Consider the following 121,896-nt stretch of genomic DNA (forward strand, 5'->3'; position numbering starts at 1 on the left):
GATCAAGATCCCATTGTACTCTGAGGTAACCTTCTTCATTTTCCAATACATCTCCAATTTTGGTGTCATCTACAAACTTATTAACTATACCTCCTATGTTCACATCCAAATCATTTATATGAAATGATGAAAAGCAGTGGACCCAGCACCAATCCTTGTGGCACACCACTAGTCAGTCACAGGCCGCCAGTCTAAAAAGCAACCCTCACCATCGCCCTCCATCTTCCATCTTCAAGCCAGTTCTGTATCCAAATGGTGAATTCTCCCTGTATTCCATGAGATCTCTATGAGATTTCTAAGGCGCAGTGTCGGGACCACAACTTTTCACTTTATAGATTAATGATAAAGAAACTGAGGGCATTTTGGCTAAGTTTGCAGAAAAGACAAAGATAGGTAGAGGGACAGGTAGCACTGAGGCAGTGAGGAGGCTGCAGAAGGATGTGGACAGGTTAGGAGAGTGATGCATAATTAAGAGATTTTAAAAACCAAATGGGCTAGACAAATTACTACCACCAGTTTAGCAGTTTAAGTGAGGCTACCATAAAAGGACTGTAAAAGTAAAAAGGAAATAAGTCAACTTAATGTATTTATAATTAAACATAAGCAGTATTTTTCTTCAAAGTCAAATTCCCTTCAAAGGAGGGAAGGTCTTACGAAGAAAGGCTGAGGGACTTGAGGCTGTTTTCGTTAGAGAAGAAGGTTGAGACGTGACTTAATTGATACATATAAGTTAATCAGAGGGTTACATAGGGTGGACAGTGAGAGCCTTTTTCTTCGGATAGTGATGGCTAGCATGAGGGGGCATAGCTTTAAATTGAGGGGTGATAGATATAGGACAGATGTCAGAGGTAGTTTCTTTACTCAGTAGTAGGGGCATGGAATGCACTGCCTGCAGCAGTAGTAGACTTGCCAACTTTAAAGGGCATGTAAATGGTCATTGGATAGACATTTGGATGAAAATGGAATAGTGTAGGTTAGATGGGCTTCAGATTGTTGCACCAACCTATGAAACCAGAGGTCACTTTGGCTAATTAAAACATTCTTTTTTTTAAAACAAATTCACCTCAATGAACACTTTTCACAACATAACCTTACTACTTAACTGAAAAACAAATAATTCTAGAATAAAAACCTCAGTAATTTCTGTTACATTCAGACTTATTACAAAAACTCGACTGAAGGGTCTGTTTCCATGCTGTACATCTCTATGACTCTGCTACTTTAAGCTGAAAAAAGAAATGCATATTTTCTAAATTAGTGAACAAACCCACAGCACAAGCCTATATGGTGCTCCCCACCCTCCAAATAGCCAAATCAATGAGATTAGCTAGATGTCTAACAATCCTTTAATGAGACATTACAAATAGAGAATAAAACATTTTCTAACCTATTCAGAAATAGCTGCTTTGTGACCAAGAAATCTTTTTGGGGGAAAAAAGAAGTTAAAAGCACAATATTTAATATCACAATATCCAGTTGTAAATAAGTTTTGATCGCATATTGAGATATTATATAACAGACACAAGATAACATACTAGAATCTGTAATATTAGACAGTGCAGGCCTCAAGTAACAGTTTTTCAGAATGTCTCAGATGCATTCAAACTGGAGAAGGTATTCATGTATCATTTCAATCAATCACATGCAACTCCACAGGGTTTTAAAAAATACACTTGTATTTACATTCTGTCTTGAATATAATAAAATGGCCAAGAAACATCACAGGAAGATTATAAAACCTAATGCAATACTTACCCTCAAAAAGAGATATTAAAGCTAAAAACCAAAAACTTGGTCATAGAAAAATTTTAAAAGCCATCTGACCAGCAGTGAAGTAGAAACTCAGATCTTGTGGGAGGGTATTCCTGAGCTTAAACCTAAAAGTACAGCTGCGATTGCTGGAGTGATTAAAACCATGGTTATTCAGAAGTCCAGCTAGCTCAGAGGGTTGTAGGACTGATGAAGATCACAAAGATTAGTAGGAGCAAAGCCATGAGAGGATTTGAAAACAAGCTATAAATTGGGAGGGGGAAAAACAGAAAACAAGAAACAGTTAGCTTAACATCTGTTTTAGGGAAAATCTTTTTGAAGCTATCATTAAATATTATATGGCAGGAACTTAGAAAACTTCAAGGGTGTCAGGCAAAGTCAACAGTTTTGTGAAAGGGAAATCATATTTAACTAATTTATTTAAGTTCTTTGAAGAAGTCATGTGCTCTGTGGATAAACAGGAACCAGTGGATCTCCAGCATTTAGATTTTCAGAAAATAATTGTTAAGTTCCCACATTAAAAGATCTTTGCAGAAAGTAAAAGTTTGTGGTGGAGGGAGTAACATATTAAAGTCATAGATTCAGAGATATACCCTTCAGTCCATGCTGATCAGATATCCCAACCCAATCTAGTCTCACCTGCCAGCACCAGGCCTATATCCCTCCAAACCATTCCTATCCATATACCCATCCAAATGCCTTTTAAATGTTGCAATTGTACTAGCCTCCACCACTTCCTCTAGCAGCTCATTCCTTACATGTACCACACCCTACATGAAAAAATTGTCACTTAGGTCCCTTTAATATCTTTCCCCTCTCACCCTAAACCTATGCCCTCAGGTTCTGGACTCCCCCACCACAGGAAAAGAACCTCATGATTTTATAAACCTCTATATGGTCACCCCTCAGCTTCCAACACTCCAAAGCTCCCTGGCTTGTCCTTACCACCCTTCTTAAACAAGGGCACCACGTTAGGCAACCTGCAGTCTTCCAGAACCTCACCTGTGACTACTGATGATACAAATATTTCAGCAATGGGCCCAGCAATCACTTCCCGAGCTTCCCAGATTTCTCAGGTACACCTGATCAGGTCCTGGGGAATTATCTGCTTTTATGCATTTGAAGACATCCAGCACTTCCTCCTCTGTAATATGGACATTTTTCAAGATGTCACCATCTATTTTCCTACATTCTATATCTTCCATATCCTTCTTCACAGTAAATACTCATGCAAAATACTCGTTTAGTATCTCTCCCATTTTCTGCAGCTCCACACAAAGGCTGCTTTGCCATTCTTTGAGGGGCCTATTCTCTCCCTAGTTATCCTTTTGTCCTTAATGTATTTGTAAAAACCCTTTCGATTCGCCTTAACTCTATTTGCCAAAACTCTCTCATGTCCCTTTTTGCCCTCCTGATTTCCCTCTTAAGTATACTCCTACTGCCTTTATACTCTAAGGATTCACTCGATCTATCCTGTCTATACCTGACATATACTTCCTTCTTCTTAACCAAACCCTCAATTTCTTTAGTCATCCAGCATTCCCCATATCTACCAGCCTTTCCTTTCACCCTAACAGGAATATACTGTCTCTGGACTCTCGTTATCTCATTTCTGAAACCTTCCCATTTTTCAGCCATCCCTTTACCTGAGAACGTTTGCCCCCAATCAGCTTTTGAAAGTTCTTGCCTAATACCGTCAAAATTGACCTTTCTCCAATTTAGAACTTCAACTTATATATCTGGTCTATCCTTTTCCATTACTCTTTTAAAACTAATAGAATTATGGTCGCTGACTCCAAAGTGCTCCCCCACTGACACCTCAGTCATGGATGGAAGATTGGTTAGCTAAACATGAAGTAGTAGTAGGCATAACTGGGACTTCTTCTGGTGGGCAGGATGCAACAAGTAATATGGTACAGGCATTAGTACGGAGACCTTACCTTTTACAATTTAAGTTATGACTTGAAAGGACTGAAACCACAGTTGCTAAATTCATGGATGACACAAAGATAGGAAACGAAGTTGTGAAGAGGACAAAGGCACATAGACAAGTAATGGGAGTGGAGAAATATCTGATAAATAGAATACAATGGGAAACGTGAAATTGTACGTAATTAAGTATGAGCTCTGAGATGGGTGCCCTAATGCCTCAATTGCAAAAATGTACTATGTTGGTGCAAGTAACTAGGAAAGCTAACAGAATGTTATTACTTATTGAGAGGGGAGTTTAATCTAAAAGTAGGGAAGCTATGCATCAATTATACTGGGCCCTGGAAAGACCTGTCATCTTACATAAGGAGGTAAATGCATTGCAAGTAGTTCAGAGATGGTTTATTACACTATCATTCACAATACTTCTAATTTTACTAGATTATTATGTGGAACATATGAAATGTCTTACAAGCAAAGATTGGAAAGGGGAAGCTTATATTCCCTGGCATTAAGAAAACTAAAAGATGAATTGATTGACTCATTCAGAAGGTTTTTGACAAGGTGGATTTGAAGAAGATGTTTCTCTTGTTGGACTCATAGAAGTAGGGTTTAAAAATAAGTGAACACGTATTTAAAGCAATGTTTTTTTCCCTCAGAAGGATCACTAGTCTTTGAAACTTCCTCCCTCAAAAAAAAAGTGGAAGCAGTATCTTTGGATATTTATAAAGCAGAGTTGGATAGGGTCTTGGTAAGTGAAGGGTGAAAGTTTATCGGGGCAGGCAGAAATGTGGAGTTGAGGTTACAATTAGGTCAAATACTAAGTAAAAACCAAAAGAACTATGCATGCCAGAAATCAGAAACAGAAATTGCTGGAAAAGCTCAGTAGGTCTGCAACATCTGTGGAGACAAATAAATCAGAATTAACATTTTGGGTCCAACAGCTGAACAGGCTCATGGGGGCCAACCCTGCTGCTGACTCATATGTTTGTATGTACCATGAAGCAATGCAAGTCAGTAAGCTCAGGAGTGATGGTTGAACAGTACTTGTTGAGCATTAGGATATATGTGCACCAGAATAGTCAATCCAAGAGGCAACAAAAGATTGGGTTAGATTTTCAGCAGCAGAGGAGCTGAGGTGGGATGGAGTTCGGTAACTTTACTGAAGCAGGTGTAAGTGGTTAAAAGTGAAATTCAGGGTCAAATCAAGGTTGTGAATATTCTGTTTCAGCTCGAGACAGCTGCTAGGGAAAAAGTCAGAACCAAACTGACTTTTTGTATAAGTAGAGTTTTCAGCTGAGACTAAAGAAAGTGAATTTGGCCTTCCAAATATTCATTTGTAGATTTTTTTGTTTCTCAAATACTGAATCTCATTAGCAATCTGATAATTGAGAGAGAGCAGAAGAGTCAAAACAAATGTTAGTGTGGCAGAATGTGTCAGAGTAAATGGAAACTAACATTTCAACTTGGGACATTTATACATTTCACATACATAACATAACCCAGTCAATTTGGTAAAGTAATGAAATGTTGTGAACATTTGAACAGTTCTTACTGTACTGAAGAGTTTGCCGAAGGTCAAGAGGACAGTGTTCTCATTATTTCTACTTGGCCCCTCAAACATTTCAAAAGGATGATTTAAACAATCTGAAAGAGGATTGTGAAAGAGAATTGTGTGCGCCAGAGTAACTACCAAAATAAAAGATCATTCCAAAAATTTGATTTTTTAAAAATTAAAATTCCAACCCACCAGACTCCATGCGGTTTTAATCCTCAAGACTTTAAAAGATTTTCTTAAAAGACTGAAAAGGAACTCTTGATGCGGTTCTCTTCAAATAACTTCTCCTTTCAGGGGAACAGTGAGTGGGTTTTTTTTTTGCGAAATGTGGTGTTGTTTGCAAAATTACGGCTGGGACTCTGAGGCGACTTCTTTCTGTAACCCTTGCTGGCTCATCTCGCTAATCAAACTTTGGTTTCTGTTCTGGGCTCGGGGGCCATGGAAACCCACGTCAATTGATGGGAGGAATATGGAAGGCGAATATTTTGTTTGTGTGCCCTACAATTCGGTTTCCAACAAAAACCGCCCCATCCACACTTGCTCACAAGACTCTGGCTTTTAAATCATGAGTTGTGACACCGACCCAGGGGAGGAGAACCGACATGTAAACAAACCCAAAGGCTCCCGCCCGCAAGTAGCGAAGACCCTACAGGGACCGAGGCGTTTACCAGCAAGAAATGGCCCCGCTAGTGAAACACACACAAACCCACATCCAATTCTCTAACAAAGAGGAGCAGGTTCCAACATTTGCCACACAAAGGAACATTGTCCAACCCAGTCGCATACGGGAAGAGGGTTACAGATTCCCCGGGGAGGAGACAGGAGTAACACTGGGTTCCTCTGTACCTGTCCTCGCTGACTGTGATCACCCCATCTTCCTTGGGGATAAGCACCGCCGCGTTCACCGTGTCCTGGTGCCCTTCGATTTTGTTGAGAAGGACCGGGCGGCTGGTTTGCATCCTGGAGTGGATTTCTGCCGCCATCTTTCAGCTTTTTTGGAAAGCAATCAGCTGACAGGCTCCGTTTTACTCTGGGTTTACCGTATTCACTGAAGTAGAGGCGGTGGGTACACGGCACTTGCAAGGGGACGTGCTCAGAAGACGATTGACGGCTTGCTTCGAGTAACAGATGGGTTCCTTGCGAAACAAGCATTGACTCTAAAAGTTGTCGATAAGTTTAACTTCGTCACATCTTAACTATCGTGGAGTCACTTTCCCGACCATCTTTCCATTTTCCATTCATCCATTTTCTCCTTCCTGGATAAAAGCTACCCGCCCCCTCCATAAAAGTGTTTGAAATCATTTACGTGTAATTATGTTTCAAAGGTAATGTTCCAAAAACAAAATCAGGACGGAACTCTTGACAATTTAGGAATCATAGTTACTGCATTCCCAGCGGCAACAACAACCCATTCTTGCACTTACTGAATGTGCAAACTCGTTCTGATTCAGAATTGCTTCGTTAGGCCAGTGCTCATCTGTCAGAATGATAAAATAACTGTGCAACACCATTACATCTCTTTCATACATGTTGACATGTTTCAGCGTGGTGTCACGTCGTGTTATACCTGCACTAACCAAAAAAAGCAAAAATTTGCTTTATGTAATGGTATGGAGCCAAATGCTGCCAGTTGCATGAACTTTGGCATTTTGATGAAGATTTAGAACCAAAACAGGAAGCGTTAGAAAATATCGGACGATTCAGCAGTTTTGGAGAGGACAGATAAAGGAAAGTTTCTAATCTGAGAGATCTGAAGGAAAATGCATATCAGCATTTTTAACAAAGAACAGAGAAAATGATGTGAAAGTAGAGATACACCCACACAGAGAAGTACAATGATGTATTAAGTGCTTAAATGGAGCAGGATTGGCTCATATAATTGTTGAGAATGTTATCATAATCACTTGCTGCCCCTCAATTTAACGAGCAATGTGATATGTGATATGAAATATAGGATTACAGAAATACAATTTAAGTTCTGTTGTAACAAAGTGTTCTATTATTGAAGGTTTTAATATTTTTAATGCTGTACGAAAGACGCTATCAAGTTTTAGTTGTTCATCATTTCAATTATTTTCATTTAATGTGATTTAAAAAATTAGTTGTTTCTTCAAATTCAGAATCATAAAATGCTGAAAAATGTATTTTAAAAAGCAAAAAAATCACATTTTCTGGATCAAGTATCTCTAGACCTCTCATAGAAAACAAATTGTGCTATCAATTTCCACATGAAAAGTGTATACCACTACAAAATAAAATGCACTTAAAGATGTCTGTGTATTCTCCCATCTCCTTTAGTTTTCTACTTGAAGGCAAGACTAACTCACAGCAGAACAATCTCCACAATATGTAAAGCAAGGAAGAATATCTCAAAATCATCCCGATTAGATTGAGAATTGAATCCAGTGCTGTTAGCAACAATCTGTCCAGATAATCCATCCAGCCAGGTAGCACTCACCCCCACCCATCAGGAATCAGAGGTACCGTGGCAACGTACCCTTGTTATATGCATGCCCGAGCTCTGAAAGGTAGAGGAATTTCTTTCTAGGAAACTAGGAATCTCTCCCACTTTTACTGCCTGCCATTGGAATGTGTTACAAGTTACAAATTGATACTCAAACCTGTTTGACCATGATGCGTCTTCAAAGAAAATCCAAGGCAATAAAAAGTGCAGCAATTTTGTTTCAGACAAGTAGAGGCAGAAGAGGAAAAAAATTCATGCAGTTAATGATGCTTATGCAGTCATAAGTCAATTCCAAGGATGTGAGAGAAGTAGAGGAGACTGAGGAGGCAGGTAGTGCTGAAGCCAGCACCCAGGCAGCACAGGGCTATCTTCAACAGGATCCATGATGAAAGCTGTACAGGTCATGAAGATAGTAAACCGCGTGCTGTGTGGCCCCAGGAAATCAATATTAATCTGTAAGGCTGTTATGTAAATAAATGTATTTGATCAGTAAGTTTAGCAGCATTAGTGCATAGTAAATAAGATCAATCAAGGAGGTAAAAATAATAAAGGGAATGTATCGAAATGAATGAACCATTTGTAACAAGATTGATGAACAAGTAACAAATTGAGTTAAAGGATTTTATTTAATAGAATTGAGAGATTTGGTTGCTGATGACTAAGGTTGAAAACTAACTACTCCAGACAAAATGGAAAAGAAGAGGATAACGTAGACCTAAGAGTACCGACCTCCGCTATTTACACCCTATATTATTGAATTAAATGAATGAACAAAGTTAATATATCAAGTTTGCCAATGCTACAAAGTGTGGTGGGAAAGTAACTTGTAAGGAGGATGAAGAATCTACAAAGGGCTGTGGACAGGCTATGTGATTGTGCAAAATAGTGACAAAATATAATGGGTGGAATGTGGAGCTCTCCACCTTGGTCGGAAGAATGAAAAAGCATAATATTTGTAAATGGTGAATAATATTATGTGTTGGAGTACAGAGAGATTTGTCTGTCCTTGTTTGTGGAAGATGTTAGCATAGAAATCAATTAGGAAGACAAAACATGTGTTGGCTTTTCCTGGGAATAGTAGTTGGGAGTACAAGACAAAGAAAGTCTTGCTGAAATTGTAGAGGATTTGGATTACGATGCATTGTTCTGATCAGTGTACACAGAAACATAGAAAGCCTTGGAAGTGGAGCAGTTTTGCTATAGTCATTGAGTACACTCAAGGCAGAAATCAATTTGAGAAACATGGAGCTCAAACAGAAAACTGGAGTTGCAGCAGATTACATTAGATTCCCTACAGTGTGGAAACAGGCTCTTTGGCCCAACCAGTCCACACCGACCCTCCGAAGAGTAACCCACCCAGACCCAGTTCCCTCTGACTAATGCACCTGACACTACGGGCAATTTAGCATGGCCAATTCACCTGACCTGCAGACTGTGGGAGGAAACCAGAGCACCCGGAGGAAACCCACGCAGACACGGGGAGAATGTGGAAACTTCACACAGACAGTTGTCCGAGGCTGGAATTGAACCTCAGACCCTGGTGCTGTGAGGCAGCAGTGCTAACCACTGAGCCACCGTGCCACCCCAGATGCTGATATTAGATGGGAAATCAGACCATGGGAATATATGGCCTATTTCTACTCCTTTTTGCCAGATTCTTATGTTATTAAGAAACATTTAGATATACTTACACATATTTGGAACCATATATATCAACATAAACATCTAGGTCTGACAACTTGCAGGTACATCAGTAGGTGCAAGATATCAATGTAAGTATTTAATAAATATTAGACATATTTCTAGGCAATCACAAAGTAAGTGCTCCTTAATATCTATTTACATTCAGCATTGTATAAGAGAAGTATCAATAAGAAATAATAATGTTCCACTTGTAGTGCTTCACATTTTGTCTACAAAATTTGAGGTTGAACTCCATTCTGACATGTTTACCTGCAAATTATAAGCAGCTTTGCTTGATGCATGAGGCATTGTTTTTGGGATTATTTTTCCAGAACATATAATTAAAGGACCCTTCTTTTGTCATCTGGTTAGAATGCTTATATTTCATGTAGAATTATATTGCTTTCTGTTTGCAGGTGCACGTACATTGTGAACTGCACAAAACGTTATTTTCAGTTGTGAATTATTATTCGCAATGGCCTTTTGTCTTTTCCTATTATTGCACAGGAAAGTTTCTGTGTGAAATTCTCACGTTAAGTATAGTTGCGCTGTTTCCTTCTGGTTCATATAAAAGCTTATTGTATCCTATTTATACATATACACATCCTGATGTATTTCTTTATTTACAGGCATGTCTTTCTCTTTTCTGTTCCTAAATATGGCTTTACAGGCAGCCTGCTCATGAGCCAACGTGACCTTTACTTTGCCAGGATTTCATATTTCCAGAGATTGATTAAGACATCCATGGATTATATCATTCAGACATTTCTTTTAGTATTATCATGGAAAGGGTTTTAATTTATTTTTCTTATCCTTCCTAATTAGTGAAGTCTTGGAATTGACAATTCACTCTACTTACATCAAATATTGGCTTTCTGTAAAGATAATATGTCCCAAAATACTTTCATTTCTACAGAACAAGCCACAACATTTACTTATTCTTTCTGTGCTATGTCAGCTAATGAGTAACAGCTTTTATCCAGTTTCCTCTTGTGCTCACGGAGGTTAAAGTCCATGTTTCTTTCCTGAATAAGATACAGATATGGTGTTAAATTTAGTCCAACAATGATTGATCAATTTCAGATTTTTATTGAGGGTATAAAAAACAGACACAAATGGAAAAAGGAAGGATTTCCTGTATTGAAAGCAGGATCAGCCACAAATTATGTCCAAACCATTACTTTCTGTCTGTTTGTCTTTTACCCATCTTGTAACCATGCTTCCATTTATGCCTTTAAAGTTCTTTAACTTAGCACATATGAATAAACGTTTACACCTCACCTCATCAAGTTAAATTTCAAAATCCATATACATAATGCCCAAACAATTATTTTATTGGTATTCACATTTTTGTTCCTACGATATGTTCCAAAATATTTTCTATTTTCTTTGCAAAATTATCTACAGTTTCTTACTGGTTCTTTCCTATTGGTATTCATTGTTTGAACAATTTGCATATTCTTTTCTGTCTTCAGCCACAATTTAAGAAGTACACATTTAGACTATCTGCAATTTGAGTCAAAAGACACTGTGGGATGATGGAGAAGCGGGGAGACAGAAAGGCAATTAAGTATCCTGATATCCTGATCATTTCTCCTGGAGGTTAAAATGTGCAGCAGTGTACCAGATCTTTACTATTGCATCCCGTTATGCACCAGTTTTTCCTCTAACAGAGACATGTCAGTGAGTATCCTGTAAAGTGTTTGGGTGATATGGCTGTCACTATTAAACAACAGCCAATATGTGATTAGATTCCATACCGTGTGGAAATAGGCACTTTGGCCCAACAAGGTCACACCAACCCTCCAAGGAGCAACCCACCACACCCTCTCGCTAATGCACATAATACTTTGGACAATTTAGCATGGCCAGTCCACCTAATGTGCACATCTTTGGATTGTGGGAGGGAACCAAAGGACCTAGAGGAAACCAATGCAGACATGGGGAGAATGTGCAAACTCCATACAGACAGTTGGCCGAGGTCGGAACCAAATCCAGGTCCCTGGTGCTGTGAGGCTGCAGTCCTAACGGCTGAGCCACCTTGCCACCCTTATATTTGAGCTGCAAGTTGCACATGCCATGTTTGAGACAATGAGTGTGAGGATAACATAAACCATATGCCCTGAAGGGTTGAATACTAATTTATAGCAAAAGTTGATGCATGTATGGTGGAGCAGTGAACTTCTACAATGAGTAAGACTGATAGAGAAATTAATGAACTGGAGATTAACCTTGTCCACATGAACAACTTGTGTTAAATTAGTAAACATCTTCAAGCAGTGTATGTTTGTTTTGAAAGTTATGCTTGAGGCAATGACTTCTGCCATCACCTCTTCACACTACTCCCTGAACATTATGCTCCGAGGGCCTCCTAACTTCTTGAGGACATGGGATATTTCTCCTTCCCATATAAGATGTAGGAGCAGGCATTAAGCCTTTTGGTCTGGCATTCATTATAATCTTAACTGATCTCTTTCTGCATTATGCTCATATTCCTCAGTTCATTTGATAATCAAAAATCTATCAATATCTATTCTGAGGTTCTCAAGGACTCAGAGCCCCCCGAGGGCAGGGAATTCCAAAGCTTCATGATCTGTGGAGAGTATTGTAAATAAATCTTATGAGAAAATCTTGATGCAGACGTCATGTTCAATTCAATGGTATTTCACAGCACAACCCCTATCCACAAATAAGTTGATGTATTGCATTTTGGTACAATAAACAAGGGTAGGGCTTATGCAATTAATGATATGGCCTTCGGTAGTGGTGTAGAACAGAGAGACCTGGAGATTCAGGAACATAATTCTTTGAAGTTTGCCACACATATGGACAGGATGATTAACAAGGCATTTGGCACGCTTGTCTTCATTGAGTATAGGAGTTGGGAATTCATGTTGAGGTTGGGCCCGATGTTGGTGAGCTCTCTTCTGGAATACTGTGTCCAGTCATAGGAAAGATATTACACTGGAGAGGGTTCAGAAGAGAATTACCAGGAAGTTGCTGGGCATGGAAGGTTTGACTGATAAAGAAAGATTGAATAAGCTGGGACATTTTTCACTGGAGCACAGGGAATTGAAAGACGACTTTGCAGAAGTTCATAAAATAATGAGGAGTATAGACAGGGTTAATGGTATTTACCTTTTCCCTAGGATGGTGAATTTCAAAACTAGGGGCACATTCTTAAGGTGAGAGAACAGAGATTTAAAAAGAACAGAAGGGGCAATTATTTTACACAGAGAGTGATTTGTATGTGGAATGTACTTCCTGAGAAAGTGGTGGATGTGGGTACAATTACAATGTTTAAAAGACATTTGGCTAAGTATGTGAATAGGAAAGGTTTAGAGGGATGTGGGCCAGGAGTAGGAAGGCGGGACTAGTTTAGTTTGTGGTTATGTTCAGCATGGACTGGTTGAACTGAAGGTCTGTTTCCGTGCTCTATGACTGTATGACTCTGTAATTTTACCTGAATACATGCAAGGAACAAAGCATGCTCTGGTTTTTAGAAAAATGTATGTACACACATATAAATTAGGAGCAGGATAAGGCTTTTTGGTCATTTGAGCCTTTTGCAACATCTTATAAGATCAGGCTGATCTGATGGTGGCCCCAACTCTACTTTCCTACCTTCCTCTAATACCATTGATAAACAAAGGCATCAATAACCTATCAATTCAGTCTTAAATATATTTAATGATATCTTCTCCAGTGCTCTGTGTGAAAGTAAATTCTACTGACTAATGCCTTTCTAAGATAAAACATTTATTCTCCATCTTAAGCAGAGATCTCTTTCAATAAAGCCACCCTCTTTTCTGGATCATGCATCAGGGGAAACATCCTTTTCACATCCAGCCTGTTGTCCCCTCAGGATTGCAGTTACTTGAGAAGCTCACCTCTCATTCCTCTAAATTCCACTGAATACTGGACCATCCAATCCAAACTTTCCTCGAGATCATTCTTTCATCACAGGAATCAATTGAGTGAACCTTCTTAGAACTACGTTGAGAGTGGGGTGCTGGAAAAACACAGCAGGTCAGGCAGCATCCAAAAAGCAGGAGAATCGATGTTTTGGGCAAAAGCCCTTCATCAGGAAACTTTCTCCTTCTTAGAACTACTGCTAGTGCAATTTTATTCTTGATTAAGCAGATGTAGATATAGTCCTTAGGACTAAAGGGATCAAAGGGTATGGGGAGAAAGCCGGTACAGGGTGAAGAGTTAGATGATCAGCCATGATCATATTGAATGGTGGAGCAGGCTTGAAGTGCCAAATGACCTATTACTCCTATATGCTATATTTCAATGTTAAGCACTGTACTTAGAACTCAAGGTATGGTCTCACCAACAATTAATACGACCATAGCAAAACCTCAAATAAGAGCAAGGTATTGTGGATGTCAGAAATCTTAAATAAAAACATTAAGTGCCGGAGAAATTCAGCAGATCTGGCAGCATCCATAGAGAATTAAATGGAGTTAATAATTTGAGTCGCATATGAATTTACTTCGGCACTCTTTGGAATTCCTACCAGGCTTGCTGTGTTTCTCCAGCACTCTGTTTTTATTATGACAAAACTTCCTTACTTATATAATTAATTCACCTTGCAATAAATATCAAACATAATAATTTTCATTGTTCCTTACTCCCCCATTCAAAGCCAGGATGCGAGTACGTGTGGTTGATACCCCTATCAGAATACTACTTGCCCTTCCAATACTCTTTTGTCTCCCATCCATATTTGTTAAGTTGCCCCTTCCTCTTTCACAATTGTTATCTATTCTGCATCCCATAATGCTGCCTCCACTCTCCACCAGCACTGGTGCTTGACAACCCTCTTGACTTTCAGGAGACAAAACAGACTGTGCCCATTCCCTGATCAACTTGGAGAGACACCTCAACTGATCCGTGGGCAGACCCCTGATTGATCTCTCTGTAGCCCTCTGACTGACTTATTACAAATCCCCTGACTGGTTGAACCGGAGAACTTGGATTGCCCAATTTCTGCACTGGTAGAGGTACAAAGCCCAGACCCGGGTTGCTCCAAGTGGCCTACTGACCATGTCCTAATCCCTGGAAACTACCATTGACTAAATGTGCTGGTACCACCTGACTGAAGGGTGTCTTTGCTGATCAAAGACTTAGAATTTGGGTCATGCCCATTGGTTTCAGCATTTGCACATAAGCTGTTCGCACATGGTGAGGGTATGATTTTGACATACCATGGTTCTATATGTCAACATGTCCACCCTATTGATTGATCATTGTTGACAATCATGATATCTGCGTAACTTTGTATCAACGCTAAACAGCAAGGCAAGACAGAAGTACTTTGAGGTGACTATGGCCAAAATAAAGCAAGGCAAGTTAGAGATACTATGAGCATCCAAGAAGGTACAAAGTGAGTGAGCACTATGAGAGCAAGTAACAACCCCTGAGATGCACTCTTGCAATGCTTGAGATAGGCACCTGTCCTACATGCAAAGTGTCTTGCAGCAGCTTTACAGTGAATATATGAACATATGCAAAAGGAACAAGAAAAGTCCACACAGCCCTTTCTGCCTGCTCCATAATTCAACAAGATCATGGCTGATCTGATTTCAATCTCAACTCTACATCCCTGCATTTCCCCAATAGTCTTTCATTCCCTTAGTAATCGGGAATACCTCTGCCTTAAAAATATTTAAAGATTCAGCATCCACTGTCTTTTTAGATTAGATTAGGTTCCCTACAGTGTAGAAACAGGCCTTTTGGCCCAACCAGTCCACACCGTCCCTATGAAGAGTAACCCACCCAGTCCCATTTCCCTCTGACTAATGCATCTAACACTATGGGCAATTTAGCTTGGCCAATTCACCTGACCTGCACATCTTTGGATTTGGATTGTTGGGAGGAAACCCACGCAGACACGGGGACAATGTGCAAACTCCAGACAGGCATTCACCCGAGGCTGGAATCGAACCTGGGACCCTGGTGCTGTGAGGCAGCAGTCTGAACCACTGAGTCACTGTCCCGCCGCAAAACAGATTTCCAGAACAAACCCCAGCAAGATTTGAACTCACGACGTCTGGTTTACAACACCAGTGCTCTAACCCCTGAGCTATGGAGCAGGTGCAATGAAGAAGGTAATTCCAAAAACTCACAACCCCATGAGAGAAAATATATTTCCTCATTTTTTTCTTAGATGTGGAACCAATTATTTTTAAATTAATCTAGGTCCCTAGTTCTACAATTTCCCATCAGCGGAACATTCTTCCAACATCCATAGTAAAGTCCCCTAGGATCTTACACCAATTAATCAAATCACCTCTGACTCTTCTAAGCTCCAGAGGATATAAGCCTAGCCTGTCCAGCCTGTCCTGGTAAGGTAATTCACTCATTCCAAGTAATAGTCTATTGAACTCTGTCTGAACTGCTGCCAATTCACTAACATCTTTCCATTAGCTCGGTGACCAGTGCTGCATAAAGTAATCCAGATGCATTCTTAACAATGCCCCCTATAACTGAAGTATAACCTCCCGATTCTAGTGTTCATATCCCTTCACAATAAAACATAATCTTTTGTTAGCGCTCCTAAGTAATTGCTGAAAGGCGTCACTGTCCACTCCAAAGTACAACATTGAAACAAAGAAATGCATTGTAAGTGGATCAAAGATGCGCATGAAGGTGCAGTGAGGCTGGTACATGTCCTATGCCAACCTCTGTGGACAGGGATGTGGGTGGTCACTGCCCTTGGAACATAACCTGACTTCAATGTCAGAAATTGTTGCCATCTCATTTTTATCTGGTACATGGGAGAACAGAAACAGCATATCAATGAGGTAAAATTTGACAGTAATGAAATGTAAATGTATTCAAGTAAACTTCTCACTGGCCAATAACATGATTCTCATCTTGCCTTTTCTCAATTTCAAGAATCTAATTTGCAATTTTTGTCGTATTTTCCTACTTTACTCACCATTTCCTGGATAATGAAGAAGGTGTTTGGTATGCATTCCTTTATTGGTCAGAGTATTGAGTATATTGGGATTTACGTTGCAGCCGTACAGGATGTTGTTTAGGCCACTTTTGGAATATTGCATGAAATTCTGACCTTTCTATCGGAAAGATGTTGTAAAACTTGAAAGGGTTCACAAAAAATTTACAAGGATGTAGCCAGGGTTGGAGGGTTTGAGCTATTGGGAGAGGCTGAATAGACTGGGGCTGTTAATCCTGGAGCGTTGGAGGCTGAGGGGTGACCTTATAGAGGTTTATAAAATCATGAGAGTCATGGATAGGATATATAGACAAAGTCTTTTCCCTAGGGTGAGGGTGTCCAGAACTAGAGGGCCTAGGTTTAGGATGAGAGGGAAAAGATATAAAAGGGATCTAAGAGGCAACTTTTTCACATAGAGGATTGTACGTGTATGGAATGAGCTGTCAGAGGAAGTAGTGGAGGCTGCTACAATAATAGCATTTAAAAGGCCCCTGGATGGGGATTTGAGTAGGAAGGTTTAGAGGGATATGGGCAAGTGCTGGGAAATAGATTAGGTTAGGATATCTGGTCGGCATGGACAAGTTGGACCAAGGGGTCTGTTTCCGTGTTGGACATCTCTATGACTCCATGACTCGGAAAAATTTGCAAGGCACTATCATCAGGCACTGAAGGCACATCCAGTGCAACAGCCCTCCGTTCTCTATAGATGTAAACTAGTTGGACATCCTGAGAGCTGGGTGGGATGAGGAAAAAGCTGAGGTGGCGACAGTTCTTCAGGAGGCTCTGTCTAATGTAGAGCAATAGAAACTTGCCCTACAGTGAGCCTGAAACTTGGCAAGGCAGATTGTGACAAACTGACACAGTAGTGGAGGTGTCAACCGTTACTCACTAATAACCTTACTGAGGAGTTTGAGCTGTTTGATACCTCTTCCCTCAGGCAGGTCTCTACTTCACGGAGGACTGACATCCCCTATCATGGCTACACCAAGCTCTCCTGAACTGCTGTCCATCACACTTTTCATTATCTGGTGTCTGATGGTTCATAATCCGACCGATACACCAATGGAAGTAATAAACTTGCAAATACCCATGGTGTTAGGCTCATACTTGTTAAGAGATAGCCAGGTATCTTTGGAAAATGTGTATGGTGACTGCTTTGAGCAATGCCTTACAAAGTTGGCAGACCAGGCATAGTCTTTGAACGTTGTTTCACATGCTCAGGGTGAATCAACACATACCAGACCCTCCAACTGTTGGAGGAGCAGGGAATTGGGCTGTTCTTTCATTTGCCTGCACCAGCACTGTTCTTGAAGGCTCATGACAGCTGTCTCCAACTGGTCAACATCAAGCCTTGCTAGAGCATCATTTATCACATGTAGCAGAATGCCAACTTGATGGAAGTCTAGGAGACGTCCTTGTCATTGGAAGGTAGCCATGAATATTGTCAATTTCAGTGACAAAGATCTCCATACAAGAATGCCTGTAGGTTTCCTTAAACTTGTCACTACTGTGCACAGTAAACTAACTGGATGACATATCTCTAACCTCATTTCAAGGATGGATGTTGACCAGTTAGAGGAGACCCAAAGAAGGTGGCTTGCTTCTATTCTTTCCAAAATCAGGATGACTTTCTGTAAAGATGATAATGATGACATGGATATTGCGACCTTGTGAGACACAGTATTGGAACAAAAGAACAATTTAATAAAGGTAGCTTACTGCAGAATCCCATCTCCTTGGTAGGAGGAAGCATTGGAAAATGTATAAGTTATTAGGTCCATAAGCATCTGTTATAGTCCTCATGAGGAAGAAAGAATGGTTCTGTGTTGATTACTGGGCATCTCACAATGCAAAGGCCCATAATGATGCTTACCCTCTAGGAGGATTGAGTTAGCATTGTAAGTTCCCAAAGCTGCAAAGTATTTCTGTAGTCTCAATTTGGCCAACAGCTATAACCAGCTACACATTGCTAAACAATGCTTTGCAATGACACCATTCTGAACAGACTTTATGAGTGCACAAAAATGCATTTTGTGTCCTGCAATGCCCTTGTCATCTTCATGTGTATGATAGATAAAGCTTTTAGTGACCTTAATTTCTAATCATTCCTTGTGACATATTCAACTTGGACTCAACAAGACTTGCAAGATTAGACATCATCTTAACTGCACATCACAGTTAAACTTGGAATACAACTAAAGAAATGCTAACATTTCCAGGCAGAAGTATGATACCTGGGGCATTTCATTACCTACACACTGGGGTAGCAGTGTAGGTTCAAGGGCAGAAAAATTGTTTATTCCTTAGACTAGTCAGAGTCTGAAGCTGAATGAGAGAAATACGAAGACTTACTCCAGTATTAAACTTGAACCGCTAGCTTTGAGGGGGGCTAGTTCACAGAAGTTCAGTGGCTTTCTGAACAGTGCAGAGTTTGAAGTGTTTCTCAGCTCCTTTCAAATGTCTGCCAATTGGAGCATCTGAAACCCAAAGGGCTGCTGAATCACACAGTTTTGATTCCAGGTCCAATACAGAGCAGGTAGGAGTAATGCAAATGCTGAAGCCATTGGTCAGAAGACTGACCACAGGAGGGAACCTACCCCTAACTGGCTGGAGGGGGTTTGTGGCTAACATCATGGGCATGCCCAAGTAAAAGATAGCAAGCATTCTTATCCCCAATTCCTTATGACTGAGTTCAGTCTGAGATCCAGCAGAGTGTCACTGATGCACTTAAGTGAGATTCAAATTAGGTCAAGATAGAGCCAGATGGTTTCATTGTTACCATCTATCTTAGAAGTGCACCTCAGACAGCATCCACCTATAGATGTAGATGTGTAGACTGAAACTGTTGAGGTATTGGAAGAGGATCAGGGAGTTGGAGGGGTTGGAATTCTCTGTCAACTGATTCTTGACAAGGAAAGGGGAAGTAACACTTTCTTTTCGACAGTCTCAATTGTTAAGTGTTGGTAACTGTTCATGATCAAACTGGACACCAAGTGACAGAAAACACAACTGCCCTGACTAGAGAGCACTGTTACTGACCCAGGGTGACTGCTGATATTGATGATTACTGTCGCAATTGTGAAAGGTATGCTTTGGTTAAAATAGGGGAGGGACTTTGCAGCACAGGATGCCTGGTCACCAAAAGACCTCTAGAGGTACTTACAATGGATTTTAGGATGTTGATCCGAGGGAAAACAAGTCTGAGCATGTTCTTGTACTCACAGATGTCTGCACCAAGTTCATGCAATCCATTCTCACCCATGACCAAAAGGTCTCAAATATAACCGAAGTGGATGATTAGGTCTCCACTCTGACCTATCACCTTCTCCCCCACCTTCATTTACCAGCTACCTTCCCCCCCGGCCCCTTGGGCCTCCTCCTCATTCCTGAAGGGCTTATGCTCAAAACGGCAATTCTCCTGCTCCTCGGATGCTGCCTAACTGGCTGTGCTTTTCCAGCACCATACTCTTCGACTCTGATCGCCAGCACCTGCAGTGCTCACTTTCTCAGAGATGATTAGCTTTTCTATTCCAGTATTCCATGTCAGATTCTCAGTGATTTGGGTGAGGGAGCGGGAATGCACCTTGGAGAGAAAGATCCTGCAGGAATCTATGCAAAGTCTATGGCATGGCCAAGAACCACCTCATTCTCTACCATTGAAAGGATCATGGAAATGTGAAATATTTGACTGCATTCTGCATGACTATGTTATCTGAGAACAAATGCAAGTACTCCATGTACCTTTCAGAACTGGTTTAAGCGTATAAAATCACCTCACACTCATTTACAGACTATTCCTCTTCACTCTCTTTTCTGGTCAAGGTCCAGAGCTTCCTATGGGCTACCTACTTGGGCTCACAACACCCATCTGATAGAGATAGCTAGCTCAATATATGGATAATGAGCAGCATGCAAGACTATTCAAGATGGTGTCCAGCAGAACGAGAGAGAGAAATGCCAAGAAATACATTGACTATTGGTAAAGATGACAGGACAGGACTGACTTTCCAACCACTGCATGGGTATTTCTAAGTCAGAATAGCAAGGGCAAGATACAGGTTATGTGGGTCGCTGAACCCCAGACGGTCGTTGAGCAGTGGGACAGAGGAAGGTATACCCTCTGTTGTTGAACCAACAGCTGGAGAGCAGCCTCAGGAATTGGTTCACAGAGTGGAGTTGCTTGAGGCTAGCAGTCTGTTAGATCTTATGGAGGGAAGGAGTTCACCCAATAGTATTGTGGAGCTTGAAATGTTGCCTTGTGAAGGCTGATGTGGAAGCAGATAGTGAATAAAATCTTGCAATGACCTGTGTGTTATGAATTCAATTGGTACACTCAGTGCAGGCAAGTCCATGCCCACCAGGAAAATGGGGCAGGGAGGAGCTACCAAGATGCAGAAACTGAAGCAACAAGTGCCACCAATCATATAAATCCATGTTGGGAAGGGGTTGGTTGACCTACCCCTTCCCAACATGGATAGTCCTCCACAAAGCTGGAAACCTTGGAAGCCGCCAAAGCAGAGAGGCTAAGTAGATCTTCTCCAGCAAATGCCGAATATCACCCAACCTATTCAGTTTGTACAGATCAGCAAGGCAAGAGAATTCTGCCAGTAAGTAGACACAAACATTCTAGTCATCATGGTGTAGTTGAACCTGTCAATTATGCAACTGCTTAGTACATAATCAGTGTGCAGTTGCTGGGATGGCATGTTTCAAGTAGGGAAGTGTATGTTGGGACATCCAAAGGTAGCAATGGGCACTGAGCAGTCAGACTGGAAAATGTCATCTTTAATGGAAGGAGGTCTATGGAAAGGCAGAGCGGGCAAAAGGAATCCTCAGCCCAATGTAAGCAACAACTTTGTTCGATATGCATTGTATTCCTTGTTTATCCTCAATTTTCCTTCCTGTTTTTACTGATTGAATCCAGTGAAATAAAGAATACCTGCATCATGATTTTTGGGCTTTACATATGTTAAAACCTCATTTTACATATTGTTGTAGGAACAGTTTCTATTAATATAGTTGAATGCAGGATGCACAAACATCATATTAGTACTTGATCGCCACAAAAATGGTAAATTTATTTATTGGTACAAAGTTCAACTAATGGTTTATTCTAACAGGCTAGTTCCCTCATCCACTTGTCTGAAGCTGTCCCTAATTATACTTTAATAAATAAAGTAATTTAGAATCATAGAGATGTACAGCATGGAAACAGACCCTTCAGTCCAACTTATTCACACCGACCAGAAAACCCAAATTAATCTAATCCCATTTGTCAACATTTAGCTCATACCCATCAAATACCTATTAAATGTTGTAATTGTACCAGCCTCTTCTACTTCCTCTGGCAGCTCATTCTATATACACATCACCCTCTGCAAGAAAAAGTTGCTCAAGTCCCTTTTAACTCTTTCCCCTCTGGCCTTAAACCCATGCCCTCTAGTTTTGGACTCCACCACCCTGGGGGGAAAAAAAAAAAGACTTCAGCTGTTCACCCTTTCCACGACCCTCATGATTTTATAAACCTCTGGAGGTCACCCCTCTGCCTCCGATACTCCAGGAAAAACAACCCCAACCCCCGTCTATTCAACCGGTCCCTTTGGCTCAAACCCTCCCACCCTGACAACACCTTTGTAAATCTTTGCACCCTCTCAAGTTTCACATCTTTCCTGTAGCCAGGAGACCAGAACTGAATGCAGTATTCCAAAAATGGCCTAACTAATGCCTTGCACAGGTGCAATATGACCTCCCGACTCCTATCTCCATTTACAGAATATATTTCATGTATCTGACTGAAGTTGTTTTTAAAATTTCTAAATAGATGAAAAATAATGGTTTGCAGGGTACAAAAACTCCAAACATCAGTATCACAACATAAATTAGATTCAATTCCCTACAGTGTGGAAACAGCCCCTTTGGCCTAACAAGTCCGAAGAGTAACCCATCCAGCCCCACTTCTCTGACTAATGCACCTAATACTATGGGCAATTTAGCATAGCCAATGCACCTGACTTGCACATCTTTCGATTGTGGGAGGAAACCAGAGCACCCAGAGGAAACCCATGCAGACAGGGAGAATGTCTGTCTGTGTGGAGTTTGCACAGTCACCGGAGGCTGGAATCGAACCCAGGTCCCTAGTGCTGTGAGGCAACCGTGCTAACCACTGAGCCACCATACCACCCACTGTGACAAGGCATTGTATGTCAAATGAAAGAAAAATTAGGATGATATCAGAGACTGTTGATTCACAGTTGCCCACTGTACACGATCTTAGAGTCAAACTTACTGCCAAATCTAACTTTAATGTTAGATTCTCTTCAATTCTTGTCACACCAATTTAGCTGTGCTACAAGATGAATCGCTTTGTTGTTATACAAGACTAGATGGTTTGACAGATTGTCTCTTCCCCCTCCTCCTCCCCATGAAACAGGAAGGTGGTTTATTTTGCTCGCTATTTTGTCAAACGTAGATGGGCAAGGCAAAAAAAAACCGCATGCTAATTAGGCAGTAAAAGCAGCGTAGTCAATATGGTTTGATTTGCTGGGCCAAGCAGCTCCTGATGAAACAGCAAACCCTTTCTCAAAATACAGTTAAGTAACATTGAACAACTGTCCTAGATCTGGTCTTCTCGTAAAAGTCACAGGACTATTAAAAGTGCAGTACTGTATAAACAGCAAAAATAATCCATTATTGTTAAGATACTTGAAGCATCCTGAAGGCATAAAACAACATTGGTGTGAAGGAAGTACTTAAATCGTTTCCAATGTCAATTTTAATTTTTGGACAATAGATCAATTAATTTCAACCTAATGTCACCACATTAGCATCCACTAAGTTGTGAAATCAGTAACTTGTTTGGTGTGGGAGGGGGCCATGGGGTGGGGAAAAGAGGGCTGGAGGCTAGATGTGGAAACAAGTGCGAGGGTATTGGTGGTGATAGGGTGCATGCTAAGGATGGCATCATAAAGCAGTTGAAAGCATGTTTGAATACTTTGCAGCATTTTATTTTACATTTTCTCAAAAACTTGCCATATAACTAAAAATGTATCAACATGAAGTTAATATATTTCCAAATATGTTGATTGCAATACTAATAATTTTCTGGTCATTGATGACATTACTTTCTCCAAGAGTCATTCCTACAACAATATATTGCTTGCATGTTCTAAAGACGAAGCTACAAATTATACATTTATGGGGAGGTACTGGAGTACTCTTCAAACCAACTTTCAACGAGGTAAAAACAATGATTGCAGTTGCTAGAAACCAGTTTCTGGATTAGTGGTGCTGGAAGAGCACAGCAGTTCAGGCAGCATCCAAGGAGCTTCGAAATCAACGTTTTGGGCAAAAGCCCTTCATCAGGATTCCTGATGAAGGGCTTTTGCCCGAAACGGCGATTTCGAAGCTCCTTGGATGCTGTCTGAACTGCTGTGCTCTTCCAGCACCACTAATCCAGAAACCAACTTAAGCCAGCCAAAAAGAACAATTAGACAGACTATAACTGCAAACATTTATGAGTTATAAATATTCTTTTACAAAATCTTATGATCTGTATATGGACTTTTCTACCATGCGTAGTGTAGGCACACAATTTTGAGAGCATAGTCTTGCTCTAATTCTTGCATCAATGGTCAAAAGTTGGTGGAGACCCCTTTAATGCAGGACACACACACACACACACGTCTTAGAATAGATGGGATTCCAATCAAATTCTGTAAACAGGGAGGAGATGGGATCCTCAATAAGCTTGCAGGTCTTTAGGCATGCTGAGAGAAAGGAACTGTCTCCTAGATTGCTTAATTGTCTCACTTTACAGAGAAAAATAATTGACTGTTCATGAGGGATCATCTCACTTTCCATTGCAGGTAAAATCTTGGGCCTACTGCTCCTTCGACTTGTTCTAGCAGCAGTTCAAAAAGTACATGCCCAAGAATGCAGGGAACAAAACATTAATCTGGATTCTAATCTTGTGGGTGTCACCAGGCATTCAGAGGCAGACAGCCTTGAGGATATATCTAGTGGAGTGCTCTCCGTTCTGTCAAATGGATAAAAAGTCAGGAAATTTCAAAGTAGAACAGAGGCTTCACACAGTCTTTATCCAATGGTATCAAAGTAGCGAGTGTTCTGACACATACTGGTTTGTCAGTTTAATTTAAACAAAAACGACAAAATATAGACTCCCTTTTCCAAACAGGGAATCTCCTAAACTTGTATTGACTACTGGCTTACATTCATACCAGAGAGCTTATCAAATGGAAACGGATGACTGTGCCCTTGTGGCAGGCATGCAGAAGCCAATGCAGGTCAGTGTACAAGGAGCAGAAAATGCCTTCAGTCTTATTTGCTTGAAAAATAGCAGAGGTACAGTATGAATGACTATCAGGAAATCGAGGAAATTACAATCCACTGTAGATTAGCAGTGACAGCACCAATCTCAATGCAGTAGATAGAGTTCTGAGAAAAGATCACTGGACCAGAAACATTTTTTCCCCTCCAGATGCAGCTAGAGTTTTTAAACAGCAATTTCTGCTTTTGTTCCTATTTCCAGTATCTGATAACTGGTTCTAAACAAAACAGAGGACGGATACAATAGACTACTTGAGGCCAGCTACTCCTTTGGTCACCACGACGTATGACTGCCAAAATCCAAGCAGACAAACCCGGAGGGCTCATCACTATCCTCTTGCATTGTTCAGAATAATTTGTTTTCTGTAAGAGAACAAACACTTGCTTCTCAATGCAGTCTGAGATACCCTGTCTATTAGATAGTACAATGCAGTGTATGTGGTGGCCTTATGGCCCCATCATGTGCGTGCTGGTCAAAATATTTGACTAAACTGGTTTTCCAACTTTTGGCCCAAATCCCTGGAGGATATGGGAACAGGTGAATATCTGAATACTTAAATATTGATTTATGCTTGTATACACATACAACCACAGATGGCTTCAAAATTATTTCATGTGGTTATAGGTGAGCATGACCTGACCACTGCTTTTTTTGAATAGCATCCCTTCAAGGAGGCTTACAGCCACTACCAACTCTTCCTCCACACATTCTGTGCCTCATCTGCTCTCAGTTCAGGGGGTGTGTGTTTCTGGATTCTCCCTTGCTTGAAGCCTTTCCCAATCCCTGCTGTTTTCAGTTGCTACTGCTATTCTTGCTTTCCTAGCCCCTCTAGATGCTGCCAAGCCACTGTATCCTGTCCCATCCTTTCACTAATTATAGGGATTGCTAACCAGCAACAAAAGAGTTGTCCTCAGTAGTTGACTTGGACATGACTGTTTTCATTTGCTGTTTAATTTTGCTTAACGTAGTGGGTGTGAGAAAGGAAAGAACTGCAGCAGCTGCAACCTTCATGAGGTTGAATGACATTATCAGTACATTTAGTACAAAATGAATTTGACTCCAGCCTGGCTGGATCATGGACCTAACAGCTTACCATTCACTATTGCAGGGTGGAGGGAAAAGCAGTGTTTCAGCAAAAACAAATGCTTCACTGTCTTGCTGGAGAGAGTGGCAGCAGATTCCTGTGTCATGGACACTCATGTACTGGAATAAGTATCTTATTCCTTTGAAGCTTAATTGAGACTGATGGCAGCAAATCATGTAGTTATTCAAAAATTTCCTCGCAGCTTGGAAGAAGGGCATGATAACAATCTGGCTATGTAGATGGTACAAAGGGGACTACTGGGTTAGGGCTGCCCACATACCTGGTGAATCCAGTGTCAAAAATCTGTTTCCATGAAAGCCATACTGCCACAATAAAAAAAAATTGAGGAGCACAGGGATTGTTTTATTGTGCCAATGCTTCCACTGTCTAAAAAAGTGAGGAGTCTTGCCTAACTGTCAAAACATCTGGTAGTCCACTGCTTGCTGTCAAATCCTATCACCAGGACAGTCTTTGCCACTACAAGCAAAAGAAAAGTTGCCACTTCCTCTGGTTGTTGTAACAGACATTTTGGCCAGGCTGCCATTGAAAACCTCCAGTAACTGCAATTCCAAATTTTCCCATTCACCAAAACTACACCATCTACCACTGACTAATACAACCTACACTAGACAACAATGCTTGCGGATGCCATCGAATTCTCTTTTGGTGGCTTTTATTTTTAAAGGCAGTCAATCATGTTAGTGCAGTACCTCAAGCAGCATTTGTGCTCAGATAGCAAGTGAGTTCTGTTGAAAAAGGTAATGGATCAGAAATAATTTCCATAAACAAAGACTTACAATTTCCATTTTCTGGTTGTAAAATCATTTTAAAAAAAAATGCAGGTAACTGCATTAGCCACTAACAATCCAGCCAAAAAGTTAATTTTTAGTATTCAGTGATAAAAGTAAAATTGCCATTGTCCCACAACAGACCATAGGACTGCCCCTGGAGATGACTGGTGATGGCTTAACAAAGGGGGCACCATGCCTCAGGAAAAAAGGTGAAAGGCTGGAAAGGACAGAGTCCTTCAAGTGGTAATGGAATGTGGCATGTGGTAATGGAATCCATGCTGTTGACAACACCACATCACAAACAAGCTGTCCAACCAACTGAGCAGGCAACTGTTGCATGATTCACACATGACATTATGCAAGGTTAGTCTATAAGTCATCCCCACATGGATTCAGGGGTTGTGAAGTTTAGAACCCACAACTTCTGCTTAGTTTCAAGGCAGGGAGGCTTTTGAATTTTAAAACCATACTCAAACTACTGTCAAATATTGATCTAAAGTTATAGGAATGAGAAACTTTACACAATGGAGATCTAGAAGCCATTTTAACAGGTCTCAAGTCATATCCTTCAAAACATTGCCAAAGCATTTACAACACATTGACCAACTACCAGAAGATGGGAGTTGGCATTAAGACAGTTAACTTGCAATCATATGCACCATTAACATCTACAATATTATATAGATCTTTGTCAAGTTATTTCAAACAAAAATTTAAATATGCCACCCTGGAAAAAGTTATATTTTCATAAATGTAGTTTATCCTGTATAGATTTTGTACTCCAGACTTATGGAGCAGTGCCCAGAGAAGGAGGTTGAAATTTGAAAACTATTCATTGGATACTGAACTCTAGCTGAATGTTAATTTTGCAACCCCAAGAAAACTCACTAAAATCTGTATTAATAATTTCAAAGTGCTTTTCTTAAAAAGAATTTGGTTGACAAATGGCAGTTAAATAGATACAATACTAAATTCATTTTATTAAAAACTTTTAAAATGAATGGAAACATCAAGTGTTCTATTCAAAATTAGGTCAGCACAAAAACCTGCATCTTGAAACAGAGCTCCCATTTATAATCAAAAGTCTTAAGAACATTTAAAATATCTTCATACCATACATGTAGGAGAATACAAAGTATGTTTATGCACTTCCACAAATGAGCAGTGAGGCAGCAACATCCAGGTAGGGCAATTGTATTAGCAGTTAAAGGGAAGTTATTGGTCATGAACAACTATTTTAGCATAAACTCATTCTTAACAATCAAATTGCATAACATATTTAAAATAGCAAGGCCTTGCTACAAACATTCAGCAAACCACATTTAACTCCTTGCGTTGGAATTAATATACTATTACTCCAGCATTTAGTCAGATAATTTGAATTGCTTCCAGGAATTAGAAATATTTACTATTGAAAAGACAGATGGGAAGCAACTTGCACATCATAGTTGTCAAATTCTAGACTTTATACCCCGAAGTATTTACCAAACTGGTTAAAGTTTAGCCTGGAGAAGAGTATGAATTACTGTACAACTCGAGATGTTTGCTAAAACTTTTCCCCACATGCAATTGAAATAACTTTAGAATCTCCATGAATGGGGATGGTGGGTAATTTTCCAACACAAAAATCAAAAAATGCTTGTTCTACACAACTGATGTACATCCAAAAAATTGTGGAAAAAACACACTTCAGATTTCTTTTGAAAAAACTGGTTTTATCTTTAAGCAAGCATTTAGTTTCTCACTCAGGCAATTTGATCATATCCCAAACAAACAAAATTCAACATTTTCGTGTAACATTTCAAAAATTGTTTTGTTTTTCTACCAATACTAGGTCAAAAAAACACTCAAATGCTTAGTGTCCCTCAGGTGCAATACTGCATTTGTATAAAAGGACACTGAATACAGACAACTTTAAAAACTACAATTAAACATTCGATGCACAGCAAAGTATACACCATGGTTCCTTTCTTAAAGTCAATGTTGTAAATATTAGCACTGCATTTCACCAAGCCACTTGGAAGGCAGCAATTTGACATTTCCTGCATTTATAGTAGAAAACCATTTGAAACGTGTCCTATTGAAATTGGCTTAAGGTTTTGAAACTTGTCCAATAAAGAGGACGGTCCCTGTATAAGCAAGTCAGAAAAAGAAAAGCAGTTATTTTGTAATTCATACCAAGTTATCACTTCAGTTAATCCACACCACAAATACTTGATTAAGCATTGCACTGTATTTAACAATTGCTTTAAAAACCTTAATATTCCCACAAACTAGTACCAATATCTGGAATGCAAGTCTGTACATCTTAGTGCTAAAATTGTTTTCCCAATAGAATCTAAAGTCATTTTTAAAATGACCAAGAATCTATAACTTCTGTTTAAATACCTCTTGTAGAATTTCACCATGTTGAGGATGATCCCTCACCTATTGGTTCCTTACCTGGAGCTGCCTAAACCAGTCCACTTGAGGGTCTGCTGCTGTTGCCCATTTTACAAAAGTTATCTCCTTTCATTCTGTGGGACCAGAAGCAGCAGAATCTTACAATTACCACCCACTCCCCAGGCTCATGGTTGCCTGGTTCAGCATTGTAAAGTAGCCAGATTTTCCAAATTCAGATTGACATAAATCAACTGTGCTGATTTAGTGCTAATGAAGTGAGATCCCAAAAACGATTTGGGGTGGGAGAACTGATGCACAAAAAAAAAGTGTAGAAAGGCAAAAAAAAGTTAAATTCCAAGCGCATGCTAAAAACATGCACTTAAGGGCAATATGATTTACAGTTCACTATAGAAAGGCAATAAAATGAATGTTTGAATTATTTTGATGTAAAAACCAAAGGGAGGAACTTGGGGGAAAGGTAAAATTGTTGACAGTAATCAAATTAATGTCTGGTTAGCTTTTAAATAGCCACACTAGGACTCAAAACAATGTAAACAATTATTGGAAAAAGTTGTGGCAATCACAAATACAACTTAACAGCATTTTGCATATTAGCGACAGCATACATTTGAATGGCTTAGTCTTATTACAAGCATGCATATACACTTACTCCTTTCAGTGGTCCTTTGAAGCATATTTTAACCTCCCTCACTTGTCCTCATGAGGACATCACATTATTCCATACAATTAGGTCAAGAGGCAAGGTTACCTTTCTTAAATAGTAAATGTAGGTAGTGTTCTGCACAGAGTAAACTATACAGCTATATTATTTGATCATAAACCAAAGTTTCTTTTGAACTATCTCCTCTTAAAATCCTTGAATGCTGCTTATATCAGGCATTGCATGGAATAGTAATAGTGACTGGCATACAGAGCAGAGAACAGGAGTTTTGTAAGAGGGCAAGTTGTACTCATTTCTCCATGAAATGAGAACCACAGACAATCCTAGTGAGATATTTATTTCCATTGGTTAACCTGTGACAACAGCATGGAACAAATTGATGACAAAGTGGTAAAATGAGCAAATTCTTAATCTTGTAATCTGGCCTACACAATCCACAGTAGTATGGTCGACTCTTACCCTCAAGCTATTCAATTGCATCAAATCCTTAAAATAAAAGCCAAGCAGATCTTCTGGGATTAATTCAGACATTAGAACCAACAGGGCAAAAACTCAACTTGTTGACACTGTAGAGCCTCGACTAAAGCCTGGCAGCCTGTTGCAAATTTGGGAGAGCGGTTTCAATGTAGTCAAGAACAGCCTGACAGTCATCGCTCAGGCTGTACTTGAGAGACAGTGGCCAAGACAACAATCACCACTATTCAGTGTTCTGTCCCATCAGTAGGGCAGATCCAGTGGAAGTGCCCGAGTCTTTAACACTGCAGTGGGGCTTGACCGACTCAGAATTAACTTATTCATTTGACTTGATGTCCAAGTGCCTGCTACATATACATCTACGGATGACATAAGCAGTGACAGGGAGAGTTCTGGGAGACAAAGTCCTGCCTCTGCAGAATATACTGCACGTTATGCAACAATGTCCTTTTAGCACAACACATGAACTCTCATTAACATTAGGTGGGCATTAGCCAAAAAAAGGAAAAAAAAAAAGAGGTGCCTTCAGGCTGGCATATATCCCACTCCAAATAACAAACCATGAAATCAATCCTGGTTGACAAAAGTTCAGAGGGCATGCCAGGAACAGCAGCAGAAACATGTAAAAAAGTTGTCAACTGGTTAAACTTTAACTAGGACTACTTACATGCCAAAACAGAAGCAGTCATTGATTGAGCTAAGCAATTCCATAACCACTGGATCAGATTTAAGTTCTGCTGTCCTACCATATCTAGTCATGAATGGTGGTGGGCAACTAAAACTCATTAGGGAGTGCAGCTCCAAAAATATCCAATATGGGGAAGCCCAGATCACCATTGTTGCAAGTGCCTTGAGATCTTCAAGCAGAAATGCAAAACGGATGATCCATCTTGCCACCTTGAGATCCCTAGGACCAGAGTTGTCTTTGCCTACTCAGCTCACTTCATACTTAATGTCAAATGTCTTGAGGCCCTAATGCTAAAAAGGCTGCAGACCCTGAAAATATACCAGCAATTACTGACTTGTTCCAGAACTTGCTAGAGCCCTAGCCAAGCTGTCCCAGCGTGGCTAAACATTGGCATGAACCTCAAATTTTCAGGTATTTCTTATTCAAAGAAAATCCAATCTGGCCAATTACTGTCCCAGTTTACATGATCACCAGTTTTAAAAAAGGTGATGGGAGTGAAAAGCAATACTTTCATAACAAATTGCTCACAACACAGTTGGGCTCCATCGCAGAAATTCAAGCTCTCATCTCTGTACAGTCTTGGTTCACCCATTGGTGAACAGAACTGAATTCCAGAATGGGGTGATATCCTTGACAAAGTTGACCTAATGTTGCATCAAGGAGCCCTAACAAAACTGGAATCAAATGGGAAATCAGGGAAAAATCTCAGGTTGAGTTAAGAAAAAAAAAAAAACCATCCAAGGTTGTATTGGAGGTCAGTCATTTCAGCACCAAGAAATCCTCAGCTGGAGCTCCTCAGGAGCGTCGTCTCGGTCATACATCTGCAGCTGCTTCAACAACCTTCCCATCATAAAAAAGGTCTGAAGCGAGGATGCACATTGCTAGTCATACTATTTGCTGACTCCACAGATAATGAAACAGTTGGTGTCCAAATTCAGTAAAACCAGACAATACCCAGATTTGGATTAATGTGGGGTGACAGACAGACTCCAAAGAGAATCTAACCATTGCCCCTTCACATTCAAATCATACTACCACGAGCAAATCTCCCATTGTCAATCTGGAATAATACCATTGAACAGGTATCTAAACTAAGCAAGTGAATACTGACTACAAGAACATGATTTATTTACATCAAGTGGATTGCAGTAGTTTAGGAAGGCAGCTTAGTCTTTAAGGACAACATGGCTCAACACAAGTGCTGGCCCTGCCAGTGAAACCCACATGCTAAGTGAATAAAATTGCCTCAATTAAAAAAAAAAATGGAGCTAATGATCAGTTTTGGATGTTGTAACGTCCTAATTCATCTCAAATACAACATCCTGGGTTTTGTTTTAGTGTAGTTAGAGATGGGATTGCTCATTGTATTTTTAGACAACAGTAAAAATTCTTCAACTCCAGCCAATTACATTTTCCAGTTCTGATATCGTTAAATAATATGATAGAATTACAAACGCTGTACAGAAGACATTATCCCATTAAATGGTGCTTGAAGAGTTAGACATGGTGGTGTTTATTTTGAGACACGTTTGCAGACAATTGAAGGTCTGGGTATGGTTAAGCTCATACTGGAAAACTCCAAGGGCCAGATTTTTGGCATTTCACAATATAATCCCATGTACATTTTTTTTTTTTTTACAGCAATGAGACAAGAGATTCTGAAAGGTCTCTTGTTTAAGTGCCATACAGTCGAGAGAAGGAAGTCAAGACTCAAGCCACTGTTCATAATACCACTAAAAAACGACCAGTAAAGGGCAAAAGAAGCTTGATATTCTGTGCAAGCTTGGGGCTGCCTTTGTTAAAGAACTTAAGGGCATTAAGGTTACTACAGTGGAAACATTCTGATGAAGAAATTATTGAAAAAACACTAAAGTTTATCAAAGTAAGTGACAAAACCTACATTTAAATTCAACTAAGTATGATGGACCATTGGAATTCTCTGCAAACATTAACCTTAAACTTAATTTTTCAACCAATTGATAAAATGGCTGTAAACAACTTAAAAACATTGCTAATATCAAAGTCGTAATATCACTTAAAGTTACCTACCTGAAGGATTGTGCCGTATAATATAGATGAATGGTTTGTTCACCACAAATGAAGGAATAATCCTCAAAGATTTGACCATCATAACTGCAGCTATAAAATGACAAACTGAGCTGAACCATAGCATTAGATATTAATTAAACATTGTATTACAAAGCATATCAACTCCAGCCATCTAGCATTTATTCTAAATTGTTCTTCCCATTTTATTGAATTCAAAAATCTATACAAATTGTTAAAATAACTTGCAACTAAATTTGCCATTTGACATGCAAAATTTTCTCTTAAAGCCACCATCAGAAGTCAGATGCTCATATGATGCACTAACTCAAAAGTAAAACTGTTGCTGAGGCCATGAATTGAAACCTGACTATTTCTACAGAAAGTTTTTTTATTAGGTGGAAAGTGCTATGTAATTTTCCATGATACACATGCTGTCTATTTCTGACAAATTAGATGCTGCTCATGTCAGTACTTTGCTGTGTGTGCACGTCCTTAACTTAAGCCTAGCTCATTTTGACCTCTGCACCTTAGTGCAAGCAGCCAAAATAAAAAAGGAAAAATTCTCAGCAGTTATGAATGGTGCAGATTTACATCAAAAACTTCATGCAGACTACATAGCCTGCTGGATATACAACTGCGCATTCATGGTCCAATCTCTCATGGTACAGTTACACAAATAATTTCCAATTGCCTCAAACTCATTTATCATATTGACTAGCACTGTCCAGTTCAGCACAAGTTTGGTGAACTCCCAGAGCTCAGATCAAGTACCAGCACACCCTAACTACACAATTTGATTGGCACAATCAAATGACAACCTTTCACCAGTTTGGTGAACTTGGAATTAGACCAAAAATCAAGGCTCTCATTTCTATTGAATTTGCTACTGTTACATCCCACTGGGGTAGCACACTGGAAATCCAACTCTGGAATTTCTGGAAAGCCTAAAATTTAGTGAAGCTTAATTTTAGATTGATTCCTGTGTAGAAACAGGCCCTTTGGCATAACAAGTCCCTACTGACTCTAAAGAGTAACCCACCCAGACCCATTTCCCCTGACTAATGCACCTAACACTATGGGCAGTTTAGCATGGCCAATTCACCTGACTCGCACATCTTTGGATTGTGGGAGGAAATCAGAGTACCCGGAGGAAACCCACGCAGACACTGGGAGAATGTGCAAACTCCACATGGACAGTCACCCAAGGCTGGAATCGAACCAGAGTTCCTGGTAATGTGTGGGCAGTAGTGCTAGTCACTGAGCCATCCTTATTTTACACAATTCCCAGAATTTACCTTTTTTGACACAAGTTGACAGAGCTTAGCTATTTCTGTATGAGGTCTGCCATATTTTAAAGTTAAAAACTTAAATCAGCACTAACTCAATTTCTTTAAACTACCCCTCAACAGAAAAACATTAGGTGTTACAAGCAGAGGGAGAGACTGGGAAAACAGCTCAGTGCTTTGCAGAGCTGCTCAGGATGCTACTTTTGCCAGATATTTTCACATGATTGCAGGAGGCACAGGGCAACTGATCCCCACTTAACAAGGGGGTAAGAAAATCAGTCACAGCTTGCAACATTGTGTAAGGGATAACCTACTTTTCAGGCTTGAAGTTCTTTAACTGGAGAGCAAAAATAGCTTCCTCTCCAGGAGGTCCAATGAATTTTTCTGCCAACAAAGCAGCTGATTATATTAACTGCCTGTCTGAAGACCTTGGTCATTGGTAACTGGACACTATTCCATATGCCATAGACCGGCTACTTGTTGTAGTCAAAACAACATTTATACTCTCACCTTGGCTCCAGCTCATCTGCAAACTAGACTTCCATTATGGAATAAAGAGCTGTATAAATGCCGCTTATAATAAATGCCAGTTACTCGCTTGAAAACTCCCTGACCAGTCCTTTGTTTTTAAGCAATTCTTTTCTCATTTCAGTTCATAAGTGAAAGTACAGGAAAATAAAAAACCCTTTTTACATTGTTCTTAAAACAGGAATGGCTAACTATTTCAGCAAATTAAAGTATCCAAAATGTGACTCATCACAATTTCACTATTTAAATATTGTACCTGAGAGTGCCAGCCTTGACTTGAGTTAGAAACTTGGATTCAGATGAGCACAACATCAATTAAACCATAGTACAAACCATCAAATGGAGCTGGATTAAAGCTTGGAGGAATGCACTCAGCTAAGTTCAAATAAACACTAGTTCTAATAAAAGCACAATTTTAAAAACAAACTGAAACCATTGACCAACTGTACTTTCATGGCAACTTTTGAACTCACTAGAGTGGAAATTGGAGATTGAAAAAAAATTCACTTTTCATTAGTCCATTTTTGTTTCAACTTGTGCATGGAAACTAAATATACTGAAGCAGAAATTCTTCAGTTTGTTCAGGCAACAAGCCATGCTGGCAGTCAACTGTTACTGCATGTTTGCTCATCTTTCCCAGGAAAGAATTTATCACGTCAAGCTCACTAATTGAACAATTTTCAGTTCTACCATATTTGTAGAATGACAAGTATACTTCTTTGGAAGGAAAAAAATGGTCCTCTAATGATTTAAAAGAAAACCGAAATGCCGAGAGACTTGCCTGTTGCTGCTGAAGCTTTAGTTCCATCTTCATTCACTTCAATCTTAGCCTTTTGTAGTACCTGTGAAACATACAGTTCACCAGATCCTGCAACATTTGTCAAAAAAAGGTAGTTTTTTTTTTTTTAAAATAAAAGTACATAAAATACAGTTGGAAAAAAGTTGACAGAAAAAGTACTTACTGCAAATCTTTCCAAAATTTGCTTTAGTTCTATCAAACATATCAGTGATTCCAAGAGCTGAAAGGGGTCTCTCCAGGTCTATCTCTGCCTCAGCGGTGAACCTACAATGTGTACAGAAACATTTGCTAGTACATTAGCTTGTTTACAGCAAGTCATATTCTTGAAAGTGAATGGGACAGCTAGAATGAATAATTTTAGCCAGATACCCAGTCTTAGTGTGCAAATACTTTGTTTTAATTTTAAGAGTTATATTCCGAACAGATAGCCAGCTTCAAACAAGCACATTAAAATCTAGAACGAGACCATTCACTTTTTACTCTACATGCTTAAACACAGACTTCCTACTTACTTGGGTAAAGCAATATCAAGTTTCTTTTCTCTCATGATTCGCTTCCAGCCATGTATAGATTGTATATCAAGGTGAGGAGTTATTGTAGAGAGTGGGGTATTATACTCCTCAGGAACAACAACAAACATACTGATAGTACCTCCATGGTATGGCAGTTCAAGGATATAATATTTCACATTAGTTGGCGAGATGGCCATACCTGTAGACAAAAAGTCTCTTAAGCATTGAATATGCCAGGTCTCTTGTACTCAAGAAATTCCAACATGCAAAACCTGGCTGACTAAAAGCTACATGCATACAGTCTGTTAATCAAAACCATACAAGTAAAATTCAAATCAACCATTAAATTCTATTTTAAAATATGGAGTTAAACACAAATGAACTATTTTAAAAACCAATCAGTTGTGATCTACTAAAGCTAGGTTTCATAACATTGAAGTTCATGGAAGAGTTTAGAAAATGTCATCAGAGAAAAGGTAGCAATTGGTAATGACAATTTTATTTAGTGAACATTTAAACTTTGAGACAAGGATGGATCAAATTCACATACAACAAATTTATATCTTGATGGACACAATCAGCATAATTCTTAGCATCTTCAGAATCACACCTAAACATCAGACAGATATTGTGTTACAAGTTTAGCAAGGGTGAGTATCTTGCAAATAGCCAAAGGGACTTCTATTTAATACAGTCCACCTGGCCTACATATCCAGCACCATACTGCCACAAAAATCCGTATACCATAATCACTGATTAGGCAGATAATTTTGACTTGACTACACTTAGTAGCAACATTAATGTGCTCACCAATACAGAATAGCAGCATGAAATAGCTAACTTCACCTGTTGCTCAGATTTTTAAAAGATGCTTTACCTTCATTTGGGCACTTTTCAGGACTCAAAATGGCAGGCTTGAGCCTGAGTTTGCATTATATACAGCAAGAAATGATCTGATCAGGTAGCCTTCATCTTGCTGTATTGCTTTAACATGCCTATTGTTATGACAGGCTATTTTCTGAGGTAAAGGTACCTTTAAGAGAGCTATTCTGCAGCCAGTCTACATATGTTGGTAGCTTAGCAGTTCTCCCTTTGTTTATTTTCTTCAATTGTAAATTAAAAGATAGAGTTAAGATTTTCTACCTCTTCTGCACTTGGTTTCTGCCATACAGCAGTGTTTGAGTAACTCCCTTACAATTTCAGCTATGGTCTTTTGTTAAACCCAAATTTAACTTTTGCTAATTCTAAGAGAGGTATGGCCTTTCTTTCCTTTTAAGCTTTCTTGGCAAACTTGAGAATTATTTTTAAATCCCTGAACCTCTTCAGCAATTTTAATAGACATCTCATTTATTTTACATCAACCCCAAGTCCTGAAAGTTAACAAATTGCCTCACTTAAGTTCTAATTAGAGATCTAGAACACTAACCTGCAAGTGTTTAAATCTGAGCTTTTTCGTACCTCAAACCCTGTTCAAATCACAAATTTAGCTTCAGGCTTGCACTGCTACAATACAAATGCTTAATGTGCCAATGCAAATGTAATGCTAGCTATGTAGGTCATACATCCCAAAGAGTGGCAAATTACTTCAAACATGCCCCATTCAGCTGTTCACAAGTCAGCGAGTTAGACTGTACCCAAGCAATCTGTGCTTGCAAAGCTCATTATCCAGTGTCCAAACATTAAAATGTGATTCTGCAATTGGATTTAGAATGGGGGCTAATAATTTTGTGGACAAGCAATTTAAGATGCTTCAGGCACACCTACTGGAGGTTATGCATTTTAACACACATGATCCGGTTCTTTGCAAAGAGAAACTTGAACTATTTTAAGTCTAAATTAGTAAACAGCCATTCTTTGACATATTCAGGACAAGTCTTTGCTCAGAGCCACCTAGTTTTAATTAAAACCAGCTTGACCGTTAACTTACTGTCGATGAGTGTGGTGCTAGAAAAAGCACAGGTCAAACATCATGAACTCTTGGCTCCTCAGACGGTTCAGGCTTAACCCTTAGTCAGGATGTTTGGACAGGGTAAGCCCAAACAGTGACTCTTGCTCCTCAGATGCTGCCTAACCTGCTATGCTTTTTCCAATGCCAGTTTATAGAATCTTGCCTTCTCCAGCATCTGCAATCCTCACCATCTCCTGGTTAATTGTCATTTAGCTAATCATAACCTTTATTGAAAGGCCTGTACCAAAACATCCACTAAAAAGCCATCCTCCTATTGTAGGCATCAATTTCATATTCTAAAGTTATATGGAGTACTAAAACAATGTCATTTTTCAGTAATGCCCAAGTTCTCTACCAAACAAACAGCTAGCTTAATGAAAGTTAGTGAGTCACACAGATTAACAAAGATAATTGTTTTATTGCTTGTCAGTAAAAGGCCAACTCCTTTAATGGTCAGGTGAAATCCAACTGAGAAATAATGTTATTGTTCTACAACATGCAATGTTACAGCTTTTACATATTGGCTCAACTTCAGCCAGGAACCAGATTTCATAAAACCACTGATCTTCGATACAAACAATAGGGAACAATACGGTAACTTCCAGCTTTCTTCCCCCACCTCTCTAAAATAGAGAAAACCTCAAGTGTTCAAACAACTTGGTTTGTTAATATACATCTAGAAATGAAAGAACTAATCTTGCTGACATTTTGTTGAACATCTTGTTTAGATTAGATGATTTCCAAGTGTGTTCACCAATCCAGCATTCAACTGGAGAACATCAGTCTACATATAGCCTCTCATAATACCACACACTTACCAAAACTGAAGGTTGCTTTTTGGGACATCATTGGAACTTGATACACACTTCCATCAGCTGCATAAAAATCCCTGTTGCGCGTATTTTCTGGGAGGAACCGTGACTTCCACAAACCCTTGAAAAAAAGTGCATTGACCACCACTAGCCTGGTGGTTTCACTGAGCATTGATGGAGAAATTAGATTTGTAATCATACCTATAAAACAGACTGAATGTTAATACTTCAGTGAAACAGGTAGTTGGATATAATCATTGGGCTTCAAATTTTCAGTTAAATCTCATGGATTACTGAAATTGAACAGGTCAAAGTGCAAATACCAGGTGAGATTTTATCACCTAGAAGAAAAATCTTGAAAATATTTATATATAGACACCTATGTCCCACAGTGACTAAAAAAGAATGAGTGTAAACAAGTTTAGAAAGCAATTCATGAAAGATAATTACATTAAGTAAACATTAAAACTAGATAAGTATATTTTCATACTAATCAGACAAATAATTCATTCATTAAAATGCAGCACTAAAATCTCAATGAATTTACACACACCACTAACTTAATCAAGAACATCCAGGTTGGTAAAGTTTTCACATTGCCCACCATTTCCAAAACTTTCCCACCCCCTGCACAAAACCTGACATGTTAACAGATTGTATTGGTGTTCTCTCTACTCTAAAGATGGACAATGTACCTCTAGTTTGATTCATAGTCCACAAGTTGATTGCTGATGCGGCTTCCACAGGATTTTCATAATGCACATTTCTCACTGCAGCTTGATACAAAACTTGAATCTTTCTAAGAAAGGATTGTTCCATTGCAAAGTCACTGGGTGCAAATAATCCATTGGCAATAGTTACTATGTCCTGATTTCTGCTCTCAGTTAAAGACTTGTGTATCTTTTTGATTTTTTTGTAAATACCTAGAAAGGAATTAAAATCAATATTTTTAAAAAGGTACCTTCAGTATGCTTTTGTTCTACATACAATTGAGATATTTGAATACAATGGGAACCCAAGTATCTACTGTAAATATGCTAAGTGTTTTTACTATAACAATGAAACATCTACAATTTAAATATTTGATGTGATCCAACTACCATTTACTGTACATGGTATCCATCTTGCTACAGAATCAATAGGTGCTAACAATTACTTAGTAATACCCTGTACTTGAACTGCATTATTCAGCACCACAAATAGGACCTGCTTGAGAGAATAAAAACATTTTATATTGATTTTACTAAGTGAGAAATTAATTAATTATTTGGTAACATGGCTGATTAAGGAAATGTAAAGTTGATGTTAGTATTGGGGATGATTTTGTACGAAGTGAATTCACTAAATGCAACTTCAAAGTTAAAATTGAAAGGTTAGTTTCTTCTATTGAGAGAATATGCCTAGAAAGTCAGTTACATTTTCAAGCACTTGGTTACTGGATGAAACTCAAAAACATGTTCCTCACTTGTCAGAGTGCAAATGCAACAGTGTCTGCTGAACCAAACTAATGTCATCTGGAATGACAATCATATTTTGGTACTGAGGTTCCAAGTACTACAGGCATGATTACAAGCTTCTACCAAAACTATCGTTTCAAGGCAGTGCCTGAAACATTAGTGTTTGTGGACAACTTACACAACTCAGGAATTACATGAGTGATTAAAATGGATTGAATTAGCCATGTAATAAGTAGTGAATATAAAAATCAGTGATAACTAGTTATGTAGGCATGACATAAGCAAAACAGACCAAGGAGAGAGAAAGAACCAATACTAAATTGGAGAATACTAACCAAGACTAGTGTATATAGGTTAGATTCCCTACACAGGGTGGAAACAGGCCCTTTGGCCCAACAAGTCCACATGATCCTCTGAACAATAACCCACCCAGTCCCATTTCCCTCTGACTAATGTACCTAACACTATGGGCAATTTAGCATGGCCAATTCACCTGACCTGCACAGTATGACAGAAGTTGAAATCAGTTACCATGTCCACTTATAACTGGAACAGACATTTAACTACTAAAAGAAAGAGGGTGTTCTAACAAAAGACAGAATGGACTATTGAAGCATTGGAAGCCTCTTGATGGTCACCACAATCAAAAAGCAATAGCCATCAAATGAGCTTTTTCTCCACCCCTCCCAAAGAACCCAAGGCAAATCCAATTTCTTTTTGGCTACTATGGCCCAAGATGTAAAAAATCTCATTCAAATTGCTGAATGAGAGAGGCAGTTGATAAATTATAAAGTGTTACATATTAACAAACCATAAGTGTTGTATTTCAGAGCATTGTTCAATTGTTGTCTTGTTCTTCCACCAGCACCTAGTTGCAGCATCCCAAGAACAGAAGTGATTCCATGGGGAGACATTATTGTATTTTCTGTTGGATTAGAATTAACGATGTGATTGAAAATCTTCATCCCCAGGTCTGACCCAAATTCTGATACTTGAGTGTGCTTCCACTGACAGTGAACAGATTCTATAAGCACACTGAGGATGACCAAGATGCCTACTTTGCCCATTGTGATTCACTATTAATCTTGATACGTATCTGCAAAATAAAAAAAAAAAAATTTAGTCTGCAAACCATATTGCAAAAGTGAACTTCATTCTTCAAAGACTACCTTGATTGCAAATTTGATCAGTTTAGCCATGTGTTAGATACACAGGAAAGTAGATATTATTTCAATATTTATTAAAAACATTTCACTAATTGCATACAATGAGGTATTTGAATACAATACAAACTGAACGATCTGAATATCCAAAATGTTTTTACTATAACGAGTGAAACAGCTACAATTCAAATATCCCATTCTGAAATTCAAACTACACCAAATGCTGAAGATATTTTTCTAAAATTGGTTTAATTGTGATGATTTTCCAAATCATAATTGGTGAAACAAGTTCAAAGGTTGATGCGGGTAACTGTCATTGTTCTTAAATCATTTTCAGTGTTGCATTTTAGTGTTTTGTAACTTAACTGGAAATTTGGGATTAAATTAAATTTGGGCAACTGATATACAGTTGTATGGGGGTTACAAAAACATTTAGTTCTCAATACTACTCAAGGAATGCTCCTTAAAACAAACCACAAACTCTAAAGAGGGACTTTCCTTTTTGCAACTGGTCTCAAAGCTGTTACACAGCACAGCAGAATAGATGAACAAACAAGGAGTTAAAAATCATGCATTCACCATTTAAAGTGTTACACTGAACTGTTGCTGTTACCACACTATTCTTTTCACCTATGTGTAGATGAACAGATGAATTTCATAGGAATAAAGGAGAGAAATACCCAATGACCTGCACCTAAAGGTCAACTAGCACATCAGCGGCTCAAAACATGGCAAGTTCCCAGAACCATTGCAGCCAAATGAAAAGATCTATCATACCAAACACCACAAGAAATTAACAATAAATCCAAAAATGTCATAGGCTTAGAACCAATTTTCAGGTTCCACCATTTGTTACTTTCAACAAACCAAAAAGATAAAAAAGTTATATCTATTTTATTCTTACAGCATAGGAGACAGCCATGCAACCCACTATACCTGTCTTAGCTCTACAAATTAGCATTCACTTAGTGTCATTTGCCTGTCTTCATGCATGTAATGAAGGGTTACAGGGTCAAACAAGAATCTAATTCATGTGTCTCAACTGAAGCTTGACATTACCATACTACAGGCATTGCCTTCTAAACCTTAACTACGTGAGTGAAAAAAAGCTGCTCATTGCACGTTTAGCAAATACCATTTAGAAAGTACTTAGAATCACAGAAGGGATTTTCATGGCTGCCTCTTGCATGGTTCAGCCCATCATTACGGCACCAGCTTGGTAACTGAGCATTATTGTGTGCCATTCTGCTGATTTATACCCACAATGTTGGGTATTTTTTAGTACGAATGCATCCAATGCACCCTTGAATGCCTCATTGAGCCTGCCCACACCACATGTCCAGGCTGTACATTCCATACCCTCGAGTTTTTCCTCAGTTCACCCTTAAGATCTATGACCTCTGTCTTGCTTATGTTATTACATGCAGGTCCCCCACACACTTGCACCCACTTTATATTCTCACAATGTTTACTAAACTTTGGCAAAACATTATAAACATTCAATTTCATGTCACCTGTTGAAATTATTTCATTAACTTCCCCTGTTTGAAACCATCTATAATGCAATTAAGTTTTGTCAGCCACAAATTCATATACAAAGCCTTTTCCCCTTCTTTCACAGAATATGGCCATCACTGCCATGGCCAGCATTGCCCTTGAACAGAGCAGCTTGCTCAGCATTTCAGGAGCCGACTGACAGTTAACATTACTCTTGATCTGCAGTCACAGTGGCCAGTATGATACAGATTTACAGCCATGAGTGAGATGAGTAAACTGGCCTTTAAGAAAAGGTTGCGGTCACCATTACCAACAGTAGTTTTCAACTGCAGACTTAAAATTGATTTTTAATTCCACAGTGGAATCTGAACCAGTGTTCCTAAGACATTCCAAAACTCTGAGTCAATGGTTCGCACTGCAGCCTCACAGCACCAGGGTCCCAGGTTAGATTCCAACCTTGGGCGACTGTGTGGAGTTTGCACATTCTGTCTGCGTGGGTTTCCTCCAGGTGCTCCAGATTCCTCCCTCAGTCCAAAGATGTGCAGGTCAGGTGAATTGGCCAAGTTCACTTGTCCATAGTGTTAGGTGCATTAGTCAGAGGGAAATGGGTGGGTTACTCTTGGAGGGTCGGTGTGGACTGGTTGGGCCAAAGGGCCTGTTTCCATACTGTAGGGAATCTAATCTAATCTCACTGGACAAAAATCTTTCTCTTCACACAGATGCTGCCAGACCTGATGAGTCTCTCTAGCAATTTGTGTTCCAGAACACTATCCTGGGCTGCTGGCCTACTCATCTGCTACTGTTACCACTCCACCATTGCCACGTCAAGTCTGTTGAACAGCACAATATTAAATAAATACCTTTTTGAAAACTAGGTGCAGCTAAACCTCTTCAAAAATAATATCCTCCTGATCTAGTTGAACATTAACTTTCCATAGAGAAATTAATGGAAGTTTTTCATAATTAACCTGTACTTTTCCATGGTGCACACTAATTGCTGCTAAATATTACTCAACCTCCCCCAAGACTAAAGTGTGATAGACTTAAAATTGCTGTTTCAAGTTTTTGAATGAGACTGAATTGCAATTCTCCAGCCCTCTAGCACCACCTAGAGGTCTAAGCAAGACAAAAATGGGGCTAGTGCCTCTGCAATTTGCAGACTTGCTTTCTCCAGTATTCTTGGATGAATCACATCTGGATCCAATGACTTATTAACTTTTAACTTGCAATAACCAACCAATAACACCTCCTTATCAATTGTAAAATTTTCAATGTCAGACCAATCTCCTCATTTATCACAACCAAGGTGCTCTGATCCTTAAAAAGATAAGGTTAATCAAAAACCTCAACTATATCCTCTGCTTCTGTGCAGAGTTTTGTTTGGGCCCCTCTTACCAGCCTTTGGGGTTTATTTAATAATTGTTAGTTTTTTTTTCCATAATTGTATTTGCTTTTCTGAACCTTCTATATTCAGCTCACTGTTCAGTTGAATTGTCTACTTACTATCTGTCACAAACAGAAAACCAGTCTTTCAGGGAGTTCCAGATTTGTTTGCCTTTTCAAAGGAGAAACCTCTGACTGTGCCTGAAGTCTTTTCCTGCCAACCTTTGACTCCAGTTTAGATCAGTTCTTACTTCAAAGCTAACTTTCCGCTAATTAATTCTTTAAGAAAAAACAGGATTCTTTTTTGAATTATTAGCTGAAAAGGAAAGGAAGTGAACAATAAACACTTGCCTCCTACTTGGCCTGCCTTCTTTTCAAAGATATACTTTATACATAAAAATCTGAGAGACACATGCAATTAGGTTCTGTACGGTAGCAGGTCAAGGAAACAAAAATCATTGGACCGATTATCTAACAAAAACCAAGGCATCCTATTTCAGCAAGGCTATTTTGTATGCATTTGAGGCATGAGGGGGTCCAATAACTGAACAGACCCTCATTTCAGCAGAATGACCTCAGTGGTCTTCCTCCACAATGCCTTGGTAGTAGCTATCCCAAACTTGTGTCCCTCAACAGTCCTGGACCTTGGGATTGGTCAGTCTGCAGCATTCAGATAGAGTTAACTCCTTGTTCTGAAAGGCCAATAAAGTTTTGGGCGGGCCAAAGTGCATCTTTCACCAAGTCGATGGTCCTCCAGGTGCAGCCACTGTTTGCTCCTTGGGGGAACATTCTTAGACAAAGTGTAGAGCAGAGTGCCACATCATGGAACTGTTCAGGATGAACTCACCTGCTTCACTCAGCAGTGCCTCTATTTTCATTGGTCTACAACAATACTGCTTCAAAAAATATTCTGAAACACATCAGTCATCCCCCTTACAATACCAGTATCTCTATATTCAGACTGCATCACAACTACCAAATTTTGCACCTTGCTCTAATAGTACATAGTATTAGTTCTTCACCGATTAGCCTTTTACAAGTTACTTTTAAAAAATGTAATATAATTTTAATTTAACTTTCTGCAGATAAGGCAGTTTAAATAAGCACACATATGACTGGAAGAGAAAGAATAGATCTTTACCAGTTACTGAATTTCAGATCTTCAGAATAGTTTCCAGTTTATTCATAGCTGGAGGGCTGTTGAGGATTTTGTTTGAGAATGGTTTAAATGCACATCCATGCAAGATTTTGCAACAGCTCATTTCTAGGATTCTTTTAATACCTCAGATTGCACCCCCCCCCAACCAAACCCACTCTCTTTAGGGTGGGATCTCAACATGCAAATAGTTAAACTTTTATGAAAAACAACTCCCACCCCCAACATGGATTGCCCTGTTAAGAGGAGAAATCCCTGGTTTCCATTGATTATACAACACTGATCATCAAACCACTAAATCCTTGCTTTGACTAATGCAGGTCAATCTTTTGGTTTTCAATTCTGCTGCTAACCATGGCTTTATTTCCCCCCACTGTAATAGGCTGACTGGCTTCTCGGCGCTTGAGTAAGCAGCTTCTTGAACAGAAACAAACAAAGTAGTTTAAAAATTAAAGCATTTTCCTCCAATTCAGTGAAGAACAAAAAGTTCTGCATTTTCTACAAAAAAATGCAGACTCAGCAAGTATGCAAGAATTCTTTAAAGTGAATAATTACTTTCCTTAGCTAAAGTTAAACTGTACAATAAACTTTATTGAAAGGTCACAAAGGACTTCAAAGCAGCATGACTAAAACTTAAATAAGACTGTTTACAATAACATTAAACAACGACATTTCAGAATTTTATACACTGGAGACCAAATAGCACAAAGTAATAACTTTCACTACTTGTAACTACAGAGTTTTAGTTTTAAAGTATCGGCCTTTACATTGATGTATTATTAAAACTACCCATTAATTTAGTTTGGTTTACCACTTGCAAATAATGTAATTATAATTTTCAAACTGCAATGACGAGATGTACACCACTACATTAATTTAGGTAGAAAACCCAAATAAACGACCGGGATTACAAAAGTGGTACTAAACGTACCAAGTGTTTTGCAGACTATTTAAGGCAGATGAATAATCTGCACTGTTTCAAACCCGCAAACAGGGCAAAATTACGTTTTCCAGGACTTTTTTTTTTTAAAAAACGAAATTACCATTCACAGCAATTCTTTTTCTTCAATTCTGAAGAAATGGGACAACTCCAAGATCTGTGCATTACCTACTCAGTATAACTGAAAAAGTAATACGTATAAATCATCCCCACCCCCATGTGGGTAGCCAGAACAACAGCCAACGGTTCAAAATTATATTAGCTTATTTAGAGACAAAGATCCAAGCTACATTATAATTCTTTTTGGTAAAGACCCACTTACTTACACACAGACTACCCTCGCTCAAAATCAGTTAACTGGAACGAGCCAACATTACATTGCAATAACACTTTAATATATACTTGCCTCTTGTCCCCTCCTTACAAGTAGGAATAGCCAGCGGTCGGAGTCTCCACAAAATCTGGAATTCATTCAAAATCCCAATCCTTCCGGATAGTGGTTTCAGCCGGTATCCGAATCCGAATGTGAATCCAATCCGGGTTTTACACTGTCCACTATGTCCAGCGCCAAGGCTGTGCACAGCTGCTTTGAGTGACAGGTCAGTGAATGGGAATCGTCAATGCGCTAGGGGAACGGGTCTCATCATCCAACATGGGAAGGAAATATCTCGTAAGGCATACACATACACACACAGGGCTCTTATGTGCAGCTGTTGTGTGGTGACCCACATAAAAAGCGTTAATGGAAAATCGCCAATACAAACAGTTCTAGTTGATTTGGCTCTTCCGTTAAAACATCCCACGTCTATGCTGCAAACGTTGCCCAGAGTCACATCCGACCACTGACTTTGCAAATGGCACGAATTCCGACTATGGAAGCAACCCAACATTCATGGAAAAGAATCCATTTAGATTGAGAGAAAAAAGTCTCGTCCTTTCGCGATGAGGCATCCCTTTTTTGGAACAGAGACTGGGAATTATTCGTACTCCACAATTAATTGTTCGGAAGTTTATATTTATAACGTCGCTTGTTTTAGCTGTGCATCTATTACCTTAAAATCTGCAGAATTGTGCTACAGAACTTGATTTCGATATTGCAGTTTGCCAAACCACAAGATGGAAGTGCCATTGTTGTGTTACTGAGTAATGGAGGCAAAAAATTGGGACCTCAAAGATGGAGCTGTATGTACACGTTCTTAGCTCTCAATACAGATTGTAGCAATTAATTTTCATCCTTTTTTAACGACATGGAATGGGTGGCAATTTTGCAGCGCGAATGGCAATTGATTAGGAGGCAGGGGAATAGAAAGAAAGTGTAGCTTACTCTGGGACAACGTTATAAGTTCAATAGCTTAAATGAAAGTTTTTATTCATTGGGAGCCACAGTAAGTAACACTGAAGGGAGTAGAATGTTTCAATTGAACATGGATGGAGTAAGTGAATGGCTAACGCTATGGCAAATGTAATTCTTTTGGGGGGGAGGCGGGGAAGGGTGAATTCATCAACCTTGGATGAAGAAATGCAAATTATAGTTACTTCCAAATGGGTGAGAAACTAGGAATTGTGGCGGAGCATTGAGGTTCGTGTGCTGTTGGCCTTTCTCTGAAGGGGCCTGAAATTCAAAGGGAAGTAAGTGCTACAAAGAAGGATGTTGTTAAACTTGAAAGGATTCAGTAAAGACTTACAAAGACAATGCTAGGATTGAGCTATAGGGAGAGGCTGAATATGCTGGAGAGTTGGAGACTGCGGGATGACCTTACAGAGATTTATAAAATCACGAGGGGCATGGATCGAGTGAGTAGACAAGGTCCTTTTCTCAGGGTAAAGAAGTCCAAAACTAGAGGCATAGGTATAAGGTGAGAGGGGAAAGATTTAAAAGGGACCTGAGGGACAACCTTTTCATTCAGAGGGTGTGAGGAATGAGCCACCAGTGGAGGCTGGTACAATTACAATGTTTAAAAGGCATCTGGATGGGTACATGAAAAGGAAGCATTTAGAGGGATATGGGTCAAATGCTGACAAATGGGACTAGATCAGTTTAGGATAATCTGTTAGGCACGGGCTAGTTGGATCAAAGGATCTGTTTCCATGTTCTCTAATTCTATGACTGTATAATACTTCATTTAGAATCATGGTCAAACTCCTTTGCAATATTGGATTCAATTTCAGGCACTGCAGTTCATGAAAGATATATTGGTCTTGAAATGAGTATAGCTAAGGTTTACTAGAATGATTCCCAGGTGTAAAACTAAATTACGAGGATGGGTTGCTTAAACTTAGCTTATGGGTTTAATTTTCCCTTTTTTGACGGAATGTTTTTTCAAGCGAGAATCACGGTGCCCAGTCTGTCATTGCTCATTTCTCACACAATCTTCTACCCTTCACCTCATTAATTGTGCAACTGACCTCTATGCTGTCTTTTTCTTGGAATTGTGGGGCAGCAGAAGTAAAAGTGGATGCCCCTGCTGAGACTTTGCATTATGTACACCGCTAGTGCCATTTTTAAACCTCAGCTGCATACCATTCCTGATGTTGCAAGACAGGACCTGCCCTTCACATTCTCATGTTTATCCATTATAATGAAGGACATAGTCCAGAAAGGAAAGTTTGTACCCCTGTTTGCCAAATGCCAGTGGATGGGTTGGTGGAAAGAAGTGCAGTGCTTTTTCCTACTGACATGTAAAGGAAACAATGCCACCAGTCTCAGCCTGGACTGAGTTAGCAACACAGGTAAGCTTAGTTGCTCAGGTGAAATGCAACGTACAGCAGTGTAGTGGGAAGGTTAATGATCCTCTGCGCTCAGCAACTACCATCATGCCTTTGCTACCTCACGCTCACAAGGTCTAACTCTGCCACTGCAGACACATCTCATCAAAGCCTGGCCCATGCTCACTATTACATGCATCATGTCCACTCAAGTTCTGAAAGGTCTCATTGTTCATATATAAACTATAGACCCTTCCCACCCTCTGTGCTCCCGACTCATAAGGGACACCTTATCATCTCTCCTGATCCTGCATCACAACTAACTGTTCTTCCATCCAGTGCCATCATACTTAGTCACTCCCTTTGTTTCATTGCAGGGAACTGATATCTCCCAGACCCCAATTGCTGGAGCTGTAATTCCCAGACTGGCTGCACCTCATCTTTGCTACTGACTGTTGTCAACCCCTGAACTGGAAATCTGGAATTGGATGAGCCCCTTGACTGGTCATAGCAGTTTGCCTAACTAACTGTGGTTTCCCTTGATCCCAATCAGTACTGGCTAACTTTGACATTCAATATGGCAAATCATTTGAAACACATGCAATGTAAGCTGCTAGTACATGTTGTAAGTGCAACATTGATGTCACATTGTGCTATATGGCAACATGTCCAGCTCCACAGATGTTCAGTACTACAAACCAGGAGAAGCTGCCACCTCATCATACAAGTTAAAAAGTAATGCAAGCTTCAAGTAAGCACAAAGTCAGTGAGTGCTAAGAAAGTAAGTTAAGATCCATAAGATGCATCTTATGTAGATGTAATGAGATATATGTGTGTCCCTGCATGCAAAATGAACTGCCAAAAACATGCAAGCTACAGGTGTCCCTAAGCTCCAAAGTGAAGTCGTGAAAGACTGAAACAATGTGGGAGTTGGGCCTTCAGCAGACCTGGTGAAGTGGTGAAGCTGATTGGTTTTCAGATGCCTACTAGCTTGGACAAAGAGTGGAAAAGGATGGTGTCCATGGAGCAAGTAGGGTCTCGCGATGAAGGCAGCATTGGTTGAAGGCCATGAGAAACAGGCAGCAAGCTGTTGCCACCAGTTTACCACTCTCACTTAAATATTGGGAATTAACGCTGTCTTGAAGAAAGAGAGGAGAATTGAGACCTGCATAGAGACTTCATTTAATGAGATGCAAATGCATGGAAATAAGGAAGTTACAATTCATTAGCAAGATTCAAAACTCACCATCTGAACTGCAAGGAGAGAATTAAATTTTCTCAAAATCAAAATCTGATTTTTGCCATATTTTCCCAACTTTCTCACAATTGCCCTTCCAGTCCAGAAAGGGGAAAATTTCACCCTATATTCCTTTCAACTTAGAAGAATGAGACACTAATTGAGCTTTGTAATTATGATGTGAGAAGATAGATACAGTGAAAGCCATTCAGAAACCTTCTTCACACAAAGAGTCTAGAAATTTTGAGCTCTCTCCATAATGTTGTGGACATTGGGTCAACTGAAATTTCAAAACTAAGATATACAGACTTTTGTTAGGTAGAGTCTCAAGCGATTTGGAACAAAAGTTTGCTAAATTGGTTTTCGGGACAGATCAGCCATGATAAAACAGGCTCAAGGGGCTGAATGGCTTTAGCATGTTGCAATGTACATATACAAATGGTGATTGTGATCTTTATGAATGTACTTTACTGACCTTTCAGCAAACAGCAGACTCAGCCAAAAGTCCGAGACATGAAATATATAATGCAATGCACAAGGTCTTCAGGGGTTTCTTTGGTTCCACAGAGGCTTTCAGTTTTCATAAACCATTCATTCAGTCTGTTGATGTAAAATATACTGAGGAGCTAAGTAATAAAGTAAATATATGCAATTTAGTTAATGTGATTTTGAGGAAATGACTGTCATTCTAAAACGGTCTGTTTGAAGGTCTGGTTTAATAATACTGAATCACCATTACATCAGTGTTCTTTTTTTTTCTAAAGTTCACTTGGTATAAGCCAAGATGTTAATTTTGGTTTTCACTGGTTTTTGAGGCATAATGGAATCACCCATCCTTCCGTTCTGTAATCGAAATAGTGCAATTAAATCCACTGGTTAGAGTTTGTTCTCATGATTTACAGGCAAGTGCGTTTCAAATGGATGATTCCTTTAATTCTCATGTTCTGACAGGAAAAGCATCACAGGCCTATATTTTCCTCTTGTTTGCAGCCTGTTTTGTAATGAATTCTATTGGTGGAGGAAAATGAAGCTGAGAACAATCACATCATTCAGTCCTCAACTCCCGTTGGTATCTTATTCTATCCAAATGCAGGCGTAAAAGGTAAACTCATTGATATCAAAATTGGCATCCATATTTATTTTAGCTCTGAGAAAGGGTCACCGCTGATCTCAAACATTAATCTGAATTTTATTGAGGCAAGAATAGTGGCTCTGTGGTTAGCACTACTGCCTCACAATGCCGAGGACTTGGAGTTCAATTCTAGCCTCGGGTGACTGTCTGTGTGGAGTTTGCATGTTCTCCCTATGGCTGAGTGGGTTTCTGCTGGGTGCTCCGGTTTCCTCCCACAGCCTAATAATATGCAAACTAGGGTGCATTAGCCATAATAAATATGGCAAATCATATTTAGCGGCATATTTGCAACATTTTGTGCCACATGTGAATGTGGCAGGTTCATCACATACCTTGGCATACTGTGAATATTCATTAATATAAAGCCTTTTTAAATTACATTCTACCTTCAAGAGAAAATCATGAGAATTCATGTATCAAGGTTAATGAGATTTTAGTGCTCCCGAGTCATGATTGTTTGAAAGTGACATGCACTAATCAGTTTTGTGTAGTTGTGCGAAGGCAGTTTTCCTTGTTTAGTTGTAGAGGCAGAAGAGAGAAGAACAAGAGAATGGCAGCTTGCATGGAGCTTATGAAATGGTAAGAGTGAGGGGAAAGAGTCCCAAAGGGAGGCAGAGAGTCTGGCTGGAAGCAGGAAGGAGTGAAATGAGAAGGGACTGACATCTGTGTGTTTGAGGTGGGGTGGGGGGGGAAAGTAGAGGTAGAGGTGGTGGGAACAGACAACCAAGTTAATAAGGGCTCTAAAATGCAGTGTCAGTACTATCCATATTTTGGTCCATCTCAGGGTGTTGGCTGTCAGGACCCTACCAAGGCTTTGAGTTTACCCACAATATTTCATTTATCACATTTGGGATTCCTCTCCTTTAATATGCATGGAAGGCCACTGAATCCACAATCTCAGCCATACCCCACAGATGCAACACTGGACACTAGTATGAACAAGGCAAAAGTGAGGACTGCAGATGCTGGAAACCAGAGTCTAGATTAGAGTGGTGCTGGAAAATCACAGCAGGTCAGGCACCATCAGCAGAATGGGCATTCCTGATGAAGGGCTTTTGCCCGTAACATCGAATTTCCTGTTCCTCAGATGCTGCCTGACCTGCTGTGCTTTTCCAGCACCACTCTAATCTAGACACTAGTATGAACATCCAAAAAAGACTAAACAAAAAAGCACAACATTGTTTCTTCCACTATGAAACAACAATCCCTATCTCCCCTGTAACTATCAAGGTGTACCAACCATGAGGTATGCGACTATATTTAGTTTTCTGACTAAATTAGTTTCAATGTCATGTGAAATATTTATAAGTGAAACTTAATTGCTTACCTGTGCCATGACATGTTGGCTTTTATTAAGAGGGGTTTGGAAGACAAAGGTGAGGAAGTTAGGGCTACAATTGTACAAGACATTGGTGAGAGCCAATCTAGAGCATTGCATGTAGTTTAGTTCTCCGTTTTTAAGGAAGGTTACTCTTTCTTTGGGGGCAGTTCACTGAAAGTTCATGAAACTGATTCCTGGGATGAGAGTTGGGAGGTCATGTTACGGCTGTACAGGACATTGGCTAGGCCACTTTGGAAATATTGCGTGGAATTCTGGTCTCCTTCCTAATGGAAAGATGTTGTGAAACTTGAAATGGTTCAGAAAAGATTTACAAGGATGTTGCCAGGGTTGGAGGATTTGAGCTATAGGGAGAGGCTGAACAGGCTGGGGCTGTTTTCCCTGGAGCATGTGAAATATTTATAAGTGAAACTTAATTGTTTACCTGTGCCATGACATGTTGGCTTTTATTATGAGGGGCATGGATAGGATAAATAGACAAAGTCTTTTCCCTGGGGTGGTGGAGTCCAGAACTAGACGGCATAGGTTTAGGGTGAGAGTGGAAAAATAAAAAAGAGACCTAAGGGGCATTTTTTTTTTAAGGAGAGGGTAGTACGTGTATGGAATGAGCTGCCAGAGGAAGTGATTGAGGCTGGTACAATTGCAACATTTAAAAGGCACCTGGATGGGTATATGAATAGGAAGGGTTTGGAGGGATATGGGCCGGGTGCTGGCAGATGGGACTAGATTGGGTTGGAATATCTGGTTGACATGGACAAATTGGACTGAAGGGTCTGTTTCTGTGCTATACAGCTTTGTGACTCTATGACTCTAATTGTCCTATGATGAGAGACTAAATAAAATCTCTGGTGGTTAGAAAAATAAGAGAAAACCTCATCGAAACATACAAAACTCTGAAAGCGTTTGACAGGGTAGAGACTGAGACATTGTTTCCCCGGTCAGGGAATTAAAACAAGTGGACATAGTTCAGGATAAGGGTCAATCGATACTTTAGGACTGAAGGAAGGAGAAATTGCTTCACTCAAAGGGTTGTGAATCCTTGAAATTCTTTATCTCACAGGATTGTGGATGTTCCATCACTGGTTATATTTAAGGGTGTGCTAAATAAATATTTGGTCCCTCAGAGAATCAAAGAATATGGGAACAGTGGGAAGGTGGTGTTGAAGCATCAGCCATGATTTTATTGAATGCCTGAGGAGGCTTGATAGACCATATTGTCTATTGCTGTTCCTATCTCATGTTGTTGGATGCTAATATTGGACAAATTTAATTCAGTATTGATATACAGAGCACATCATTTCATTGCAATGAGATTTGACAATTTGATGATCAAGGTGGGCTTGATGTCCAATTGCATCATTTTCTTCTACATTTCCAAATCTACAATTAACTTCCCAAATGTATTAAATGCATTAGCTTCACTTCATTATATTGATTTTAAGGAGAAGCTCAATGCTTGATGAATGATCTAATATACCGAATGCTCTTACAATTTTTTGTGGGGCGGCACAGTGGCTCAGTGGTTAGCACTGCTGCCTCACAGCACCAGGGACCCAGGTTTGATTCCTACCTTGGTTGACTGTCTGTGTGGAATTTGCACATTCTCCCTGTGTCTACAAGGGTTTCCTCCAGGTGCTCCAGTTTCTTCCCACAATCCAAAGATGTGCAGATTAGGTAAATTGGCTATGCTAAATTGCCCATTGTATTAGGTGCTTTGGCAGGGGTACATATAGGGTAGGAGAATGGATTTGGGTGGGTTACTCTTCGGAGGGTCGGTTGTGGACCTGTTGGGCCGAAGGGCCTGTTTCTATACTATAGGGAATCTAATCTAATCTCATTTTGATCACATACTATGTAACATCAATCACTTTGAAGTTGGTAGCTGATTGGCATTCTCTGAAGCTTAGTAATGTTTTCCATGTATTGCCTGTCAATGGCATTTTCAGCTCTGCCATTGTGAATGCTATCATTTTATCATCTTCTGATACCAAACACTCATTTTATCTCTGCTGCTGCATCCACTGCCCCTCAAGGCCTGTACTCTACCATTCTCACTACTGTCTGCAGCATCTTCCCTATTTGCTCTTATCCCTTCCTCCAAGCTCCAACACCATGAACTCTGCCCTGCTTCCTCACACATTTGTGACACTTGCATTGAAAGTAACCGCTGTACCACCAAATTAACTCCCATAACATTAGCCTTTCTTTCAGAAAGTGTCAAGTTGGGTGGTGGGCTGCCCAACATTCTGCTCTTCACACCCCATGAGGAGAGCATCCTGACTGAGGAAAGCTTTACTGCTATTGATGATTGCCCCTGACATAATGTACTAGCACCTCCTGAAGGCTGTCTCCCTTGACTGGACTGAAAAAAGCTGACAACCACGACAAGCTTCCATGGCTTTGAGTTTGCACTAAATAGAAAAACAAAACAGCAGTAATATGAGCCTAATATATCTTAGTGAGGAGGCAAAATGGCAAGTCAGGCCTTGTAAGGCAAGAATGCTGTAAACATCCAGATACGTTCAGGGAAAGAGAGAGTGCTGTAATAGTGAATGAAGAGCCTGAAGATGCAGCCATGTCCAGTCCATGAGATGTGCAGTCGGATGTGCAGCATTGAAGACCAGAAGCATCTTGTGGGTGGATTGGACATGCGCTATGAGCGTTCTTCAAGGTGTATGTTGAATGCCAGTGTCTGTGGAGGTGGAGTGTGTGTGGCCAGTGTCCATGGATCATGATCTGAGATGTTGGTGCCTGGTGTCCAACATAGAGGTCCTTCAGAACAAGCAGCAAGCTGAAGTTGTCAGCTTCCTGCACTGACTTCCATGCTGAGAATTCTCAATTCCTAACTTGTTTGGTAAGATAGGAAGTTTTATACTGATGAAGCAAGTTGCATGAATAAGGCATTAAACAAACTATAATCCCGTATAACTGGTCACTTGCCACAGCCTAGAGCCTTGTTGCTTGGTACTGTATAAAAACTGGAGCAAGGTGCTCCTAATTTTGAGATAGGTCTTGCCAGACTTCTCATCCCATTGGCCATAGATCTCACTATAGCCCATGTCACCCAGATCTCTGTAAGATTCTGCTCCATTATCAATTGTAAAACCATCTGGTTCACTGATGTCCATAGGAATATGTGACTCAAGATCCAATTGCCATTGAACCGCACGGCTAAGTAGGCTATTTCAGAGTCATAGCATGGAAACAGACCCTTTGGTCCAACTTGTCTGTACCTACTAGACATCCCACTCTGGCCTATTTGCAGATATTTGGCCCATATCCCTCTAAACCGTTCCTATTCATATACCCATCTTACCCAACATAACCTGATGCTGCTTTGTCAGCATTGAGATTTGAGGATAGTCAAAACAGGAAAAAAGTTGACAACTCTCTATATATTGCTTTCGCGTTCAAACTTGTTTATGCTCTGTCCATTCCAAACACAGCCTCCAAATATTTAATGTGACTCAATATGTGACTCATAGCAATGTGTTTGACTTTTAAATACCCTCTGGTCTAACTAAGGAATATTTAAAAAGCATGTAGATGGGTATATGAATAAGAGCAGATAAGAGGGATATGGGCCAAATATCAGCAAGTAAGACTAGGTCAGATTGGGATGTCTGGTTGGCACAGACGAGTTGGACCAAAGGTTCTGTTTGTGTGCTGTGTAACTCTATGACTCTGAAATAGCCTAATTAGCCATTCAGTTCAATGGCAATTGGGGATGAACAACAAATGCTGACTGCTGATAATGTCCATATCTCATGAAAGAAGAAAGAAAAATAAATCCTAAGGCTCTGGTCATGGTTAATTCATTCAAATTCCAGCATCCACCTCGTGCTTAACAGCCTTGAGCAATGTCCTTATCTGTATGTCCAACATTATCTTCCAGATACGCAATTTGGCAAAAATGAATGTTACTCACTGTAATGGCATAGTAGGATTGTGCTCCAGCCTGAACAGCTAGAGGGTTTTCAAAAACAAAGTGTTAACTGAATCTTTTGAGTATTGCAAACATTTGTATTGATCATACAAATGAGAACAACTGTAGCATTTTTAAAATGATTATTTCTAAAATGGTACATTATATGCTGTTTTATTCATTATAGATCAGTGCGGCCCAGTAGAATTTGCGAGCTTGCCAAACTTGTGATGATTTAATCACCGCTTGATGTGAAACATATGCAAATTTTTAAAAAAGTGCAAGTTTTTGAAACTAGAATTGACAAATCTCGATATATTGTTTTTCATTCGAACTTGCTTATACTTATGTCTATTCCAAACACAGACTCCAAGTATTTAATATTGATTATACATTTAATATACTTTTGGCTCAAGACCAACCTTTTGCAATCACTATTTTTCTGCCAATGAGGCCTTATTCCTTCGATTGCTCATTTTAACAGATCTGTTTAGATAGAGATGTGACATTTGCACCTTTCAGTTTTCAAATATTGCATGTTCAAGCTTCATTGGCAGCTATGCAGAGCTTATGTCTGTCATGAACTTCAACTGTTTTGTGAGATTGCCAACTAGCAGCTAAACATAATCAAATTCTTCAGTTAGCATCCCTTGTGTCACCAGATTCCCTAAGGAAATGTTGAGAACAATTGGACTGCTGTCCTTCTGAAAGCTGGCTCTGCTTTCACAGCACTGAACAGAGGTGTCCCATAGATCTGGAGGTATTGTTAATTAGAGACACTCGGAGGCAACATGAATAGAGAAGTCAGTAAACGGAGAACTATTTTTCTTGTTTCATTGAACATATGAACTACAGTATCCATGTCATGAGAAACCCAACAACTGAACTACATTTTGATAAACATAGTTGTGGGCTGACCAATATATGACTTGTACCGAATAGCAATGTGGTTGCTTCAGTCTTGCTCAATTAGGGACAAATGACAAATAACATTTTAGTGAGTGCCACCCATACTCACACCCACCACTGCAACATTAACTGTGTCTTGCGTGACTCTAAAACTGAACAGCATCAATTCACCAACTGTTCATGCCCAACTCGTCAAATGTACAAAGTGAGATTGTAATGGAGTACCTTGCTCTGGATTTTCTAATCTTGTTTTTTTAAGCATCTTTTGAGTTACTTTTTAAACAAAATCTACCAGACTTACAATATATTTTGGTTAGTGTGTTTTTTTTCTGCATCACGTGCCTTCAATTTGTCATTTTCCCCACAGTCCTGATGAATTGTGATTTCCTCCTATCTCTAAAATGGATAGTTTCCTTTACTTCCGCTTTGCATCTGTGGTTTATTAATTTTGTGCTTTGTTTGCATTTTTATTTTGTTGTCAATATCTTGTATTTTGAAAATAATACACAAATCAAAATACAAGAATACCAGAATAGCCAGTCTCTTTAAAGAAAAGAGAAAAAGAAAAGGAGAGGGAAAGAGTTTTTGGTTAAGGAGTGAGTGCTGAAGAAAGTTTTAGAAGGTTCACCAACAGAATTGATTTGGCTAGAGCTGAGGAATAAAAAGTGTGTACAGAGGTACCGCGATTTTCCAGCATTCGATTATCCAAATTTCAAATTAGCCGGACAAGATCACAAGGTCCCGATGCTTGGCTAAATTGCGTTGCCCAGTATTCGATTATCCGAACAATCGATTATCTGAACAAAATACTGTACTCACCACCCTTGTCATTTGGATAATCGAGGTTCCTCTGTATATTCAGCGAGAAATTGAGAAACAAATTTGTAAGGAATTCTCAGTTATCTGTAAGAATAGTAGGGTGGTTATGGTAGAGGATTTTAACTTTCAAAACATAGACTGGGACTGCCATAGCATTAAGGGTTTAAATGAAGAGGAAGTTGTTAAGTGCGTACAAGAAAACTTTCTGATTAAGTATGTGGATATACGTACTAGAGAAGGGGCAAAACTTGACCTACTCTTGGGAAATAAGGCAGGGCAGGTGACTGAGGTGTCAGTGGGGGAGCACTTTGGAGCCAGTGACCATAATTCTATTAGTTTCAAAATAGTGATGAAAAAGGATAGACCAGATCTAAAAGTTGAAGTTTGAAATTGGAGGAAGGCTAATTTTGGTGGTTTTAGACAAGAATTTTCAAAAGCTGATTGGGGGCAGATGTTCACAGGTAAAGGGATGGCTAGAAAATTGAAACCTTCAGAAATGAGATAACGAGAGTCCAGAGGCAGTATATTCCTGTCAGGGTGAAAGGAAAGGTTGGTAGGTAAAGGGAATGCTGCATGACTAAAGAAATTGAGGGTTTGGTTAAGAAAAAGAAGGAAATATATGTCAGGTATAGACAGGATAGATCGAGTGAATCCTTAGAACAGTATAAAGGCAGTAGGAGTATACTTAAGAGGAAAATCAGGAGGGCAAAAAGGGGACAAGAGATAGCTTTGGAAATAGAATTAAGGAGAATCCAAAGGGTTTTTACATATACATTAAGAACAAAAGGGCAACTAGGGAGAGAATAGGGCCCCTCAAGGATCAGCAAGGCAGCCTTTGTGTGAAGCCACAGGAGATGGGAGAGATACTGAATGAGTATTTTGCATCAGTATTTACTGTGGAAAAGGACATGGAAGATATAGAATGTAGGGAAATAGATGGCAACATCTTGAAAAAAAATGTCCATATCGCAGAGGAGGAAGTGCCGGATGTTTTGAAATGCATAAAAGTCGATAAATCCACAGGACCTGATCAGGTGTACCCTGGAACTCTGTGGGAAGCTAGGGAAGTGATTGCTGGACCCCTTGCTGAGATATTTGTATCATCAATAGTCGAAGGTGAGGTGCTGAAAGACTGGAGGTTAGCTATCGTGATGTCACTATTTAAGAAAAGTGGTAAGGACAAGTGAGGGAACTAAAGACCAGTGAGCCTGACGCCGGTGATGGGCAAGTTGTTGGAGGGAATCCTGAGGGACAGGATGTACATATATTTGGATAGGCAAGGACTGAATAGGAATAGACAGCATGGTTTAATGTGTGGGAAATTGTCTCACAAACTTGATTGAGTTTTTTGAAGTAGTAACAAAGAGGATTGATGAGGGCAGAGCGGTCGACGTGATCTATATGGACTTCAGTAAGGCATTCGACAGGTTCCTCATGGGAGACTGGTTAGCAAGGTTAGATCTCATGGAATACAGGGAGAACTAGCCATTTGGATACAGAACTGGCTTAAAGGTAGAAGACAGAGGGCGGTGGTGGAGGGTTGTTTTTCAGACTGGAGGCTTGTGACCAGTGGAATGCCACAAGGATCGGTGCTGGATCCACTACTTTTTGTCATTTGTATAAATGATTTGGGTGTGAGCATAAGAGGTATAGTTAGTAAGTTTGCAGATGACACCAAAATTGGAGGTGCAGTGGACAGCAAAGAAGATTACCTCAGATTGCAATGGCATCTTGATCAGGTGGGCCAATGGGCTGAGAAGTGGCAGATGGAGTTTAATTCAGATAAATGCAAGGTACTGCATTTTGTGAAAGCAAGTCATAGCAGGATTTATACACTTAATGGTAAGGTCCTAGGGAGTATTGCTGAACAAAGAAACCTTGGAATGCAAGTCCATAGGTCCTTGGAAGTAGAGTAGAGTCATAGGTAGATAGCATAGTGAAGAAGGCATTTGGTATGCTTTCCTTTGATGGTCAGAGTATTGAGAACAGGAGTTAGGAGGCTGTACAGGTCATTGGTTAGGCCACTGTTGGAATATTGCATGCAATTCTGGTCTCTTTCCTATTGGAAGGATGTTGTGAAATTTGAAAGGGTTCAGAAAAGAGTTACAGGATGTTGCCAGGTTTGGAGGATTTGAGCTATAAGGAGAGGCTGAATAGGCTGGAGCTGTTTTCCCTCAGGCTGAGAGGTGAAGTTATAGTGGTTTAAAAATCATGAGGGATATGGATAGGATAAATAGACAAGGTCTTTTCCCTGGGGTGGGGGAGTCTAGAACTAAAGGGCACAAGTTTAGGGTGAGGGGGGAAAGGTATGAAAGAGACCTAAGGGGCAACATTTTCATGCAGAGGGTGGTACGTGTATGGAATGAGCTGCCAGAGGAAGTGATGGAGGCTAGTACAATTGCAACATTTAAAAGGCATCTGGATGGGTATATGAATAGGAAGGGTTTGGAGCGATATGAGCCAGGTGTTAGCAGGTGGGACTAGATTGGGTTGGGATATCTGGTTGGCCTGGATGAGTTGGACTGAAGGGTCTGTTACCCCACTGTACATTTCTATGACTCCTTGACTCTAATTCGATTGCTCAGTGTAATATATGGACCACCGGAAAAGAAAGAGAAGAACAAATCTGCAAGGAAATTATAGAGAGGAGTTAACATATAGAGCAGTTATAATGGGGGAATTTAAGTTACTGAATATCGACCAGACCATTGATAGTGGATAAGACAGTAACCAAGAAGCATTCCTAGATTGTGTTCAGGAGAATTTTCTATGTCATATATGTTCAATCCAATAAGAAAGGAGGCACTATTAGTGCCTGGTTCTAGGGAAGATGTGGGCTAAGTAGGTCAAATGACAGTGGGGGATGATTTAAGGGACTGTGACTATTACATCATAAGATTTAGAATGACAGCAGAACATCATATTGGTCAATGTCAGAGTAAGAATCTTCAACCAGCAGAAAGCAGACTTTAGTGGGGCAAGAACAATGGTGTACTGGACAGGCTGGAATTGAAGAATGGCAGCTAAACAATGAGCTCCCTTCAAAGAGGACGTGGTTTCGGCATAGTCAAGTTGCATTCCCTTAAAAGGAATGGGTCGGACAAACAAATGCAGAGCTCCCTGGATGAAAAAGGAGATAAAAACTATATTAAAGAAGAGAAGATGAGTTTATGATAAGTGTCAGGTAGTAAATACAATTGAGGACCAAGCTGAATAGAGAAGATTAAGAAAGGATGTGAGAAAGAAAATATGTGAAGCAAAGAGGGATTATGAAAAAGACTGGCACCAAAATAAAGTGAAATCCCAAAATCTTCTACAAAGACATCAAGTGTAAAAAGTTTGTAAAAGGAGGAGTAGGTTTGGTTACCGGCCCAAAAAGGGGTTTACACAAAAAGGCAGGAGACATGATTGAGGTGTTAAATAAACCTTTGTCTCTGTTTACCTATAACGCAGATGCTGCCTAAGCCATGGTAACAGAGAAGGTAAGTCAGTCACTAGAAATGTTTAAAATTGATAAAGCAGAGATATTGGATATACTGTCAGTACCTAAATTTGATAAGGCACCAGGACAGGGGGAGATGTATCTAAGACATTGAACAAAGTGAGAGGAGAAATTGCAAAGGCACTGGCAATATTCTTTCAATCTTCCCTGCAATTGGAGGGTGGTGCTGGATGATTGGAAAATTGCAAACATTACACCTTTGCTCAAAAAAGCTTGTAAAGATCAGCCCAGAAATTACTGACCTGTCAGTTTAACTACAGTGGTGGAGAGACTGCTACAAACAATTACCTGGGGTACAGTGAATAGACAAATGGAAAATGTGGATTGATTCAGAGGAGTCAGCATACATTTGTTAACAGAAAATTGTTACTAACTAACTAGCCAGAGTTTTTTTTTTGAAGTGGTAGTAGAGAGGGGTAGTAAGGGGAAGACTTGTTGATGTGGTGTACGCCGACTTACAAAAGGCTGTCTATCCACTATCAGAAACAAGACTTGTCAGGGAAGTTGTAAGTCATGGAGTAAAGAAGACAGTAGTAATATGCATGGTTGAGAGATCGAAAATAGTGAGTAATGGTTAATGGGTATTTTACGGGCTGAAAGAAGATTTGCAATGGAATTTGTGAGGGGTTGGTATTGAAACCCTTGCCTTTCCTGATATATATGAATGATCTAGATCTTGGAATGCAGCAACGTTCCCCTTAAGCTGCATGGCTGTGTCTGCTCAGAGCCACTCGTGTTTCTCATATGTCAAATGGCATTGGCACACTGATCACAGCATTAACTTCTGGTTCTGGAATTGACTGCCATGCACAGACCTTGGAGGCTTATGCAGACAAAAAAAAAGAAATAAAGGGAATACAGGTGTGAAAAAAACAAATTCAAAATTTGTGGGAAATAAAAAAACTTGGAAGAATGAAATACTATCAGGAGAACAATATAGCATTTCATAAATGCATTGACTAGTTATAGATTCATAAAGATGTACAGCATGGAAACATACCCTTCAATCCCCTTGACCATGCTGACCAGATATCCTAAATTAATCTAGTCCCATTTGCCAGCACTAGGCCCATATCCCTCTCGACCCTTCCTATTCATATACCCATCCAGATGCCTTTTAAAAAGTTGTCATTTTACCAGACTCCCCAACTTCCTCGGGCAGCTCATTCCATACACGCACCATGCTTTTAATGAAAAAGTTAGTGGAGAGGTGGAATATTCAATGTGGTAAAGGTGATACTTTGGTACAAAGAACATGGGAAAATAGTGTAAAATAAAGAATGTGCAGGACCAGTGTGACATGGTTATATATGTACATTAATCATTAATGGTGACAGAATAGATGGTGAGAGCTATTACTAATGCCACACAATATTCTATGTTTCCTAAACAGGTGAATAGGATACAAGAGCAATGATGAATTTATATTCAATGTAGACTTCAGCTGTAGTATTGTGCAAACTTCTGGGTACCAGACTTTGGGAAGGATGTGACTGCCATAGAACAAGTGCAGAAGAGGTTTACAAGAATGGTTCCAGCGATGAGACACTTCAGTTATGACTAAGTAATGGAGAAGTTGGGACTGTATTCCTTGGAATGGAGAAAGGAAATTTGATGGACTTTTTCAAAACCTTGATGGATCTTAATCGTGTAGAATCACAGAATTGCTATGATGCAGAAAGAGAAACTGTTCCCACTTGTCAGAGGTTCAAAAACCAGGCAGCATAGTGTTAAAGTGTTTTGCAACAGTAGCAAATGTGAAGTGAGAAAGAACTTTCTCATCCAGCAAACAGAATGTGGAACCTACTGCCTAGAAAGTGGAGGAGGTTCATGTTTTTCTTTTATTCACTTGTGACTAATGGGTGTTACTGACTGGTCAGCATTTATTACCTGTCCATAGTTGCCCTTGAGAAGGTGGTAGCGAGCTGCCTCCTTGAAATGCTGCAATCCATGTGCAGTGGCTAGACCCGCAATGCCTTTAAGGAGGGAATTCCAAGATTTTGATCCAGCGACAGTGAAGGAATGACGATATGTTTCCAGTCAGGATGGTGAATGACTTGGAGTTGGTGGTGTTCCCAAGTATCTCCTGCCCTTGTACTTCAAGATGTAAGTGAATGTGTGTTTGGAAGGTGCTAAATAATGATCTTTCATGAATTGATGCAGTGCACACTGCTGCTACTGAGTGTTGACTGGAGGCAATGGATGTTTGTGGATATGGGGCCAATTAAGCAGGCTACTTTGTCCTGGAAGCTTCTTGAGTATTGTTGGAACTGCACTCATCTGGACAAATGGGAAGTATTCCATGACACTTCTGACTAATGACTTTTAGATGGTGGACAGTCTTTGAGGATTCAGCCGGTGTGTCACTTGCCACAGGATTCCTAACCTCTCACCTGCTTTTGTAGCCACTGTGTTAATGTGGCATGTCCAGTTGAGCTTCTAGTCAATGGTAACCTCCAAGATGTTGATCGTGGAGGATTTGAGGCATCAGGGGCATTCATTGAAGGACCCAAGAGATCATTGGATGATTAGGTAAATAAGAACAATGCAGGTTATGGGAAAAAGGTAGGAGATTAGATAAAGGTAAAATACTGAGAGCACGTGTAGACATGATGGACTGAATGTCCTATGCCATAACAGTTCTGTGATTCTGTAATCTATAGTAATGACTGGCAGATTATGTTCAATGCAGATAAGAAGTAAGTAGTAGTTAAAATATATGTTACGGTAACAAGTTTTGAATTTACTTCCAAATGTCTCCTAAAATCTTTTAACCATTTAAAAAATTTATATTTGTGATGTTGATTTTTAAATCCTCGGCAGACAGGGCCTTGCTGTGAATCAGCTTTGATGAATTTAAACATGTACTTTTATTGTCATTTTAAACACAGCCAATGTGGTCAACTGCAGTAACCTGAAAGAAATTAACAGTGGTCTTGCACAATGTTTGTAGGAATTATAGAGAAACCTCTGCATACAGATTGGGGTGAAAACAGCACTGTCATTATGGAAACTCCAGTAACAAAGACTTAGCAAACAGTGAATGACAGGAGTATAGGGACTGAGCTTGGTAGAGACAGAAAAAATAATTGGGAGCCACATAACTACCTTGGCACTGCTGTGAGGTATTTTGCAATGGGCTGCCAACAGAAGGGTGCAACCTAACAGGCAAAACAAAATTGAAGCAGAGTTGGAATATTTTTGTGCAGTCAGTTACAGCAGAAACAAGAGGCCCTGGTGATAAAGACTTGGAACTGCTACCAAAATCAATATTTTCTCATTTCAGTGTAGGAATCTTTACAATATTGCCTCTAACAACTTGGCAGATCCAATAACTGATCCCTTTCCTTTGTTCTGTTTGGCTCTTTATTTTGTCTTTCTGACTAGTTTTGCCTGGATTTTCTTTTTAATTCTGGATTTGCTTTTTATACTTTTGTTTCACAATGCTGTTTACACTGTTGCCATTGACCCTGTCTGCCTTTCCACCTCTATCTTTATATTCTGTTTGTATGCTTCCTTCTCTCATAATGCCGACTATCTGTTGTATGGAGAAAATGTCAGGCCTCCACTCGGTCATGTGGTTAACACAGGAGCCTTTCATATTATTTTAATATTGGCATGTAACCAGGATGAGATTTTCCATCTGGAGTGCCACAAAAAATAGCACCAAATGATGAATCAAAGGAATAACAAATAATTTCCATCACTTAGCTAGGCATTGACCTCAGTGACCAGGTAGGTGCTTATATTTAGATATATGCAAATCACTTCACAATGTAATTGGTCATATTACATCGTGGATTGGCCTGGCATCAGTGAGAAAACCATCCCTATTTAAGTCAGAGGCCGAAGGGGCTGACATAGACTTCCAGTCAACAGGAGTCAAATTTCAATTAGACCCATTAATATACAAATTGACACCAGTTATCCCTAATTTACTACAGTTTTGTGATGCCTCAGTGATCAAACAGGAACAGTGCAATTTTCCCATGACTGCCAGGTTTGCGAGTGGTCTCTCATTATCAGGCACTCTGTCTCCACATTGTAGAACCTGGCATTGGGGAGGAGAGGGCGGCAATGAGAACAGCCCTCTCTTCTGGTAACGCTGCCCCACAATCAGCCCCCACCCAACTTTGGTCTGGGGTCCACCACATTTCTGCTTCCATTGTCACTGACTGTAGGTCTTCAGCTAAGTGAAAGTGAGGACTGCAGATGCTGAAGATCAGAGTCTAGATTAGAGTGGTGCTGGAAAAGCACAACGGGTCAGGTAGCATCCGAGGAGCAGGAGAATCGATGTTTTGGGCAAAAGCCCTTCATCAGGAATGGGTCTTCAGGATGTAGGTCTTCAGCTGTCAATCCACTTAACACTTTGAAATGAAATTAATGCCACTAACCACTTAAAGATCCTTTGTCTGTTTCCTAATCATTATTTCCTCAGCCATCCATATCACTAATTTTCAGCCTTCTATTTCCTTCCCTTCCTTGCAACTTAATGCTCGAGTTTCTACCTTCCTGTGAAGCCAGCTTAAACTGTCCCCTACAACAAATTGATGATCTGGACATAGTAGAGATGCAACTCACCCAATTTGTACATGTCTCACCTCAAATAGTATTTAAAATCTCAACTGAGATGCCTTAGCATCTCAACTGAATGCCTTTAAAATCCAAAGCCTTATCTTCTGCACTCTGTCTCCCTGGCTATACTTTCAGCTGCATTATCCTGCCTTTCAAATTTGTTAGCATATGGCACCAGCAGTAAAATGATAATTACTATCTTTGAATTCTTATCTTTTAATTTCTTTCTTAGCTCTCAAAAACCTGCCTGGAGGATCTAATCCATCCTTCTATCTTTGTCTATGTTATTAATATCAATATGGACCTATATCCTTCCCTCCTTAACACCATATAGAAATACATCATTTCTGCACTTCAGAACAGAATGTTTCAAATAATAATAATACCATAGGCTCCATATATGGCGTTTCAGCTTGATCTTTCCCTTTGGAATTGTTAACATGATTCTGGTTGTCTGTGTGTCTCCAATCACCTTATGTATTTTAACGTATGTCCTTTTATAATTGTTGCTCACTTACACATAAGGCCTACAGAAGTAATTTCCCACCAACATGAGGAGAATATTTTAATGTAACAATCCTGCCAAAGCCAAAACTTAAAGTACTATTTGGAACTAATCTCACATTCAGCAGCATAGCCTCGAAACATGGAAGTCTCATGCTGTGATGGTGTTCAGATTGTATAGGTTGGAATTTCAATTCTTTTCTCTTCGGTCATTGAAAAACAAGCTTTTATCTCAACAACTCATAGATAGGTTGAAACTGACGATCTAAACAAATTCATTATTTTAAATTTTGTATAAGTCTGATGAATGCAGGCATAACATGTCATGGCTGAAACATAGCATTGACTCATAATGCACATGCAAAATCTAAATTTATTGCCAGAAATTTGAATTGTCTTTTTTTTTAGATTAGATTAGATTACATTACAGTGTGGAAACAGGCCCTTCGGCCCAACAAGTCCACACCGACCCGCCGAAGCGCAACCCACCCATGCCCCTACATTTACCCCTTACCTGACACTACGGACAGTTTAGCATGGCCAATTCACCTAACCTGCACATCTTTGGACTGTGGGAGGAAACCGGAGTACCCGGAGGAAACCCACGCAGACACGGGGAGAATGTGCAAACTCCACACAGTCAGTCGCCTGAGGCGGGAATTGAACCCGGGTCTCTGGCGCTGTGAGGCAGCAGTGCTAACCACTGTTCCACCGTACCGCCCACCGGCACGGTTAGTTCAACTTATATGCTGTGATTTACAGTAGATCCATAGGAGCTTTTAAACAATAGGAAAGCAAACACCATTTACAATATATGAGTACTTCCAGAGTCAAAAATTGCATCTTACCTTGAGATGATATTTTATATGGATTGCAAGAGAAAATCCCTGTTTTAGTTGCTTAAATAGTGAGTTTCCGAAGATGCCAGAATCGTTACTCTCATATGAATATACATACTTAAATCATAGTTGCTGAATTGTTTTTTAATAGTTAATTTCAATAATTATTTATACTGGAGCATCTCTCAGAGGAAATTGTAAAAATGATTTTATTTTTCAATCTTCTTGGCTATGTTGAAGCAGTTGATTCCTCGACCCAGGAGCCAGCTCCACAAATTACTCCAGAATTAGAATTGGAAGATGACTTTTTCAGTTGCAGTGGAAGCATCTATTGGTATTAGCCCTAATATTTCTCTTTTTTTCGTTCCAAATGCCAGTACCCAAAGGATTCTTAAGCATCAACACTAATTTTTTTTCTGTACTTAAGTACTAATCACGTAGGAGTATTAAGCCACATTATATTTCACGTTATCTACACAAAAAAGATTTCATCTTATTAGGCAGGAAGTCAAATGATCTCCAGGATTATATATAATTTTAGCATCTCTCCCATCTGGAGCTTTGATGAAACCATCCTAACTGGGTTAATATGAATTCCTGAAACCCAATATTTTCAATTGTGAAAAATGTACAATAGTACAAGCACACGCTTACAGTTTGAAATGTTGAGTTTCTTTACTTGTAGAATTCTGCAAGTATAGGTTAACACTTATTCTTCTGACTAAACCATAAATCAATATGGTTAGAAGATATATTGTGAAAAGCATTTTAATATCATTACCAGTAATAATACAGTTTATACAGAAAGGCATTGCATTAACAAATTTTGGAGGGAAAAATGTAACTAGGATTTGTTCTTGACATTTATACTATCAAGTTGTTGCAAGAAAAAATAGAGCTAATTCCTGAAGTTCTGATTCCTTTTATAAAGTTTCATTCACACATAGATGAAAGACTTCATCCTTTAATCCAGTTACTGAGTCGTTGAAAAATTTCTTCTCTTGCTTTAGTGAGTTGCGGTATATCAGTTTGTTTTTCTGGATACATATCTGCACAATGGGCTGTACCTGGGTAATAAAGGAAAACAAACAAAATTGAAAACCCTGCTAAAACTGGCTTGTGTACACTATATTTTCATAAAACCCTCATTTATATTTATTGCTTTAAGAACATGCTAAGTATATCCTGCATACACATATACACTTCTTAGTTTAATGTCAATGATATTTGTTAAAGTCAATGATAACTAGCTAATTGTGAAACAGTCACCAACTGCCGAATGGAATTCACCAACAACTGTTCATCTTTGTAGTTGTATAAGGCCAACTTATACCTTCCAGGTGTTTTGTTAGTCCTTAGGATTTCAAAAAAAATCAAAATCAAAAACATTTTCTTCCACACTCTTCAACTAATCCTTTCTTTGAATATATTTTTCTTTGTCCTTTCCTGAGATATGAAGGCCAGCAATATTGCTCATCCCTAATTGACCTTGAATTGAAAGGCTTATTCTGTCATTTCAGAGGACAGTTTGGAGTCAAATACTCGAGATCTGGAGTCATGTGCGGGCCAAAGCAGGTAACACTCTCAGATTTCCTTCCTCACTCGCACACGCAGATCAAGGTGGCAGTTGATTTTTAACTTTTGTATATTTTTGCAAAGTAAAATTTCTGGCAAGAGGAGGCTTTCTGCTGAGAGGGGGAAGGCAGTCAACTCCATCAATATCTCTTCTCCTTCAGTTTAAACTTTCCCTAACAGTCTACCTATTCCATACAGGACTTTGTCAGAAGGTGACTGAATTTATATCTGTACTCTTTTTCTGGAACGATCCTTTCTTAAAAAAAAACAGCTTTTGAAATTGAAGTTTAAAAACATCAGTGGGCGGTACGGTGGCACAGTGGTTAGCACTGCTGCCTCACAGCGCCAGAGACCCGGGTTCAATTCCCGACTCAGATGACTGACTGTGTGGAGTTTGCACATTCTCCCCGTGTCTGCGTGGGTTTCCTCCGGGTGCTCCGGTTTCCTCCCACAGTCACAAAGATGTGCGGGTCAGGTGAATTGGCCATGCTAAATTGCCCGTAGTGTTAGGTTAAAGGGATAAATGTAGGGGTTATGGGTGGGTTGCGCTTCGGCGGGTTGGTGTGGACTTGTTGGGCCGAAGGGCCTGTTTCCACACTGTAATCTAATCTAATCTAATCTAATCTAAAAAATTAGTATTTTGGGGATCTGATCCATTGTCAGACTACTTAAACTACTCAGTATTGACACACTCTCAGACTCTGGTTATCAGCCTTAACAGAAACGTTGCAGATTATTACCCTCCCTAGTGTGGCATGAGTAATGGCAAGAAATTTGGGAAATTTTGGACAAAATGAAAAAAATTGACTCTGGAGATCAAGAATAAATTTCTCGACTTTCCTCTCAGGCCATAAATGGTGAATTGAGAATGTTGCCAATGAGTGGTGACTAACCTTTTTCAATGCATTCACTCCGTCCACCACTGACACTCGGTAGCAGCCGTGTATGTTATTTGCAAGATACACTGGAGAAATTCACCAAGGTTACATAGACAGGACCTTCCAAACCCATGACCAAAACCATCTAGAAGGACAAGGGCAGCAGATATGAGAGAACACCACCACCGACAAGTTCCCCTCCAAGCCACACAGCATCCTGACTCGGAAATATATCACCATTCCTTCAAAATCCTGGACCTCTCTCCCTAACTGCATTGTTGGTGTAACTGCATCAAATGCAGCAGTTTGAGAAGACAGTTCATCCACATTCTCAAGGACAACTAGGGACAGGTAATAAATGCTGGCCAGAGACGCATACATCCCATGAATGAATAAAACAATTCTCTGCACCTTCTCTTTTGCTGTAATACTATATTCAGCATTCTGTTCTATTAGCCTGAAATGCTTATGTAAGATATAATTTGTCTGGACTGCACAGAAAACAATATTTTTCTCTGTATCTCTGTACATGTGACAATAATAAATCAAATCAAATCAAACTAGATAGCACATATTCTTGATATTTAAATCAAGCAGATGCCCAGTAGCTGCACCTAGCTGAATGCTTGTCCTGGCCATTGTGCAACTACTTCTTTATCACAACATTCCTGTATGCTCTTTGACCACCATTCTCTTCAACCATTCATCCATGCAAGTTGGCATCAGCAAACCACCAGCCTCTCAATATCATGACACCTGCTCTCGGGAACACTTCAGATACCACTCCAGCCCTTCAAAACTATACCTTGGAGCTCATGGACATCTTTGACCTGCATGCTACTGCTCGGTTGCTTAGCATGCAGGTGCACTTATTCATCTCTGTATCTGCACAGTGTACAACTCATGGTCCTCACTTCGTTTTCTTAGAATTCACTTACTTTACCACTTAGTGGAGGCTGCCAATCTCCGTACATTTCTTATTGCTTACTTAGCACACAATCACTGACTTCAGGATTGACTGTCAGGCTGCAGTCCCTCTGTGGTTTACATTGGATTCTTCATACACATGGTCTTTAGTACTCAGTTACAGGCTGTCACCTCTGTGGCTGGTATTTTTTTTCGCACCGAGTGAGATGCAGGCAGGATGTACTGAGCAGTTAATCTATACAAATAAGGGTTGGATGTGTTACTGTGCAGCACCGTGCTATGTCAATGTCATACTTACAGCATGCGCCAACTGTTCAAATGGGAAATATACTGCATGCACTTGGTGAAACTAAAGGAAAGCAGTTCTTAATGGTGTGAAATGACACCACAGTCAGTCACAAGATATAGCCACAACGGCTCGTCTGATTACATTACACTTAAGTACTCTGTGCTACTAGAGTTTGGAGATCTGTTCCTGCAGTTCAGGAATTAGGCCACAATTAGTCCTGGAGGTCATGTGCAAGTAGTGTGGTGATGACAAATAGGTTAGTCAGGATGCCTTGGAGATGTCAGGATGGGCCAATTTTTGCTGCAATGAGATGAAGGGAGGGACAATGAAAGTGGATGGAAGCACAATTAGCAATAATACATGAGCAGGAGAGGTGGTGAGGTGTTCCCAGTGAGTGAGTAGAAAGCACAGAGGGCAAGAAGGGTTAGCTGCATGAGATGGGTGACAGCTGTTTAATGGTCCCAATGTATGCAACACAGAGAGTTGCAGTCCATGAGCCTTTGTAAGGTATGTATATGTTGCCTTTCAAAGTCAGTTGGCATTGATTAAATAACTCACTGGTAGCACTTTAATAGAACAGAGTTAAGAGTGAGTGGTGGCCCTGTAAGTGTGAGCCCTCACCCTTGTGGAGTGCAAAAACTCGTTATGCCTGCCTTCAATTCTACTGGGTATTCCTTTCCACCTGGGACGCAGCATTGACGTGGGCCATTATCTGTATCCACACTGACAGCATGGCCTTCTTATAGCAGTTGACTGGTAAAAGGACTGTCCTCCTATCCATCACCTGACACCAAGCTATCTGTCCATGGAGCTGGGAGCGTGCTTTCCATTTCTCTGAGTCATATGTTTAGTGATAACAGTCGAGTGCCACAATGTGAGGGCCAGTTTCTGATTTGTGGGCATTGAACTGATGCTTAGCTAGACTTTAAGTAGCATGCGGGAGGCCTGAAAGCCAGAAGGTCCCAGGAGTGGTGAGCACCTCCATCTCTCAAACCATGTAAACTCCCTGAGAATGACACCCATTAGCCTAGTTGTATGGTCAAGGAGGTGAAGAGTGGAAGATCACACGAGAAAGATTACTCCGAGCCATGGCAGACTGAGCTCCATGTACCCCACTTGACAAAACATTTTAAAGGCAAATGGGAACATTTTGTCCATTTTTACTTTTGCAAATGTCGCTTTGGAACTTGTGTAGATTAACATGGAGGAAGCAACAAAAGTTTTATAACATTCATTTATCATTTTTGGTATTAATGCGTCAGGAATGGGTTATTTCATCAATGCCAATTGACTTGCAAAAGTAACCTACTCAGATGTTGCCTGACGTCACTGTAACTAAATGGTTGGTGTTCTCTTTCAACTGCTGTTAATATTTGTAAATAAACACTGGCATATTTTCAAGACAAGTCTTTAAATAATCTATTTTCTTTAAAAAAGCAGACTAATTGAAAAGATAGCCAGCAACTGTGATAGTGTTGTGTATATTGCAAAGAATTGAATTGAATTGAATTTATTGTTACGTGTGACGAGGTACAGTGAAAAGCTTTGTCTTACGAGCAATACAGGCAGATCACAGAGTTAAGTAGCACAGATAAGTAAATAATAGGTAAGCAGCGGCAAAAACAAAAACACAGGTCAGGCGAATGTTAAGAGTTTGAGAGTCCATTTAGTATTCTAACAATGGTAGGGTAGAAATTGTTTCGAAACCGGCTGGTGTGTGTGTGGGTGTTCAGGATTCTGTACCTTTTCCCTGATGGTAGAGGTTGTAGAAAAACATTGCCAGGGTGCGATAGATCTTTGAGAATGCTGGTGGCCTTTCCTTGACCGCAGGCCTGGCAGATGGATTCTGTAGATGGGAGATTGGCCTTTATGATTGTCTGGGCCGTGTTCACCACTCTCTGTAACTATCTTCGATCTTGAATGGTACAGTTGCCATACCAGGTAGTGATGTATCCAGACAGAATGCTCTTGATGGCATACCTATAAAAGTTGGCAAGGGTATTCGCCGTCATGCCAAATTTCCTCAGCTGCCTGAGGAAGAAGAGACTTTGTTGGGCCTTTGTAACCAGTGCACCCACATGAACAGTCCAAGAAAGCTTGTTGTTGACGACCACTCCCAGGAGCTTGACACTCTCCACTCGTTCCACCTCTGTGCTGTTAATGTGTAGGGGGGCATGAGTAATATCTCGCCAAAGTCAAAAATGAGTTCCTTGGTTTTGCTGGCATTGAGAGCTAGGTTGTTCTCAGTGCACTATTTTTCCAGGTCTTCTACTGCCCGTCTGTAGTCAGTTTCGTCACCATCTGAAATTTGACCGACTATGGTGGTGTCATCAGCGAACTTGTAAATGGCATTAGTCTAGTATTTGGTGACTCAGTCATGGGTAAATAGTGAGTACAATAGGGGGCTGAGTACGCATTCCTGGGGGCTCCAGTATTGAGTGTTAGTAAGGATGAAATATTGCCCCCAATATTTACTGATTGTGGCCTGTGGGTCAGGAAACTGAGGATCCATTTGCAGAGAGTGGGGCTTAGTCTGAGATCACTAAGTTCAGTCCTCAGTCTCAAGGGAATAATAGTGTTGAAGGCTGAACTGTAGTCAATGAGTAGGATTCTTGGTAGCTTTTCTTGGTGTCAAGATGTTCTAGGGAGGAGTGAAGGGCAAGTGAAATGGCATCTGACATGGACCTTTTGGTCCGATAGACAAATTGGAGTCGATTTGACCTATTTAGTCATGTCAAAAATTATTACATTTAACACACTAACAACAGTCAAGTGCTGAATATTTGTCAAAGGGCATTTTATGTTTGCAAGTTGAGGATTATCAGCAACTTTATTATCTTGATCAAGAATAAATAACAGATTAAGATTTATAAAATAAGAGCATCTTATTTCAGTGAACACATATTAACAGCAATTTATAGATTGAAATGAAAATCACCATTAAACACTGGTGATTTTCACAGATTTTCACTTTATACCTAAATCTTTTATTATAGATGTCATTCCTTCAACAGGAGTATTCATCAGCATAGTTTATGTACTTACAACTCACTGATAAAGCAAAAGCATTGCTGGCTAATAGCGATAGTATCTGGGAACAATGGTTGCTTGTTCATTCCCACTTTTAATAAGGAAGAGCTATGTTCAGTTGACTTGAAACAATTTACAAAAAACAAAAAACAGTACAGCACAGGAACAGGGCATTTGGCCCTCCAAGCCTGCGCCGACTCATTTTGCCCTTCCATATTAAACAGTCTTCACTTACAGAATCTGTATGCCTCGATTCCCTTTCTATTCATGTATCTTTACAGGTGTTTCTTGAAGCTGCTATTGTGTCTTTCCACCACCTCCTCTGGCAGCACGTTCCACCCACTCATCACCCTTTGTGCGAGAAACCTGCCTTTCACACCTCTTTTATACTCCTCCACCACCCCCCAATGAAGGCACACATGCTTAGGCCTTGTTTACTATCTTATCTACATGTGCTGCCACCTTCAGTGATCTGTGGACCTGTGCATCCAGATCCCTCTGTATATCAATACTCATAAGAGTTCTGCATTCACTGTATAATTTCCACCTGTATTTGACCTTCCAAAATGCAACACCTCACGTGTCCAGATTAAACACTATCTGCCATGTTTCTGCCCATGCCTCCAACTGACCTATATCCTGCTGTATCCTCTGACACTCCTCCTCACACTTCAAAATTCCACCAAGCTTTGTATCATCTGCAAACATATTAGACCAGCTACGTTTTCCTCCAAACCATTTAGGTAGATCACGAACAGCAGAGGTCCCAACACTGATGCCTATGGGAACACCACTAGTCAGAACCCTCCACTCCAAAAGCATCCTTCCATCACTACCCTCTGTCCTCTATGACTAAGCCAGTTCTGTATTCACCTTGCCAGCTCATCCCAAATACCATGTGACTTCACCTTTTGTACCAATCTACCATGAGGGACCTTGTCAAAGACTTTACTGAAGTCCACATAGACAATATCAACCACTTTTCCATCATCAATCCTCTTTGTCGTCTCCTCAAAAAACTTGATCAAGTTAGTGAGGCACGAACTTGCCCGCACAGAACCATGTTGTCTGTCACTAATCAGTCCATTTGCTTCTAAATGTGTATGGATCGTGTCCCTGAGAATCTTTTCCAATAATTTCCAATGTGAGGCTCACAGGCCTGTAATTTCCAGGACTATCCCTGCTACCTTTCCTAAACAATAGGACATTGACTATTTTCCAGCTCTCTGGGACCTCACCTATGGCCAAAGAGAATAGAAAGATGTATGTCAATGCTCTAGCTATCAGTTGCCTTACCTCCCTCAATATTCTGGGATAAAATATTGAGGACACAGGGGCTTACTTTTTTAAGACATACAACACCTCTTCCTTTTTAATGGCAACTCAGTTTAGACATTCAACACTCTCTTCTCTGAAATCCTCCTCCACCAATTTCTTCCCTTTGATGAAAACCAACACAAAGTATTTATTGAGAACATCACCTACTTCTTATGGCTCCACACATAGATTCGCTTTTTTGTCCTTGAGTGGGCCAACCCTTTCCCTGGCTGCCCTCTATATGGATAAAAAGCCCATCCTCCTAGACTTTACGTATGCTTCCTTTCTCTTTTTGACCAAGGTTATAACATCCTAGTCATCCAAAGGTCACATAACATTCCAATCCTTCATTCTTGCAGGAATGTGCCGCTCCTGAACTCTTAACAACTGCCATTTGAATTACTCTCACATGTCCAATGTGGATTTACCACCTCCAATCACCAGTTTATGCCTAATTTGTTATAGTTTGCCTTTCCCCAAATTAACACATTCACCCGAGAACTGCTGTCATCCCTATCCATAAGGATTTTAAAACTCTCAGTATTATGGTCACTACTCCCGAAATGCTCTCTCACTGAACCTTCATTCACCTGGCAGGGCTCACTTCCCAAAATCAGGTCCAGTATAACCCCTTTCCTGGTTGGACTGTTTCCATCCTGTGTCAATTTGCTAATAATGATGTTGCTGTCCAGTATTTAATCTCTAGTAGTTAATCATTTTATTCTATGATCATACAGAATCATTCATCAACCAGCGAGTTTGTAAAGTATTTATTTAACAGAGAATAAGAAAATTTAATGCCTTGAAAATGGATACATGGTAACAAGAATCAACTCTTAATCCTTGGAGAATGCAATAAACAGTTGATGAAAGGACATAGTGGAAATTCATGCAGATAATCTTAATATGTTGTTCTGCTTTTATTTAATGGCTTAAGGTTCTTTAAATGCCAAAAGAACTTATAGCACTATTTTGATGTTGTTTAATAGTTCTAAAAGAAATGGAGACAGCCAGTATCTATTGCTTACCACACAGAATGTTAAGCGGGAACTTGTGTTCAAATTGCACAGATCAAATTCTTGAGGATTTAAATGAGACTGGAAGATTCACCTAGCTTTGTCCAGAGGAGGGGTTTCCAGAGTAACCCTTACAATGAAGTCTCAGTCTCAGTTTGAGGATTACACGCTACCCAGTTGGAAAAGGAAAAATGAAGCAAGCCACCATTTGCTGAGAATAGATTTGGACTGTTTCTTGGACTGTTTCCTGGACAATGAAGTGTTATTTCAAAGACTGAGTAAAGTATAACTGTGCAGAGGGTGTTTCAATCATTTAAATGTCACATGGGGAAACCTTTCTGCAGTTTAGAGTTCACATTACCTACTGAAATAATCTTAGTCAATATAATCAAAGCAGAAAGTGCTAGAGAAAGTCAACATGTCTGGCAGTATCTATGGCGAAAGAAATAAACAAGGTTAACAATATGTTGGTCTCAAAATATGAACTCAATGTCTGGCTCCAGAGATGTTGCCAGATCTGTTGGGTTCTCTCGCACTTTCTGCTTTCAATTCAGGTTTCCCCGTTTTTATTTTAATGATTAGTCATTGTTAGTTTTAGTTTATTTGTACAAGTAAAAAAAAACTTAAAACTTGAAATCTTGGTCAAGTGGACCTTCCAATTTGTCACTGGAGATTAAAATACATTTCTAAATGATATTTATGGTGTTTATAATACATCTTCCGCAGCCTTATCTGCATGATTGCCCTTGCTCTACGCTTATCCTGAGTGCAGGGCTGGGTATAACAATGAAAAACAATGAACCTCACAGCTAGTGCTTCACAGGCATTTATTTGGAAAATTTCTACATTGTGAGATGAGTTGATTTAGGATGCTCTAGGTTTAGTAACATCTCAACACTGTGATAAAAAGTAGATACATAAATGTAGGTATAAGCATGTATTAGGAATTTTAACAGGTATTGGAAATTTCTACACCTAATAGCGTCCCTGTAAAATTTCAGACTGGGTGCAATTAGAGGAGAAGCCACCCAAGTTTTTTTTGTTCCTTCCTGGCACACTTACTGGTGGGTCTGTAAAATTCTGCCCACCATTACAATATAGGAAGTGCAGCTGCCAATTTGCACAAAGTAAGCTTCCACAAACAGCAATGAAATGAATTACTAGGTCATCTATTTTAAGAACTGGTTCAGATTTGTATGTTGGCCAAAGGCGCTCCTAGAATAATGCCTTGTGATTGTTTACATCTATTGGAAAATAGGCTTGAGTGAGGTAGGACGTCTTTCTAATTGAAATGCATCACATACTTCTTCACTAATACTTACTAAACACTCACTCACTAGTGTACAGAACTGTTGTCTTACATTATTGTTGATTAGAGAGTGGAAAAATTAATGATTTGAAAAAGGAGCAGAACAAGGGAGAGGACAGTCTTACAGAATCCCAGTTGATGGAAAACACCAAGAGATAAGCCATATCATGTGCCATTCGCATACTCACAATTATACCCTTGTTTCATAAATGGAATGGTTTCCACTTTGGACCCACATTGCACATGAAATTGGAGTGTGGTAAGTTTTGTTCAAATTTCCACTACAACATTTTTGCCTGATCAAAAATAAAATATTCCAATGATCTGTGTAATTGGAAAATTAAACAACATCATCATTTTTTTTCTCTGTATTAAAACTATTCATTGATGTTTAAGAGTGATAACCAGAGGAGTTCAATTAACATGCTGAAAGTGGATTTATCACACTTTTAGTTGGATGTCCTTTTCACTCTCTGTGAGTAACCTAATTTTAGAAGACTGAGAATAATGTTATAAAAAGATGTAATGAAATATTTACTAGTCAGTTTCATTGTAAATTAAATATTTTGTGGTATCTAAAAACATTCAAAATGTTCCTACTAATGCCTGTGCACCTAAGAAAATGGGCTCAGTTTGAAGAATTTATTTGTTAGATCATTATAGGTTGTGTTAGTTGAAACTAATCATTCTTGTCATTTTATTCTGGGGATATTGCCAGTTGTGTGGGTGGGGCTGGAGTTTAGCAAAGTGATTTTAAAACCATGCTCAAGGTGAAGAAAGCTCAATTTACTTTGATTGCAACTTACATTTGGACATTTGCAATTGTTTGCAGTTGTTTGGCTGGTTTTGCTGCTAAAACATAGTGCACACTAACTGAAACTCTAGCTCAACGTGTTTCATATCTACAGTTTCATTACCTTGAATGTAAATAGCTTTTTGCTGTTTGGTAATTCCCAGTATGTGCCAGGGATCCATTGATCCATTGGGGAAAACTATCCGACTGCCTTTGATGTTTGTGCCTCCATAGTTTTCATTGGTGTGCTCCACAGCATCAGCAACCACAGAGTTATTAAATGCTGGGCCAAATAAATCTACACATTGCTGAAGTTTGTACCTGTAATAAAAGAGGGAATAAGCTAACATGCGTTTGCAAAATTGTATTAAATCAAACAATCAATAATAACAATTTGATACGACTTTTATTTCTTTCACTTTGTAACGTGTGTGCATATTTAGGAGGTGAACTATGCCAGATATCACTTTGCAAAGGCATTACCATGTGTGCAGGAGTAACCACTGCAGCTATGCTAGCAGAGTTTGACTTCATTCATTTACCGACAGTTTTGCCATTGTCGATCACACCACAGTACTGTTCTTAAACACACAAAGCTGACCTTACATTCAACAGAAGGAAGGGATGATCCTACATGCCCTCAAACCAAGCAGTAATCTTTAATGGAATTATCAAGTATTTAAAGATTTGTTGCTGGTCGGTTTATACTGGCCGTTATTGCGATTGTGAAAAGCATTGTATGACAGTTGTTCAATTCTACAGGGGAGTGCAGTGGAATGTACTGAAAAATTTTGGCTTCACTTCAAGGAACATGAACAAATCATTTACTCCCCCAGAAATGGGTGTAGTTGCGATTTTTTAAAATTACAAATTGACAAAAAAAGTAAACAGACGTGCACAGAGCAGGATAAACTGCTGGAAGAGAGGAGTGATTCCTAGCTGGAGGTCATATTTGTACAGAGCGTTCCGGGAACATTTATCTTACTGTGAACTCGGCAAGGAACACTGAGTCAGATGTTTTTGCTACATCAAGGATTCCTCAACAGGAAAGCTGCTGCCTGATGCAATCACAGCTATGTCCACACAGCTAAGGCAAGACGGCATTACTAGCTTCTAGGTAGGAACTAAGGTATGAGCTTTTAGACATCAGGCCCCTTTCAGGCTGCAGCAAGGCAATATTTGCAACATCTATGATTTTGCTGACCACTGACACATAAGGCTCTGTATTCCAAGACAGCTGACAACACTCATTTTCTCTTGCCACAGAGTAGCAAATGGAGAGAGCTTGTAGCTTGCCATACTGGACAGCATCTCCATAAAGTGGAGTTCCATTGACTGTATGTATATCACGTTGTGGGCACTCCATGTCAACATCAAATACACCATAATAGAATGGGATTCCTCTCCCTGGATGTCCAACTGATATGTGACCATACATAGAGAATCATGTGGGACAATGCCTGAGATTGTGACGCTGGTCATAGTGTCTTCATTCTGCAGCAGACCACTATGTCAACTGCATTTGAATCACCATGACAAACCACTGGGTGGCTAATAGATGAAGCAGGCTTCGATGATTGTCTCATGAATCATGAAAGTGACAGCAGTATGAAGTGGGGTTTGAGAAGCATCATTAGGCAGGCAAACATCATTGTTTTGGTGGTGTCATTTACAAGGGCCTCTTCTGCTGGCCTAGTAATTTGTAGCACTAACTCTTCCAAGGGCTTAGAAAATGGTGGCATGTCAAACTGTCCTCAGTTTTTCACTGCTGCCTCCTCTCGTGTGACCTAGCCTTGCAAGGGAGAGGGAGGTGCATCAGTGAGAATGTTGCACAATACTTCCGAGATGTATGTGTCAGAGTTGAATAGCTGGCAGCATGTGGAAGCTGTGAGATTAGGTGAGAAGCTGGCAACATTGTTAAAGTATCTGATGGCAAGATGACATATCTGAATGTTCTATATGATTGGTAAATGATGCAGGGATGTGGTGCACTGAGCAGTGTGTGAGGTTGGTGGTTTGCTGGCTAGCAGATGGCACAAGATACTTTCACTGATGTTAACTACATGTGCAAGACCATAGGAAATGTTGCAGCATTGCACTGGGTCATCAGGGTAGGATTGCTTGAATTGACCTCCTCGCGAGCTGCTCCCAATTCATTCCCCTGGAGAGCCTCCTGGCTAACAGTGTAAATGTGATGTTTTCCTTCCATTCCAGCTCCTGCACTTCGACCTCTGGATCTGCACCAAAGACCCAGGACCCTATAACTTCATTGGTGGCCTTATTCTTTATATAAAATATGTTTGGATACAATTTCATCAGCTGCTGTGGCCTGAATGCATCTCCCTATTAAGAAGTGACAGCTGACTTGAAGTAGTTCAGCTGAACCTCATGTTAGCCAGACAGAAATCTGGGTCCCCTGCTGAGCTGCAGCCACTTACCAACAGGTTTAGCAGTAGATTGCATGCCATAGTTATCAAGCTGTGAGCTCCCAGGCATATCAATCAGTCCACTGTGCTCAATGCTGTACTCTGTGGCGGCAATGCTTATTCTTTCTGACATCAATAAGATGAAGAGGGATTCTAAACGGATGAATTGCATTTATGTAGTGCCTTTCATAATCTCAGGATGTCTCAATGTGCTTTACAGTCAAGGATGTGCTTTTGAGTAGTATCACTAATGCAATTTCAGAACGGGTCAGCAATTTGTGCATAGAAAATTCCTACTAACAGCAGTGAGATAAATGACCAAATCTGTTTTAGTCATGCGGGTTGAGGTATGGATATTGATGTGAACTGATATTTATTGCTATTAATCAGAGATATAGAAAGGCCATCAAAGATATATGTTTGCCAACTGTCCACTTCTGTAGTAATCCATTCACTCTGACATGTAAATGTATCACCGCTCTTTCATTGTCACTGGGTCAATATCCTGGAATTCCTTCCTATATGTCATTGTGGGTTTACCTACAGCACATGCACTACATCAATTCAAGAAGGCAGCTCACCATCACCTTCTCAAGGGTGATTAGAGACTTGCAATAATGCTGGCCAGTCAGTGATGTCCAAATGCTCCAAATGAATTTCAAGAAATGACAAGAGACTAAACCATTACTTCATTGCTACACAAGTACATAGAAAATTTTGTTCTTCGATTCTCTTGTGGCTGTCTCCAACCATTTGCCAGTAGTTTCAGCCAGTAATAATTTTTATCATAAAATGTAATTCAAATGAAAGATACCTTTATGCATTATGCTTGAAAAATAGACTTCCTATAACAGATGCCACTGGTGTTTCCTTGCATTCAATACCAGATTGCATGATAATTCTTGCTCCATGATTTCCTCATGGGAGGTGACTGTGCATATATTGATTAAAAACTGAATGAGCTGCAGATACTGTAAATCAGAAACAAAAACAGAGGTTTCTAGAAAAGCTCATCAGGTCCGGCAGCATCTGTGAAGAGAAACCAGAGTTAATGTTTCGGGTCCAGTGACCCTTCCTCAGAACTCCACCAGACTGGAAACGTTAGCTCTGATTTCTCATCACAGATACTGCCAGACCTATTGAGCTTTTCCAGTAACTTATGTTTTTGTTCCTGATGCATATATTGATGTTGGCTCATTCAGACACTCTGTTATGCTTTAAAATACATTTGCGAAGAAGCATGTGATTCCCCATTGTAACATTGATGTTAGAACATTTTTTTTGAAAGCCAGCCCACTAAGATGTGTGCCCATATGAATGTGTATTCATGCTGCATCACTGCTCGGCACTAGCTGGCCCATCATTAACCAGTGCCACTGTTACCTTTTCTTTACACTGTTGGTACCTCACACACACTTCTTTGTCATTAATGTCTAAATTTTCCAAAGTGTGTATAATTGTGCTGATGCTTGTTCCAAGTGATGGTGAAGATGATGGTTTGTACACTGAACTGTAGTGCTTTTCAGGCATAGTTCATAATGCTTGGTCTGTGAAGGGAACAGATGCTGCCCTGATATAAACACACATCTATTCAAATACTACAATGTGCCAACTCAGCTGAACACTGATTCATCATATCTACGGCTATATTAATTCAATATGGGGTGCAAGTAACAGAGCTTATCTATAATACGACCCAAAAAAAAAATCAAAGTGTTGCTTCTCTCCTAATTTCTGCAGCCACGTACCTTCCAAATTCCTCATTCAAGATATTGCAGTCGTCATTTTCTCATATGGAGTGATTTTCTGAAATTCTCAAGATCTGACACATGATACATGTTGTTCCCAGCTTCTATATGCTAATATTGTTTTTAAATGAAAGAGCAAGGAGAATTAGGTTTGTCTGGTTTATAGAATCAGAAAGTATAGCACTGGGAAAGCACAACAGGTCAGGCAGCATCCGAGGAGGAGAGTCAATGTTTCAGGCATAAGCCCTCCATCAGGCTCCTCAGATGCTGCCTGACCTGCTGCGCTTTTCCAGTGCCACACCTTTTGACTCTGATCTCCAGCATCTGCAGTCCTTACTTTGTCCTGATCTACAGAATCCCCTGCCTACTTTTTCACTGTGGCATGTACGATGCCATCGTCATCTTAATTGCTACATTCTTGATGACACTTCTTTGAGTATAATGTTTTGGTATTCATAATTAATGGCTGTAAATTTCCTTTGCCTTTTCAGTGATATTTATGCTTTACGTTTGAGCTCTTTGTTAAGTGATTGTTCCTTGGACTATAAGGTGATGATGCTGACACAGTTCCTCCACCATTGGCGACAATGACAGCAGTATATGCAATCCACAGAAAGCACTGTAACAACTCAGCAAAGCTTCATGGACAAAACCTTCAAAACCCATGGCCACTACCCTCTAGAATTGTGCAAATGCATGGGAACTCCATCACCTGCAAGTTCACTTCAATGCCACTCACTATCCTGACTTGGAACTACATCAGAATCTTCCACTTTCACTGGGTCCTGAAATCTTAGGACTCCCTCCTTAATAGTACTTCAGGTGTAGCAACACCAGTGGGCTGCAGTGATTTATGAAGGCAGCTTCTCTAGACAATTAGGGAGGGGTAATAAATGTTGCCTGAGCCAGTGAAGTCCACGGTCCTTGAATAAATAAAACAACATTGTCATAGGTTGCAGTTTCTCTGCTTGGTTGAAGACACACATTCCTTAATAAAACGATGCTTGTTCCATTCCTTTAATATGCATATGACTACTTGTACAACATCACTTACTTGTAGAGTGAATCAATTGTTTCACATTTACAGTTTGGTTATTTCTACAGTTGTGCCATTCAATGGACATGTTTGTGACAGTAATATGGACTGTTACTTTTCTTCAGAAATGTGAAGATCATTATTGCTGATACTGTATGATTTGCTCCTACATTTTTTAAAAATTTGTCATAGTCAAAGTCAGGTTTTACACATGGTTCTTACATTGTCACATTTTAAATGTACATTAGCTCAGAATTATTGTGTGTTCATGTTCCTCATTAGGCAAGAGGTTATCAAAAGAAACAACTCTAAGCAATAAGTAACCTAGAAATCTATTTACCTGAGAGGAAAGCCAGAAAAAGGCTGCAGTGGTGATTCAGTTGACTGATAATAGCCAAATTCTGTACAGGACTGATAGGCCCACTGCCTGCCTGGAATGGGAAAAATGCAATTGGAATGTACAAATAGATAAAAGTACATTTGTCTATACTTCTCCTGTGGTTTAGTCAGTAAATACACAAACTAGTGGTAATTCTAAACCAGATAGCTCAGGTTTGACTCTGTGGTAAGCCAACAGGAACAGCAGTTTAAATGATATATTTAAAAGCAAGGTAATGTGGATGGTGGAAATCTGAACCAAACACAGAGTCATAGAAGCTTACAGATGTACAGCACTGAAACAGACCCTTCGGTCCAACTCGTCCAAGTTGACCAGATATGCTAAATTAATCTCTTCCCATTTTCCAGCATTTTGGCCCATAGCCCTCCAAACCCTTCCTATTCATATACCTATCCAGATGCCTTATAAATGGTGTAATTGTACCAGCCTCCACCTATTCAACCTCTCCTTATAGCTCAAACCCTCCAACCCTGGCAACATCCTTCTAAATCTTTTCTGAATCCTTTCAAGTTTAACAATAGCCTTCCTATAGCAAGGACACTAGAATGGACCGTAGTGTTCCAGAAGTGGCCTAACCAGTGTCTTGTACAGCCGTAATGATTCCGACTCCTATACTCAATGCATTGAGCAACAAAGGCAAGCGTACCAAACGCCTTGTTCACTACCTGCGACTCTACTTTCGAGGAACTATGAAACTGTACTCCAGAAGAAAACTCAGTAGGTCTGGCAGCTTCTATTGAAAAAGATACAGAGTTAATGTTTTGAATCCATTATGACTCTTCTTCAGAAGATGAATAAGAGTCATACCGGACTTGAAATGTTACCTCTGTTTCTCTCTGCACAACTCTTACTAGACCTAAATTTCTCCAGCATTATCTGTGTCTTGTTCAAAGGCTACAATTGATTGCAGTATCTTTCAGGTAGCAGAAGGGGAAAAATGGTTCCAGCGTCTGACCAGAATCGTCCTCGAAACATACAGCTGTCAACATTTTTGTAAAGGTGTACTATTAATCCCAAAGTTGAACAGCCTGCCCATGTAAACTGTCTAGGCTTGCATGCATCGAATAATCATGCAGGGATCTAATGGCCAATGAACTAAATTCAGGGTGAATATCACCTTCAGGAAAGGAAGTGAGTAAGTTTTAGGAGGAAAGGAAAAACAAGCTCCATTTGCAGTGTAGGTATGTTCCAGCTCCACACTCTGAAATTTTCAAAGACTTTGTCATATTGACATATATATGTGAATGTGAGAGTGCAAATGCAGGCTTTTTAAACGCAAGGTGCCTGGCTACACAGACACACCCAACAATGCATCAATTCTGAAAAACTAGCATAATTTAACTCATGCAAATTCTTAAACTGGTCAGATACTCCTGTTTAAAATACATTTAAAAATTAATCATGTAACTCAGGAATTGTTTGCTTTAACAGAACAATATAAAATATAGTTTGAAAATTAATTAAACACTGCACTGCTGGTGTTATGTTTGTGCTGTCAACTAGATGGGGACTGGCTTTTCAAAAGCCAAATGAGAAGAGGGGTTTTAGTTTAAAATATTGTTTCTAAAAATCTGAAAGTCATTTATTACTTTAACTTGATCATATAGAAAAGGCTCTTCTAATTGTTTCAAATAAATAACAAGAACTGATGGTATAATTTGAAAGAGATCCATGACTATTAATTTGCATTCAATGGGAAATAAATATTCAATAGGAATAGTCTTTAATCTGGTGTACTTCCGTTTTGATAATGCATTCCCTAACATCTCCTGTGCCACATAACTGACATTTAAATTTAAAATGCCACGATGCATTTCCACTCACGGTAGTTCACATTTAAAAATAAACTTCCAGATTCCACTTCACAAACACAATCAAAATGGTAATCTTGATGTATTTCATTAAAATCAAATAAAATATTTCAAGGCATAAACAAAAATGGTTGATGAAAAAGATCAAACACAGGTAGATCGGATAATGAAGAAGGTATTTGTATGCTTTCCTTTATGGGAGTTGGGAGTCATGTTGCAGCTATACAGGACCACTTTTGGAATATTGCATGGAATTCCTCGTCTTGGAAAGATGTTGTGAAATTTGAAAGAGTTCAGGAAAGATTTACAAGGATGTTGCCAGGGTTGGAGGATTTGAGCTACAGAGAGAGGCTGAATAAGCTGGGGCAGTTTTCCCTGAAGTGTCAGAGGCTGAGGGGTGACCTTATAGAGATTTATAAAATCATGAGGGGCTTGGATAGGTTAAAAACACAAGATCTTTTCTCTGGGTGGGAGAGTCCAGAACTAGAAGGCATAGATTTAGGATGAGAGGGGAAAAATTTAAAAGGGACCTAAGGGGCAACTTCACGCAGACCATGGTGTATGTATGGAATGAGCTACCAGAAGAAGTGGTGGAGGCTGGTACAATTACACCATTTAAATGGCATCTGGATGGGTCAATGAACAGGAAGGGTTTAGAGGGAAATGGGCCAAGTGCTAGCAAATGGAACTAGATTAGGTTAGGATATCTGGTTAACATGGACAAGTTGGATCAAAGGGTCTGTTTCTGTGCTGTACATCTCTATACTCTATGAATTATCAGGCTTGATACTTTAAACAACATTCCACAATCAACCAGTAAATCGTTGAAGCAATGCTGTTTCATACAGTTACATAATATATAGGGTTAAATGTGGCCACTGTATGCACCAGCTGGCTACTGTAATTTTAGAGCCAGATATGTAGATTTCATTCTCTTCTCAACTAGTACTGTTATTTTGCTGTCAATAACATTTGTCCCGTTTCAGTGTCTATTGAGCTTGTTGGTGTTGATGAGATGACAAACAACAAAATGTGTTCCTGATGAGTGTAATGTGATCAGTTGAAGTGTTCAAAGCTCTTGGACTGTTGATTACGTCAAGACTCCATATCCACATTCTATAGATACAGGAGAAATTCCCCTGATTTCAGCAGTATAATAATTGCAACTTTCTTCAAAAAATGATGATAAATCATAATGTGGAATTATCAAAGTATTTACTGCTTTATCTCTGATGATACATTATTAAGTGGCATATTTAAAGCATTGGTATTTAACTGGCACAATTCCTATAATGGTCAATAATATCACTAATAACACTGCCTGGACTGCCAACAGTTTTTGTGCAGCTCACCAAACTATCAGATACAAGGTTAAGGAATGTAGGTCAGTGGTGGTACAGCCCAAGAACTTCCTAGTGACAGCTGTAAGTCCGGAGGTTGAAGAGATGCACTTGGTAAAATTATAATCACCAGGGAAGCAGTACGGAGAGAACCAGTGGAGCTGCAAAGTAATAAGTCTCAGGAACCTAATGGACTTCATCCTAGGGTCTTAAATGAGATCATAGATGCTTTGGTGCTGATTTTCCAAAATACATTGAATTTTGGAAAGGTTCCATTAGACTGGAAAATAGCAAGTTCACCTCCTCAATTCAACAAGAAAAACAGGCAGGTGAACATGCGAACAGGACTCTTATCCAGAACCAAATTCTTACTCTAATCCTGAACAGACTTTTCATGGAAATTGCCCTCAATGTTTATAATTATGCCCTTTGGGTCATTGCACAATTTGGTAATATTTATGGCTGCAAACAGATTTTCTCAAGCACAAAAAATGACCGGCTACAGGAAGGTCATTTCCAGGTGAAGTAGCATTTCATCTGTACCTCCTCCAATCTTGGCTATTTTATTTACTGCATCCAATGTAGCCTACTCTACATTGGAGAAACCAAACACAGACTGGATAATGACTTACAGAAGTGGGTCTATGTACAAGCAGGACCCTGATCTTCCTGTAGCCAGTCATTTTAACACGTCTGTCCTCAGCATGCTGCAGTGTACCAGTGAATGACAGCGCAAACTGAAGGAACAACATCTCATTTTCAGACTAGGCACTTTACAGCCTCCTGGACTTAGTATTGAGTTCCACGTCTTTAAATTGTGAGCCATTTCTTCCCTTGCTTTTCGCTTGTAACCATGTCCTCCCCTCCTCCATCCCAGTTACTGTCCTTTTAAGTCCGACAGGAGACACAACATTATTCTGCCATTCTCACATTCCGATCACTTAATCTGAACTAGCAACATCTTTTCTCCGCCAGCACCTATACCCATTACCCCCAACCACCACCTGCACCCCTCCACCCCAAAACTATAGCATAAATTCTATCCCCTCCACACTTGACTTCAGCTCTTATGAAGAGTCATCTACAAACGATGGCTTGCTGTCTCTCCATGGATGCTATCTGACCCACTGTGATCTCCAGCATTTGTTGCTTTCAGTACAGATGCCAGCAACTGCAGTAATTTGTTCCTTCACAATCACTGAATATTTTAGAATTTTACCTCTTATCCAGAACCAACATCTTACTCTAACTCTGAACAGACTTTTCATGGAAATTGCCCTCAATGTTTAAAATTTTGCCCTTTGATTCATTGCACAGTTTGTAATATTTGAGGCTGTAAAACAGATTTTCTCAAGCACAAAAAATGTCCAAACAAAATAAAGATCACTTTTGACATACACAAGTCTATCAACTTTATAATGTCAAGTGTGTGGGAAGATATTAACTATTTCTGCAAATAGAATCAATGGCTTCAATAAATCAGTGTTCAATATACTGACACAAAAGTAGGCTAATAAATTAGTCTTCTCATTTCATGTTCATAAAAATACAATATTTTTAGTTCTTTTGATTAATAGTAAGATTAATTTCTAATGCTGTATCATTCCAAAGTTTTCTCTCTGACTGATAAAAAAAAGGGAAAATCAGCATTTTGCCCCAAATGAAATATTGTTCACCATTAGATGGATTCAATAATTTGAAAATTCCTTCAGTATCTCAATTAATATTGGACAAAATATTTTTTAAGAAGTTCCATTCCTCCACTATTTTTGAATTGCAAAACACAATAAACAGATCTTGTTAAAAGCAGTTTTTAAGTACTGATTGCTTCCCTACTTCCATCTGCTGCTGGTGCAGCCCAGGAGGTGTTCAACATATCAGATACAAACTTGCTGTAACTTGCATCTAAACATTTCTCTTCATATGTCTTCAGAAGGAGATGTGAAACCTTCGCATATCGCTCATAAGGTATTCCCAGTGATGAATTCTCCATTATAGTACAGAGCACGTCAACGGTAATGTTAACACCCTTTGGGTCCTGTTTATAAAATATCAAAAGAAATTATTATAGACGCCTAAAGAAAAATGCATGAAAAAGATTAAAAGAAGACATTTATATAATGATTTGGACATGAACATAGGAGGTGTAGTTAGTAAGTTTGCAGATGAAGCCAAAATTGGTTGTGTAGTGGACAGTGAAGAAGATTACTTCAGAATTCAATGAGACCTTGATCAGATGGGCCGATGAGCTGAGGAGTGGCAGATGGAGTTTAATTTAGATAAATGTGAGGTGCTGCAGTTTGGAAAGGCAAATCAGGGCAGGACTTTATATACTTAATGGTAAGTTCTGAGAAGTGTTGCTAAACAAAGAGACCTTGGAGTGTAGGTTCATATTTCCTTGAAAGATTAGTCACATATAGATAGGATAATGGAGGCAGCATGTGGTATGCATGTGTTTACTGGTCAGAGCATTGAGCATAGGAGTTGGAAGGTCATGTTGCAGCTATACAGGATATTGATTAGGTCATTTTTGGAATATTGTGTTCATTTCTGGTCTCCCTAATGTAGCAAGTATATTGTGAAACCTGAAAGGGTTCAGAAAAGATTTACAAGGATGTTGCCAAGGAGGGTTTACAAGGAGGGTTGGAAGGTTTGAGCTATAGGGGGAGGCTGAATCGGCTGGGGTTTTTTTTCCTGGAGTGTTGGAGGTTGAGGGATGACCTTGTAGAGGTTTATAAAATCATGAGGGGCATGGATAGGGTTAATAAAGGTCTATTCCCTAAGGTAGAGGGCATAGGTTTAACGTGAGAAGGAAAAAATTTAAAAGGGACATCAGGGGCATGCAGAAGGTTGTGCATGCATGGAATGTGCTGCCAGAGGAACTGGCGGAGGCTGATACAATTACAACATTGGTTTAAGGAATCTGGATGGGTATCTGAATAGGAAGGGTTTTGAGAGATGTAGGCCAAATGTTGGCAAATGGGACGAGATTAATTTAGGATATCTAGTCGGCATGGACGAGTTGAACCAATGGGTCTGTTTTCGTGCTGTATATCTCTATGACATCTATGGCAATTGCCTATTTCAATCCCCTCCCTTCACCAAATTTATTCTTCAGCAAAAAGAAGGCTGAATATTGGAGATGTAAAAAAAAGTGTCCACATCGAAAATATTGGGCAAAACAAATCAGATTTACTGGTCACTGTCTTATAAAGAATCCAGGAGAAATAGCAAATTCTCTGGACAAAGATATCACATGACATAGTTAAGGCAAAAAATATAGACACATTTAAAAGGAGGCTGGTAAGCATATTACAGAGGGAAGAAGAGAGATACATGCTAATGTAATCAGATGAAGCAGCATGATTAGATTAGATTAGTTTCCCTACAGTGTAGAAACAGGCCCTTCGGCCCAACAAGTCGACACCGACCCTCTGAAGAGCAACCCACCCAGACCCATTCCTCTACATTTACCCCTGACTAATGATCCTAACACTACTGACAATTTAGCATGGCCAATTCACCTAACCTGCACATCTTTGGACTGTTGGAGGAAACAGGAGCACCCGGAGGAAACCCACACAGACACGGGGAGAATGTGCAAACTCCACACAGACAGTTGCCCAAGACGGGAACTGAACCCGGGTTCCTGGCACTGTGAGGCAGCAGTGCTAACCACTGAGCCACGGTGCCGCCCCATGGAGGAGACCCCTATGGAGCATAAATACTAACGTGATCCAATTGGGCCAAATAAGCTCTTTCTGTGCTAAACTCATTTTAATCTCTATACTATTCCTTTTTCATTTGCTCACATCTCTACTGCTGTTCACATGAACAATAATTGATACTGGCATGCACGGTGTAGCATGGGTTTACTGTGGAAGGAAATTCTGCTTCATTGTCTGTCTTGCCTTTTATCTATGGTTTGGTTTCTACCAGACCCCTTGGTGTTGATTCATTGGTAATCTTTGTCTGCAATTATAAGAACTGTTGACATAGGCATGGTTGTGTAATGGTAACAGTTTATTCACATGATTTATATTACTATAATTGATTATACAGTGTTGCTTCTCTCTGACTCCATCTCAGATTTTTCTGTTTGTCATCAGTATGTCATCAGGCTCTGATTAATTTGCATTAATCCTTTACTCCATATTCTCGATGTGGAGGTGCTGGTGTTGGACTGGGGTGGACAAAGTTAAAAATCACACGACACCAGGTTATAGTCCAACAGGTTTATTTGGAAGACTAGCTTTCAGAGTGCTGCTCTTTCGTCAGTGCTCCAAAAGTCTGTACTTCCAAATAAACCTGTTGGACTATAACCTGGTGTTGTATGATTTTTAACTTTAACATTCCCAACACATTTCACCAGGCTGCCACTAACTGTCCGTTTGTTCTAGCTGGACAATATGATGCACAATGCACAGGAGCTGATGAAGACAGGAGGAAGGTGAGCATTCATTCCCGAACGAAGTTCCAGAGAAAGTATTCGTAGGGACTGGAGAAGGTCAAGAACAAAAACAGGCTGGAATGGATAGCACACCCTTGGGCTTTGACTCTACTTCTTTGAAAATAATTATTGACAGCATTCTTGACCTTGGTGTCTCTGAGGGAGTACCATTAGCTAATATTTGTAGTTTGGAATTTGACAAAAGGGAGATTTAGCTAAATGTAAGCATGACAAAGTGACAGTCATAATTAGTACTCCATTTAACACATTCAGCATTCACTCCCTTCACCATCACAGTGACACACACTGCAACAACTCACCAAGGCCCCTTAGACAGCATCTTCAAAACCAATGGCCAGTACCATCTAGAAAGACAAGAGCAGTAGACACATGGAACAGCACCACCTACAAGTTCCCCTTCAAGCCAGGCACCATTCTAGCTTAAAATAATACCACTATTCCTTCATTGTTAGTGGGGCATAGAGTCATAGAGATGTACAGCATGGAAACAGATTTTTCAGTCCAACTTGTCCATGCCGACCAGATATCCTAAATTAATCTAGTTACATTTGCCAGCACTTGGCCCATAGCCCTTGAAACCCTTGCTATTCATGTACCCATCCAGATGTCTTTTAAATGTTGTAATTGTACCAGCCTCTATCACTTCCTCTGGCAGCTCATTCTATACATGCACCACCCTTTCTGCGATAAAGTTGTCCCTTAGGTGCCTTTTAGATCTTGCCCCTTTCACCCTAAACCTATGCCCTCGAGCTCTGGTCTCACCCAACCCTTGTCTATTTACCCCACCCATGTCCCTAATGATTTTATAAACCTCTACAATGTCACCCCTCAGCCTCCGACATTCAAGGGAAAAAACCCCAGTCTATTCAGCCTCTCCCATAGCTCAAACTCTCCAACCCTGGCAACATTGCTGTGAATCTTTTCTGAACCCTTTCAAGTTTCACAACATCCTTTCTACATGACAGAGACCAGAGTTGAACACAATACTCCAAAAATGGCCTAACCAATGTCCTGTACAGCTGCAACATGACCTCCCAACTCCTATACTCAATGCTCTGATCAATAAAGGAAAGCATACCAAATGCTTTCTTCACTATCCTATCTACATGACACTCTACTTTCAAGGAGCTATGAACCTGCACTCCAAGGTCTCTTTGTTCAGCAACACTCCCTGGGACCTTACTGTTAAGTGTATAAATCCTTTACAAAATGCAGCACCTCACATTTATCCAAATTAAATTCCATCTGGCACTCCTCAGCACATTGGCACATCTGATCAAGATCCCATTGTACTCTGAGGTAACCTCCTTTGCTGTCCACCACACCTTCAATTTTGGCATCATCTGCCAACTTACTAACTACATCTCCTATGTTCACATCCAAATAATTTATATGAAAAGCAGTGGAACCAGCACCACTCCTTGTGGCACTCCACTGGTCACAGGCCTCCAGTCTGAAAAACAACCCTCCATCACCACCCTCTGCCTTCTGCCTTTGAGCCAGTTCTGTATTCAAATGGCTAGTTCTCGCTATGTTCCATGTGATCTAACTTCGCTAACTAGTCTACCATGAGGAACCTTGCTGAATGCCTTACTGAAGTCCAATATAGATCACATTCACTGCTCTGCCCTCATCAATCCTCTTCATTACTTCTTCAAAAACCTCAATCAAATTAGTGAGACATGATTTTCCATGCACAAAGCCATGTTGACTATCCCCAATCAGTCCTTGCCTGTCCAAATACATGTAAATCGTGTCCCTCAGGATTCCCTTCAACAACTTGCCCACTACCAACATCAGGCTCACTGGTCTATAGTTCCCTGGCTTTTCCTTACCACCTTTCTTAAATAGTGGCACCACGTTAGCCAACCTCCAGTCGTCCAGCACCTCAGTTGTGACTATCGATGACAAATACCTCAGCAAGACACCCAGCAATCACTTCCCTAGCTTCCCACAGAGTTTTAGGGCACAACTGATCAGGTGCTGGGAATTTAGCCACCTTTATGCATTTCAAAACATTCAGCACCTCTTCCATGTAATATGGACATTTTTCAAGATGTCACCATCTATTTCTCCACATTCTGTATCTTCCATGTCCTTTTCCACAGTAAACATAGATGAAAAATACTCATTTAGTATCTCCCCCATCTCGCTGGTTTTTGAGGGGTCCTATTCTCTCCCTAGTTATCCTTTTGTCCTTAATTTATTCATAAAATCCCTTTGGATTCTCCTTAACACTATTTGCCAAAGCTATCTCATGTCCCCTTTTTGCGCTCCTGATTTCCCCCTTAACAGTCCTACTGTCTTTATACTCTTATAAGGATTCACTCAATCTCTGCTCTCTGTACCTGACATATGATTCCTTCTTATTCTTAACCAAAACCTCAATGACCTTAAGTTAATTTAGAGTTTTGAGAATTACATAGATGGGATAATTGCTTATTGTATAGTATTTAGCAATATTTAATGAAACCATTGAGTTTGAAAAAGAATAGAGGTGGATTTTGTTAGACTGTAGGGGAAACACCAAGTATATATAGAAAAGTCAGTAATATGTAGTGTTGCTAGTTTTGATGCAAGCCAAATGTGATCTTCTGGCCAGATACACAGTTATTTACATTTCAGAAAATCTTACACTCTTTATGTATACAAACTAGTACAAATAAATACCCCATGTTTGTTGTAGCACTTACCTCAAAAGCTCTGTTGTCCTTATTATATTGGACCACATCCATGAAATTTCCAGCCAATGTCTCCAAAAAATAACCAGAATCCATTTCAGATCTTATTTTAAGTTTGTCGCATAAGCTGAGAGGAAGAATAGTTTATGATTTTTAAAAAATATTCAAATTTTAAGAAAGCAAAGAGTATGGACTAAAATATCAATTTATATAAAGTAATCCTATTTAATAAATCGTTAATTTTTTTCCATGTTAAAATTACTTGGTGCTATTTTGTTAAACATCTGCCAATTTTCATTAAAATATGTGATTTCAAGCTTTTCATGCTTGAGCAAAGTCAATGAATAAAGCAAAACACTGATACAGATACTAAGTGTACTTGAAGTCATCAATTGGGATTTCGGGAAAAAAAAAGGGATGCCTAAGCCATGGAACACTCAGTAGCCTAACCCCAAAGTTACAAGACAGGGTTGTCAGAAATGACAGGTGACGTTTCTCAACCAAAGTGGTTGTGAAAAAAATCTCAAACAAAAAACATAATTGGAAAAGCAATATACAATTATTGATGCAAGTTAAATCATGAAAATAGAAGATGAAGAGACAGGTTCAATGAAATAAAAGGCACATCCACAAGAAGGTAGGAAGGTAGTGGCACTGTGGTAATATAACTAGGCCAGTTCTCCAGAGGATCTGGCTAACGCTCCAGGGACATAGGTTCAAGTTTCACCACGACAGCTAGTGGGATTTAAATCAATTAACATGTTTGGAATTCATCTCCATAATTGTGACCATAAAACCATTGATTGTTGTAAACACTCACCTGGTTCATTAATGTACTTCAGAGAATTAAGTCTGCTGTCCTTACCTGATTTGGCTGACATGTAACTCCAGATCTAGGCAGCAATCTGATTGACTTTTTTCTTTTCTTTTATATCTAGAAATGCTCTTACACAAAACTGATTTTCTTTTCCATCACCAAATCACCGATGGCAATTTTTTTTCATGTATTAACCACCACCTTTTTCCAACTGATTAATTTACTTGCAAAGCCTGTTAAGGCAGTGCATCCAGTTGATTATTAATTGTCCACTGAAATGGTTTAGTAGGCCACTCTGTTTAAGGGCACTTAGATATGGGCTGCATGTGCTGGCTTTGCTAGTGAATCCCTCATCCCGTGAAAGAATAGAGAAAAAATAGGCTTTCCTTAACCCAAAACATAACTGATTTATGGACTAGATTATGAGAGCACATGTAAAATCCACTGAACAATTGAAAAATAGTTAGACTTTGGCATTGGGTAGTGTTGGTGAGCGGTGGTGAATTGAAAATAGTTCAAAACGTGTGAGGAGAAGACTAACAGTAAGAAGACAATTAACCAAATAGAAATTCTAAATACAAATGCACATTTCTTTTAAAAAAAGTGAGTTAGAAGTAAAAATAAATTTTAAAGTATGAATTGCAGCCATTAGTAAACAGGTCTGGGGCTGAATGTTTGTATCTGTATCAGAGCACGTATAGAGGTGTTTAGGTGAAAAAATTTATATTGTTGACCAGCATGCCCATTTACTGGCACCATCCCATCTGACTGCCACTTAGTGCCAATAGGCAATGACAGCACAGAAGGGTGATATGCCTGAGCCAATGTAGTTTTGGAATGCAAACTATAGATGACAAATCCCCAAACCCAGCACCTGCTATTTTTGCTGGGGCAGGAAGTATTTCAAACATGCACGCTTCACAGAATGAGCAACACACTTAAACACGGAGCCGCTTTAAATTAGAAGCAGTTTTCTGGATTTCCAAAATTTGATTTGTGGGCTTTATACATTTGAGGAAATAATCAAAATCTACCACAGTTCTTTTTGACGGAAAGTGTCCTTTGCAGAAGGTCTGGATACCCCTTTGGGAGAGGACTGGTACTGTTTGGCGACAGTCCATGTACTCATTTGGGATTGTTAAGAATGGACATGAATCCGCATAGAAACATGGATAAGGTTTGTGGAACTGCCAAATCATTGAAATATCCTGCTCTTTAAATGTAAAAGAAAAGCAATCTGAAATTGAATGAAAAGGGCTTGTAATTTCAATAAATGATTGTAGGCAAAGTCTGAAGGCTATCAGTATATGGTTAGTGTGGCTTGGCTACTGGACTGCTTCCACAGCCATTAGTATCATAGTGGGAGTTTGGAAGTTAACAGTTTGACTTAAAGCTCCAAGTAGATTAGTTGTTTTGACGTGCTATACCTATTTGTTGTTCAAATTTTATTAATATGCTGAATTCTTGTTGATTTTTCAATTATTACATCGACAAAAATCCATCGATACTTACAATGTTCAATGATCAGGGCTCCTTCAGAAATGTGAAGTTATACTTCCATTCTGACATTTTGATTGGAATATAGAACAAAAGGGGGAAGGCACATCATGCCCTCTTTACACAACAGTCAGCTGCTGTATTCTGAAATGGAAAGGTCCAGAATCACAAGTAGCCATTTTGACAGCTGCTGTCAAATAATAAGTACAGAAGTTAAGCATGAAATTGGGGTGCAGGAAGGATAGAGTGCCAGATGGGGACTGAGCGTAGGGTACCAGGTAAGTAGGCTGCCAGGGTGCAAGGTGGTGGAGAGCCATGTAAGTGAGCTGCCTTCTTGACCCACTAGAGGAACACCCACAGGACAGTTAGGAAAGGAGTTCCAGGAATTTGGCCTAGCTGTAGTGACAGAATGGTAATGTAATTTGAAGCCAGGGTGGTTTGTGATTCGGAGGGGTATTTGAAAGCGGTGATCTTCCCTTGCATTTCTTGCCCCTGTCCTTCGAGGTATTAGTGGTCACGTGTTTGGAAGGTGTGGTCAAGTGAGCTTTGGCAAATCAGTGCAGTGCATATTGCAGCATGTACACATCACTGCCAATGTACATTGGTGGTGAACAAAGTGCATGTCCAAAGGCAGCGAATGGAGTGCTAATCAAGTGGGCTGCTTTGTCTTGGATGATATCAACTTTCCTGAGTGTTGTTGGATTTGCACTCATCCAAGTGAGTGGAGAGTATTTCACCACACTCCTGACTTCTAACTTGTAGATGGTGCCCAGGCACTGGGGAGACAGGAGGTGAGTTACTAGCCGCAGAATTCCTAGCTGTTGACATACGCTTGTTGCCACAGTGTTTATCTGGTTGGTCTGGTTCAGCTTCTGTGACAATGTCCACAGTAATTCCAGAATGCCACAGTAGACAGAAGCATTTTCAACAGCAAAGCAACAAGAAAACTTGGCTGTCAATATTACCAGTTCTGCATGTGTTGCCTTTGATTATTTAATGCAGGAACTGATATGGTTGTTGCTATTATAAAAAATATCATTAAAAGAAAAGGACATGATCAGGCACCCCAACTGAAAATAGACATTACTTGAAAAGAAAAAATGAAGAATTTATGTCCAACATATGATCATTTAAGAGGTGTTCATGAAGGAACACTGCCCTCAAATGGAGCAAGATAAAAACTCACTTTACAGAAACACAATATAAATGTAGATATAAATGTATTTTGAATATCCAGACTCTTATAGGCATTGGTATTAACAATCTGCTGCTCTTTGCCCTTGAAATTGTAGGTATAGACATAGAAGCTCAGAATTTCCTGAGATTCAATATCACTGGCAGCAAATTCAAACTCTCGGGTAATTCTGTGAAGAGTGTAAGTAGTTTGAGACTTAAGTGTCTGGGTTGAGACCGATCATGGGGTTTTTAGATTAGATTCCCTACAGTTAGAAACAGGTCCTTTGGCCCAACAAGTCCACACCGACCCTTTGAAGAGCAACCCACCCAAACCCATTCCCTTACATTTACCCCTAACTAATGCACCTAACACTATGGGAATTTAGCATGGCCAATTCACCTAACCTGCACATCTTTGGACTGTGGGAGGAAACCGGAGCACCCAGAGGAAACCCACACAGACACGGGGAGAATGTGCAAAGTCCACACAGTCAGTTGCCTGAGGCTGGAATTGAACCCGGGCCCTGTCGCTGTGAGGCAGCAATGCTAACCACTGAGCCACCATGCGGGTTCATAGTTCCTTGAAAGTGGAGTCACAAGTAGAGAGGATAGTGAAGAAGGCATTTGGGACATTTGCCTTTATTGGTCAGTGCGTTGAGTATAAGAGTTGTAATGTCATGTTACAGCTGTACAGGACATTGGTTAGGCAATGTTTGGAAAACTGCGTTCAGTTCTGGTCTCCTACCATGGGAAGGATATTGTGAAACTTGAAAGGGTTCAGAAAAGATTTATAAGTATGTTGCCGGGTTTGGAGAATTTGAGCTATAGGGAGAGGCTGAATAGGATGGGGCTGTTTTCCCTGGAGCATCAGAGGCTAAGGGGTGACCTTACCGAAGTTTATAAAATCACAAGGGGCTTAGATAGGGTGAATAGTCAAGGTCTTTTCCCCAGGGTTAGGGAGTCAAAACTAGAGGGCATAAGTTTAAGGTGAGAGGGGAAAGACTTAAAAGGGAATTAAGGGGTAACCTTTTCACACAGAGTGCGGTATGTGTGTGGAACGAGCTGTCAGAGGAAATGGTTGAGGCTAGTACAATTACAACATTTAAAATGCTTCTAGTATATGGATTAGAAGTTTAAGAGGGATATGGGCCAAATGCTGGCAAACGGGACTAGATTAATTTAGGAAACTTGGTCAGCATGGATGAGTTGGACTGAAGGGTCTGTTTCCATGCTAAATAACTCTATGATTCTATGTACTTAATTGTTCTATGTGAATAGAACAATTACAGGATAGAAATCAGTACAGGGTGGTGAAGCAGCGGCAATATCAGTGGATTGATTATCCAGAACCACAGGGTAATGTTCCAGGGGCATGGGCTCAAATCCTAGCATAGCAGATGGTGACATTTAAATTCAATAGAGTCTGGCATTAAGACATTAGCCTAATGGTAACCATGTAATCGACTGTCCATTGTGGTGAAAAACCATCTGGTTCACTAATATCCTTTAGGGAAGGAAATCTGCCATCCTTACCTGGTCTGTCCTACATGTAACACCAGAGCCAATGGAATGTGGTTGACTCTTAATTGCCCTCTGAAATGGCTGGATCTAGCCACTCAGTTATATTAAACAAGGGCTGTAAAAGAAGACCACCACGCATTGACCTAGATACCAGAAGCAACAACAACAAATATAGCTGTGTCATCTATGCAAAGCCCTTCTTCCCAATGTCTGAATGCTTGTGCCAAAATACCCCACAGACTATTCAGGCAAGAGCCTGACATAATCAGACTCACAAAATCAAACCTTACATTATCTGAGAAACCACCACAACCATTCCCACTGATTATCAACCAGGTCCCCCTTTCTTCCTTCTGATGAAGCAGAAATCTTCTATCTTGAATATCACTTAAAGGAAACATAGAGGGTGGTAAGGACACACAATTTATTCTGGGTGGGGGACTTCGATGTCCATGACCAAGAGTGACTTGGCAGTGCTACTACTGTATGAGCTGTCTGAGTCCTAAAGAACATAGTTTCTAGACTCAGTCTGCTGCAACAAGTGAGGAAACCAGCAAGAGGAAAACATCTATTTGACCTATCCTCACCTATCTAGGCTGCAGATACATCGATCCATGACAGTATCGGTATGTGTGATCACTTTACATGCATTAAGACAAAATCCCTTCTTCACATTGAGAATACTGTCCATTGTGTTGTATGGCACTATCACTTTGCTAGGTGGGACAGACTTAAAACAGATCTAGCAACTCAAGACTGAGTTGAGGCCCTGTGGGCCATCAGCAGCACCAGGATCTGATTCAACTACAACCTATAATCTCATGGCCAAGAGTAATCTCTGCTCAACCCCATTACTATCAAAGCTGAAAAATGTGTTGCAGGAAAAGCACAGCAGGTCAGGCAGCATCCAAGGAACAGGAGCAGCATCCAAGAAGGCATAAGCCCTTCTTCAGGAATGAGGAAGGTGTGCCAAGCAGGCTAAGATAAAAGGTAGGGAGGAGGGACTTGGGGGAGGGGCGTTGGGAATGTGATAGTTGGAAGGAGGTTAAGGTGAGGGTGATAGGCCGGAGAGGGGCTGGGGGCAGAGAGGTTGGGAAGAAGATTGCAGGTCAAGAAGATGGTGCTGAGTCCGAAGGTTGGGACTGAGATAAGGTGGGGGGAGAGGAAATGAGGAAGCTGGAGAAATCTGCATTCATCCCGTGTGGTGGGAGGGTTCCTAGGCGGAAGATGAGGCGCTCTTCCTCCAGGCGTCGTGTTGCCATGGTCTGGCGATGGAGGAGGCCAAGGACCTGCATGTCCTTGGTGGAGTGGGAGGGAGAGTTAAAGTGTTTAGCCATGGGGCCCATTACTATCAAGCCAAGAAATGAACCCTGGTCAATGAAGAGCACAGAAGGTCATGACAGAAGCAGCACCAAATATACCTAAAGTTGCATTGCTGTCTGGTTGAGCTACAACATAGGACTACTTGCATGCTAAACAGCATAAGCAGTATGCAATAAACAGTGCAAAGAGATCCCACAACCAATGGATCAGATCTAAACTTTGCAGTCTTGCAATGTCTTTTCATGAATGGTAGTAGACAAGAAAACAACTAACAGGAGGTGGAGGCTCCACAAATATCTTTTTTTTTGCGATAGCGTAGGCCAGTGTATCATTGCAAAAGACAAGGCTGAAGCATTTGCAACAATCTTCAGCCAGAAATGCCAAACGCATGATCCATCTCAGGCTCCTCCTGAGTTCTGCTGCATCTCAGTTGCCAGTCTTCAACCAATTTGATTCAATGTGATATCATAAAACTGGCTGAAGATACTGGATGCCTGTATATGGCTGTAGGCCCTATCAATATTGTCACAATACTACCAAAGATTTGTATTCCAAAACTAACCACACCCTTAGCCAAGCTATTCCAGTACACGTACAACATTGGCATCTACCCCAACAATCTGGAAAATTGTCCAGGTATGTCACTGTGCATAAAACTGTCCACGATCTGCAAAGCACAAGTCAGGAATGTGATGGAAATACTCCACACTTGTCTAGTTGGGTGCAGCTCCAACAATACTCAAGAAGCTTGACACCATCCAGGATAAAGCCACTCATTTGATAGCACATCATCCTCCACTTTTAATCTTCACTCCCTTCACCACTGATGCATAGTGGCAGTACAATGTGCATGTCCGTCAACAGCACAGTCCAAACCTGCTACTTCTACTTCCTAGAAGGAAAAAGGCAGGAGGTTCATAGGATCACTGCCACTTGCAATTTCCCTGCCAAGTCATACACTATCCTGACTTGGAAATACATCGCTGTGCCTGGGTCAAGTTCTTGAAACTCTTGCCCTAACACCCCAAGGACTGCAGTGGTTCAAGATGTCAGCTCATCACCACTTGTCCAGGGAAATTAGGGATGTTTATTCATTAAAAGCATTATATAAATGCAAGTTGTTTATGGACTTTGTTTGGCTCTTTCTTCCCCTATCCCTACCCCAAGGTCCGTGACACAAACTGGAGTGCTCCAATCATTGCTGTTACAACAAAAGCTGATCACATTTTCTTCACAATGAACCCTCTTTCAGAAGTTCACAGTACATTCATTAGTATAGCACCATTTGCCTGAAATTGTCGTAAAGAAATAATGAAACGTTAAGTACAAATTAAGTTCAATGCAACTCTAATTTCAGAGACATTTTGTGCCAGTTTTAAAATAGTGTTTGAAACCAGAGCCCTCTCAAACACCTCTGGGATGAGATAGTTACCACTAGGCTTTACCATTTATTGCACCTGTTTGTGTGCTGTAGAAGAAGCTCTGAAAACTAAATTAGATACATGAGCGCAAATGGGCATCTTTCAAACAATTTTCACATGTACATTTTTATGTGCTGAGGAACTAGTTGCTGTCCTCCAACAATGATTCTGTGCAACTTTTAAAAGCCATTTCCAAGTCAATTAAAATCAGCTTATGTGCAAGTGATGGACTGGCATTATGGGCTTGATTGTATCCATTCTCTGTTGGCATGTTTAAAGATGGTGAAAGGGCTTGTTAAAGACCCACTTCCGATCTATCTCTCACAGGTAATGGAGATGGTGGATAGTGCAATCCTTCATGAACCTATTGAGGCCCTTAATCAGCTAATGAATCACCACGTAAGTAAATACTTCCACCCTTCCCATTCTCCCTACATGGGTTAACAGGCAGTTTTTATTCCTCCAGCTGATATGGGCAAGGGACAATGGCACAGAGCTCCTTTGGGGTAACCAGATCTCAACGGAGGTTGCCGCCTACAAGCTCATTTCTACCCCTTTTACCCATTTTGTCCCTGTCCATACCCAAGCAGTCAATCAAACCCAGCACCCACACCTCTCACCCCACTGCAAGGGGCTCTGCCGATCCACCTGAATAGACTTCAATCTGGACTGCAGTAACTGCTTTTCTTCAGGGACTAACTGTGGTCCTAACAGTGACCAGTACTGGGTCTACAAAGATGCCAGCAAATTGGCTTGTTTGACAGCTTTTTAAAGGCTTGATTTTTTTCCCAGAGGGGATCACCCTCTCAGCAGAAAATAGAGGACAGCTAGTTTCTTATGGGTAGGGCATGACCAAGTTTTTTTTAAGGGGTCAGAGAATACTTGTCTCACATAATGCAGCCTGATGATTAAAAGTACTTTCTTTCTGTGCTAAACTCATTTTTCTTTTTTTTAACTCAAAAATAATTATATTAAGGAATATAACTTAAAAGCAATTTTTAAAACAAATGTTTAAAAACAAATCTAACTGTTCTCGTTCAAGGTAGATTTGAACTTTGGTGATGTTGGTGAGTTTAAGTGAAAACTCAAAAAGCACAGTTTTCAAAACAGATAAATTTAAATGTGTCTCAATCACCAATAGTGTCCAATGTTATAGATAAGGTTGTTACTTGCTAATCTGTTCACTTTGAGACTGAGGCACCTTAAAAGAGGATTGTTCATAAAGTATTACTACTTAAATAATACTTTGCACGGAATCCTACTTATTTTTAAGCACGTATCTATGTGTATGTGTGTCTGTCCCTGTGTGTGTGTAGAAGATTATGTTGTATTGGTATGACAGGTTATCACAGATACAAGTCAAATCAGATTAGTAAAGTTTAATATCACACAACACCAGGTTATAGTCCAGTAGGTTTATTTGGAAATACTAACTGCTAGCTACCTGATGAAGGAGCAGTGCTTCGAAAGCTAGTGCTTCCAAACAAACTTGCTGGACTATAACCTGATGTTGTGTGATTTTTAACTTTGTCCACCCCAGTTCAAAATCAGCTCCTCCACATCAGATTAGTAAAGACAAAAATGTCATTTAAGAACTGACTGAATGCCAAATGAAGGAAATGTTAAAGATATCCAGAGTGCCCCAACAGACCAATTTCACTCGTAATTATCTTATGAACTTTGAAGCTGTTGACGTTCAACAGTTTCACCCTGTGTTGTCTTTTGAAAGGGTCAGCCTGACAGCAAATAAATATTACAGAACAGAATACTGGGTTTGTTACATTTAATTGCAACTTACTTTTAAATAAATTCAAGTAACTTCATAGAATGCTTCATGTTACAGCCAAATGTTTTTGAAATCCTCCATACTTACTGGAAATCTCGTGTTATCTGTTTATATGTGCTAGCATTTGCCAGTAACTCTATTAGAGTGTCAGAGGCATCCTTCACCAGCAGAGGACATGGAGTATTGAAATTTTCCAAAGAATAATTAACAACCTCTAAATACTCTGAAACATAATGAAAATGAAGTCCCAAATTATTTCCAATTCTTCTGTTGTCAATTTAACAGGAATTACAAATGCTCATTGAATTGGCAGGTAAACTCCAGAAAAAAGTTCAAGCATATATATAAAAGCAATCAGTCAGGTACATGCCCAACATTTAACATCTAGATTGACAAATGAAAAACTCAAGACAATGTTGCACAATCTTCTTTTAACCAATCAGCTACAGAAATTCAACCAATGAAGAGAATCTCAGAAAAATGACAAAAAGGCCTTAACTTTCCTGATATTGAATCATACTAATTAAAATCTGTCACAGAAATTCACGTAATATTCTAACACTGTACTGTGTGCATTAGATGAGAATAATCTGTTTGCTCCAATTGCTTTTGATCAGACACTCAAAGTCAGGCTAGGTATGTTCCAGGTTTGATAAAGTTCTTTTGGTAATCTTAACTGCGTTTGTTTACCTGATATATATCCTACAGATAACACCAGTAAAATATATTAAGTTGGATGATTATCTCAATATCAATTGTGAGACCTTGCTTTACAAGAATCACACTTCAAAAGTACCTCATTGGCTGTGAAATGCTTTAGAACATCCTGATATTGTGAAATCTAGAAGATAAACTGAGATTTTTCTTTTTTTTTGATCATCAGGTAAACCATAGACTCCAAATGTAGTGAGTTTCTTCACTCTTGCCCTAATAATACGCATTTAACAACAGCCTCAAAAATCAATCACCAATACAGCACTATTTTCACTCCAGCATTCCTACAAACGAGGTTTATTAGTTCAAGTTGTTTTAAGTTAATGGTACCTTTGTTTTGTCAACTCATTGAAATGATACGTGTTATTTTGCACATTGAAAAATATGATTTTTATTTCGTCAATGTGTACTGCATTCAAACTTAGGCCTGGCTTTTTGTGCCGCCCCCATGGAAAAAAGTTTGGGGGGGATGTGGGATTTAAATAATGGAGGGTGGAACCTGACTCCATCTCCATTCCTAGTGCCCCCAGTTTCTGTTAGTTTGTGATAATGGGGAGGGTAGCAAGCCCACACTCTGCACTCCTAGCTGGCTTGCTCCATTGTAAGAAAGGATCTTGTACTCCCCTGAAACTTAGATGGAGTTGGGTCAGTTTCTCTGTGACTCATGGTTATGATCCCACAGAGATGTTATGAATCATAGCCTGGATGTGGGAATTGTTTGAAGGATAAAGTCAAATGATCTTACCCGTGCCTGCCCATGTTCCCTCCATACCAACTCACACCATCAATCCACGCCAAATGGTTCCTCATAGCCTTCCTAATGTGTGTTTGATCGAGTCAGACTATTTTATTAACAGAGCTGACAAACAGGAAAAATCTTGCTATAATAAGCCAATTTTCTGTGATCTGTTTTATCAATGGTCAGTGTTTATTTTCAACATAGAGAGATATTTATTGTTTATGGCCTCTGACATTGACACTGAGAAGGTCTGGTTGATTAACATGTTTGTAGTTTTATTGTTACTATGTGTGTGATTTTCTGACCTTTTTCAAAATGTTGGGACAATCATTTTAGGTGTAGACAAAGAAGCCACTTCCACAACTGAGAGAATTTACCCAATCAGCTCATTTAAAGCTGATAGGAAGCATGGTGAGTATCTCAACCTACCACAGCCCTTGATACTGGCATACTGGATCACCAGAAGGTCTGGCCAATCAGAAGCTGGCAGGTTCTGAATCCTAAGGTCTGCTGGTCAGGGACAAGTCCTTGGATGATCCAGTGGTGAGAGAGTAAGTCATTTTTATCTTCTCCTCAAGGAGTGGGTGTTGGGAATAGTGGGGCAGGGGGAATCAGAGGCTAGAACAGAGAACTGGCTTTTGGAAGCTACACACATAACGCATCGGTCCCTCCAACTGTTCATGGGTTGAGATAATTGGAAGCCACAAGTGAGCTGTTTGGTTTCCCAATCAGTTCCCACTTATCTTTATGATGCTGGGAAACCTATTGATCGGGGAGCTGTTGAGTCGAGATTCATATGTGACCATTAATGGACCACTTAAGGACTTCAATTGCCAGTGAGTCAAGAAAGACCTCAATGGATTTTCCCACCCAGCACTGAATTCTAAGGTGGTAAGGAGTAAATTGTTTCTCTTCAAGGCCGACTTTCCCCATTACGTGCCCTTCTCCCTATCCCCTCACCACCTCTAGGTAAACTTGCACCTTTATATGGTTAATTAATTCTGAATACTTGATGATGGAACAAAGGTGATTGGTGACGTGGTTTGTGGTGTGAGAGGTCAGAGGTAGTTAGTCTAAAATATTGGAGAAGTGAGATGAGCCCTGTAAACATTGGACCTCAGCACTCGACTATCCTTGCAGCAGTCTCCAATCTGGATTCAGGGTTGGTGGCCCCGACAACATCCTGTACCGTCCATCCATTGTCCATTTCCCATCAGCATCAATCCCATGCCTGCCCAGGTTAACAGCCCCAATCAAGGAACTCATATTCTATGAGACCCACCTGGTTAACATCATTTGATCATGACAGTGAGGATGATAGATAGTTAGATGGCCTATCAGCTGATCAGTGGCAAATGGCATTCAATCTGGATAGGTGTGAGGTGATACACTTGAGAACAACAAATAAGGCAACAACCACATGATGAACATTAGGACTTTGGGAAGCACCAAAGATCACAGGGGCCTCGGTGTGTATGTTCACTGGTTCCTTAAGATAGAAGGAGAGGTAAAAAGTGGTTAAGAAGGCATATGGAATATTTGATTTTCTTAAGCAAGGCATAGAGTTTAAGAGCAGGGAGGGTATACTGGAAGTATAAAATGTTGGTTAGACCGCACCTAGTATATTGTGTGCAGTCCGGGAACCAACATTATAGGAAGGATTTAAATGGATGTTTCCTTGGAGCAGAAGAGACTGAGGGGAACATGACTGAGACGTATAAAATTATGAGGGACTTCATAAAATGAGTAGACAATAAAGAACTTTTCCGGGGCATAGATTTAGGTAAGGGGCAGGAGATTTAACGGGACTATAAGGGAAAATCTTTTCACCCAGGTAGTAGTGAAGGTGATGGAAACATTTAGATGTGCACTTATGATACCAATGCATACAAAGCTAGATGCCACATCCTGGAAAAGTGGGATTAGGATAGTCAAGTGATTGTTTTTAGCCACCACAGACTCAATGGACTGAAGTGCTTATTTCTGTACTGTAGACCTCAATAACACTATAAAGAGCAGAAAGAATCCAGCTGATCAACTAATGTTGGCCATGGAATTACACATAGAGATATCAGGAAAACCCCAGCTCTTCTTCAAGTAGTACCCTAGAGTCCTTTACACCTTCCTGAGAGGACAGCTCAATTAATAGCATAATGGATAAACACCAAGACATGGTTCTCAATCATACAGTTTAGGAAGCTTCAAGTTCAAACACTACTCTATACCAAATCAGAAAAAATGAAAACAATGAGAATTAATGTTCCTAATTTTCATTTTCATCAAGTCAGTTTTATCTGGACAGTGGAGGAGAAATAATACTTATAGCTTGGATAATGCTATAACAGCACTCACCTGGAAAGTCGACAACAGCTTGGACTGGTGCACTAGATGCAACAGCAGCATAGACCAGATGTGGGTACTTCAGTCTAAACCATGCTGCCAGAGATCCAGGATAAGAACCTCCAAAAGCAATCCATTTATTTTGTGTAAGGTTCAATTTCACATCCATCTTAGTTCGAAAGTGTGCAAGATCTGCAAGTGCCTGATCACTACGGAGGTATTGAAGATTTGAAACGCTCAAATCCCTTAAAGGAAATTACCACACAGTATGGGGGTTAACGGAGGAACAAGAGTAAGGCAATATTATGCTGCCATCGACATGACTTACAATGCTGCCATCTATGCCAACAGCACATTTTAGATTTTCTGTCCTAATATCTGAAGCAGTATTACACACGGTGTATAGCTAAGACTCCAGCACAAATCTTTGTCTTTTTTTAATTCATTCACAGATGTGGGCATCACTGGCAAGCCCATCACTAATTACCCAGAGGACATTTGAGAGTCTATGACATTACTGAGGATCTGGATCATATGTAGGCCAGACTGGGTAAGGTCAGCAGTTGTCTCTACTTAAGGATATTAGTGAACCAGGTGGGTTTTTTCTGATAATCGACAGTTGCGGGTTCGCCATTAGACTCTTAATTCGAGATTTTTAATGAATTCAAATTTCACTGTCAGCCATGGCATGATTCAAACACAGGTCCCCAGAACATTGCTTAGGTCCCTGGATTAAATAGTCTAGCGATAACACCACTACACTATTGACTCAGATATTTTATCGGGTTGGGTTTTTATCAGAGGGGTACTGTCAGTAACATTCTACCAAGCAGAGTACCTACACTGACACTTACTTTCCATTGTCCCTACACTGTCAGCTGCTGCTCATCCAGTTTCCTAAACAAGTAAATAACTTTCCTTCAATTTCATTGGGTTCAAAGTTAACTTTCTGTTTCTAATGAGATACTTCAGCAAATGCCTTCTGGACAGGAATATTCACAGATGTTCCAATCTTGATCTTAGTCATCGCCTGGAGTTGTAGAGATGTACAGCACGAAAACAGATCCTTCATGCTGACCAGATATCCCAAACCCCATCTAGTCCCACCTGCCAGTACTCAGCCCATATCCCTCCAAATGTTGCAATTATAATAGCCTCCACCACTTCCTCTGGCAGCTCATTCCATATATGTACCATCCTCTGTGTGAAAAAGTTGCACTTTAGGTCTCTTTTATATCTTTCCCCTCTCACCCTAAACCTATTCCCTCTAGTTCTGAACTCCCCCACCACAGAGAAAAGACTTTGTCTATTTATCCTATCCAAGTCCCTCATGATTTCATAAACCTCTATAAGGTTACCCCTCAGCCTCCAACACTCCAAGGAAAACGTTCCTAGCCTATTCAACCTCTCCCGATAGTTCAAATCCTCCAATCCTGGCAACATCCTTGTAAATCTTTTCTGAACCCTTTCAAGTTTCACAATATTCTTCGAGGAGAAAGTGAGGTCTGCAGATGCTGGAGATCAGAGCTGAAAATATGTTGCTGGAAAAGAGCAGCAGGTCAGGCAGCATCCAGGGAACAGGAGAATCGATGTTTCGGGCATAAGCCCTTCTTCAGGAATGAGGAAAGTTTGTCCAGCAGGCTAAGATCTTAGCCTGCTGGACAAACTTTCCTCATTCCTGAAGAAGGGCTTATGCCCGAAACGTCAATTCTCCTGTTCCCTGGATGCTGCCTGACCTGCTGCGCTTTTCCAGCAACACATTTTCAACTCACAATATTCTTCCAAAAGGAAGGAGACCAGAATTGCACGCAATATTCCAACAATGGCCTTACTAATGTCCTGTGCAGCTGCAACATGACCTCCCAATTCCTGTACTCAATACTCTGACCAATAAAGAAAAGCATACCAAACGCCTTCTTCACTATCCTAGAATTATGGTCGCTGGCTCCAAAGTGCTCCCCTATTGACACCTCAGTCACCTGCCCTGCCTTATTTTCCAATAGTAGGTCAAGTTTTGCACCTTCTCTAGTAGGTACATCCACATACTGAATCAGTTAATTTTCTTGTACAAACTTAATAAATTCCTCTCCATCTAAAACCTTAATACTATGGCAGTCTCAGTCTATGTTTGGAAAGTTAAAATCCCCTACCATAACCTTCTATTATTCTTACAGATAACTGAGAACTCCTGACAAGTTTGTTTCTCAATTTCCCTCTGACTATTAGGGGGTCTATAATACAATCCCAATCAGGTGACCATCCCTTTCTTATTTCTCAGTTTCACCCAAATAACTTCCCTGGATGTATTTCTGGGAGTATCCTCCCTTAGCACAGTTGTAATGCTATCCCTTATCAAAAACGCCACTCCCCCTCCTCTCTTGCTCTTCTTTCTCTCCTTCCTGTAGCATTTTATCCTGGAACATTAAGCTGCCAGTCCTGTCCATCCGCCACGTTTCTGTAATTGCTATGATATCCCAGTCCCATGTTCCTAACCATGCCCTGAGTCCATCTGCCTTCCCTGTTAGGCCTCTTGCATTGAAATAAATGCAGTTTAATTTATCAGTCCTACTTTGTTCTCTGCTTTGTCCCTGCCTGTCCTGACTAGTTGACTTGCTTCTTTTCTCAACTGTATCAGTCTCAGATTGATCTCCTTCCTCACTATCTCCATGAGTCCCAACCTCCCCTGACCTTAATAGTTTAAATTCTCCTAAGCAGCTCCAGCAAATCTCTCTGCCAATATATTAGTCCCCTTCCAATTCAGGTGCAATCCATCCTTCTCTTCAAAGAATGAAACCAAATCCATGAGAAGACACCCATTTTGAACAAATCAATGCTGGTTCTCTCTGATCAGCTTCTCTTCAAACTCCCCACAACAGATTTTGGCCCATATCCCTCTAAACGCTTCTTAGTCATATACCAATCCAGAGGCCTGTTAAATATTGCAATTGTACCAGCCTCCACCACTTCCTCTGGCAGCTCATTCCATACATACACCACCCTTTGTGGGAAATAGTCCTCAGACCCTTTTTAATTTTTTCCCTCTGCCTTTAACTCTATACCCTCTGGTTCTGGACTTTCCCACTGTAAGAAAAAGACCTTGGCAATTCACTCTATCCGTGCCCCTCATTCTTCTCCCTCAGCATAAAATTAGAGAATAAATTCAACAAAATGTTGTAATTATTTTGTCAGTCTCATTTTTCTGTTTCTCTCTCTCTCTCTCTCTCTCTCCCCCCCCCTCCATTCCATCTTTATTTCCCAATCTTTGTGTGGCCTTCCTTTTGCATAATTTTAATATAAGCTTTTTCCACTTTGATTTGATGCGTTACTGTCACGTTTACCAAGGTGTAGTGAAAAGTGTTATCTTACGTGCTTTACAGGCAGATCATACTGTACAAGTGCTTCAGGGTAACAGAACAGTAGGATACAGTGTTACAGCTGCCGAGAAGGTGCAGAGCATAGTTTCAGCTTTGGATTGTGTTGGCTAGAAATTTGAGTGTCCCATTCATTCAGTGGGTGCAGCGTGCTGTGGAGCATTGTGCAGATATCATACAGTGCAAACAGTCTCTTCATAAAGGTGGACGGGTCCTCCCAATGGGAATAATATTGGTAGAATGTAAATGATGGGAAAATGAACACCAAGGTAAGGAGAGGATTCCAGGGTGGAAAATATAATCATAGAGTCATAGAGTTGTACAGCATGGAAACAGACCCTTCGGTCCAACCTATCCATGCCGAATGGATGCTCTTAAGGACCAAACTGAAGAGTATTGAGTACAGGAGTTGGGAGGTCATGTTGCGGCTGTACAGGTCATTGGTTAGGCCACTTTTGGAATATTGCGTGCAGTTCTGGTCTTCTTTCTATTGAAAAGATGTTGTGAAACTTGAAAGAGTTCAGAAAAGATTTACAAGGATGTTGCCAGGGTTGGAGGATTTGAGCTATAGGGAGAGGCTGACAGGCTGGGGCTGTTTTTCCTGGAGCATCGGAGGCTGAGGGGTGACCTTATATAGGTGTATAAAATCATGAGGGACATGGATAGGGTAAATAGGCAAACTCTTTTCCCTGGGGTCGGGGAGCCCAGAACTAGAGGGCATAGGTTTAGGGTGAGAGGGGAAAGATATAAAAGAGACCTAAGGGGCAATTTTTTCAGAGGGTGGTATGTGTATGGAATGAGCTGCCAGAGGAAGTGGTGGAGGCTGGTACAACTGCAACATTTAAAAGGCATGTAGATGGGTATATGAATAGGAAGGGTTTGGAGGGATATGGGCCAGGTGTTGGCAGGTGAGACTAGATTGGGTTGGGATATCTTGTCGGCATGGACAGATTGGACATCTCTATGACTATGACTGTAAGTGGACAGAGACGTTAATGACCAACATCTGACCCTAAGGACTGGTCAGCAGTGCCACAGAAACTGTAATGATCTCCTGCAAATGTTGTCAAGATCAGTGAAAGCCTATACACAATGCATCTCCTACTCATCAAACCATTTGGCATGCAGCTCTTGAGCTCTACAGAGGACACAGTTCTTAGTATCAGGGAGTCAGCAGTGACAGAGATTGTGTGATCTGGTGATGCTATCTATACGGAATTATGGTACCCCCACCCCCAAACCCCATGCCTCTTCTTAACCATCACCTCACCCTCATCCTGCTAATTAGCATTAAAACAGAATTAACTGGAAATATTCAGCATCTGGCAGCCTCTGCATGAAAAGAAACAGAATTAACATTTCAGGTTCTGACCATTCATCAGTAACAATTCTCCACTGTGCATCTTCCCTTCTTTTAGTGTCACAAACAGCCCAGTCTCCACTATACTCCAACCTCATCTGCTGTTCATATTATTTCATCAACAGCCTGAATAATCTGGATTGATCACTCATGCTCAACCTTGGCGGTTGTCGACTCCAGTTGGATAGCTATTGGCTTAGGGGAAACTTTGCAGACAAGCTCACAAGAGGAATGAGCAAAGTACACATTAAGTGCTCATACTTTACCACTGAGCACAAAATCTGGGCCTTTTGGGTGAAGTTTCTTAATACAATTTAATGAAAGAGTAAAAGAATTACTTTTATTGATTAATGCTGGAGCATAACATACATCGGTTAAAACAGGAGATAGAATGCATTACCATTTTAAAATTAAAATAAGAGGATGTCACTTGAAGAACTGGGCACACAGCAGTATGGTGATGTTGAATATTAGAACATCAAAAAGTATGAGAGAATGACCATTATTGCATTTGTTCCCACTTGACTCTTCACTTATGATGTAGGAACTGTGGCCATTCACTAAAGAAGGAGAAAATGGTGAGAGTGAATGTCGGAATGGCAAACTTTTGGCAATGTGGTATATTGGTGGAGTTTGCTAACTTGGAGGGATATTTGTGATAACTGGAAGAAGGCTGCAAAACCCATCAGCTCAACTTCAGATATGTGACCAAGTAAATGGAAAAGAGAAAAAATTACAAAATAAAAGGAGAAATTCACATAAATGATTTGGATGCGAGCATAAGAGGTACAGTTAGTAAGTTTGCAGATGACACCAAAATTGGAGGTGTAGTGGACAGCGAAGAAGGTTACCTCAGATTTCAACAGGATCTTGATCAGATGGGCCAATGGGCTGAGAAGTGGCAGATGGAGTTTAATTCAGATAAATGCGAGGTGCTGCATTTTGGGAAAGCAAATCTTAGCAGGACTTATGCACTTAAATGCTAAGGTCCTAGGGAGTGTTGTTGAACAAAGAGACCTTGGAGTGCAGGTTCATAGCTCCTTGAATGTGGAGTCGCAGGTATATAGGATAGTGAAGAAGGCGTTTGGTATGCTTTCCTTTATTGGTCAGAGTATTGAGTACAGGAGTTGGGAGGTCATGTTGCAGCTGTACAGGACATTGGTTAGGCCACTGTTAGAATATTGCATGCAATTCTGGTCTCCTTCCCATCGGAAAGAAGTTGTGAAACTTGAAAGAATTCAGAAAAGATTTACAAGGATATTGCCAGGTTTGGAAGGATTTGAGCTATAGGGAGAGGTTGAATAGGCTAGGGCTGTTTTCCCTGGAGCGTCGGAGGCTGAGGGGTGACCTTATAGAGGTTTACAAAATTATGAGGGGCATGGATAGGGTAAATAGGCAAAGTCTATTCCCTGGGGTCGGGGAGCCCAGAACTAGAGGACATAGGTTTAGGGTGAGAGAGGAAAGATATAAAAGAGACCTAAGGGGCAACTTTTCCGTACAGAAGGTCGTACGTATATGGAATGAGCTGCCAGAGGAAGTGGTGGAGACCGGTATAATTGCAACGTTTAAGAGGCATTTGGATGGGTATATGAATAGGAAGGGTTTGGAGGGATATGGGCCGGGAGCTGGTAGGTGGGACTAGTTTGGGATATCCGGTTGGCGTGGACAGGTTGGACCGAAGGGTCTGTTTCCATGCTATACATCTCTATGACTCTATGGCTCTAAATCAAATATCATTCACAGTAATGAAAATTAAAGCAAGCACAACTTTTTAACCTACATTGTTGGCTGACTTTTTCCATAAAATCGATGCTCTATGAGTATACAGAGGGCACCCAACTTTTCTGCAAATGTCAACCAGGTACCATAGTCCATCCACGCTGGGTTTGCAGTTCCTTCTCCACCAATCATCAAGAAGACAGGACCTCCAGGCTGATAAAATGTATCATTGATATAAAATCTCTGGGAAAGTAAACATAAAAATGGAGCAGCACTAGCTTGCCAAATTTACTTGACTTTTCCTCTAAATGTACCGGTCATTATTATTTCAACAATATTAAATTCAAAAGTTAATTACTGAATGAAAGACTGAGGAACTAGACCAAACCTTTGCACTGTCACCAATAAAAAGCAACTACAACAAAGAGTTTCTTGAGGGTACAGCTCAGTTACCCCAACAACAAAAAAAGCACAAGGTCATAAAGAAAATGACCAAGAGAATGCAACCTCAAGGATTTTCAGTATATCAGTCAGACAAAAACTTATGTAATAACTTACAGGCAATTATAGGCAGTGATACTGCTACCACACTTTTTATAGATGCACTTGTCTGCTATGGAAAATGTGTTTCAGAGATGGACAATTGTACTGCCAAGATGGGCCTTTTTATTGGTCCTAAGTTCTCACCTACTTTTAAGAATTCTTCAATAGTAGAGTTTAATTTTTTATGTTTATTCATGATATGTGGGCATCATTGGGCCAACAATTATTGCCCATCCCTAACTGCCTAGAGGGCAGTTATTAGTCAACCCCATTGCGGTGGGTCTGGTGTCACATATAAGCCAGACCAGGTAAGCATGACGGATTCCTTCCCTAAAGAGCATTAGAGAATGAGATGAGTTTTTCCCAATAATTGATAATGGTTTCATGGTCACTATTAGACTCTTAATTCCAGATATTTATTGAATTCATATTCTGTCATCTGCTATAGCAGAATTTGAACCCAAGACCCCAGATTACACTACATGGGTCTCTGGATTAATAGGTCAAGCAATAGTAGCAGAAGGCCATCAAGTTAACAAGTTACTACCAACCTATTCACTATATATACCATTTACCCTGTTACAAAGTAGTTGTTCAAGATTATTTATACCCATTCTTACCGTTGACAAAGTTAAAAACAGCCTCAGACTTGAATGTGTGTTTGAGTGGATCTTGTTTCATGTGCAATATTTTGCACATTTCCACGGAGTGCATATGAACGTGTGCAGCTAGCAAGATTCTACACATTGCAAATTTTCTAAGCTACATTAGTTGGTACTTTAGTTGATGTAGCTTTATTTTGCTTAATTATTTCCCCCTATATTATGCGAGTAAAGTCTGCATGATGGTGGAGCATTAAATGGCAAGGATTCCTCTACTCTCAAGGGAAGAGGCAAACCATTACTTTGAAACACAAAGTAGAAGTACGACAATGTGATGAAACTGGTAGGAAGGCAGTAACCAGAGCGAGTTCATTTTGACTCCCAATACCAATTGCATAGGCCATCAAGCAAAACAAAAATAAGACACAGACTAGTGGATAAATGCTATTCCAGTAAACACTAATTTTAACTTGTGGGCAATGTCCTAGGGCCATCCTTCAGATCTGATGACATCTCCATAAAAATACATGTAGATAATCACTATAAAGACATTGTATCTTTGACTTAACCCACAGACGCAGGTCTTGTCATCAGGTTCAAACTGACACAAGTTCTGATGGGGCTACAACATTATTCAGGAAATTAATTACACTACATTGCTTGGGAGGAGGTAAACCAGTCAACCATGAAGAGTGTATGACACACGTCTATCCACAAAACAATTTGTGACTTTCATGGCTTTGATGAACTTACCAAATCTATTTCCCAAGGCAATATGACTATGGTCAACATAGTAAGAATTTTTAAGTAGACAAGGATAATGTTGAGAAGTTTTCTGTGGCTTTGTACAGAACAAGAGGAGAAAAGTTGCTTGACCAGAAATGTGCTCTATCAGAGAAAGATTTGGAAGAGCAGTAATCATCACAAAGCAAGCAACAAACATTGTAACACATGTCAGAAGCTTTCAAGCTCATTAAATGAGCACTAAGTATTTTTAAAAAGATTATACTCCTTCCACTCTTAATCATTCAGAAAATGATGTGAAGTATCAACCACAGTGCTACCAAGCAGCACTTGCTTAGCAAATACCTGCTCACTGACACTCACTTTAGGTTCCATCAGTGCCTCTTAACTTCTGACTTCATTACAGCCTTGGCTCAAACATGGATGAAATAGCTGTATTCACAGGAGGTGCCCTTGACATCAAGGCTGCATTTGACCAAGTGCAGCATCAAAGAGCCCTTGCAAAACTGAAGTCAACAGGAATCAGAGGGAAAACTATCTGTTGGTTGGAGTTATATCTGGCACAAAGAAGGATGATTGTAGTTTTTGGGTGTCAGTCATTCTCAAATCCAGGACATCTCTGTAGGAGTTCCTCAGGGTAGTGTCCTTGGCCCAACCACCTTCAACTGTTTTATTACTGATCGTTCCCCCATCATTGGGGCAGAAGTGAGGATGTTTGCTGATGTTCTCAGACATAGAAGCAGTCCATGCCCAAAAGCAGCAAGACTTGGACAATATCCAGATTCATTAGCACTGCATAGTGCCAGGCATAATGGAATTCTCTCTTATTGGAGATGATTATCACCCCTTGACATTCAATGGCATTAACATTACTGATTTCCCTCATTACTAACATCCCAGGGGTTTCCATTGACCAGGAAATGTATTCAACTAGCTATATAAGTACTGTGGCTAAAAGAGCAGGTTAGAGGCTAGGAATACCATAGCAGGTAACTCATGTCTTGACTCCCCAAAACTAACCACCATTTACAAGGTTCAAGTCAGGAGTGTAATGGAATACTCCCCACTTGCTTGGTAAGTGCAGCCCCCAAAACACTCAAGAAGCTTGACACCACCCAGAACAAAACAGCTCGCTTAATTGGCACCACCTCAACAAACAATCTATTCAAGTATTCTTCAAACCTACAATTCAAGAAGTGATCTAAAATGAACAACAAGTGAGACAGAATAAAGGCCTTCATCTTCTATCCCCAAGTTACTTCTCATCTTATTGATGGTGAGCCATAATTGTCTTTGTGTATTTATTTATTTTTGCCTTACACAAGATGAATGTTTGTGTAACTTATTGGTTACACAAATTCTTGGTTGGGGACACACCTCTTCATGATACATACATTGAAATGGGAAAATGTGCCTTGATGGCAGGTGGTGTATTTGGGAAAATGTGAAGTTGTTCACTTTGGTGGAAAGAAAGAAATATTAGAATATTATTTAAACAACAGTGGAATTGCAGAGGAGGATTTAAGTGTCCCAGTGCATGATTCACAAAAGGTTTGTGTTTAGGTACAGTATGTAATTAAGGAGGCTAATGGGATGTTATCCTTCATTGCAAGAGGAACTGAACACAAAAGTGAAGGTAAAAACCAAAAGAACTGCTGATGCTGGAAAACAGAAACAAAAACAGAAATTGTTGGAAAAGCCTTGCAGGTCTGGCAGCATCCGTGGAGACAAATCAGAGTTAACGTTTCGGGTCCAGTGACCCTTCCTCAGAACTGAAGGGTGAGTGGACCTGAAATGTTAACTGTAATAAAAGTAGCAATGTTATGCTTCAACTATACGGGGAATTGGTAAGCCAACATCTTAAATATTCTATGCAATTCTGGTCTCATTATTCAAGAAAAGAAGTGAATACTTTGGGGATAATTCAGATAAGGCTTACTCAATTGATAACTGGAATGGGTAGGTTTTCTTATGTGAACAGGTTAGTTAGGCTGAGCTTGTATCCACTGGAGTTCAGAAGAGTTAGGGATGATTTGATTGACATGTCTAGGACACTGAATGGTCTTGAAAAGGACAGTGTGGAAAGCATGTTTCATCTTGTGAGTGAGTCCAGAATTAAGGGGCAGTGTTTTAAAATAAGTGGTCACCTTTTCAGGACAGAGATGAGATTTATTTTCTTTCAGAGAGTGGTGGAACTTTGGAACTCGCTGCCACAAAGGTGGAGGTAGGGTTATTAAATATTTGTAAGACAATGGTGGACAGATTGTTGTGAGGCAGGGGAATCAATGCTTATCGGGGGGGGGGTACATGGCAATGTGGAATCTGAAATGCAAGCAGATCAACCGTGACCTTATTGTATAATCTGGCCAGCCACAGGCTCAATGGTCTACTTCTGGTCCATTTACTTAGGTTCCTGTGTTTGATAAAAGTAATTTCAGTTTAAGTCATAGTTCCAGGATTCATTCTATTACTGAAAGCAGGATATTCCTGTACAGAACCAATTTTGAGACAAAGTCACAGGAGACAATAGAACAAGAAAATATAATTTGATTATTTTACATTGTATGAAATTGGAGGTGTTTTCTGCCCATTTAAATTCGAGAGAGAAACTTTTACATACATATTAGGTAATTCACAAAGGTAATAAAAGGTGAGCCCCCACACTATTAATTTGGATTACTGCTCCAGACCCTGGTCTTGTGCCCTATAAACAGTATTATTCTATGTCCAATATCATCCTCGTATTGCAGAAGTTATGTTTCCTTATATGTCTTATAATGGGAACTATATACAATATTTATTTAGAACAGTAACACTCGCTGAGCAACTGTTGCCTATCTTCATTATTTTTCAATAAGGTTGCATCATGACAGATGATCGAGTTTCCGTAAAGTATTTCACAACAATTTGCCCGAGATTTCTTTTTGAACTGCCTCATCAAATTTCAATTCTTTTATTGGAAATCGGCGAAATTTTCTGCAAATGTAGCACTGACGACAGTGTATTCTCACTGAGCCACACTGCAGGGAACGAGCAAAGGATTAGCCTGGTAGTTGGACATTTACTCCAACCCTCTGTATCTCTGAAAGAGTAAACTCTCTCCTGTATGCACTGACGGTTACCTGTTTCCACACTCTCCCATCAGCGGCGTTGAAATGATCCAGTCTCTGGACAAACCATTGCTCACTCCCCTTAAAACGTGACTTCTGCCGTAGAATCCGGAGGTGTCTCGAATTATGAAAACCTAAAGTACACCACTCACAGGAAACCAAGAGAACAATGGACAACACAAGGCGAGTTATCCTCATCACCGATTTAGCGTCACTACACATTCAAAGATATAGGCATGGTATGAAGACGTTTATCACGAAGAGGAGATCAAATGGACAAAAAAAACTTCTTGGATCAGCTGATGCTACACAAGTCACTGGAACAGTGACATCTGGCAGACGCATCCTGTTCAGTCATGTGGTTCACAACGTTACACACTGATGAGCAAAATTGGCCAAAGAAAGAATCACAATTGTGTACTGCTTCGGCATCACAACTGACTGAGTTACATCACAAAGCTGTTGGAAGGAAGTTCTAAGAATAAATGAACGCGTTTGCTAAACATTGACAGATTATAGAGTTACCCTGCATAATTCTCTCCTGTTATTTTCCCATTTGCCCTAACAGTAGAAAGGACCGTATCCACGGAATACTGTGGACACATCCCTCAGATCAGTTCTCAATTAGATTTTTTTAAATTCCTAGCTACTCTGGCTATAACCTTGTAGTCTGTAGTTATGGCGCAGGAATTCAAACGGACTATACATTTTTAAAACAGCCTGTGCTATCAGGATATGAGCTGGTCTTTGTCACCAGTCCTGTTCGCAGATCCAGAGTTTTGGAAGTCTGCTACCAGCCTTCTGAAAGTAGACATTTTGAGCTGGCCCAGGGCGTGTAGTGAATTGGGATCTAAATTAAGAGACTGCTGTCAAAGTGTGTTATGAAATCATTTGCATTTATTAGCGTTTTTGCATATAATCAAAACATCTGAATAACTCACAAATACACCTTTAAAACGTATTATTGTTCTGATGTATTACATAGAATTACATCTATTCTATGTATGGAAATAGGCCCTTTGCCCCAACAAGTCCACACCGATCCCCTGAACAGTAACCCACCCAGACCCATTTCCCTCTGACTAATGCACCTAACACTACAGGCAATTTAGAATTGGCTAATTCACCTGACCTGCACATCTTTGGACTGTGGGGGCAAACCAGAGTACCTGGAGGAAACCCACGCAGACACAGGGCGAATGTGCAAACTCCACACAGACAGTCGCCCAAGGCTAGAATCAAACCTGGGTCCCTGGCGCTGTGCGGCAGCAGTGCTAACCACTGAGCTACTGTCCCACCCCAAGTTAGATTGAACTTACAGCATAGAAATAAGCCATTTTGGCTCAACCACTTTCCCAAAATCATTTAAACCCTATCCACATGTCTTCTGTGACTTTATTCTCTCTCCTTCACCTATCTAGCTTTCCCTTGAAGCCAGCCATGTTTTTTTTAAGTTCCCTCCCAAGAACAGTAGTGAATTCCATATTCTTGTATACTTAAGTTTATATTAACTAGTAGCAGTAATCTTATAGTGATTGCCAGGAGTTTTGGACTCCCCACATGTGGAACTTTTATCCTGTCAAACCCTTTATTATTTTACAAATAATCAATACTTCACATTCACTTTTCTGAAGAAGACAGCTTCATCTTGTTCAAACTTTCCTAGCAGGTATAACCTGTAAGTTTTGTTATATTACTTGAACAATTTTTTGCATCTTCTTTAGTTTATCAATTTTTTTTCTGTTAAGAGGATCAGAAATTTATGCAACAGTACAATACTAATTTAATTTATGTTCTATATATTTTAAAAATAATTTCCATAATTTTCAATCCTACTCCATTACAGCAGAAAGGTATTAGGGTGACCAGTTAACATTATATGATATCCCATGAAAGATTTAATAAGAACAGTTAATCTTAGTTGGTGTTGATTCCTGGTAATAACTTTGATTGCATGAAAATACAGTATGCTTTATTCTTAATTTGAACTCTGATGTTTATTACGAGCAAAAGTTGAGGATAAATGATAAAAGTTTCTGCTCGAGGCACAGTAAAGAAGCAGTACCCAATATGTGCTTTAAATTGAATTGATTGGGTTAGGCTTTATGGACTACAAATTTGGTACTCCATGCTGAGAAGGAAACAAGCATCAATGTGCTGTACACCCACTGGAAGCATCCCGGCTGATCAGATATCTATGCTCCTCCAATTCTGGCCCCTCATACATTCC

General features: G+C 39.9%; 3 protein-coding genes and 1 long non-coding RNA gene across 8 annotated transcripts in view; 1 reads left to right on the top strand and 3 right to left on the bottom strand.

The window, feature by feature from the left end:
* The window catches only part of LOC122555866 (WD repeat and FYVE domain-containing protein 1-like), a 32,339-nt gene extending 25,789 nt beyond the window's left edge, over nucleotides 1–6,550 (bottom strand). Inside the window, exon 1 of the mRNA XM_043702093.1 lies at nucleotides 6,104–6,550. Within this exon, the coding sequence (XP_043558028.1) occupies nucleotides 6,104–6,240 (137 nt within the window). The 5' untranslated portion in view covers nucleotides 6,241–6,550. The remainder of the gene's footprint in view (nucleotides 1–6,103) is intronic.
* A 20,994-nt stretch (nucleotides 6,551–27,544) lies between these two features.
* Nucleotides 27,545–46,845, bottom strand: serpine2 (serpin peptidase inhibitor, clade E (nexin, plasminogen activator inhibitor type 1), member 2). 5 transcript variants are annotated; one of them, XM_043702089.1, is made up of 9 exons: nucleotides 46,756–46,845; nucleotides 41,022–41,306; nucleotides 39,449–39,676; nucleotides 38,760–38,954; nucleotides 35,994–36,192; nucleotides 35,645–35,745; nucleotides 35,464–35,550; nucleotides 32,869–32,958; nucleotides 27,545–28,722 (listed from the first exon to the last, which is right to left on the bottom strand). In XM_043702089.1, the coding sequence occupies exons 2-9, from the start codon at nucleotides 41,275–41,277 to the stop codon at nucleotides 28,685–28,687; spliced, it is 1,194 nt and encodes a 397-aa protein (XP_043558024.1). In that variant the 5' UTR covers nucleotides 41,278–41,306; nucleotides 46,756–46,845; the 3' UTR covers nucleotides 27,545–28,684. The 5 variants fall into 5 exon arrangements, with proteins under 5 accessions (XP_043558024.1, XP_043558023.1, XP_043558022.1 ...); XM_043702088.1 differs by lacking the exon at nucleotides 46,756–46,845 and adding an exon at nucleotides 46,676–46,744; XM_043702087.1 differs by lacking the exon at nucleotides 46,756–46,845 and adding an exon at nucleotides 46,672–46,744.
* Nucleotides 46,846–68,479: 21,634 nt separating this feature from the next.
* On the bottom strand, nucleotides 68,480–120,332 carry prss16 (serine protease 16). Its single transcript, XM_043702086.1, has 9 exons — nucleotides 119,679–120,332; nucleotides 114,729–114,910; nucleotides 108,230–108,462; nucleotides 104,512–104,647; nucleotides 94,896–95,010; nucleotides 89,568–89,769; nucleotides 84,521–84,611; nucleotides 79,095–79,291; nucleotides 68,480–68,903 (listed from the first exon to the last, which is right to left on the bottom strand). The coding sequence occupies exons 1-9, from the start codon at nucleotides 119,886–119,888 to the stop codon at nucleotides 68,794–68,796; spliced, it is 1,476 nt and encodes a 491-aa protein (XP_043558021.1). The 5' UTR covers nucleotides 119,889–120,332; the 3' UTR covers nucleotides 68,480–68,793.
* LOC122555872 lies at nucleotides 106,340–119,770 on the top strand. The gene is made up of 3 exons (XR_006313381.1): nucleotides 106,340–106,428; nucleotides 108,670–108,767; nucleotides 119,702–119,770. It is a non-coding gene; the product is annotated as an uncharacterized LOC122555872 (long non-coding RNA).
* Nucleotides 120,333–121,896: the final 1,564 nt, after the last annotated feature.

This window comes from Chiloscyllium plagiosum, chromosome 13 (assembly GCF_004010195.1).
Source record: "Chiloscyllium plagiosum isolate BGI_BamShark_2017 chromosome 13, ASM401019v2, whole genome shotgun sequence".
In the NCBI taxonomy this organism is placed as follows: Eukaryota; Metazoa; Chordata; class Chondrichthyes; order Orectolobiformes; family Hemiscylliidae; genus Chiloscyllium; species Chiloscyllium plagiosum.

Coding starts and splice junctions, on each gene's coding strand:
- prss16 (XM_043702086.1), bottom strand. CDS start 119,888: ATGTGTAGTGACGCTAAATCGGTGATGAGGATAACTCGCCTTGTGTTG. Junction 114,911..119,678: donor ATGGGAGAGTGTGGAAACAG/GTAACCGTCAGT, acceptor TTACTTTCCCAG/AGATTTTATATCAATGATAC. Junction 104,648..108,229: donor AGCTGTTGTCGACTTTCCAG/GTGAGTGCTGTT, acceptor ATTATGTTTCAG/AGTATTTAGAGGTTGTTAAT.
- serpine2 (XM_043702089.1), bottom strand. CDS start 41,277: ATGGGCAAAGTAGGCATCTTGGTCATCCTCAGTGTGCTTATAGAATCT. Junction 39,677..41,021: donor TCTGAAATACAACACTTATG/GTTTGTTAATAT, acceptor ATTCCTTTCTAG/GTATTTACAAAAAAATCAAA. Junction 35,551..35,644: donor AAATTTTGGAAAGATTTGCA/GTAAGTACTTTT, acceptor CAAATGTTGCAG/GATCTGGTGAACTGTATGTT.